The 144179-nt window shown below is 30.3% G+C and overlaps 12 protein-coding genes and 4 pseudogenes across 12 annotated transcripts; 10 read left to right on the top strand and 6 right to left on the bottom strand.

Moving 5' to 3' along the window:
• Positions 1-41237: 41237 nt before the first annotated feature.
• LOC107170107 (uncharacterized) lies at positions 41238-44457 on the bottom strand. Its single transcript, XM_089225351.1, has 6 exons — positions 44322-44457; positions 44067-44245; positions 43719-43999; positions 43607-43639; positions 43411-43542; positions 41238-43356 (listed from the first exon to the last, which is right to left on the bottom strand). Exons 1-6 carry the CDS (start codon positions 44455-44457, stop codon positions 41238-41240), a joined length of 2880 nt encoding a protein of 959 aa, XP_089081477.1.
• Positions 44458-45781: 1324 nt separating this feature from the next.
• LOC149059663 (uncharacterized) lies at positions 45782-49025 on the top strand. The gene is made up of 2 exons (XM_089216427.1): positions 45782-46207; positions 47068-49025. The coding sequence occupies exons 1-2, from the start codon at positions 45880-45882 to the stop codon at positions 48942-48944; spliced, it is 2205 nt and encodes a 734-aa protein (XP_089072553.1). The 5' UTR covers positions 45782-45879; the 3' UTR covers positions 48945-49025.
• A 2623-nt stretch (positions 49026-51648) lies between these two features.
• On the bottom strand, positions 51649-54080 carry LOC149059662 (uncharacterized; annotated as a pseudogene).
• Positions 54081-59366: 5286 nt separating this feature from the next.
• LOC149059661 (uncharacterized) lies at positions 59367-59943 on the top strand. The gene is made up of 2 exons (XM_089217640.1): positions 59367-59608; positions 59683-59943. Exons 1-2 carry the CDS (start codon positions 59367-59369, stop codon positions 59867-59869), a joined length of 429 nt encoding a protein of 142 aa, XP_089073766.1. The 3' UTR covers positions 59870-59943.
• Positions 59944-60882: 939 nt separating this feature from the next.
• On the top strand, positions 60883-67214 carry LOC149059660 (uncharacterized). The gene is made up of 7 exons (XM_089218136.1): positions 60883-61332; positions 64392-64830; positions 64909-65058; positions 65317-65439; positions 65897-66147; positions 66267-66429; positions 67201-67214. The coding sequence occupies exons 2-7, from the start codon at positions 64395-64397 to the stop codon at positions 67212-67214; spliced, it is 1137 nt and encodes a 378-aa protein (XP_089074262.1). The 5' UTR covers positions 60883-61332; positions 64392-64394.
• Positions 67215-67455: 241 nt separating this feature from the next.
• Positions 67456-68533, bottom strand: LOC149059659 (uncharacterized). Its single transcript, XM_089217641.1, has 2 exons — positions 67798-68533; positions 67456-67731 (listed from the first exon to the last, which is right to left on the bottom strand). Exons 1-2 carry the CDS (start codon positions 68078-68080, stop codon positions 67685-67687), a joined length of 330 nt encoding a protein of 109 aa, XP_089073767.1. The 5' UTR covers positions 68081-68533; the 3' UTR covers positions 67456-67684.
• A 6438-nt stretch (positions 68534-74971) lies between these two features.
• LOC149059658 (uncharacterized) lies at positions 74972-76094 on the bottom strand (annotated as a pseudogene).
• Positions 76095-81358: 5264 nt separating this feature from the next.
• LOC149059657 (uncharacterized) lies at positions 81359-85010 on the top strand (annotated as a pseudogene).
• A 2851-nt stretch (positions 85011-87861) lies between these two features.
• LOC149059656 (uncharacterized) lies at positions 87862-94147 on the top strand (annotated as a pseudogene).
• A 12020-nt stretch (positions 94148-106167) lies between these two features.
• LOC149059655 (uncharacterized) lies at positions 106168-106842 on the top strand. Its single transcript, XM_089225318.1, has 2 exons — positions 106168-106427; positions 106500-106842. The coding sequence occupies exons 1-2, from the start codon at positions 106168-106170 to the stop codon at positions 106840-106842; spliced, it is 603 nt and encodes a 200-aa protein (XP_089081444.1).
• Positions 106843-109923: 3081 nt separating this feature from the next.
• Positions 109924-110931, top strand: LOC149059654 (uncharacterized). Its single transcript, XM_089218141.1, has 3 exons — positions 109924-110240; positions 110332-110491; positions 110571-110931. The coding sequence occupies exons 1-3, from the start codon at positions 109992-109994 to the stop codon at positions 110675-110677; spliced, it is 516 nt and encodes a 171-aa protein (XP_089074267.1). The 5' UTR covers positions 109924-109991; the 3' UTR covers positions 110678-110931.
• Positions 110932-112137: 1206 nt separating this feature from the next.
• Positions 112138-113856, bottom strand: LOC149059653 (uncharacterized). Its single transcript, XM_089217763.1, has 2 exons — positions 113672-113856; positions 112138-112857 (listed from the first exon to the last, which is right to left on the bottom strand). Exons 1-2 carry the CDS (start codon positions 113783-113785, stop codon positions 112306-112308), a joined length of 666 nt encoding a protein of 221 aa, XP_089073889.1. The 5' UTR covers positions 113786-113856; the 3' UTR covers positions 112138-112305.
• A 14960-nt stretch (positions 113857-128816) lies between these two features.
• On the top strand, positions 128817-129443 carry LOC149059652 (uncharacterized). The gene is made up of 3 exons (XM_089225314.1): positions 128817-128892; positions 128971-129120; positions 129214-129443. Exons 1-3 carry the CDS (start codon positions 128817-128819, stop codon positions 129441-129443), a joined length of 456 nt encoding a protein of 151 aa, XP_089081440.1.
• A 55-nt stretch (positions 129444-129498) lies between these two features.
• LOC149059651 (uncharacterized) lies at positions 129499-130506 on the top strand. The gene is made up of 3 exons (XM_089218142.1): positions 129499-129815; positions 129907-130066; positions 130146-130506. Exons 1-3 carry the CDS (start codon positions 129567-129569, stop codon positions 130250-130252), a joined length of 516 nt encoding a protein of 171 aa, XP_089074268.1. The 5' UTR covers positions 129499-129566; the 3' UTR covers positions 130253-130506.
• A 1206-nt stretch (positions 130507-131712) lies between these two features.
• On the bottom strand, positions 131713-134065 carry LOC149059650 (uncharacterized). The gene is made up of 3 exons (XM_089217043.1): positions 133755-134065; positions 133240-133562; positions 131713-132432 (listed from the first exon to the last, which is right to left on the bottom strand). The coding sequence occupies exons 1-3, from the start codon at positions 133846-133848 to the stop codon at positions 131881-131883; spliced, it is 969 nt and encodes a 322-aa protein (XP_089073169.1). The 5' UTR covers positions 133849-134065; the 3' UTR covers positions 131713-131880.
• Positions 134066-136598: 2533 nt separating this feature from the next.
• LOC149059649 (uncharacterized) lies at positions 136599-137363 on the top strand (the record flags this gene model as incomplete). The annotated part of the gene is made up of 1 exon (XM_089225311.1): positions 136599-137363. A coding segment is annotated over one exon (528 nt), but the record flags the coding sequence as incomplete, so codon positions are not given.
• Positions 137364-144179: the final 6816 nt, after the last annotated feature.

The raw sequence follows: 144179 nt of genomic DNA, 5'->3' as shown, positions 1-144179 counted from the left end.
CCCCCGAACCAACCTACTGGCCTACTTCCTTAAGGAAAAAGCCAGATATTTTAGATATATTTGTCGCTAAAATTCCTAGTAATTTATATTGTACGGTAAATAATAGTCTGGATTTAAACTCTGACCATTCGTCCGTTACCCTAATTATCAATGCTTCACCTCAGTCACTCAACGATAGACCTTCTCTTTTTTCACCGATGACTGATCGTCATAAATTTCACAATATAGTAAATGAAAACATTAATCTAAAAATTAAGCTAAAATCAGAACAAGACATCGATGAAGCAGTTAATAACCTAACCACCCTCATCCACTCGGCGGCTAGCTTATCGAACACCATAAGTAACTCAAAGACCTATTCTCACAATTACCCATTTCTCTCTGAACAAGTCCGTTCACTAATTGTAGAAAAGCGAAGGGCGAGAGCACTCTATCAATCCACACGGCTTCCTTCTCATAAAAGTTTATATAATAGGCTAGCTAACTATTTAAAAAAGGGTATCACGTCAATTGTTCGCCGAAAATAGTTCGCGCGACAATTGCTCGCGCGTCTAATGTTCGCCTGAAAATAGTTCGAATACGAAAATTGTTCGTGCAAAAATTGTTCGTATGTTCACATAACATTAAATAAAAATAAGTAAATAATTGTAATAATAATAATAATAATAATAATAATAATATATTAATAATACATAAAAAATAATTATAATGTTGAGTATTTTTCCACGTTTGTAGATGTCAATAATATTAAGTACATGGTTTTTATATTTGTAGTTGGAAATTGTATGCAACACCACGAAGGTAATCCATTGTTGCACGGTTATTATAATCTGCACATATTTTTTTTAAATTTTCACTTTTATTTTTATAAATTTTTTTGGATGGTGGTTCTTGACCCGCGACATACTGCTGAATTTTTAAAGTATTAATACTTTCTTCTTTTTGGAGTGCATATATAAACCTCCAAATTGATGAATGTTTGGATGAATTAAGTGTAGACGAAAAACAATTGTGCCATCCTTCAACTGAATTATTAGTTCGTGGAAGGTCTGCCGCTACTAAATCATAACAATTCCATACACTAATGGGGATGATCGGATCTCATCTTTGGCCTCTACGATGCAAACGGCCAATCCAGGTGCCCTCAAAGTAGTCTATAATTGGCATTAAAAGTTCTTCATTTTCAGAAAAGTATTCAGAGTCTAAAAGTTTTTCATAGTCTTTTATAACTTTGTTTTGTGGCACAAAAGCAAGAGCAGGTAACATACGAATATGTAAGGCAAATTCAGAATCTTGTATGTAATTTTTTTGTAACCCTGCTTCTTGTAAGTGGCGCCAAATACATTGTGATAGGTGAAAAAAACATCCATTAATTGAGGCATTTGGAAATTCAGATTTAACAGCATTCATCGCTGCTTTTTCGAAATCCATCATAATAGACTTGGGATTTAAATTTTGGTTTAATGATTTAAGAGCCTTAAACATTTGTATATATGTATCTTCTTTTTTGTCGGGTAGAAGAGCGTAAGCAGAAGGGATAACATTTGAATAATGTACAGCGTGAATGGTATATAACTGTTTAAACGGAATAGGCGAACAACTAAAAGTGCCATCGCAAAACCAATTAAGGCAATTATTCATTAACTCCAAACTATTTTTCGTTGAAAACAATAATATTCTTTTTGTATCCGATTTGTTATCAAAAAGAAGAAAATCGTCGCCATTTGTCGTCTTTGTAAATTCGTCAGGAATATCAAAACTAAAGTTTAAAGGGTTTACAGGAGCATTTAGTTTAGTTCGACGAGCACGTTGTATTGTTCTTTTCAAACTAGCTACGCTGGGTAATTGACCTGCAACCGATAAGGGAACCTAAGAAAAATATAAACGTATATATAGTTCTAACATGACATGTATATTATTCCTATAAACATTCAGCCTAAAATTCAAATTCTTTACGCAAGTTTCGAGCACTTTTTTATAATTTTAATTTAAAATTCAAAATATTTAGATACAGTAGGGTCTCGATAATCCGAACGAGATTGGGGAAAGGGGTCGTTCGGATTACCGATTTGTTCGGATTACCTATGACTTAATAAAAACAACAATTTTATTGTAATTTAAGTTATGAAATTTATTTTTATCTGTATTAATCATTGAATAATGTATACATAATTATAAATGTGTATATGCAAATTATATATGTATGTGTATATGAACCTTATTTAAAATATTGATTTATTTATTTTTGTACACTGGCTCCTATTTGGTGATTAAATGCCTTGTCCCGCAAACGTCTCAGCAACATTACTTCTTCGCAGCTTTCAACGTTTTGTTCAGCCCACTCGATGGCCGTAGTCAACGCTTTTGTGGCTTCTGAAGCAGATACTTTTGAAGGAGGCAAAAATTCTTCATCTTCTTCCTTCTCAATATCTTCTTTGGTCACTGCCTGAATGATTTCATCATCAGTTAAAATTTCTTGGTGCTGTATCTCTTCATCGCAGCCCCCTGATGCCCACTGTTGAATTTCATCCTCAGAGATGACTGTGTTTGGAGTCAACTTGACTAAAAGTGGGGTGAAGATAATGCTGCCTTCCTGAACTTCAGTAGTTTCGTTCACAGCAACCAGGTGTGGACTAAGGTTTTTCCATGACATTTTTATCAGATGTGACGAGACAGATAACCAACAGTTAGCCAAGTTAAAAACAACATCTTTAAGATTGATTTTTTTCAAAGCTACCACCAAGTCATTTCCGTTTTCTTCGTCCGCCAAAATGTTCGTAAGTAAAGTTTTTCGGTAATTCAATTTTATATTTTGGATAACATTCTGATCCATTGGTTGAATACGAGCAGTTGTATTTGGTGGAAGAAACATCGCAAAAATTTTGCCATCTTCACTACGAAGTTCTTCTACAGATGGGTGACCTGGGCAGTTATCCAATAGCAATACAGCTTCCATAGGAAAATTAATTGAAGAAAGATGACGACGAACGCTAGGAACAAATTCAGTGTTGAACCAATCTAAAAATAAATCTCTTGTAACCCACGCATTCTTCTGCCCTCGGTAGTACACAGGAAGTGTAACCGATTTAAATGCACGAGGCTTGTGAGCTTTTCCTACAACAAGTAAACGAAGTTTATGGTTGCCCGTCGCATTTGCGCAAGGCATAAAAGTGACTCTTTCTTTCATAATTTTTCTACCGGGAGCGGCCTTTTCTGTAGATGACACTAAAGTGTGGTCAGGCAACATTCGCCAAAATAATCCAGATTCGTCAGCATTGTAAATTTGTTCTGCTTTAAATTTTTTTTGTATGACAAGTTGTTCAAATTCTTCTTGGAACGGTTTGATGGAGTCCTCTTTACTCGAAAGTTTTTCACCGGAAATTTTGAGACGCCTTATCCCATGACGCTTTTTAAAGTTGTCTAACCAACCTTTGCACGCATTAAAAGCATGGTTATTTTTTGAGAATTGGCGGTGAAAAGATCGTGCTTTTTCACAAAGCATTTCACCACTCACTGGAACGTGTAAACGTCTTTGTTGAATAAACCACATGAAAACTGCACTCTCAACATTTGGATTCTCTGGTTGTTTTAACGTTTTACGCTTACCTGGACCGTTTTCCGTTTCACTGACAAACTTCTCTAATTTTTCCTTGTTCTTTTTAATATCACTGATGGTAGATACACCTATACCAAATTGTCTTGAGATGGCACTGTAGCTGGTCCCCTTATTAATTAACTTTATTACTTCTAACTTATCCTGTAATTTTAATGTAACATGCTTACGTGGAGCCATTTCAAGAAAAACACGCAAATAAATGTTCCAAATACGTACGATCTTTATGTACACACAATCGACACACAACTGACAAACGTAATCAACGTTCATATCTAACATCTCATATCTAAACGACGTACACGTGCGATGTTCTAACGTAATCGACAAATTTTATTATTGGGAAATACCGGCGATGCGATAATTTTCAAGCTCGTTCGGATTACCGCGTCTTTCGGATTAGCCTGTGTTCGGATTATCGAGACCCTACTGTAATTCAATTTACCTGACTTGCTAAATTTCCTATGACTCCATGACTTGTAGCAGCGGAGGTTTGTGCATCGTGTTTCATGTTATAGATTAATTCCTTTGTCTCCACTTGAGCATTATCTGGTACATGATTATGTTCATAACTTTTGACAACTTCGTCATTTTCCACATGAACACGTCCACCACACTTATATTTTTTATACAATGAACATTTCCAAAAAGTTTTTTTTTCCGTTTGTTTTTCGCGGTAGAACATGTAACTTTTATGTACGAGTATATCTGTGCCACGATCACTTTTTACATATTTTAAAACCATAGTAATTAAATACTTATTGCGGTAAAATAAATGATGGTCAAAATTACTGGTTGACGGTTGTACTGTTGTTTGATTTTTGTGACAGGTATGTGTTAGTATTAGTATTGTTATTAGTAGATAACTACTATTCCAGAACACATTGGGATTTTTGTGCCCATTATATTATAATGTTCGATAACGAGATACGTTATCGATATGGTTTTAAAACTTCACACAGTTCACACTAAATCAAATAGTATGTTATTTATACTGCCGTATAGATTACAAAATATATTACGTGATAATCAAGTCTTTTTATTTTTTTTTTTTACGAACAATTCATGCACGAACAATTTTCGTATTCGAACTATTTCCATGCGAACATTAGACGCGCGAGCAATTGTCGCGCGAACTATTTTCGGCGAACAATTGACGCATATCCTTAAAAAAGACTCTAGCTAAGCTAAAAGGTAATATATTCGAACAAAAACTAACAAGTCTCTCTTCTTTAGATGGTAGCTTATGGAAAGAAACAAAAAAAATACTTCAATATAAAACTCCCTCAATCCCATTAATTAAACCTGATAATTCATATGCCTTTTCAGACTTAGATAAAGCTGAACTATTTAAAACACATCTACATGAAACGTTTCAACCACACCATGATATATTCTTACCCCAACAGATTAATGAGGTTACTAATTTTTTAAACATTCCTCCTCCTATTAGTCCTCCAGAAAAATTCTTTACCCCTAATGAAATTAAACAAACAATACAAAAATATTCACTAAGAAAATCTCCTGGGTTTGATCTCGTTACAGCCGAAGTGGCGAGATGCCTTCCCAAAAAAGCTATAGTTCTATTAACTTATATATTTAATGCTATTCTTAGATTATCTTATTTTCCAATCTTATGGAAATTCTCCAAAATAATTCTTTTTCCTAAGCCTGACAAACCTCTCGACACTCCTACTTCATTCAGACCTATTAGCCTCTTGCCCTTCTTCTCAAAAATTCTGGAAAGACTTATCTTAAAACGTTTATTACCGCATATTACCTCCAACAACATACTCCCAAATTCTCAATTTGGGTTCCGCAACTCTCACAGCACGATACATCAAGCTCACCGAGTTGTTGATGCTATTTCTACAACTCTGGAAAAAAAACTTTATTGCTCTTGCGTTTTCTTAGACGTATCACAAGCCTTCGATCGTGTCTGGCACGAAGGCTTACAATTTAAACTAAAAAAATTTCTCCCCTCTGCCTTATTCCTATTGATTAAATCATACTTAACTGATAGACACTTTCAAGTTCAATTTAATTCTTCAACATCAGGCATTGCACCAATTAAAGCGTGTGTACCACAAGGCGGCATACTCTCCCCCTTCCTATTTAACATTTATGTAGCTGATCAACCTTCCATGCAACAAACCATCATGGCCGATTACGCCGACGACAAAGTTATTTTATCCATAAACAAAGATCCCTTAGCTGCCTCATTAAATTTGCAATTGCATCTTAATCTCTTGTCTGAGTGGTATGCCAAATGGCGAGTTAAAATTAACCAAAATAAATCTCAGCACACAACATTCACACTCAAACAAGGAACGTGCCCAAACATTACCCTTAACAACGTACCAATTCCCACTTCTGACACAGCCAAATACTTAGGATTAATCCTTGATAAAAGATTGACATGGAAGAAACACCTTCAAACCAAAAGAATAACCTTAAATACTCGTTCACGTATGCTTAGACCTCTTTTAACTAAAAATAAGTACTCCACTCTAAATACCAAACTTACAATCTACAAAGCGCTTCTTAAACCAATCTAAACGTATGGACTACAACTATGGGGTTCAGCAAAAATATCTAACACTAATAGAATTCAAACGTTCCAATTTGGAACTTCCAAAATATATCACTTCGACGATTATCCAATGCTCCACCCTATATTTCTAACTATACTCTGCATAACGATCTCCATGCGAGAACAATAGTTGAGGAAGCACGCATTTTTTACACTCGTTTCCACAAACGACTCCATTCACACCCCAACCCTCTCATAAACGATCTTTCTATCCTTACATTACCTGGAAATCCAAACCGCAGACTAAAAAGAAAGTGGTGCCGCGACCTATTACAAAACTTTAATGTCTAACGTGTGTCAAAAAAAAAAATATATAAATTATGTAATTATAGTAAAAATTAATTAAAATAATTAATCAATTAGTTAAGAGTCACTAATGGGTGGCTGCTTAAATCACGCCTGTCACGTATCATGTACTATTATCATATAAGCTTATTGTGCAAACTGTACAGATTGTTTATTTCAAATAAAAAAATAAAAAAAAAAAATTTACTCGTCTCATATTGATTAATTATTTATAGTTTTTCACAAATTATCATAAGTTTATGCTTCAATAATTTTCAAATGCTAAACTGAATATTATGCTCAGTAAAACAATCTGTGAATCGATGTTTGTAGAAACGTCACGAGTCATATATTTTTTTTTTGAAATTGAGATGTTAGTAAAAACGTATATACTATAATTATAGTCATATTATCATGTGTTTGTATGCGTTGAGTGAAAATACCGTCTTTATACCGGCCTAGTTGTAGTGTTATTAGTAGGTATATGATATATTTTAATAAGTACTTTTTCTTAAATTTATTTATTTTTCAAAAATATTTATATTGTACAGTTTTTATCAATTATCCAAAAGTTTTAAATGATTGACTCATGACGTTTTTGCAATCATCGATTCGTGTATAATATATTATATTAGTATCATCTATGTCAAGAATTTCCTAATGTATGAGAATAATTTTTTTCGTTTATTAAGTTGTGTAGACGTGTAGTGTGTATGTACATTGTACATTTTATGAATACAGCAATTAATTAAAATTAATCGCTCCGTTTTAAAAAAAGTTTGACAAAAGTCCGGATTCAGTTTTTATAGTCGGACAAAAAGTCTAAGCACATTATTTAGTTTCTGACAAAGAGTCCGAAAATACAAAATATTCTTTATACCTAACTAATATTTATTTTTAAAATTTAAAAATTTCTGTACATATAGGTACGTATTATATAATTATATATTTTTTTCTATTTTCTTATTCTTATTATTTCTTATAACTAACAAAAATATAACGGAAATCCACTATAGTTAATTATCTATATATATTATTATTATTATATATCTCTTAGATCGTATATGAACTAAGATATATCTATCGCCATGATATGTGGTTGTGTGTTTACATGTTATCGACCATAAGATTATATTATCTACTATCTAGTATCTACAAGCGATAATCAATGTTACCACGGTTATTATATAGATCTAGATTCTAGATAATTACATGTATCTAGGTACCTATTAAAATAATTAAAATGAATAATAAATTATATAATTATAAATGAAAATTTAATAAAATAATTTGTATTTTCGGACTTTTTGTTTGTCCGACACTAAGAATGTGTTCGGACTTTTTTTCCATAGACTTTGACCGATTACTAATTAAAAAGTGCTAGTATAATACGATTTTCATGTTGAAAAATAATAAATACCTATAATAGTTTAATATAAAATATAAAGCTCTTTACTTTTAGATTCTGAACGGAGTGATGTATTTTTTTGTTTCCATAAAATATTTAGCATTTGGTTATTTAATATTATTGTAATAATTATTTATATTAAACATTTAGATCAGTCAATTTTGCTGGGTAATTGAATGGACAATATTATTGTTATATGTATGTGTTTAAAATAAATTTGTATATCAATAGGTTAGCGTAAACTTGGTTAAGTCACAAATCTGAAATAGAGGGATTGATAATTGTCTAACAACTTATATTATTTCATAATATATATTTATATCCATGTGTCTTCTATAAAAATAATTAAATTAAAAATATTTATATATCGTTTCATGAAGTGATAAAATAGATTTGACAGTAATAAACTTATATTAATTAAGTGAATTTATTACAATTACTCATAATACTAAAATATGATACTAGATTTTATTAAAAACATAAGAATGTGTGTAGAATAAAAACAGTTCAGTTTTTTTGTCTTACTAAGTAAGTCATGTTTCAAAAAAATATTAACACATTTTTTATCATAATCAAATAACAATAAATTACAAAATTACATTATTGAATTTATTATTCATTAACTAAAATAACTAAATCAATATTCTAATTACTTTTCCTGGTAGTAAAATAATATTAATTTTAAAGTTTATTTTCCTATGTTCTTTTTACATATTTTACTTATTAGATACTGTGAGTAGGAGATATTATTTAATATTTTAATTGTACCTAATTTTTAAAATATTATAGATATATTTATTAAAAATAATAACTACTTTATTTAATAAAGTAAAATGATTAAATTAAGAATTTATCATGTATTTGTATATTTGGAAATGTCAAATATTTTTTAATTAGCGGTGCTACTAACATTTGAGTGTTTTTATTATATATTTCTTTTTGGTAATATTCATAATTTTGTTTTAGATCATTCTTTAATTTCTTGGTCCATTTGGATTTCTGTGATTGTGACTTGTGTTAAGGTAATTTTCAAATTAATTCTTTTATAATATTATATACTCTAATTATCAGCTAATTTTGTATTTTTTTTTTGTTGACAGAGGTAGCAGTTGTTGTTGTTGTTGTTATTGTTATTTTATTTAACTATTTTTTTTTAACTTTTAGTATTAAGGTTTTTGTTAGCTGTAAGTTTATTTTAATTTTTAATTTTTCGTCATATATATATATATATATTTATTTTTTTTTTTCATAAAATGGGACGTCCGTGTAAACGTACACAAAATAAAAAAGAAGCAATAAAAATATCACGCGAAAACATTGTTCTTCATTTTCCAGAACTTGAAAAGGATAAATTGAGAAAACAATTAAGCCGTGCGTCTGATGATATTGTTGCTACAAATCAAAGAAAATTGTTAAATTTAAAAAGTACAATAAAACGATTAAAAGATCCAGTTTTAAAGAAAGCTAATCAGATCGTCAGTCGTAAGAGCATGTTGAAACGATTGCAAGATCCTAATGTAAAAAAAGCAAACCAGATCGTCAGTCGTAAGAGCATGTTGAAACGACTGCAAGATCCTAATGTAAAAAAAGCAAACCAGATCGCCAGTCGTAAGAACAGGTCGAAGCGACTGCTAGATCCAGATTTTAAAAAAGCTAACCAGATCGCCAGTCGTAAGAGTATGTTGATACGACTGCAATATCCGTATATAAAAAAAGCAAACCAGATCGCCAGTCGTAAGAGCATGTTGAAACGACTGCAAGATCCTAATGTAAAAAGAGCAAACCAGATCGTCAGTCGTAAGAGCATGTTGAAACGACTGCTAGATCCGGATGTAAAAAAAGCAAACCAGATCGCCAGTCGTAAGAGCATGTTGAAACGACTGCAAGATCCGTATGTAAAAAAAGCAAACCAGATCGCCAGTCGTAAGAGCATGTTGAAACGACTGCAAGATCCGGATGTAAAAAAAGCAAACCAGATCGCCAGTTGTAAGAGCATGTTGAAACGACTGCAAGATCCGGATGTAAAAAAAGCAAACCAGATCGCCAGTCGTAAGAGCATGTTGAAACGATTGCGAGATCCAGATTTTAAAAAAGCTAACAAGGTTTCCAGTGTGAAGAACAGATTGAAACGAATGGAAAATCCAGTTTTCAAAAAAACATATCAAATTCAAAATGTTCGAAACATGAGAAAGCGAAGATTACCATCAGATAGCAGCCTATGTCAAAATGTATCTACTAAAAAGAAAACACCATATTCAATATCTTATAAAAAACGAGAACGACAAAAATTAAATGAAACCAGGCAGAAGGAAGATGTTTTGATATCTGAATATATTTTGAAAAGGTCTCAAGGTTTATCAGAAAAATGTTATTCGTGTCATAGATTACGTTTCCCATCCAATGTCAATAAATGCAACTCTGATATCTTCAATCGATTGGGGATGTCAATTCCAAGTGATTCCAAGAGTACTGTGACGATATGTACAAGTTGTCATCCGCATATAAAAAAATTCAAAGTTCCTCCGTTGTACATAGGTAATGGTTATGAGTTAAACAGTGTTCCGTCTTCAGTTACGCAATTAAATCAAATAGAAAAGCAAATGGTTTCCCTTAGATTACCGTTTATGAAAATATTCAAATGTCTTCGCAGTGATGGACAGCTAAAAATCAAAGGTAACGTTATCAATGTTCCAATAGATCTGACTAAGACTAAATCTATTTTGCCAAGGCGTGCCGAAAATTCAGCTGCAGTTAAGATGATGAAGGTAAAATTAAAAAGAAAATCGTGCTTTAAACAACATTATCTTTATCAAAATGTCAGACCATCATTAGTAGTATCAGCATTAAATGATTTGATTAAAAAACCTCTATATAAAGATGCTGAAATAGACAAAGATTGGCTGGCACATGTGTCAGAGACAACAAAAAGTTTGGAAAACGGCTCAGATCACGAAAGTGAAGGAACAGATGATGAAGACACAAATATTGAACCAATCAATCCGGGATCAATGGACACAATGATTGAAAACTGTGATTTTGTTTCTTTTGCACCAGGCGAAGGCATGAAACCGCTATCTATTCTTATTGATGACCATGCAGAGGAAAAAGCTTTTCCTGATTTATTTGGTGGGCATCCACGTACAAATAAATCACCTTTAAAAAATTACTCAAAAGTAGTAAGGTCTGAGCTGCTGAATGTAGATCGAAGATTTGCATCGGACTCATCTAACTTGTTTTTTAAATGCAAAGTATTAGTTCAAAAACTAATTGCAAGCAATGTGCAAATTGTTTTACGAAAAAATAAAAAAGGAAACACAACTGCGAATGACGTAGCAAATCCAGCTGTTCTAAACAAAATGATAGATAACGATCAAGGATACCGAATGTTACACAACGTACAAAATTCACCTTCATATCTTGCAGCGATGAGAAAAAACGTTTTTGCCATGGTGCGTCAAGAAGGTCAACCGACATTATTCTTAACATTTAGCCCTAGTGAATCAACTTGGACTGATTTGTTAAAGATTTTATATAAACTGCGGTACTCCAAAACGTTGTCTGATGATACTGTCCTAACTTATGCACAAAAATCAGATTTAATTCTACAAGACCCAGTTGTTTGTGCTACTTATTTTCATCATAGGTTTAGAGCACTTTTTAAATTGATCAAGTCCAAAAATGTTATTTTCAAAGAACACAGTGTGAAACATTTCTTTTATCGTGTCGAATATCAACATAGGGCAGTCCACATGTAAACATGTTATTGTGGTTAGACAATGCACCTGTTTTCGACCCAGCCAAACCAGAAACTTTTGGTGCATGTGTAACACTTATCAACAAATACATTACGTGTATGGTAGACGATGGCAGTCCGGCCCATGAGTATTTGCATAAAAATACTCAAAGCCATACACACACATGTTACAGAACTGACAAAGACAAACAAATGAAAAAGTGTCACTTCAACATACCATATCCGCCAATGAATGAAACCTGTATATTGACTCCACTAACAGAAGACATAAGTAATCCGATCACAAGAAAAATTCGTACACTACAATATGAAAAACTTCTGCAATACCTCAGGGACTTCAAGGACAGTGATTCATCTTCAGATCCATCATTAGAAGACATTTTACAAAAATTGTCAATTGAAGATGTTAATGAATATAAATCCATTATTCGAACTGTTATCAGACGGCCAACAGTTTTTCTAAAACGTACAATAAAACAACGAATGATTTCTGGATTCGATGAAGAATTATTTCCGTTATGGCAATCTAACATGGATTGTATATCCATCATAATTCATATTGGACGTTTATTCTTGTGTTAGATATGTAATCGAGTATATTGGAAAAAGCCAACGTGGAATATCAAAACTAATGAGAGACATTGTCGAAAATCTTAAGTCTTCTACTGATTTATCGGTTAAAGAGCAACTGAAAAAGATAGCGTCAACTTTTTCAGGGAGTCAGGAAATTTCTGCACAGGAAGCAGTGTACACTTGCTTAGGTATGAAGCAATGCAATACTTCAACTGGATATATATTTATAAACACTAGCCATCCTGATAAAAGAACTCGAATGTTGAAACCAATGACTGTTAGAGGAGAAATGGATCCAAAATCTGATGACATTTTTTTTGACGGTCTCAATGAGTACTATTCATGTAGATCTCACAGTCTTGAAGATGTAACTTTAGCAGAATTTGGCTCCAATTATGAAGTTCGTGCTAAAAAAAAAACCGGCTAATAACAGTTCTGATACTAACACTGATAATGAACCTGATGCCACTTATCCGATTGACTCCACTCTAATCGGAAAACCAAACAAGTATATACATAAACGTAAAATCAGAAAAATCATATGGTATGTTAGGTTTAATGTGGATAAAAACGAACAAGACTTTTACAGAGAAAATATTGTGTTATTTTTACCATGGCGCGATGAAAAAACCGATTTGTTAGATATTAACTGTAAACAAGTGTATGAAACAAACATTGATCAAATAAAAAAGTTGTACCAACAGTTTAATAAAGTAGAAGAAACCCAATTAGACAATAATGAAATCCAAATAGAAGGGGAACAAGGCGGTAATAACAATCAGCTTGTAGACGATGAAGATTGGGTACCAGACGATGTACTAATAAACGATGTTGGAGATTATGTTGAAAATACAAATACATCAGATGTAGATTCACCTAAAGATGGTGGTAAGATAATAGTGCACCTCATAGACAATGAACAATTTAAAAACTTAATTAGATGTCTAAACGACGGTCAACGCCAACTCTTATATCATACAACTAATGTCATAAGAAGTCAATTATGGGGAAAAGGTCATCCTGCGATGAAGGTATTTGTCACTAGACCAGCGGGAGCTGGAAAGTCAATGCTTATACGAGCATTAGCACAATCTGTAATTCGGATAGCGAATCTTAGACCAGATATAGATGATCTGTCACTTCCTCCCGTATTGCTGACAGCACCAACAGGTAAAGCTGCATATGGAATAAAAGGATTAACACTTCACTCCGCGTTCAAACTACCATTGAATCAATTTGCCGGATTGTTACCAAAGTTAAGTTCAGATATTTCAAATACACTACGTTGTCAGTTTGCCAATGTAAAACTTTTGATAATTGATGAAATTTCCATGGTTGGCATAAAAACACTGGGATACATTGATCAACGATTGAGGTATATATTAAGAATAAATAAACCATTTGGTGATATAAATGTAATAGTGTTTGGCGATTTCTTTCAATTAGCACCAGTATTAGCAACACCATTGTACGATAGTTTTGAAGAAATATTGTCTAAATTTCCAAGTGCTGTAGAAATGTTATCAATTAAATCTATTTGGGAAACATTCAAGTTTTATGAGTTGACTGAAATAATGCGCCAAAAAGATGACAAACAATTTGCAATAATGTTAACAAAGTTGGCCAGAGGACAGTTGGAGGAAGCTGATGTAAAATATTTCCAAAATCTTATAACCCACCTAGACATTACTTTTCAACCACAAGTAATGCATCTTTGGGCTACTAATAACGAAGTCGATGAAATGAACAGGAGAGTGCTTAACTCTATGAATCAAGTTAGTTTCATATCCGAAGCCATTGATACATCTGCGAAACGATCGGATATTGAATCTGCCAAGAAACTGCCACGACAAAAGACTATGGGTTTAGCTTTAAGATTAGTTTTAAAAGAAACAGCTAAATACATGGTGATAGCAAACATATCAACCGAAGACGGCATAGTGAACGGTGCAATCGGAGAACTCATGCAAATAAACAAAGGAAAGACTGCAGGAGGTAAAGAAGTTGCAAAAAGAGTGTGGATCAAGTTTGACGAGCCAGATGTGGGGTCACTAACCAGGCAGAACATAAAAAACAAACTAAAACCCGAAGGCGAACACACAGATGATATGTGCAAGTGGACTCCAATTGAAATCATAAAATTAGAATTTCAACTCGGTAATGCAGAGCTCCATAAAGTAACTAGAATGCAATTGCCCTTAGTGGAAGCTTTGGCATTGACGGTGCACAAAAGTCAAGGTGCCACATATCAATCTGTAGCATTTCATATACCCCAAAAATTCTTGAAGTGCAATATGTTATATGTAGGATGTAGTCGAGCAACTACGGCTCAAGGTTTGCGCATAAACTACTTTCCTGCAAAGCCACCAAAGCCTTCTGCAAAAGTTGAACATGAAATGTGCAGACTCAGGACACCAAGTTGTGCTCTTATTCCACGTTTTTCTAGAATTATGACACAAAACATGCCACTCTCCTGCAAGTCACACAATATAAGGTCTTTAAAAAAATATGAAGCTCACATTAATGCGGATATCGTTCTTTTACAATCTAAAATAATGTTCTTCCAAGAAACTGGTTCAAAATCAACTGACACATATAGTATTAAGTACCATACTGAATGCTGTAGAATAGACAGTATACATGCAAATGGTAAAAGTGGTTCAATTTGTTTTGTTGGAGAATCCATTAATCATAAAGGAATAACCTGCAGTACAACATTGCTTCAAGATAAAAAGAAAACTACACACTTAGAAGCAATTGAAGTTATCATTGAAAATATTACCTATATTGGGATATATTCATCGCCAAATTTTCCTGTACAGATGCTTTGTGATTTCATTGAAACGGTAGCTTCTGCCAAACACAACGTTATCTTTATTGGTGATTTCAATATAAACTTCAACAAACCGCCAAAACAACTAGTTCAAATATTAAAACATTTCAATTACAAAATATTGGTCAACGGTATTACTACAGATCACGGAACAACCATTGACAATGTCATTACAAATGTTGACATTGCAGCTTTGGTGTACGAGTCCCTCATAAGTGATCACAGACCTATTCTGGTTATGGACATAGATACTTTCAAGGAAATAGAAAAATATTCTGAGACTATTGATGACCAAATTGTACAAGAAGAAGTCAAAAACAATTTTATTAAACCAAACGTTCCTGCAATCGATGGATTTCCTGTGGAAAAATCTAAAAAATCGATTAAATCAACTAAGGTCCTGAATAATAATAACTTGGATGATATTGAGTTCATTCAGGTTGATAGTGACACTATTTTGGTTCCGGAAACTAAAACTAAATCAACCAAAATAGTTGATTATAATATAATTAATGAGATTCAATTTATTCGGGCCAATAGTAATACTCTCAAAGTTCCAGAAAATTTCAACATATCGTCAGATTCATTATTAGAAACAATAAGTGACAATGCAACTGTGTCAAAAAATCCAAAAAACATAAAAATATCCAGTATTAAGAATAAAGTTGACATAACATCAAGTGGTATATTTTGTGGCTTTACTAACACTGATGGTGTATCATGTTATACTAATTCTGTCATACAGGTTCTTTTTAATTGTCAATCTGTTGTAAATGAAATTCGCAATAATCGACTAGGACCAACACTTCAACAAAGCCTACACGAATATACAAGTAACAGTGGGTCATGTGATACTCGAACAATCAGAGAATATTTGGACAACGAGACAATATTATATACTCTGCAACAGCAACATGATTGTATAGAATTTTTAGAAGCACTTATGGACCGTAGTAGACCTACATTTGAATCTTTATTTGGATTTAAAGAATTGTGTACCATTCGTTGCAATACTTGTAATCATACAACGGCCAACAATACACCTACAAGTTTGATTCTACATTTTGAGATTCCACAGCACAGATCACAAACTTTGCAAACATTATTTTCAACAAATCAAAATGTTTGGAATACATTAGATGACTACAAATGCAATAATTGTAATAACATCGGAGGTTCTGAAGTTAAACATCAGATAATAGTGGCAAATGAGTATATAGTAATTCAACTAAAACTGTTTATTCCAACATTTGTAAATGGCCAATTTGTTCCCAACAAGATAACAGATCTAAAACTTAGTGGTGTACCCACCTCTATTTTGGAAATTGCTGGAGCACAATACAAAACTCAAGCTGCTACAGGGGCGTATACAAGGGGGGGATGTGGGGGTCTGATCCCCTCCCATACAACTTTTTAAAAATTGTATAAAATAGTATCATTTTCAATTAGGACATTCCGAGGTCACAAGGAAACAAAAAAAAAATGGCTATGATTTTTTTAAATTTTTATTTCATAAATATAATTATTACAAGGATAGAATTTGTTCACTGTTCAGCCGTGCCACTGCCGCCGCCGATAACAACGCTGCGACGAAGACGCCCGCATGTTCGTGCGGCTAATAATACATTTTCCTACTTTTGAAAGAAATGATTATAATAATATAATGCACGGATGGGTTTTACCCATTGATACTACAATATTATCAATAATCAATTTTGTATTAAAATTGGCATTCCATTAGTCGTACAGTCGTACACTCGTACCTCGCATGTTGTTTCGTACCTAGTTAACTAAATATTATCTTTAAAATTAATTGAAAGTAATAAATAATAATGAATAAACAGCAAACATTAAATCATTTTTTCCAACTATCTTCGACTACTCCTCCAGCCATAACTAGTACAATTACGTCTAAAACAAAACGAAATTCTGATGATGATTCTATTATTTCTACACCTCCAAAAATAATGCATTTGGATGAATTAGAAATTGCTGAACCTAATAATGCAACACAACCTTTACAACGTATAAATGATGTTGGTTTGTTTATAAATTGTAATTTAAAAGATGCTGAAAAAAATCTTGTAAGTAAATTGTTATATTTATTTATGTTTTATTACTTTTATTATTGAAGAAGTAGGTAGTATTATTACTTTTAATTATTTATTGATAGTTTTTTGTTAATTAACTTATGCAGATTTTAACTAATTTATGGGTTCCGGAAGTAACATATAAATTCCCATTAGTTGAAAAGAATAAAACCAGAAATCTTAGATTTCAACATCGTTGGTTACAATTATACGAGTGGTTAGCATACTCGGAAATTAAACAGGGTGGTTTTTGTAAAGTATGTGTGGTTTTTTCAAAAATTGGTGGTATTGGAGGTCAAAAGCTTTGTGTACTTGTATTGAAACCAATGAACAGCTTTAAAAAAGCTTTAGAAGTATGTATTAAGTTGTATTTTCTATATATTTTAAAATGCAATGTATTAATTTATTAATTTATTTTATAATTATAAGACTTTAAAAAATCATGCTAATCATGAATATCACAAATTAGCATTGCTAAAAGCTGATAGATTTTTAAACATTTGTATGCAAAAGGAACCGGAAATAATAAACACTTTAAATGAAGAAAGGTGAGTTTGAAATTTTATGCATTTTTTAAATATTTAATATAAAATGTTTGTTACTTATACAGGAATAAACAAGTAATTGAAAATCGAAAACCCTTAAGTTGTATTATAGAATGTATTATGCTATGTGGCCGCCAAGAACTTGCTCTCAGAGGCCATCGAGATTTTGGTTCAATTTCATTTGATGGTAAATTGTATTGTAAAAATTATAGTTTTATTATTGATGCTTACCAGCTTAATATTGTAATAAATGAAGATTATTTGAAAATATAAATTATTTAATTACAGAACAATCTAAAGTAAATGAAGGAAACTTCCGTGAAATATTAAAATATAAAACTAAAGATATTGATTACATGAAAAATTTTCTTTCATCGGACTATCGAAACAAATATATTAGTCCTTTTATTCAAAATGAAATTATAAATAGTTGTGGTGATATAATTTTAAAAAAACTTGTGAAAGAAATTAATGATTCAGGCTATTTTAGTGTATTAGCTGATGAAACTACTTGTTCTTAACATAATAAATTGTATTAATATTGTTTAGGTCTCAACTCGTGTGGAATTAATTGTGATAATATTTGTGGGCAGGGATATGATGGAGCGTCAAATATGTCAGGTCACATTAAAGGAGTTCAAACCATAATTAGAGCTAAATATCCTAAAGCCTTATTCGTGCACTGTGTATCACATACCTTAAATTTAGCTGTATCTTCTGCTTGCAATATCCAGCCAATTAGAAATTGCTTAGGGATAGTTCAAAAAATGTATTGTTTTTTTAATTTTCCTAAACGCCAAAATGTAATTATAACAGCAATTGATGAAAGTGATATAGAACCAAAAGTCAAGACTCTAAAACGTTTATGTGCAACACGGTGGGTCCAACGATACGATGCGATAAATGATTTTGTAGAACTATTTCCATATAGTCCGAGTGGACTGATGCATCTTCTGTGGATGCTAACTTATTATTGAAGTCAATGGATTCTAAATTTTTAATATCTTTACAAATTATAAAAGTAAATATATCAGATAAATTATTATGACATTATGTTTATAGTTGTAAAATGCATTTATAAATTTTGATAATGATATTAAAATATTAAATACATTAATTATTTTGTTTTTAATTTCAATATATTAATATAAAAGTATTTATTTTTATTTTAGGTTTTATTCTCATATGGACTACCTTTATGTAAACAACTTCAACAAGTAGAAATTGATTTAAGAGAAGCTGTTGGAGCTGCTGATGATAATGTAAATGCTCTTAAAATTCTAAGACAAAATATAGATGTTGAATTTCATAAGATGTTTGAAAAAGCAAAAGTATCTAATTATTATAAAATATAATTAATTGTATTTGCACCTAATATTAATACATTAAATTTATATTAGAAAATGGCTGAATTTTTGGATGTAACTATTTCAATTAAACGTTTAAATAAGAGACAGCAAAATCGAGCTAATCCATCAACAAATGATAAAGAACTGGAACCAGAAGCCTATTTTCGAATAACTATATGCATTCCATTCATCGATGCCTTCATACAGCAATTGGAAGACAGGTTTTTAGAACATAGAAATGTTTTTAATGGTTAGAACATAATGATTAAATAAATTCAGTGTTAACTTATTATTATACTAAATGTTTCTCATGTTTCAGGTTTTCAGTGTTTATTCTCATATGAGTCAGATAATCCACCAGCTGAATTTGATGACCTAGTAAAATTTTATTTACCTGAAATCGATATTGATACTGTCAGAGCTGAGTTACAAATGTGGAATGTTAAACTCAAAAGATTAAATATACAACCAAAGACAGGACTGAAAGCATTAGAAGAATGCAGTGAACTTATTTATCCTAATTTGTAAAAATTATTTAAAATATTTTGTACATTACCCGTGTCTACTGCTACACCTGAGAGAATGTTTTCATGTTTAAAAAGGTTAAAGACTTATTTAACCCTTTATAGGGTAGAGGGAAATAATTTCCCGTTAATGAAAAATAATTGTAATTTGTTATATGTAGAACTGTAAAATACAATATGCATATGGAAAAATCGGTAATTTTTTTCTGTATTTAGTCATAACTTTATATTGCATACAACGCCATCTGTTTTTTAAATATAGGTTTACAAGTAAACTAGTGGGAAATTATTTCCCAGTGCCCATTCGGTACACATCATATTTACTACACTTCAGTTTATTTTTAATTTATCATAGTTTATCGAATGTTCTAGACGAAAACTTAAACAACTGATTATTTTGAATGATAATTTGGAATACGCGCGTTTTTATAATGTTATCATTAAAATATTTGTTTATTATTAATTATATTTTGCCAGTTGATTAAAAGATATCAATTTTGCCGTGATTATTTAAGCATCGTTTTAAAGTCAATATTAGTAAACTAAACGTTGACTTAAAAAGTTTAAAGTAAGTATAATATAATTCGTTATTATCTACAGATTAAGAATATGTATAACTTCTAATAAAACAATACATCACTATCTAAATATTTCAATAAAATAAACAAAAAAAATAATAAAAAAGTTTTTTCAGATGAATAAGAAATTGTCGGATGAAGATATTATTGAACTTTTCAATGAAATATCTGATGATATGGCTTTTGATTCAGACTTAGGAGGTGATTCTGATGCTGAGGATAATTTACCATATGTTCAAACAGTTACAAGTAAGTTTATTTTTGTTAGATTATTATTAGGTATTTACAAATTTACAATGTATGTATTATACATTTACACATATTATGCAATTATAATTTATAACTAACTATGTTTTATAATATTTGTAATTCAAATTATTGAATAGTTGTATGTTATAATTTATAGTATAGTATATTATACACTTATAAAAATAAATACTTGATAAATATTTAAAGAAATAAAATTTCTTTTCAGACAAAAAATTAAGATCAGATACATATAATCAAACAGAAATATTGAATGAATCTATGCCTTCGTTATCAAAAGACCCTAGCCCTGGAACATTAGGTACATTTTTTTTTTTTGTGTCACTTCAATGAAAAATATAATATAATATTAGACCATTTATATTATTATAGTAAAACTAAACACATGATACCATTTGTTTATACAGGAAACAAAACGAACCAATATATATATTTTTTTTCTTTTAGGTGAAAATACATCATTTGATTTTCTTGAAGGTTTTAGGCCAATAGCATCAACATCAATAGAGCCTACTCAAGTAATTGAAATTTCTAATTCACCAGGTAAACTTACAATGCAATTTTTTTTTTATTTGTATTGGTTATTGAATAAATCCTTTTTTTAGATTACGGTATTCAAAGTCCTTCTTTTTCTATATCTTCAAGAACAAGATCTTCCAGAATTACAAATACTTTAGTACCTGAAGTACCAGACTGTATGTTCTTCATTAGGTAAACAAAATCGAATTAATTTTTTTTTATTGTATATGATCACTGATCAGTAGTTATAAATATATTTTTGTTTTTAAGACTATGAAAATGAAATTGCTGGTGAAGAGTTTGATGAAGATTTTTTCTTAGAAGATACTAATAATACACAATATGGAGACAATGATTATGAGCCGTTATCTATTTTCAATGCCCATCAGGAGTCTGGAGATAGTGACGAAGATGAACTAAGTACTAAGGAAATTGAAACAAACACTAATACTCATCCATTACAGTTTTCTAAAATTGGTAATCAACCTGATAAATATTTAAATTCTCGTTATAGAGCGAAAAAAGGTCCTGTAGATCCATATTTATATAAAAAAAGTCCTTTGGAAGTTTGGGAACTAATATTTCTTCCATTTATTGATAAAATAGTTACAGAGTCAAATTTATATGCTTCTCAAAAAAATGTGCCTTTGGACACAACTCCAGAAGAAGTTAGAGCATATCTTGGTATTGTTATATTTATGGGTTACCATTCGCTATCCAGCATTCGGTTATATTGGTCTAATGATCCAAACTTCTTCTGTGAAAGAGTAGCAAAAGTTATGACAGTCAAACGGTTTTTGAAACTAACTAGGTTTTTACACCTAAATGATAATTTGCAAATGCCACCTCGAAATACTGAACATTTTGATAAACTATATAAGGTAAGACCTTTAATTAGCCATTTAAAACAAGTTTATTTGGATTTATATACTCCATCCAAACAATTAGCAATAGATGAAAGTATGGTAGCCTTTACAGGAAGATCAACCATGAAGCAATTCATGCCATTGAAACCTATAAAAAGAGGGTTTAAAGTTTGGGCAATGGCAGATTCTTCTAATGGTTACCTAATTAATTTTGATGTTTATACTGGGAAAAAAAGTTCAAATCAAACAGAATTCGGCCTTGGAGAAAATGTAGTATTAGATCTGACCCAAAATTTAAAACACAAATCATGTTGTTTGTACTTTGACAACTTTTTCACTAGTATTCCATTGATAGATAAGCTTCATAAAAATGATTTATTTGCATGTGGTACATTTCGAGTAAATAAAAAAATGTATCCAAAAGATATTATGAAGAAGGATAAAGACTTCAAAATGGGTGATACAGATTTTGCTCAAAGTGGTGATGTGAGTATTTCAAGATGGAAAGATAGAGGTAAGAAACCAGTCACTGTTGTTAGTAATATGCATAATGCTTCTGCAACAGAAATTGTTCTAAGAACCAATTCTAGAGGACAAAGGACACCTATTTTATGTCCATCAAGTATAGCCGATTATAATCGTTATATGGGCGCAGTTGACCGCTTTGACCAGTATATGTCTGCTTATAGTGTTAGCCAAAAATCAAGACGATGGTGGGTAAAATTGTTTTATTATATGTTGGATACTACAATAGTCAACTCTTTTTTGCTTTATAAAGAAAGTTGTAATGCTATGAAAAAAAAATACATGAGTCATTTAGCTTTTAGATCAAAACTAACTGATCAGTTAATATCAGATTTTTCATCTCGACAAAGACGACCTACCATTTCCCCGTTGAGTAATAAACGTAAAGATTCTACTGGTTCTATTCAAATTTCTGGAAAACATTTGGCCATAAAAATTAGTACATATCGCCGCTGTGTGTCATGCAGTAAGTCCAAAGAAAAGCGATCCAATATGGCTTGTGACACTTGTGATAAAGTTTTGTGTAAAGACTGTTTTGCTAAATATCATGAATAATTCTTATTTTTATTTTATTATATATTTTAATCCTATTTTTACAACCAAAAGTGAAATTGTGTGATATAGTTTGTAAGAAATAAACACAATATTTTATAAATTTGATTGTGTATTTATTTATATTTATGTTTCTAATATGACTTGTTAATTTTTTATTATTTAAAAATATTTTTATTAGAAGGAAAAATTTATTTTAAACTAAATTTATTGCTATAAAAAATGCTAATTATGTTTTTTGTTAATTATTTTTTAATGATTACCTGTGTAAGTATAATTTTTTATATATTTTATAATATTGTCTATTTGTTATCATTACAATTTGATGTAGACAAGCTTAGTTTATAAACAAAGAATGTATTAATTTACTAAGTGTGTTCAATTTTTTTTTATTATTCATCAAGTACTTACCTATAAATATACCTATTTTTTATTTATATTGTAGGCAAATTTATTAAAAACTTTTTAATGCAATGTTAATGTCATTCATATTTATATTTATGTTTGCTAAAAAAAAAATAATTAATTTCTTATAGTAATTCATACATAAAATTAGTTTCTTGAATATCAGAATCGGTGGGAAATAATTTCCCTGTACCCGCATAGAAGTATTGTATGAGCAGAACGGTCATTGGGAAATAATTTCCCATAACTTCCCACCCCCAATTCGACCCCTGCAAATAACCAAATGTTTTTTTATTTATTTATTTTAGTATCCTCTATCTATAGTTATGTTATCCTGAAAATTCCATCCATTTCTGTTCACATTTTAACTAATGCCCTATAAAGGGTTAAGGAACACTATGAAAGAGGTAATATTTCAATGTTAATAATATGAATAAATTTACTTTTTTGCTATTAGTTAACATAATACAATTGATTGTTTTAGGAGTGACTAAACGGCCTTACTTTAATGGCAGTGCATAGGAATATTCCTATCAGTACCGAAGAAGTTATTGACGAATTAGCCAAAAAAAAAAGAAAAACTAAATCTTTTACTATAATTTTTAATTGTTTGTAGTTTTGAAATAAAATGTATTAAATATAAATGCACAAATATTAGGTAACAGTAACTAGGTTTAAATTTTTTTTTTCTTATCCCCCCCCCCCCCCATACAAAAATTATGTATACGCCACTGAGCTGCTATATTACATATGGGAGAAAACACGAGTTCTGGCCATTACATTGCATACCTGAGACAAGGAACTTCCAATTGGGTTTGTGCCAATGACACAATACTTGCAGAAAAAAGATGGCCAAACAACAGCAAAGATGTATATGTTATCATTCTAAAAAGAATGTAAAAATATTTTCCAATTGGAAAAAACAAAACATAACACAGCTAAAATTAAATTATAAACTTAACCTGTATACAATCTGACTGTTATTGGATTCAAAAAGGAACGTGTAAACCGCCAACTATTCACTTACATAATATTATGTATGAGTTTCCAGTCCCAAGCCTGGATAAAAAGTGTGAGGGTGCTAACCTTATAATAATTGTTATTTTTTAACATAAGCAGAAACCTAGATTTTATTTTTATTTAAATAACATTGAACTATATATCCTCTCTTCTGACCTTAATACCTTATATTATGTATGTATGTTGAATACAAATTCAATCCTCCAAATACAAACAACAATATTAATTGTGCGGTCTTTTAGATTTTCAACATTTATTATTTATCGCCTAGGATCATAACATATTTTAATAACTTATATAATATCAGTTCTACAGCAAAGTCTATCTTCCAGAGTTAAGTATATAGATGACTTTAGCCTGTATAATAAAATGTTATTTTCCATACATAATTTAAATTGTTTGGGACATGTTATTCTGTAATTTTGTGCCAAGTATAAAATTATAATATACAGTTACTAAAAATAAATAATCAGATTTTATTTAAATTTATTTATTTATAATACTTCATATTTTACATTGTACATTTATCTATGATACAACTCGAATACTAAATATTTATTGAATATATTGTAATACATATAATACATTAAAGGTAAAAAGTAAATATTTAAAAAGCCACTTATTGTATGTGTCTATTCTAATTTATTACATTAAATTTATTATTTTTTACAGATTCAAAATATTTTATCAATTTAAGGGTTGAAAATATATGAATCTTTCAATGGCCTTCATTCGGTTTAACAGTGCAAACATTTTTAATAATAGATATCGTTGATGTACTATGAACTAGGAATTTTATAAACAATTTGTCATTACTCAATGTGCTGTGTAATAGAAAATTCTTACACAATGCTGTATCTATTGAACTTAGAATTAAACAAATGTATTAATCCACTGTTAATTTTATGAAATATGATAAAATATAAAAAAAAAATCCTTTATTTAATGATTTAATTTGAATTATTAATAATAGTCCATTGTAATCTGGTCAAATTTATTTGGAATACCTCTATACTAAAGTCTACCAGTTGAGAGGCAAATAACAATTTGTACTACAGAGTATAACATCAGCAGAGCTTGGTTACACTATAATATGCACATTTGATGATACAATTCAGCCATTAGTAATATCTAAACAATAAACAAAATACATAATTATTAGTAAATATTAAGTAATTTAATGTGATAGGTACTTATTAAACTTACATAATGAAATCTTTAGGAAATGGCTCGTCTTGATGTTAATATGTAATTATTACACAAGGAATCAACACGACGTAGAATTATATTAATTTAAAACGATTACAATTAATGGTTAATACATTAGTCATGGTTAATTCATAATAGAAATAAAATTTTGAAACCGTAATCAACCAAGTACCAACGTCAACATACGGAATGTAAACAAAACATAAAATATATATCAAGATATCTACTATTACGATTTAAGATATACCTAATTCTTAAATCGTGTCTACAATCATGCTTTGGTATACCAGCTGGTATATGTATATCTATGATAATATAAGGTATTATGAATTATGATAACTACATGCAATGTTTTTGGAAAAATTGATTAACCCATGACAAAATATAAAGGTATGTCAGCAACAATACGTGTTTGAATCTTGCGTGCGTATTTCCACTTTTCCTATGTGTTAGGTTCTCCGATATTAATGCTTTGGTATATGCAGCCAATGAGAGGCGGAGAACGTAACACACTGTAAAAACTAAAAAGTGAGAAATATGCGCATAAGAATGTTGCTGACATACCTATTTATTTTGACATGGAATTAATCATTCCTTATGCAAAATGCGTCCTAATTGAAAAATAAAATATTTGTTTAAAATAGAATATATGACAATATTTAAATATAATATATCCTAGACTGACAAATCATCTTCATTCAGAATCGTTTTTCGTATACAATGATATACCTATCATTGCATTCAAATTTAATCCCATCCATTACAGTAACCTACTGTACAGCAGAGCGACATCCACGACTTACCCGCTTTTTTAGAATCAATAATTAATTTTTTTTTTAAATAAATGATTTTTAACTTAAAATTCTTGGAAATGTAATACAAGGTTCCACATAAATTGGTCTTATAGCAATTTAAACATTTACAAAATACAAAGGCACATGTATATACATATTTTTAAAGTTAAAATATATTGAAATGTGAAAATTGCAAGTATTTTTGTAGACAAAAATTCATACAGTTTTCAATATCCATAGTTAAGGTTTGAAATAATTGCAATACAAAAACCTTGGTTCTATGTAAGTTGTGTGTGAATTATTGATAAAGAAACTTCAAACAATATTATTTTTATATTATTTATTATTATTTAAAGATTAAATTTGTATAAGACTCATCAAAATGATCAATATAAATGTAATAATATAAAATATCTTAACCTGACAGTCTCCAGAAATATTTTGAATATTTTTCAAAAGTTTTAAATGCTTATTTTGTTAATTTTAAATAAAACTAAGTCTAGTAAGTAAATCTAATATTCCTATTTATATATTTTTTTTCGTTAGGTTATTAATTATTTTTGTCAAATTAACCATTTTTTAAATTAAATAATGAAAATAATTTTCATACATTAATTATTAATACAAAAATTAAATTATTTAAATTATATAAATTATAAAATTATTATACAAAATAAATAGATTTCATCTAAAAGTATAAATTTTGTTTGATTGTTAAAGGTTGTAAATATAAATGTAAATGTAAATTTTATAATTTTTTATTATATTATATTTCTTAAAAGCCATTTTTAAAATATAATAACATAAGATAATTATGAATTCTAAAACATATAAAATGCAGGCTGTTTTATTAACTATAAAAATATTTTTTGATTAAACATTATTACGTAGTATTATTTGTTTACTTTGAGGTATTAAATATTTTAAATACTTTAAATTTTTAAGCTGCTGATGGGCCCAGAATTTTTTTTTTCAAATATTCAATCATTGTTTTATTTGGTATGGATATATATTTTTTATTTAATTCTAGGAGCTTGAATAAGAAACAATCAGGTAAATAAAATAGCAAGGAAAGTAGGGTGCTTAATTATTATTTGTTTTAAGTATGATAATTTTCTTAGTCTTGAAGAACTAGTAGGTACTTGAACTTCTATTCATTTTTTACCACATACACCATAACACCATTGAGGCCAGCTCAACAAATTTTCATTTTCCACCAGGGAAATATAATTTTGGTCCGATAACACAAAAAGTTAACTAACATACAGCCATCCATAGAAATGTATATAAAATATTAAGATATGAATATTATGACAACCTGTAGAGTATCTTAAATACTTATAATTAAGAAGACAAATGACGATAATTTTTAAGCTGTGTTCGAAATTATCTAACCAAAATTGGATAAAATATTGATAAATAGGTATAAAAATTGTACCAACATGTTCATGAAATATGTAAATTAATGGTTTGTTACAACAAACCGTGAGAAATGTCTGTCCAGCAGAAATTTCTATTCAATATAAAAATAATATGACAAAATATGGAGTATTTTAAACTATGAAATATAACTTTGTTATAACTACCTACCCACAGAAGTATCTGTTCAGAAAACATTCCTTAGAATAAAAAGCATCATGATATCCAGCAGAGTTTTTAAACGAATTCAAGTGTATCGGACCACTAACCATATTTAAAGTTCAAAATTACGCATTTGTTAGTCTGATACAACATAATAAATGCGCAATGTATGAAAATAAATATAATTTGTCAAAAATATGTTGAGCAAGCAATTAATTTATGGTGCATTCTTACGTGCGAGTTGGTGTTTTTACACAATTGAATTTCTTCCAAATCTGTAATTCTGTGATTGAAATAATATGGAGAGCTAAAACAACAAACTGCAATAGCCTATTGTGCAAAGAATTAACTAATAATCAGAAACTGTGATCTGTGAGAATGTGACCAAAATCATCATTTCACCTCTCACCAAAATGCTAAAATCAAAGCACTTTTGTAGATTATTGTTATCACTTATCAATCAGCTTGCGGCGACGCACAAAATATGAATGCGCACGTGCGCTATCTGGTAGTTAGTCTAAACAAGATATAACTCGACCGCATAATAAATTGTAAAGGGCGGTACTTAGATTATCAAATCTATTTTAAATGATATGTAAATAGTATTCGTAGAATAGAAGGTTATTCGTCTCAGGCTAACTAAAACTGCTTGCAAGTAATTTATTAATACCTATATTTTTAATATGTATCTACCTATTTACTGAACCCTCAAAATAAAGCGTTTTTTAAATACCGTCTGTGTTACTGTACGTGGTTGGTGGTCACTATACCATACTACTATATATCAGCTATATATCTACTATATATATTATTATTAAACAAAAGCTTTATAAATTTATCAAAATTAATCATAACTGCATGTAATAAATTTGATTTTTTAACTTCCGGAAAATCTTGTCTGTGTTTTTCAACGACTTGAAGAAGATATTTTTTTTGATCTTGATTAGTAAAAGTACAATTGAAAGATGCCATCCCATCATATAACCCATTTAGCTATACTCTACACCATTAACAACTTTGAGTTGTTAATTTTTTCACTGCTACCAATATAATATTCATTATTACTTATCCGAGTATTTTGATGTATAGTTTTATTTTTTATTTTTTATTTCAATGTCAAGAGCCGTAAATAGTTTTTTGTTACAAAGTCGCACAATTCACTGGCTAGAATACGATGTACTACTGGGAGCTTTATTCTTTGTTTGGGATAATCAGCTCCAATTTTATCTAAAGCTGTAACCATTTTGGCTTTAATATTATTTGATACCTACTCAAGAGTCAAAATAAATGGTAATCCAATCAATGTATCATTCTTAAGATTCCATAAATGACAAGAAAATACTTTTAACGCTAGTTTTTAGATACCCTTATTTGAATATTTATATTTTTATGGATTTTTTAAGAAATTTAAATCATTTAATGATGAACCTGAATCATCGTTAGAAGCATACCATACTTTTAAATATAATCTCATTAAGAACAGAGTTAAATGTTCTAAGTTTTATGGTTCTGTTTCGTTTAGTTCAGATTTCGAACAAACTAAAAAAAATTTTCTACAATAAATTATTTTAGCCATCCATTTAGCTCGATGACAAGCACCTGGTTTTTGTAAATTGTTATTTTCTGGAAGTTCTTTTCTTAGAAAAAATAAACTGAATTGTAACAACTTTTTATAATCGTCACAAATTAAAACTGAGTCAGTTGATCAATAATAAATTAAACTAAATCAGTTCTTATAATTTTTAGTCCACAAGTTATAAAACTTGTATTCATTAACACATTAAACCATTTTCAAATGCGTCTTGAATTATGTTAGACCAGGAATTTAAAATTTTTTCAGATAATGCAATATCGGTGCATTTGATGGACCTATTAAATGCTCAAATACTTTACACATAAAAATTTAAAAAATATGCTGATACGTCATTTTTATTGAATGCCGTCCCAATATTTCTTCTAGTAACACAAGCACTACTTATAAGTCCAGACAGTCCAGTATTGCTAGCAGTCGCATTAACACATAGATTGAATACGATTTGATAAGTTCCAGTTATTAATATGATTATAAACAGCCTCAGCTAATATTTTGCTTGTACCTTTTAATAACTGAGGAACACCTAAAATCTTGAAAACACTACTTCCAGAAACTAAAACTGCATGACAATTTTGTGAAAATGTTCCATTTTTGTTAATACTGGTAACATTTCCCATCCCAATGAATAACTAGATAAATGAACCGGTCAAATTTTTTATATGTGATGAAATGTTTTCTCTATGCTAATGCAGAGTTCTTCGAATCGATTCTCTATGTAGAGCAATATAATTTAAATATTGTCCCATCGATTGAATAAGAGCTGGTAATACAAAAATTGAATTGCTGTTACTTACATTACCTTGGTCTAACCTAATCTTTTTTTTTTTTTTTTAACATGTAAATCGACGCATGGGGTGGTACCAACCTTTCGGTTATTTCACCCCCATGTGCCATCTTTTATTTATCAAATAATTACATCGGCAAAAACATTGGCCACGTACAAGGACAGTCCCCTTGCTTGTGGTCTTACAGTAATGTTACAACTGGTGAGAGGCTCTATCCTCTCTAATTCCGCCTTCGGCGCACAATATAAGTCTTAGTTAGTAGCTTAATTTCCTTACTGGCCTTGCCTTCTTCTTTCTTCTGTTTCCTTTTTCTTCATAATTTCCCACCGAAGAAGCTACTGAAGTTGAAAATCGAAGTATTATCTTAACAACTTATCATGTACACAGTCACAAAAAAAAAAAATAACACACTCATCGTTCCACTCAAAATCTAAAAATGTCTACTGGAATCTACTCTGTTTGTCTTTGAGTGATTTTATTATTATGTTATAATTTAAAACCGATACTTTAAATTTACATCATAGATGTATTTTATCATTTTCTATAAGTACTTAATACAATTTTCAAAATTTATACAATATTCAAAATATTCAAAATATTTTCAAAATATTTTGTTCATATTTTCAATTTTTTTTTTTTTTTATATGAATGAAATGTTATTCGTCGATTCAATTAGCTTGGAAATACAATGCAAGGTTCCTGTAGATATATTGTTCCAAAAACAGGTAAATAATTCTTAAAATGCCTTCGCGTTAATTTTTTAATGAAAATTTAAGTTTAATTTTCCGAAATTTATATAATAGTAAAATAAATTACTTTAATCACAATAATATCACTAAATATCCCTACTTAGTAATATTATTGGCTGTCAGGGCATTTTTACTTAATATTTTTTTTCGTATTCAATGGTATAATAATATGATTTGATAGTAGGACTATTATTTATATCAACACATTTTTAACTTAGGTGATCCAATACCTGCCCATATTCCAAAGTCATCATGTTTAAGAGTTGCCTAGAGTTAAGCTATTGCTTCAACTAGATTACATAAGGATCCAATATTATCATTAAGCTTAATGAAAAGTAATCAAATTTATTGTTCTACAATAAGGGATATAGAATTAGATAAAATCTTCGTTCATTTTTGGAGAAATATGCAATTAAAAATATATAAAGATAATTATGAAAAAACTACGGTACCCACAATATCTTTTGATGCCACCAGGGGATGTGTCAAAAAGATTAAGAGAAATTATAATACATACAGTAGTTCTATTTTTCTTTACGAAGGCGTTATGAATATAAACAACCAAACTTTTACTGTTTGTTCAGTGTTATCAGAACAACACGATAGCACATCTATCTATTTGTGGTTAAAGAGATGGCTTCGATGTGACATTAAACCACCAAAGTTGGTTATAAGCGACCAATCGATTGCTCTCATGTCTGCCTTAGTTCATGCCTTTACTCAATATCAGTCGTTGGAAGAATATTAAGATGTGTGTTTCTCTATTGTTGTTAAGAACCAAAATATTCCAATTCCTTGATGTATGATTAAAAATGATATTAATCATTTTATACATTTGGTTGCACAAAAAAAACTTTAAAAAACACAAAATTTACTCGAACCAAACAACTCATAGCACGTACTATGGGACTTCTTGTTTATTCTAGTTAATTATTGAAACAGAACAAATTTTAGAATCTCTATTTAATGCAATTTTAAGTAAATACGATGGTAAATTGTTAAGCGCTACAAACAACAATGATGATACCCCTTGGGCAAAAAGCAAAAGATATTTACAAGCTCTTATATCATCTAGTGAAATTGAACTTGTTGATAGAAATATTTTTAGTGATATAGAAAACGAAATTGAAAAAGAAAATATTAGAAGTCGAAAATGATGTTGGTGATATTACTAGTTCTTTTAAGGAATGGGCCCAGGCAATTGCTGACAAGGTTAGAGTTACTGTGAATGTAATTGAAGGTGAATATGATAATGCGCAATATCTTCCAGAACTGGAGCCTTTTATTATAAGATCTTTAAAACTCTATCCTTGTTGGCCAGGGATTATGGGTGAAAATTTTGGTTACGGAAAAGAAACATCTTCAAGTTCTCAAATAGAAAGAAATTTTAACGATTTGAAAAATAGAGTGTTTAAAATGAACGAATGCCACTTAGAATTGATACTTTTATTAAAAAATTAACTTCATATTACAGAGACCATTTGTTAGTTCAAGGGCATGTATTAAATGAAAACCACACAAGTGAATCACCACAAAGAAGTAAAATAATAACATTTATCAATAATGATATAAATGACAATGGGCAATCTAAAATGTTTGATCTATATAGTATTGAAGAAAATGAAAATAATAAACAAAAAACATTATTAGAAAAAACGAAAAACTAATATCCATTCCTCGTGTAAGCCATGTAATGATGGAAATTTACCTACAGGTCTTCATAAATGTTTCAACTGTAAAATACCCGTTCATTTATTCGGGTGCTCAATTTCAATTCCAAATACAGAAGAAGGTTGTGTAGAACAAAGATTATGTCTTAGCTGTGATAAACAAAGTTCAATTCAAGCAGAATCTAGTGCAACTGAAAATTGGAACAGGAAAGAAAAACCACAAGATAATAAATTAAGATATGCTAAGTCATCGCGTTCTTATCTCGTTAATCAACCCGGTTTTGAAACAGTTGATTTAAATATAAAAAGATCAATAACTCCAATAATGTTACTGAAAAATGGAAACGATTTAATGCATAAACCTATTATAATACCAAATGTTGGAAAAATAGTATTAAATAATACGTGTTCCGTAGATTCAATATTGTCGGTATTAGCAACATCCGTGGCTGATAGTTGTGTTTTCCGAGATTACATTAATAGCATTGAAAATTCAAATTTAACTGCTGGTATAATACTCAAATTGATCTCAGAAAAGCAAGGAATTAAAATATATCACAGTCGGGCAAAATTGATGCTTCATTATTTAGAAAATAAAGTAAAATTATTAGTTGGTGGTTTAAAATCTATAGATGCCATTGATACAGTTGCATCAATGGCAGAAAAGCTTTTTAAAGATATGCCGTCCTTCATAAGATCTAGTTATTGCCAAAATAGTTACTGTTCCCTTCAAGTCTTAGAAACAACATCTACAACGTTATCTATTAATGTACAAGACGGAAACATTTCAATAGAGAACGAAGTACGAGATTATCTCCAAAATGTAACAGAAATTTGTGTTTATAGTGGACACAAGAGGGAGTGATAATCAAACCAACAACTCATATTTTAATTGAACTAAATTTGGTTCCAATAGGTAAATTAATTAATCTTAAAATATTTGTTATGAGTTATGTAGCACTGATGTACTTATATGCACTTATAATTTTTAGATTTAGAAGCTTCAACAAGTTATGAAGATATACAAGGAATTCAATTACAATTGATACAACAGAACTATTTGAAATCCAATTATTGTAAATTAAAAAATATTGTAAAAACTTTAACCGTCGACACCAAAATATACAAGTTAAGGGGAGCAATTGTTTTTCATAGTGGATAACGAGGTGGACTTCGTACAGCCAACGGGCATTATACGGCCTGCACCCTTAGATCCAATGAAAAGTGGGAACATTATGACGATACTAAAAACAAAGTACAACATATTAACGACTCATATGAAAATTATATTGAATTTATAAATTTTACTGGGCGAAGTAAATAAAAGTGTAAGTAGGTATAACTCAAAATATATAAAAATCATAAAAAATTTGAATAACTGTAAAATTTTAAATGTTAGGGAGAGTGGGGCAGATTTGAATGCGGGGTACATTTGAATTTGTCTAATATAATTTGTTACAGATTATTTATAATTATACAAATAATAAGGTATGTTGGTTACACTGTTCTGTAGACCATATGTGATTATCAGGCATTTTCGGACAATTTTGTGATAAGGAAAAATGATAATGTGATTATCCGACTTTTTTTTAAAAAAATAGCGTGTTCCGTAAGAACTTTTTTGGAACAAAGATCAAAAATCGTAAGTAATGAATTATGTATACCTATTCAAAATGTTGTTGCCTAGTAATATATCTAATGTGCATACGTTATTTATAGTTATTAAAATTTATATTACTATTATTCGTTAATATTTTGGCATGGGGCAGATTTGAATTTTCATTTATGGGGCAGATTTGAATATTTTTTAAATATAATATTTCTCAAAGTATATTTTTTATTTTTCATTTGTATGTTTAGAATATGGTGCGAAATTATCAAAAAAAGAAGGTAGTTGATGTTGACTAAGAGGTTAAGATAAAAACAGCAGTTGAAGAAATAAAAAATGGTAAATGTGTCAAAAGAGCAGCTGAAGACAACAATATTAAACACACAACTCTATTTTATAGAGTGAAAAAAATGAAGACTGCTGATGGTAATTGGATCAACAATGAAGTGCTCAAATTCCAATCCAAGTATAGTGTCAAACAAGTATTTACTCAAGCACAGGAATTGTTACTAGTCGAATACATAGTCAAGTGTTCAAAGATAAATTATGGGCTAACAACAAAACAAATTAGAAAACTTGCATATGATTATGCCATAGGGTGTAATATAGAAGTTCCTTCTTCCTGGAACTGCAAGAATATTGACAGAGACCCCTGAAAAAGACAAAATTGAAAAAGAAACAATTGAACGCCAGAAAAAAAAAGTTAAGAAAAATATTATCAAGAAATTGTCTAAACCAACTAAACCTAACTGTAAAAAAAAATTATTTGATAAAGTATCAGAAAAACCTAGTGATGACAGTGATGACAATTCAAAGACTGATTTGGATGGAATAACGTATGGCGACTTTGTATTGGTTAAATATTATACAGGGAAAAGTACAACCTTTTTTGTTGGATGTATAGAAGATTTTGATCATCAAAACTATGTGGTATCATTTTTGAAAAAAAAAAACAGGTGGCACATTTGTTTACCCTGATGAAAACGATATAGACCAGATACCACACTCAGATATTGAGTTACTATTACCAAAGCCGAAAGTTTCAGGTAACACAAAACGGAGTGAAGGAGTCTCGGTTTTCCCTAAAGTTTCGTTTGAAAATTATAATATGGGTTGAGGTAAAACCTTATCCATTTGTTTTTATAAGTTTTTATGATTTTGTTTAAATATGGGTAGAGGTATACCTATTTTATACCTACATTGTTAAGTTTTAAAAAATGTTGTTAAGCGTTTTAAGTGTTACTAAAACTTATAGGTATATTAATAATTACCAGTAATTTCAACAATGTTCCTACATTATCTAGTTTTATGTACAACTAATGTTCAATTTATAAAGCATATAATATTACTATAATGTTCCTATTGTTATTAACTGTATTATGTTGTGTTATTTCTATGATGAAATAAAGTAAATATTTTATTTAAATTAGTACCTATTTATTTATGTTCAAAATTCAAATGTGCCCCTTTAATTGTATAAGACACATTCTAATCAACCCCATGCACGTTCAAATCTACCCCATAGATGGGGCACATTTGAATAAAAATATTGTTGACTTCATAATTAGAAATTAAATTAGTTATTTAATATATAAGGTTGTTTTGAGTCAAATAGTATTCATAAACATCTAGACTACAGATTGCAATTATCAAATTCAAAATTAGTTAAAAAAATAAAAATTAAAAAATGAAAATGTGAATTTCATTCAAATCTGCCCCACTCTCCCTACAGATTTTTCTTCAAACCATAAAATACCAAAAATAAGTCATAGAATAAATAATCAATAGATTTCATAAAATTATTTAATGCTAAATAATTTTTTATTAGTTATTTATTTCATACTAACTTTTTTTATTTGTACTTATTATTATCACTAGGGCACAAGAAATTTAGTGCATTTTTTTTTAATTTACATTTTAAGAATATCACTAGGTACAAAGCATTGTAAAATTTTTTGATACCACATAATTTTATTCAGTTTATTTATTTTAATATTGAACTTTTTAATTTGCTTTTAAATAAATATAATTAATATCAGTAAGCAACTTGTATATTTGTAACAAGAGTTATTATATAATTTTTCAATATTACCATTTTTTTTTTTTATTACTATTATAATTTAATATTGAGCTTTTTATTTGTGCTCTCATTATTATTAATATTTTTGAAGTTATATGAATTGGTACAAATTATGGTACAATTAATGGTGCAGAAAAAATGGCAAAAAGTTAATTTGGTGTGATGACGGGTGCCGGGGAAACGTTTTCCTGGCACCCGTAGAGGAAAATTGGTTTTTCCCAGTGAAATTTTATGGTACAAATTCTGAAATGATTGGTACAAATTGGTACAAATAATGGTGCAGAAAAAACAATGATTTTTTGATTTTGCCAGGGAAACCTACCTTGCATCTAGAGGGTTACGACCTAGTGAGTTAGCTCAGCATGAGCTTTATTGGAAAGGTCCTACTTTCCTTCACCAGTTCGGTGAAAGATGGTCATCCAAAGTTAACCTGATGCCATCAGATCAGTTGCCTGAGATCACAGGTCCGATATCTTGTGTTGTAGTAAAGACGGGGGAGGAGTCTGAATGGTTTTCCCACGTCTCTTCTTTCACGAATGTTGAGAATTATTATCCGTTTACAACGATTTATCAAGTCGTGCCGCTAGATTTCCAGTCGATATAAGTTTTTTCTCGTTCCAGGACTACAGTGATGCACTGGTGGTTGTAGTTAAGTGTTCACAAGTTCTATTTTTGAAGCCATTGTATCATGAACTGTTAGCCGGTAAGGATATCTCCTCTCGTCCACTTGTTCCACTTGCACGTTTATCACCGTTCATCGATGATCGTGGTATCATTCGTGTCGGAGGTCGTCTTCGCCATTCTTTGTTGTCAAATCGACGCAAATATCCGATTCTGTTAGCAAAATCTTCATATTTGTCCTTAATGATTGCCCCACATTGGCATCGGTTCGCATGTCATGCAGGCCCCAGTCTAATTTCAGCTCTGATATTTAGATAGTTTTGGATCATGGGGGACCGTTTTGTTATATGGCGTGCCATTAGTGAGTTCACAATTTGTGTTAAGCTATCAGCTCGAAATCCACAACCGATAATGGCAGATCTGCCTGATGTCAGAGTTCAACAATGCCATCCCTTTTCATGTGTAGGCATAGATTATGCAGGTCCTCTTCTCATGAAGGAGACAAGTTTACGAAAGGCTCGTTAATATAAGGTCTATATTGCAGTCTTTGTATGCATGAGTGTCATGGCAGTACATTTGGAACTAGTATCAGACCTTTATACCAATGCTTTTCTGGCAGCATTCAATTGGTTCTAGCTCGGCGAGGAATGCCTTCGGCAGTGTATTCCGATTGTGGTACTAATTTTGTAGGTGCCTCAAAAAAATTGTTTGATCTTGTCAATAACCCAAAAAACCGCAAGTAGTTGTGCTCTGCCTTTGTTTGTTCTTGGCATTTTAACCCCTCCCCCCAGTGCTCCTCATTTTGGAGGGCTCAGGGAGTCAGCAGTACGTTCTACAAAACTTTTATTAGTGCGGGTGATTGGCAATCAAGTGTTGTATCGAGTAGAATCAGCATTTAATTCTAGACCACTCACTCCCGCCTCTAATGATCCAAATGACTTAGACTGTCTCTCGCCTGTTCATTTTTTGACCGGTCGTCCCTTATGTGCAGTGCCTGAAGAGGAGGTTCCTGTCAGTTCAACAAACCTTAAAAACCATTGGAAGTTCCTTCATCAGGTCTTTCAGGCATTTTGGCGCCACTGGTCAAACGAATATTTACACACTCTCCAGAACAAAGGACGGTGGCTGGTTAACCAGGAAAATGTTAAAATGGGAGAGTTAGTGATTATTAAGGATAACAAATCATCCCCATTGGAATGGAAGTTGGGTGGGGTTCATGAGCTTATTCCAGGTCAGGATGGAGTTGTAAGGGTGGTAAAATTGTTAACTCAGCAAGGCCTTATTACTAAGTTAGTTCCACTTCCTACACAATAAACCTAATTGATACCTTTCCAAACTTTAAATTGATGTTGTCTATTAAATATTGAAAATTAATTTTAATCAGATATTGAAATAATATAAATAATGTCTGACCAACTACTAGTTCAGTATTTGGTACCTATGAAAGTTCCTTTTGTCTCTGTTTCCTGTTCTTCTTATATTTAATATATTTGTATGACAATAATGTAATATTGTATTTACAATGTTACCGCGCCAAGAGTGTCTTCCGTTGAGGGTTTGGCTCCTGTGGCTCTCATTGCATTCAAGTTTGTTATGGTTAAGGACTACTTAATAAAAAAAAAAAAAAAAAATAGCCTATGAAAAGACGACAGCGGTGATAACGGCGGCTGATCGGTCAGTGTGGCCATTGATTAAATATATGAAACAGCGATTAAATATAAAAAAAAAAAAATAATAATAATAATAATAATAATTTAATATGTTTGGTAACCAACGGCAACTCTATTAAAAAAAAAATTGTCGTAGGTTAAAAAAAATCCCTGTATGAGCCACCCTTTAAAATAAAAATAGGGGTGTGAAAAATAGTTTACATCACTCTCTGAGACCTACTTAATATACACAACAAATTTCATGAAAATCGGTTCAGCCGTTTCGAAGGAGTTTGGTAACAAACATTGTGACACGAGATTTTTATATATTAGATATATGTAAAATAATATACCTTAAATTACCCATTAACTCTTTGTTACATTTCTTTCCGAGTTTTCTTTACATTATAAAAATCCCACATGCTCCGATTCCCGAATCTCACCTGTGGGTTGGCTACCTTAATACCTAGTTTCGTCAATGGACGCTCCACGCCGAATCTGGGTAAGCCAACGTGTGAAACATTACAAGTCATTAGAGTGATGACTACACACTTCTATAATATATATATTTAATATGGCTGGTTTATCGCGCGATCATAAAAGTATAATATCTATTATCTGGCTTTTAACAAATTATGAGGTGAATTATATCTGTGACATGAACGATAATCGTATAATACTCGTTATTATGTTCAAATATGAAAATATAACATTCGTACATAATACTATTCGAACACAAGTCCATTCGAACAGATTTGTTCGAACACATACATTCGTACATAATACTATTCGAACACATTTCCATTCGAACAGATGTGTTTGAACACTTTCATTCGAAAACAATTCGTTCGAACACACAGCTAGTTCCCTTCATAATTATTATAATCATTATTTCATTATACATTTGTGAATTGATAATATTAATACCCAAAATTCAAATGATATAAAATATAAATGTATAGAAAAATGTATGTCCTTATGTTTTTTTTTAAATATTTATAAATTAAATTATTATCTATAATCAAAGTTCTTAATATCATATATTAAAAAATTATTTTATTTTGCCTGTATCACCAACAATTATTTTTTTTATTTTCATTTTCTAAAAAATATGCATGAATTTAATCAAAGTTCATTGGAAATCGTGCCAAATACTGAAACTGTTACTCAGATAACTGATACTAATCAGAGTTCCATAAAAAATCTTCAGATTGTTACATACACTGTAATCTGATCTGTTATCATGTTAACAATAATCTTATCAAACCATATACCTTATATTCATAGACGGAGCATCACTGGTTGGCGGGGTGGGGTGGTGCGGTCATAGCTATCATCTTAGCAGAGTTGTCATTTCTGATAACATAAAATATGTTTATTTATTTATATTATTAAGATATTAATGTTGTAACATAATTTATGAGCGCTTGGTATTATGCATTTGCAAAACATTTGTCCGGAAAGCAAATAGAATAAATCTGATTCATTATAAATTTGTTTTGTGGTGTCTGGATTTGAAATTTAAAAGTTTTTTGCACATATTTTAGCATACCTACCAACCTATTTCCAACTTTTTCCTATATATAAATATTTTTTTAAATTTATACTGTATATTTTATCTTTTTTTTTTAAATAGGAATTTTTTAATTATTTATATAATAAATTAAATTTGTATAATATGCATACAAATTATTAATACAATTATAAACTTCAATTTTCTGTATAAATATTTGTTTTTAAGGACAGCATTTAAACTAATGAAACTTAAAGACAAAAACCATTATAAATAATATATTATACCTAACAACCTAACCAAAGTAAAATAAGTTAACGGTGATGGATTTTTTTATATTTGAAGCATACTCATGCTTACATTAACACAGATTATATATTGTTGGATCTATATATGATATATATATTTTTAATAAGTTTTGAGCTGTTTACTGACATTTTAATTTTTAAACTTTTTAAATTTATTTTCTAGAAATATCGATAAATATTTATTTGTTGGGTAGAAAAGCTTGAAATTTTAATACAAGGCTTTTTACACATTGTAACAATAACAGTTAAAAAATATTAAAAATTCATCGGCACGATTTTTTTTATAAGCATTTAAAGTTCAAATTTTGACTAAACACGTAAAAATTACGGCAATGTTCAAATTATCTTAGATAGAAATTCATAAAAGTTTTTCTTTTTAGATCTAAGATTTGAAAATTTAATACAAGGCTCCTAACACATGTCGACTGACACCCCTCAGAGAATTGGTGGGTGACTGGGTGAGTGTGACTAGTTCTGGGTGAATTTAGATGTTATTTTGATAAATATTTGTTTAATTTAATATTGATTGTATAAAGAGTATAAACTCAAATTTTACTTATGGGGTGGGTACCGCGAGATATATATTTTCGACATCCTTGTGAAAAATCTACTGTGCGCCACTGGAGATCGCACGTGAACTCTAATGCTCTTAAAAATAAATTTATAATAACTGAAAAGTGAAGAATAAAATTTTTAAGTGATACACTTGAAATAATTTCATCGAATCATATTTTATATTACATTATATTATAATGTGAACGTTCCTGTCGATTTTGTCAATAATTTCTATGGCGCTGTGGAGCCGCGACCGCACCGTTATCGTCCGTTTCAGATCCACTAAAACTGTTGTGTGAAATCGGTCGATCGTCATAGTCATCCAGGCCAGATGCGTTCCCGCCCTCCAAACAGGATGTGTCGTATGGATCTGGGCCACTAGCGTCACCGAATTCTTGAACTTGGTCGCTTCTCGAATCGCTCATCGACAACGACCAAGGCCCGATGACCAAAGAGCCCGGCATGCTCACATTCTCGACAAGATCGTAAGCGGGCGGCCAGATGTCGTCGACCGCTTGGTCGCGGTCCGGCAGGCTAACGTCGTCACTGATGTTAGCCGACACGCTGTCGTCGAACGGGTATCGATCGTTATTGCTTATCGACAGGTTGTCCGTTCGACGCGCGTAATTCACATTGCGGCCTAAAGGCTGACTACGTGCCGCGAGCCGCATTTCGATTGAACTGTCCGACGAAGTTAACGTAGACAGCGATTCCGCGCTGTTATAATTGTTGTCGTTGCGGAATCGGTTAGTGGTGCATGATTGACATCGATTGATCCTCTGTTCAGCGGACCAATCGCTTGCCGCGCCGAAGCTGTCGTCCGACAAATCGTTTTCGTTGTTGGCGGCGGCTGCGGCTGCTGCAGCGTGAAAATCGTTGGCTGGTAGCAGCTGTGACAACGGCGAAGATGACCGCGAGTGCAAAACTGCCACGGGGTGGTCATCGATCGTTCTCTCGGACGTCAGAAATCGTGACCGGTCCTCTGCCATGTGCCTATCCGAAAACGCTGTATAGCTACCCACGTCGGGATCCCAGGCGGTGGCGACGACTGTGGCTGTATTGGATCTGTTATCTCTGTTGGTCCTCGCAGACTGGTGCTGTTGTTGCTGTTGTTGCAACTGGCTGGTTCTCTTATCTGAACTCGACATTCCCAAAGTGTCTGGCCGCTTTGGCGTCAACGGCTGATGTTCCATAAATGCTGCTGGACACGAGTGGTTTTGGTCTTTGGTAGCGCAGGACTGTTCTACAAACCGTCCGTCATCGGATGTCAAACTTCGTGCACTTGCACCATACCTATCGTTTGGCTCGGTGGCGCTCATTCTCTTCCCCGAAGACGTTTGACGCTGATCACTGCTGAAGACTGTGTCCGCACATCCGCCGTTCCCTGTCCATTCCGAGTTCTTATCGTCGCGATTGCCAAGAGACCGCCTATGTTCTTGCGGGGGTTCTGGTCCACTTTCTGTGGTTCTCGTGCTCTGGAACGTGGGCATGGCCACCATCTGCTGCACATCACTGATTTGTCGTGCACCTTGATATTCCTGTTCGACACTCGCAACTTGATCCAACGAGATTAACTTGCAGTTGGCGTTACAGTTTGTCACCTTTGCGACCGGTGGTGTGCTGTTGCAGGCCTGATTGGGTTCTCTCAGTGATATCTCTACAGTGGACATGGTCCAATCGCAATTCGAACTGTCGTTGAAAGATGATCTGCCTGCGTTTAATACCGTTGAAAAATTTTTCCGTTCTTTAGATTCGTTATTATCGTTAATGTTCAAGTCGGCTTCCTTAGGAAATTTGCAGCTTTCAACTGACTTAGTTTTCTTTACACTTCTTTTCAGACATTTTGAGTTCGACTTACATTCCTGATATGTCATGTTCAGATTACTAAATTTGGAATCGTTTTCAGTGTTAAATGTATTTGTGTTTTTATCCGATGTTAAAATATTAGTTATAGAGGTTTTAGTCTGACTAATTATTGATTTCGTATTTTGTAATACTATTGTTGAACTTGGCAACTGTGATTTACTGCATTTAATAGTCATCATTGGTTTTTTACACGGTGTTACACATTCTTTAACTTTACAGCTGTTTTTTGAGACCCGCTTTCTTTGTTTTAATTTGCAAGTAAATGGTAGCGTATCGTCTTTTTTAAAATTAAGATTGGAATAATCAACTAATGTTACACCCGTCATTTTATAAATAAATTTTGGCTCCAGAATTAGTGCAGCAGAATACATTTTTGGGTTTAATATCTTATTACCAGGGAATACCTTACAATACACTATTGCAAATGCAGCATCGTCAATTTGTTGTTGGTTACATTGCTGGCTTGCTATGTCTCTGAAAAAAAGTATGTTACTTTCAAAATAAAATATTTTTATTTGAATTACTTACAAATCAATTTCAATAGAACCTGCTGTTCGTTTGGGTCTATTATCTTCATTAGCCAGTATACTATAAGGATGCCAATTAAAAGCGGTCGTTACTTCTTTTGATATTTGGTCAATTGGAATAATATCATTACACCTAAAAAAAAAAAAAAAAAAAAATTTAAGTACTTAATATATTACTTTTATATGATTATAATTACTTGTTTCTATGTTTATTGTTGGAATTTTTATCCCTGAAAAATTTGAATGTTTGGTTATTTAACCAGTTTATTTAATGTAAAAAATGTATATATATATACATATATAACATACTCGGTGACAATGTTAAAACGGTTTAGGAATATCTCCCATTGGTTATGATCAAAGCTACTTGGCAATTGAATAGACGTTGGATTATACCATGTATAAATTGGCCAATCTGACCTTACATAGAACGATTGTACGAAGTATGGTGAGGTTTTAATTGTTGAATAAGAACGCATATTTGTAGCTACAGCTGCAGAACGTTTGTGTTTAATCTCTTGTTTTTTCTCCTCGTTAGTTAATGATTCATCAGCTATATTATTGCCTTGTAAGTATTTAATCATATCCATCTATATAGATGCATAGCGAACATTAAATTGATTAATTAAATTAATAAAAAAAAGCCGAAGACTTTACCGTGTAATCAGACCTCAACTCTAAATCTTTAAGATCATCAGGTGGAGGTTTTAAAAACATTTGAAAAGATCTATCACTTCTCAATGACACAAATAAGATTTTTATAAGATGCATCTTTAAATCAGTTAGGTTTAATTCATTATCTAATCGAGTTAACCAAGAAGAATAATTCATTTTATCTAGAATAAATCATATTATACATTTAAAAAATGTTCAAGATACACTCCTTATTATTCTAATTTCTCTTTAAGATACCTGTTTCATTATCTAGCCTTATAATAGATAGATGGTTAATTTGTCGGTAAAATCCATATTTTAATGCTTCATCTGTTTTTTCTTTGTTATTTATCCTTTTTATGATTCTCGGCGAACATTCAGTTCGACTATTCATTTTAATATTTGTTTTTAAAATTTAAAATTTAATAATTTACTAAATAAAATGGATAAAGTAGATTTGCTTTATTTTTGTTAGTAATTTATTTATTGTTTTTTAGTTGCCATGAGTTATTTTGAAAAAAAACAGGTTTATATTAATATGATGTTTTATAGTTATATCTATTATTATTATATCTATATTATTATACCTTTTAATTTATAGATATAAATAGTATTGTTCGGTTTCTAGTTTTATACAAAAGTCCATAGACGTGATTTTTCAATAAAACACGTTGACATATATGACAAACTTGTCTTTTAAATATTATTTCCGATCCCATCTCCATCTTCTTTTTCTATTTTTTTTTATGTTTATAAATTCTTTACAACTTAAAACAAATTTATAACTTATTAAGAAACGTATTGTTATATAAAATAAAAATATGTAAGTTTCATAAGTCTTGATTCCTAGGTAGTTAAACAATATTTACACAATAATGCGTAGTTTTCGTTGAAAATTAATGAAAAATTATATAGTTCGCATTAAGGAATTGGTAAAAATGTTTAAAATAACTAATTGCAACATAATAACTAGACACCTAAGTTAAGGTACATTTATAAAATCAATTTATTTAATTACTAAGTTATTTTCCAATATTATTGTTGTATGTTGTGTACGTCTACACGACAAATTAAATAAAGTACGCTTGGCGAAATAACTGACTATATCTTTTATTAAACAACGTAAAACAATTTAATAAACATGAGTTCGGGAAGTTCGTACAAATATTCTGCTGGAATACGACTAACTCCCCTTGAGGACGAACGCGGACGACCAGCCCGCTGTGGCTACCAAAACTGTCCACGCAGCGGAATAGGGTAAAGCATGGAGTTATTGGCACTGATGTAGTTATTGGCACACTATAATTGTTTAATTAATAAATAGTGCGGTATTTGATCTAGAAATGATTTTTTTTTTTTAATATTTGGTTATACTGATTAATTTTCGCTCCAAAAATTATCAACATATTATTTCAACTAATTGATAAGTAAAGTGCATCAACAAAACAGCACTCCGTCACTTCAGCCATACAGGTAAGAAATCATATTTTTTTGTTAACAAATACTTCCTGTAAAATAAGCTATTATTCGAGTTTTAATGGCCTTAGGCTATAATGGAATATTTTATTTGATTCACAAGAACAATTTCAATTAAATAGTAACAATATTAAAATTATTACATTTTTGATATTATTATTAATTGAGGTGCTAATAACTAGATTTTATTTTAAACCTATTTCAGTTATTGGCATAGGGTGCCAATAACTGAACTTCATTGTAAATAATTATGTTTTAGTTATTAACACTACCCAAAAATACCTACTTAGTGTTTAAAATAATATCTTTTTAACAATTAAATGTTTTTTTACAACTAGATATGCCAAAAAAATCAACTAATTTTTGTGAGGATAATATTGCTGCAGCAATACTAGCTGTTGATAATGGCATGTCAAAAAAAGCAGCTTCTAAACAATTTAACATCAATAGATCAACCTTGCAATTTAGACTTAAAAATAGAGACAGACCAACATTTAATTGTGGCCCTTCAAGTATCCTAACCAAATTAGAAGAAGAAATTCTAGTACGGTGGCTTTTGGAATGCTCTAAAAAGGGATTTCCTAGACGCAAGGAGGACTTGCAGTTGAGTGTCAAGCAGTTCTTAGATGAACAAGGAAGGTCTAGCCCGTTTAAAAATAATTATCCTGGTAATTATATTGTTTTTTATGTACCTATTAGGTCTTTATTTAAGTTTGAAACAATTCAAAATAAAATACATTAATATTAGTATTAACTGTTTAATAAAATATTAACTAAAATAAAATAATAATCATTATTATTTAAACACAACTAACAAAGCTGTTTAGTCTAATGTATAATCAAATAAATTGACAAACAATTCATGAACAATTTAATAATAATGCTTTGTACCATAGGACTTTTTATTGAAAATTTAACAAATACCTACCTATTAATGTAATTTATTAATGTTACTTTATTAAGAAAAAAATGTAAATTAAAAGAAAATATTATTTGTTTGTTTATAAATTAGTTTAAATAGGTAGGTACTTAAAAACTTATTGAGTAAATTATTATTATAGTTATTAAATAGGTTATTTTATTAAGAGTAACATAAAAGTTATTGTTTTAAATAAATTATAATACATTACTTCATTAAAAACATATGTAGTTAGTAAGAATTAGATTGAGGCACACTATTTTTTTCATTGAGCCATATTAAATAGGTATAGGTAGGTACTCAATATTTAAAATTTTAAAATTATTTGTTATTAAATAACAATTTGATGAACATTGTCTATAGAAATATGATATTAAAGTTTATTACAAGATTATTTTGTACTCAGAGGTAAATAAATACTGTTATATATACAGTGGGTATGAACATTTCTTATGGTTCTGGGTATCCACTAAGTTAGTTACCTACTGTTTCGCTTGATTCTACATTACTGCTTTAAAAGTATTTTAACTTTGAAGGTATGCTAGGAAATTTACTTAGGAAAATCTAAAATATACATTTATTAATTATAGGTACTATTTTTATTTTTAGGAATTGCTTGGTATAAAGCCTTTTTAAGAAGAAACCCTGTGATCTCAGTTAGAACAAGTGAACACGTGACATCTGCAAGTGCAAATGTAAGTGAGCAAAATATTAGGAAGTGGTTTGACGATATTCATCAATATTTATCAGATGAAAATTTGTCAATTATTTTAAACGATCCTTCTCGAGTTTTCAATGGAGATGAAACAGGTTTTTCTCTTTGTCCTAAAACAAAGTCTGTCCTAGGGCCAAAAGGGGCAAAAGATGTCTATGAAGTGGCCAAAGGAAACGAGAAGGAAAATTTAACTGTTATGTTTACCTTCAATGCGGCAGGAATTATGTGTCACCCAATGGTGATCTATGGCTATAAACGTATTCCCCAACATATAATTGATTCTGTACCTCCTAATTGGGGCGTTGGAAGGTCTGATACAGGTTGGATGAAGGCTGAAGTGTTTTATGAATACATTGCTAATGTTTTTCATCCTTTCTTGATTGAAAATAGTATTCAATTTCCTGTTATTCTCTTTGTCGATGGGCATAAAAGTCACCTTACATACCAACTAAGCAATTTGTGTTCGCAATTAAATATAATTCTTATTGCTTTGTATCCTAATGCTACAAGAATATTACAACCAGCTGATGTGGCCGCATTTAAACCTCTTAAGTCTGGTTGGAAAAAGGGATTATTTGAGTGGCGTAATCAAAATCCAAATTGTGCAGTTACAAAGAAAGATTTTGCCCCAATATTAGATCAAGTCATAAAAAATACTGTGAAAAGTGAAGTTTTGATTAACGGTTTTAGGGCATGTGGGTTATACCCATGGAATGTAAATCAAATAGACTTTAAGAAATGTTTAGGAAAAAATAAAGGTCCTGAATTAAATGATACAGATAATAGTGACATTACCAAAAGTACTAATACTGCTCATGCTACTCGACTAAGTTTTAATGATTTTTCTGATATTGTTGGTGCTGAAACATTGGAGAAGTTTAACAACATACATGATGAGGTAGAAATCCAAAAGTATTCAGAAGAATTTTTTACTTTGTACAGATTATTTGAAAAATTAAAGAAGGATAATAGTGATGAGAGCACTATTCGATTATCACCAATAAATTCTACTGCCCAACCTTATGATATTAATAGTACTAATCAAATATCACCATGCAACTTTAAAGCACAATCTCCTGATTGTATTGTTATTGATAATCAAAATGAACTATTAAAACAACAGACATATATCACAACATCAAGTAACATTTTAGAAAAACCTGTAAACACACCTACAAACCTTGTTAATGTTAAAAAGTTAAATATAACACCAATAGAGTCATGTCTTGTGTGGCCTGTAACCCCTGAGCGAAAAAACAATAGAATGACTGAACGAGTTCCTTATGTTATAACATCCAAAAATTGGAAATATTTGTATGAACAGAAAGAACATGCTAAACGAACAATTGAAGAAGACAAAGAAACAAGAAAAAGACTTAGGGAGGAAAATAAAATTTTAAAAGCAAATCAACCCACTAAATTAACAAAGCAAAAAGTTGTAAAAAATCTTTTTCCAGTACTTAATAAAAATAAAAAACCGACAACTGTCACTAGCCAAACTATTAGTTATAAACATTTTGAAGGTACTAATAATGCGGACATAGATCTTGAAGAACCTTTCAATATAAATGTATTTAATAGTGTAATTGAAAGTGGTTGTTGTATTTCATGTGACACTGAAATAAAAGTTACTGATTTGGGTGTTGAGTGTAATTTTTGCAACAATAAATACCATCAACGATGTGCTATGAAAGATACCAATGATGATCTCAATTGTGAAGATATTCTCTTTATTTGTCAAAACTGCGAAAAGGCTGTATACATTAATTAAAAATGTATTATAATTTTGTTTTGTTTTATTTGTCTTAACTATCTATATTATTATAATTACTTGTGTTATTTTTAAAAAATATTTTTATAATTAATTTTTAATTCAGTTCAGTTCAATTGAAGAACTGATCTTTCTTGTAATATGTACTTAAGTACTTATGTATAAAAATAATTAATTTATCAAGACTGATGCAAGACTGCAACTGAGAAAAGGCTGTATAACGTTAATTAAATAATGTATTATAATTTTGTTTTGTTTTAAAAGTTTTAACTATCTACGTTATTTTAATTACTTGTGTTATTTTTTAAAAATATTTTTATAATTAATTTTGACTGATGCAAGACTGCAATAGGTATATCAAATATTTTTTTTCTCTTTTTTATAGTATTTTTAATGTTGTTTAGTAAGGTATATTAAATAAAGATTTACTTGAAGATGTTCTATATTGTATTGTTTATTATTAGTGCATAATTGTTTGTAATTCTGGTGTGCTTAATTTTGGTACTAAAGGTGCATTCCTACAATGGGCGTACTCTCAGTGGGAAGGGGGGGGGGGTCATTTGGTTTAACCCCCCGTAAATTGGACGTTTCTTTTTGCAAAAGATTTGTATTAAATTTATAAGGGATATGAAAATTCATTGTCTCATTGTATAATTTATGTATAAAATATTATTATTTGTCATAACTAGAGGGGTGTGTGTCGATAGCCACCTACATATTTTTTTAAAAACTACCCACAACCACCTACCCCATATTTTGAAATTTCTGACAATGCCACTGATTCATCCCTACCTTAAGTGTAAAGGCCTACCTAATGCCAAACAATTGTAAGTGATTCTATTTGTATTTGTGCCATATTTGCTTTATATTTAATGTATCTATTTTGTCCATTATAGATATTTTATTAAACTATATTTTACATAAGATAATATTTCTTAGACTAGGTAATAGGTAGATTATAGAAACTTTCTATGAAAATTTGAGGCATGCCAATAACTAGAAATGAGAGTGGCAATAACTTGATTAAGGATGCCAATAACTACAATTTTTGATATTTTTAAAGAATTAAATTAATATAAAAGAAAATATTATTCTCAAGCTATTTCTGATAACAAAAATGGATAGATAAGAATATTTTATAACAAATTAAAGATAATTTGATAAGTTAAATCAAGTTAAACACAAAATAAAATAATATGAAATCCGAATTTTACTAAAGGTGCCAATAACTACATGCTTTACCCTATCATATGCTGTCACCGCACAGTGGTCCACAAATTAAAATTATACGCGGTCTTTATTGCCCAATTTTAAAATGATAAAAATTGGATTTTTTTTTATACAATATGTCTACATCCTGACGAGTCCAAATGTGTGTTTAGAAATTCATAAATATTTTCATAACTCGAGTTATAGCTATTTTAATGAGACATTTTTCGATGTATCTGTTATTTTATTTTAATTTTGGTCATTAATTGATTATTTATTTATGTCACATTGTAACCAAAAAAAAAAATTAAAAATATACTTTTTAAATTATATTATCTCTGTTCTATAAATATATATACTTTTACGAAATATATATATTTTTTTAAAACATTTATGATGAAGTTAACTCAAAACTTTTCGTTTTTTTCTTTTTTCAAAGTCTGCAGATAAAATTTACTCAACTTTACACTATATCCAATACATTGATCTTATAGATAAACTTCTCAGCTATACATTGATGTACATTTTGTTTGCGGCTGTTTGCAACTATGACGTACACAAATTATTATCACTTCAAAATTACAGATGAATATTACTTCTCTTAAACGTTTATATACAACTATAAATAATTACCAATTGGAAAAATAATATTACTTCACATGTTTTTCTACAAAGAAGATGTAAGTACACAATACACAAATATTTTCTGAAAACAAAAAATATGAAACTTTATTAAAATATTATTATGATAAAAATGACGTAAAAAAAATGTTTATCCTTTAAAATAATAACATAAAAAGTTACTTTTTCTCACATGAGACTTGATATTGATTGTACTTAAATACTATTAAACAATGGTTAATTTAATCCCGATTTAACAAACGTGACTTCTACCATCGCTATGACTATCTAAAGCTATTCCTTATCTTTTAGTACCGCGCCATTTAAGGGCATCCTTTTTTTATGATCATGTGAATAACAACGATTAACTACAAATTATATTATTATTCAATAAAATAATTATATTTAAGACATTTCATTGAATTAGATAAAATCGTAATAATGACTACCTTTTCTATAAATAATTAAAATAATTAATTAATAAACAAAGATCAGCTAGGTAGTGCATTCATTTTTATAAAATAATATTAAAACTAGGTTCCTAATATCTATACAACTACTTACAAGTACACAATATTTTGCATAGAAGTTAACTTACCTAACGACTACCATAAACAATTGGTTTGGAAAATTTGGATGCGATGTTTTAATCCTCAAATATAAATTAAGATAAGAATATTATTATAAATCGACGTCGGTTGTACTACAATCTTATCATATGTTTAGAAATATTAGCTGTACAAATGTTCGGGTATAAGCACCACGCAATTTCCATAAACGTCGCTTGTCCCCTAAAAAATTATGCTAATGTCGTTTATTCCCTATTATTGGCGTTTAGACCCTATATTTTAGAAGACAAAATATAAAGTGTCGTTTAGACCCCAAACTTAAAATTCAAATTGTCGTGATTATAAATGTCACAACTGTTTTTGCGCACGCGCAATGGACGTAAAATATATTTTTCTATCCAATGGTATTTCTCGACACCGGTAATGTTTGGACAAACATCACCGTCCTCGTCTTGTAAAATTGTCCACTGTTCGTTGAGGGTGTCGTATTCTATAAAATGTTTGGGTGTAACGCGTGTAGATGTTTTTCTCATAAAATCTTTTGAACTTTCTCCGGACCCGTAAGTGTTGAATTCGGTCAACAAACTGCAAATGTTCAATGTCGTAAAATTTCTGAAATCACAGTTCTCTGTAAAGATGGGGTTCTTGCTGTTTTTAGTGAAATCTACGGATCTTGGTTCGTTTAACAATTCGCGAATCCACACGCAGCTTTCGAACTGCCCCAATGACGCTAGACGTGTAAAAGTGTTTTTCATGTTCAATATAAAAGGTAGAGTGGTATGGTACGCGGCGTTTTCATTGTTTGTCGGTTGGATTTTATGTGTTAAAATTTTAGTTTTTATGTTTCTATTACACACCATCAGTTTTAGACGTTCTCGAACAGTTGTACGTTCTGCCTGTGTGGGTAACGTCAACGAATCTATAGCGGTACTTATAATATCATCAGATCCAATGGATATATCGTAGTATATGAAGTTTCCGTTGATCATTTTTTCTTTTATATTGTCAATAGTCAACGGTTTCAAGTCGGTGACGTCAAAATTCAACACTGTAGACACCATGAATTGTATACGATTCGGTATAACTACGCTGTTTATGTTTCTCGAAGAAGTTACGCGAGATATAGCTACGTAAAGACACTGATACGAAGAATCGTCCAGTATGAACGATATTCTCTGTGGAATTGTACGACCCTGACTCATGTATATTGACATTTAAAACGCGGGATACAGTGGAAAGTTAAACGGATACCCACAGGTGCGAAACCCGCTGTCGTCGCCGTTGTTCAATAAATAAATCGCGTGTTTCTCGAACATCAGGCGCGTGCATATGCATTTGTCTAGTTTTTTTAACTCGTTTGTTGTACACATGCGAACCGTGACGTAGCGTACCTCGTCTCCGTCCTCGGAAAATTCTAATCTTACCAATGTGCATAATGTACGTTCGCTGAACTCGTCGACAAAATACAAATTGCCGATCACCAGCGGCAGATACGTCAAATATTTACCAGGACACCATTTTTTCGCTGAACTCGATACGTTTCTCGGCGTGCCCACGTAGGGTTCGGTAAATATTGTCCGGAATCTCCCATAAGTAAACCGTGGACCTTGTCGTGATCGGTTCGGTTGAGCAGCTCTATGTACCATTCCGAAGTCGGGACTTTATTTTCCAACACTAATACGTCTAAAACATCTGTCAGATATCTATGGTATCTGGCCAAAATTGTGTCTTGCAGTTCTATACGTTTGATGGTGTTTTCGTAAAACATTGTAGCAACCAACGCGTAACCCCAGTCGTCGAGCTGGCTGTCGTTGGACAGCGATCCGATGAAATTGACTTTTTCGTTGTATACTGCATCTGTACACCGTTCGTTACGTGACAGTGTAAACGTTTTCGTGGAAAACGTAGACACTATATCGTAGGCTGAACACTGTCCCGCGTGAGTGGAATAATTGTGAATATTTTGTAATTGGTTTTTGTCACCGCAAATAACCGCCCCTATACGATATCTGCGCAAGGTCATCATAATTATCAGTAAAAAAGGTTTGGGTATTACCGTGTATTCATCCAATATCAGTATGGGGTGTCTGAAATCGTCAGAGTCATTGAAAATCTTCACTTTTCGTAACATGTTCACGATCACGTTCAAAAAATGTTCAACGCTCATGGGTCGGCTGAGTTGTCTTTCGAGGTTCTGGTATTCTGAAAAGCTCAAACTGAACAAGCGCATTATGTACTGAGCCACGGTAAAACCGTTTGCACAAAATCTGTACACGTGCACCAAGTCACGTTTGTATATAACAACATTAGGCGCTACAGACGTAGCTAATTTATAATCGGCAATCGTCAACATGGTAAAAGTTTTACCAGTTCCCGGTCCAGCTTGCACCGCTACTATTTCCGACGAATGATCTTTCACGTAATCGAAAACCGCGGCTTGTTCCGGGTTCAAATTTTCGCGTCTATACAGTCGACGCTGCGCTACTATGTCATTTATATCGTTTTCCGGGGTAGTTTTCAGCAAAACATATCTAGCTCGAGTTTCTTTGTTGTACGGTATTTTATGGTGTATACCAGAGTGGTGATCTAATACGTTATATGTCTGTACGTACACGTTAGGTGTAGTAGGCATCGTGGGTAACTCATCATCTTCCAATAGATCCAGAATTTTATTGGCTGTTGAGCGGTCATTCTCAAAATTGCGATCGAATTTCACATGTGGTGTGAATTTAATCATGACTGACGATATGGCTTGCGCGATACGACAACTATTTTAATATGATATATATAAAAAAAACACAGACATGCACGCTCACGCTCCGTTCAAACGGCGACTGTTTGTCGGAACAATATGTCCCGTACTTTTATAAGGGTCTCGTTGAGCAACGCGTAACGGTTCAGAGTCATGACTGCTACGAGTATTAGACAGCACGCAAACACTATAATGTATATTTCTAGAAATAAATTTATAAGTATGGTCGCTAACAAACACGTTATAATCGATGTGTGCGTCTTGTTGACTGATAGTCTTTGTAAAAATTTCTCGTTATACTTCTCGTAGTCAGAACCGTTGAACGTCGAACGCTTGACCATAGCTTTTTGAAAAGCTGCTGCAGAACCGTGATTGAGTTGCGCGGAATTGTCGTCGTCGGACAAATATAATATATCAGTGCGATCTATCATTTGACCGTCACTGTTTGTTTCTAAACAATCGAGGTATATGGCGCGTTCCATCATACCTGTCATCTGTATTTCTATCAACTCGTCACTGCTAATCGTCGCGTAAACGAGTTGTATAAAATCGTATTCGACTTCTGCGAGTTTGAATCGTTTTCTCATACCCACTTCTCCCATGCGCATATAATCTTCGGGAAATTCTGCCGGTAACATAGAATTATACCCGTATGGGTCCCACAGTGAGAATATCATATCCAATAACGCGGTTGCGGTTAAAATCCAACCCACAACGTAGGTCAATCTTATCGTCGCTTGTGCCACGAACAACGATAGTTTACCGGCCACGCGCAACGCGGACGTCGCTATGAGTGATTTTGCCATATTTTGTGCGGCGCAACGCAAAATCGGTGTGGAAAAAGACTGTTTCATAATATCTATCATGCCCGTAGTCATGACCGATTGTAAGGTGGTTACCATTTTCAAACAAAATTAACGTATATAATGTACGGATTTATCGAAAACCGCTATAAAAGCCACATCTTCCCAGAATTCTTTTGTCTGAAACATTTTAATTACACCTTCCATGAAGTGTTGTATATACTCGGTTGCTTTTTCAATTACCGTTTTGTCGTCCTTATTTTCATCGATTTCGCGTTTTCTGCGTATTTTTTCACACCTTCGCCAGTCGGGGAACTACGAAATCTTTATTCACGTCGGAACGCCAACCATTTAAATCGTAAATTTTATCTAATTTGTCGGGTAACTGTACTAAATTTTTAGGTTCTTCAAACGGTGATTTACTAATATTTAACGTCGAAAGTATCGCCGATCTGACAGTGTTCACGAATGACATACCCACAACGGCGTTTAAACCTCTTTCTACAAATGACTACGAACAGGGTCCGGTTATTTGCCCCGATTCCAAGATCATGTTTCTATCGTAATAATTACAATACGTTTCGTTGTTGCGGTAAGTAAAACCACATCCGTACGGGTCCTTGGTGTTGACCACTGTGGGCATGTCGTTGACGCGTGTTTCGTACCGCATGTCACTGCGATAAAACGGTTTCTCTAAAAACGTTGCTACTTCTTGTGGAACTACTCGGCACGCGCCGTTAGCGTAATTCAACCAAGGGGCGTCCGTTTATCGCGTTCCGTCTTTTTCGTACGTCACTTTATCGCTAATGTTATAACATGCCGGCTGACACTGCACGTCCCAACCATCGTCACCCACCCGATAATATGACGCTTTGTCGCTGGGCAGGCATATGTCGCGTTCACGTGTTCGATTACACTGTAGTGATCCCTCACTAACGCCTATTATTTGAGTTCAGCGACGTTGGATTGACAATCAGGTTTTTCAAAGGAGACGGTGATAGAGTTACAAGTTACACAACGTTGAAAATATTAAGTATTTTATTAAAGTAAAATATAAAATTATATAAATTTGAGGACAGAACGTAAAGTATCTGCTCGAGAAATTAGTAATAAAAATTGGAATGAACTTATGTATAGCGGCGATGTTGAGGACAAGCCCAACGACTATACTAAGTTCTACATTGAGTGAGACACAAACTAATTCTAATTCTGCAATGGACCTAGTCCTGTATTTATGCAGAATTTTTACACGGTAGAGATTGTAGGGAGTGGATCAAAGGAACCGCAAAGTGGTTGTTATTGCGAGTGTTTGGATTCCCAGTAATTCGGCGAGCCAACGCCCGTACATTCGGCAATATTCTAATCTAATTTATTGCTCTGTTTTCGTACTTATTTGTAATCGATACGCGGTTGAATCTGGTATCGATAAAACTGTCATTCTCGAGATCCAGGAAGACAGTAGTATAATTTTAGTGTGAATTGTAATTATAATATGTTAATGTAATTTAAAAAATAGTAGAGCGACTCCGTCGGTTTACTACATTCCTCCCCTCGAAGATGGAAGTCCCTGACTTCCTCAATTAAACCCATATGGTTTTAATTTTGTATAGTGGACCTCCGGGCTATTCCGTGGTGTAAGTGGAAATTCAATTATATCTTCACTTTGATGACCCGTTCCTGGTTGGTTAAGTTCTTCATTTTCTTCACGAATGTGTTTTTGACGTCTGTTTTTGAATTTTTCTGTTATTTTCTGTTTAATGCTGTGTATCATCATTAATATCATAATTATGACAATAAAGCCTATAGTTATGTATAATACATAGATACACAACTGTTGTATGTCTTGAATTTCTTCGATTTTTCCGTTGATTTTGGTTTGACTGTCCAAATTTTTCTTTGAGTTCGAGACTACGTGCAAGTCGTCCATGTTATTTGTTTTTACGTGATAGTCTTCCATTAAGTTGTTAGTCTCTATTCGTGGTGAAACTTGGTTCAGGTCTAATATTGCCCTTGGATTAAAATCTGCGTATTCAGATTTATAGTCGACCTTTTCTGGTAATAATATGTCTCTAGTCGCGTAGCCTTTGCAAGTTTCGTTTAAGTGAATGATTCCTACTCCTTTGAGTGTGTGGCTGGTTGATTCTTTGTCTTCATCACAGGTAATGAATAGTACACCATGGTTGGTTACGTATATCCATTCATTTTTGAACCTTTTTTTATGAAAAATAGTCGTACCGATTTGAACATGCATTATTTCACAACTGGGTGGAACTTCAGAAGGATCTTGCAATAGTAGTACTTCACATGTGGGTCGTGTGTTGCGAGGATGTAAAGGATTGCCTTCAGGACATAATAGGAAATCTCTAGCGTGTTTACAATGAGTATAGTAAGATTCATCATAAGTTGCATAATGTTCTTTAGATTTACTTATAGCTAGATACTTATTAATAGGTTTTATATAAACACAATCATTGTCAAAACATACTGGTACAGGTATTAAATTATATAAAACAAAATCATTTTGGTATATTGAAGGTAAAGAAATTATAAAAACTAGGTTGTCGTTAGCATAATAAATAGCAATATCTGAGAGTTTCAGTAGTTCATAAATGTTAGTTATTTCTAAGTCAGTGGGTAAATCTGTTCCCCCTGGTAGTGATACTTTAATATCTTTAACATGTTCTAATAACTCCTGTTGTGTTATTAAACTTGGGTGTATAATTCCTATTTTTGCTTGGTGTATAATTTCTAATAAAGTATTGGTTTCTAATATATGTTTTGTAATTAATAAATTAACCTGTATAAAATGTTTGGTTAAATAATTTTTGATTTGTTGTTCTTTTGTAATATTTGTTAGATCATTTGTGTCTAATGACACATTAAAATATCTGTGTGTTCCTATACCATGGTTCAGTTGTAATACTTTAATTTGTTCTTTAATTAATTTAGATTGTGAAGAGTTCTGAGCCAGTCCTATGTTAAAGTTAAATTTTCTTATGCATTCTAAGTTGCATATTCCGTAGATTAACCTAGCTGTTTTTGTTGCGAATTTAAGAAGAGCATTACGTTTAATAATTACGTGCCCTATAGAGTTCAATACTTGTTGTTTTTTCTATTGTAAATTTTGAATTATATCGTTAGCTACAATAAGTAAATTAGTACAGTCAAAATTATTGTTTACTGGGTGTATATGTTCAATACACAATGCTTTTGTTTTTTCTATCATAGTATCTATGTAATCAAATTGTTCGTTATATTTGGCTAGACTAATGTATGCAGTAAGGTCCCATTGAGACGTTATAAGTTTCAACGGTCCTCGATTTTCGTAGTACCCAAGTAACACCGAATATTCATCTAATAGTAGATCCAGGGGCGCCCGCAGAGAGGGGCCAGTGGGTGCCATTGCACCCACTGACATTTTTTAATAAACAAAACAATTATTATATTATATTATAATATATTCAATTTTTTTTTCTGATTTTTTTTCTATAATCCAATAATTATCTAAGGTAAACTTTCACAGAATAATATTATGACCTTATGTCTCATGACGATATTTAGTATATTCTTATACACTGTGTCACTGTGTATGGTATAATAATTATTATTATATCTACTATCTAGACTATCTATTTATATTTAGATGTCTGAACAAAATATACGGGAAATGGGAATTACCACGCTCGATAATCGAGAATATTCGATAACAACTAACAAGTAACACTCTCCTCAGTCCTACTTCTCCCAGTGCATTACGATTAACGATACGTCGATACGTATTTATAGCTACTAGCTAGCGTCCAGTTCATTACTCATTGTTCATTACTAGTTATTGCGATTCACCTTGAATGTTAACTTATGACAATTTGACAATAAAGTAGGTTTTCAAGTTTAAATTACCGAGTTAAAGAGGTATTATAGTTGTTATAGTTATTAGTTCGTTATTCGGCTACAAAAATTATTATCATTATGAGTAATAAAAGAAAAGACTCAATATTGAGTTTTTTTCAAAAAAAAATTAAACCATTACCTGAGTCAGATATTCCTTTGCTACAAAGAGATACAGACGAGATAGTAGAGTCACAAAACCTAATTTTGGTAAGTACTTACTCGAATACATATTTTATCATACCTATTATTATTAATTTTTAATTAAAAATATGCAAAAAATATATTATAATATGTAATTTTTTCTATAAATAAAAAACATATTTACAATAAATTAATATAAATAATATTTCATTAGGAAACTGCAATTAAAATTGGTCTAGAGTTAAAAATACCACGAAGAGCTATCAGACAAACACAACGAGATAATTATCCAAGTAATAATATTAATGACTTTTTTAGACAATCTTTATTTATTCCCTACTTAGATTCCATAATAATGTCAATTAGTGATAGATTCTCTGATGAAAATTTAAAATCATTTTCATTATTTAATTTACACCCAAAAAAAATGATAAAAATGAGTATTGAAGAGTTCAGTGAAGTAGTTAAATCTATCAATAACTTATATGGACCTCTTCTTGATAATTTTGAAGAAGAAGCAATAACTTGGTATGAAATATGGCTAAAAAAACCATGTGATCCAAATACACAAATAATTGATTTACTAGAAGAATCTAAATACTATCCTGCTGTAAATACAGCTTTACAAATAGCTATTACATTACCAGCAACTTCCTGTTCAGTTGAAAGAACCTTTAGGTACCTAACATATTATTATAAACCATATTTTGTATTGATTATTTAATATTGATTATAATTATTATCTATTTTAGTGCTTTGCGTCGTATCAAGACATGGGTAAGATCTACAATGTCCAATATGAGATTAAGCAGTTTGGCACTAATTCACATTCACAAAAATAGATTTGACGATACATTATTTTTTGAAAATCACAAAACCGATGTTATGAATCATTTTGGACTAAATGTCAGACGTTTATCATTATTATTTGATTCATAATTCATATAATATTATTAATAATTTTATAATTTTTTTCTATGTATTGTATTAGTTATGATTTATATTATTATACATTTGGAGTTATGTTTAGATAATAATATAAATATATGTAAAATATAGAACATGCATTTAAATTTGCACCCACTGAGCTGATTTCCTGCGGGCGCCCCTGAGTAGATCATCCTTATTTTTCGTATATTATTGTAATATTACATTTTAACTGGATATAATTATTCATTGAATAATCTATATAAGCATCTTTCTATTCATAATAATTTATTCATAATAAATGAATATTTTATAAAGAATATTGATTCTATAATATTATATACATAATTATGTTTTCATAATTTAATTTAGAACATTCAATGAATAACCTCGAATGAACATTTATAAGAAATGTCCTGTCATGAATGTTCTAAGCATAAAGAGATACGGTGGATATTATGAATATTCATTCTATAATATTATATACATAATTATATTTTCATAATTTTATTTAGAACATTTAATGAATAACCTAAAATGAACATTTCTAAGGAATGTCCTGTCATGAATGTTCTAAGCATAAGGAGATACAGTGGATATTATGAATATTCTTTCTATAATATTATATACATAATTATGTTTTTATAATTTTATTTAGAACACTCTATGAACAATCTAGAAAGAACATTCATAAGGAATGATATGTCCTGTTATATGAATGTTATGCAGAAAATATATTATATATAATATATATAAATACAAAAGATATAAAGTTTATATTATGAATATTCATTTTATAAGACGATAATATTATATACGTTTAAGTTATAATGATTTTTTCAAAATTTGATTATGAACATCCTATGAATAATCTGAAATGAAGATAGAAACAACTTACTGATAAAATAAACGTCCTGGAATTCCCCATGCGTTAATATCTATAATAATATGTATAATTATATGTGCACTATTGCGTAATGCGTATACATGGTGGTGTGTGTGTGTATCAATGTCATAACCACTCATCACTTTTAACTTTTTAAGTTTTATTAGCACTATTTATTATTATATATGCATGGTGCGCGACGTTTAGCGATTTTGTTATTTTCAAGTTGTATACAACATTTTGTATTAAATATTAAGTAGTCATGTGTTAATTTCAATTGGCATTCGAAAGTTGTTTAATTTGTTGTTTATTTGAATCTATTGGTATCATAACCACTCATCACTTAACTTTTTAAATTTTATTTGCACAATTTATAATTATTATATGATGGTGCGCGACGTTTAGCGATTTTGTTATTTCCATATTTTCAAGTTGTATACAATATTTTGTATTTTAATATATAGTAAGTCATGCTCGAAGTCATGTGTTAATTTCAATTGGCATTCAAAAGTCGTTTAATTAATTGTTTATTTGAATCTATTGATATTCGTCAACGTGAAATACCTAGGTATAGGTATTCCTAATACTGGTAAGTTTTTATTTTTAATATTTTAGATCTATGCGACTATACCTATTTATTATACTGCAGTAATCATAAAAATATAAAATAGTATTTTGCTTTGGTTTACAGCTATATTTATTAATTGACTTACTAAAAAAAAAATATCATGTTATGTTTTGTATAATCTCTACTAGGTATGTTATTGTTTTAGTCAAAATTACATAGTGAACATTAATAACAATATATTAACTTTATATTTTAATATGTTGTCTGTAAAAATTAATTATAAGTATATAATAGGTATAGTCCCATTATAAGTTACATTTAATAGTAGATACGGTTTGCACCTTATACACTTAACATATTTTATTTGACTCATAATCCATGGTTTTAATAAGTTTTTATTAAAATACTAAATAGTTATATACTCGTATCAATAAGTGACTTCAAATTATATTTATATTTAAATTTTGGTTAGTAACTACTTTATAAGATCAGAAACATGCACATGTGATATAAAATTAGATGTCTAACACAAATTGTGTAATTTTATAATTTATCATAGATTTGTATTTCTAACTTCTTTTTATCTTATTATATAGATATACAGTATAAAGTCTTTCTATCTTATCTACATAGACTTTATCCTCGTAGACTGGCCCTAAGAATTCAAATTCAGTAACATAGGTAGGTATTTTATTAGCATTTGTTTGGTAGCATTAAAATGGATTACAATAAAAAGATACGTTTGACATCAAAATCTCAATTTAATAAAAATGTGAGGCATGAACTTCAAAATTTGGATAATTTGAGAAAGAATAATGCAACATCAACAGTTACTTTCAAGAATCCTAGTTCAGTTGTCCAGTGTGAGCCTAATTCTGCTACTGAAATATCAAATGCGTTATGCAATAATAATGTCACAAGTATACCTTGTCCACAATTATATGAAACAGAAAATGATTCTTTAATATTACCAACAATTTCATCTGTTCAAACCTCCAGTTTACCCTCAAGTTTACCTGACAATGTTGTAAATAAGGACAGCAGTGAGTTAGAGAACTCAACAATTATTTCTATTCCTGATCAATTACGAGCATGGGCAATTAAGAATAAAATTACTCATGTTGCTTTGGGTGAACTTCTATTAATTCAAAGACAAATACCTAGCTTACAAAATTTACCCAAATGCCCAAGGTCATTTTTAAATACACAAAGAAAAACTGTTTTGAGAGACATAAATCCAGGAAAATACTACCATTTTGGTTTAGAAAATGGTATTATCAGTATGCTTGAAAAAATTGATTTGTGCAATATGAGTGTTATTAACGTTGGAATTAATATTGATGGTTTACCCCTAAGTGACTCATCATTAAGTCAAGTTTATCCAATTTTATGTTTGATAACTAATACCAATAACTTATTATTTTCTTCAAATATTTTTTGTGTAGGCATCTACCATGGCTACGATAAACCATCTGATTTTAATAACTTTTTAGAAGAGTTTGTTAATGAAGCTGTTAATTTAACATTAAATGGTATACATATAGGCACTAGACATTTTAATTTTAAAATTGTCATGTTATTGTTTGATGCTGTTGCTAAAGCAAGTGTTTTAAAAATCAAAGGACATAGTGGGTACTCGTCATGTTCCAAATGTACTCAAGAAGGAGAATACCTGGATCATGTTATTTTCCCTGATATTGATTTTATTAAAAGAACTGATGAAGATTTTTTAAATCAATCAGATCCAGAACACCATACTGGTCCTACTATCCTTCAGCGAATTCCTAATTTAGGTTTAGTTACTGAAGTCCCACTAGATTATATGCACTTAATATGTCTAGGAGTGGTTAAGAAATTGCTAGTTAACACTTGGTGTTTTGGGCGCCCCCCTCATAAATTACTATCAAGGATTGTGGGGATCATATCTGATTCGTTGTTACAATTAGTTAAATATATTCCTCTCGAATTCGCAAGAAAACCAAGACCAATTAAAGAGGCTAAACGGTATAAAGCCACAGAATTTAGACAATTCCTGTTGTATACTGGTATAATTGTTTTAAAAAACAATTTAAATGAACAGAAATATGATCATTTCTTAACATTACATGCTGCAATCCGTATATTGTTGTCTGATACCTTATTGCCAACTATGACTGACTATGCTGAAGAGTTACTAAGGCATTTTGTTGTTTCTTCTAAATTAATTTATGGTCCTCAAATTTTATCTCACAATTTTCATAATTTACTACATTTGACTGACGATGCCAGAAAGTACGGAAATTTAAACTTATTTAGTAATTTTTCTTCTGAAAATTACCTACAGAAAATAAAAAAACTTTTAAGAGCACACAACAATGTTTTATCACAAATAGTACGACGGTTTTCAGAAGAAAGATCTTTACTACAGATATCACCTACAGTTAAAATTCAGCCTAATAGTTTTAAATTAGAAAAAATATATAATAATGGCATTTTAATTAATGATACTACTGACCCTCAGTACAAACAAGTAACTTTTTCTAACTTTAAACTTTGTTTAAAATTGCAAGATTCGTGTTGCAAACTAAAATGTGGCACTATTATTGAAATTAAAAACTTTGCCTATTGCCGGACATCGAATGAAGTGGTTATTATTGGTTTGAAATATAATAATATATCTGACTTTTACACAAAACCTTGTTCTTCATCAATATTTGGAATTCATGTTGTTAATGAGTTAAGCAAAAGTTATTCACATTGGCCATTATCAGATGTCTATCAAAAATTAATACGTTTGCCCTATGACAGAAGTTTTGTAGTTATACCATTACTACATATTGAAAATTGATATTATTTAAAATCTTATTTAATTTTTTCTTTCACATTTTTAGTTTTTACTTAACAATTTTATTTGTAAATATACCTATTGAACTGTTCAATATCTGTTCGATAATTATCATACTATATTTTATTTATTTTCATTACTATATTATTATGCAAGCTGTCTACAAATATGTGTTTAGTTATTTAATACATTATAAAAGCATTCACTTTATATATATATATATATATATATAATATAAATTTTATATTGATTATAGATCATGTCTGCAGTTTGTGGGTGGTATGTCGTTAAATTTATTCATGAAAAAAATACTATCGAAGTTATTCCAAATAATTGGATGATAAATTTTGATACATGTCTATGGCCTTCACATATTGGCTTAATAAAGATGCAAGCAGCAATTAAAAATAGATTAACTCCAAATAATGATTGGTCTTCATATGCCATTAAAGTGATTTGTACAAGAATGTTTTCAAATTATAATGAAGCCTCTAAATTTGCTAACAAAACTCTTGCGGAAACTTCTTCAGAATCTGACACACCAAAATTCTCAACTATTTTCAAAAATCGTAAACGTACAAATGCAAACAATAACAATGTATTGAATAAAAAACATACACTGCAGGGTAATGATGAAAGTAGTGATGAAGAACAGCCTACATCTTATGATGTACCACCATATCCAAAATGTCCAAGTATGTTTTATATTGATATCTGAATGTAATGTTCTCCTAAACAATGTTTTTATTCTATTATCTGTTTATTTCATTTAGATTTAGAAACAATCGTAGAAGAAAAAAACAACACAGATGAAATTAATTATTGTGATGAAGATGAAATTACTAATAATATATTACTAATTGATGATGACTATAATGTTTTTGAAGAAGGATTAAATAAGTCTGATTTACAACAATCCTTAGGTAAGTTTTGTGCTTTATATAATAATTTATACATTAAAATTAATTTTAAAATACACCTATTAATTATTATACATATTATATAGGTACCTATAATGGTTTGAAAGTAAATTAATTATTACATATTTTGGTTAAATCATATCAAAGGACACTGAATATTTTAAACTTTAAATTAACTACCTATGTATAAATTATTATACTTTTATTTAATTCATAACTAATTAAATAATTAAATGATATTCATTTATTTATGGTTTACAGAAAACAACTCTGCAGATTTGGAAAAATCTTCTAACTTACTTCTCGAATTACCGGCTGAAGTAAACAAAGAAGCTGCTCTAATCAATTCATCATTATCAACTACAAATAACTGTAGTGATTCAGGTACAAACAAAACATATAATTTATTTAAAAAAATTTAATACAAAGTTTTTGGACTTACGTATGAGAAATGTATATTTAGTTTAATTTCAATATAGGTAAAATACCTTTATTATCATATTATCAAGCTGATTAATAGTTTACTATTAATAAATAATGCTCATTTTATACAATTCTAGTTTTTAACAATCACTTGGATTTTTAATATTTTTCATTGTTCTATAGAATATTTATACATGTCTTACTTTTTCATTTCAAAATATGTTTATATTTCATAGTTTATTTTCCTAAGAAAATAACCACTATAATTGTCCTAATAATAAATTGTTCGGGAGACATTTGTTGATATTAATATATATTTATTATATAATTTATTAAATAGGTATAATAATACCTAACTTATATTTAACTATATATTATTGATATTAAAAAATTTTTTAATAATATTAAATCCTAACAGAATTCCAAAGGCAAGTCATGAGACAGCTTGTTACTCTGAATGCCAGATCTGAGGAACATACAAAGTATCTCAATGTCATAATGGTTATGGTTAACGACCTCAAAGATAAGTTGAAACCTCTAGATGAAACATCAATAAATGGCCGCCCTGAAGTAGAAAATGTTTTTTCTAAATTTCCTGTATCTGATGAGAATTCACTAAATGAAATAACTAACGACTTGAATAATAATTCTTCACTCTATGATCAAATTGTAAGTTATGTTAATACATGACATATATATATATTTGTTATACTTGTAAATCTTAATATTACAATATATTAAGTATCATATCAAATATGTCTTTAAAATATGATTCATTAAATGTTTAGGTTAAAACTTTAGCATTGATTGGAGGATCATCTTTCAAAGAGTTGGTCAGGCGCATCTTAAGAAAATTGATAACTGATAATTATGCTAAATCATTTAGTTATACTGGGCATAAGAACAATAAACTACCATTTAACAAAACTATTTTGGCATCATTACTCACAAGTAAATATGATCTTTTTAAATATAAATAACAAATTTATTATTTATTTACTTATTTTCAAAATACATAATTCAATTTAATCTGTCATTTTATTGATTGCTACTCAGCCCTTAAAATATCCAAATGTTCATTCCACACAAATAGTCTTAAATCAAATTAATCTAAATAAGAAATCAATGCTATAAAAACTAGCACCAATTATATTTCTTCAGCCAATAACACATAATATAAATTAAATAATAATATGTATAAATATATTATTTCATTACTGTGAACAAAATTAAATTATTATTAATTAATTTATATATTAATTTACTCAAATTAATAGTACAACATTAATAACTACAATTTCAATAATATGTTTATAAGAATTAGTTGAAGTTACTATAAAAAACCATATATAGCATGAATTATTAATTAAAATATAAATTTACAGTCAATTTCTTTAATGTTAATACCATACATCAATAAATGATTTTTAGATTGAATCCAAATTGCATTTTTTTTTAAATTAAAAAAAAATAGAACCTATTTAACAAACTTGAAGGTTCAATAAAATAAAATTGTGATATAGTAATTTAAACACACTTTCAAATTTCATACTTTGACACAATTTTAGGGATTGCGATTACTATTATTGGCATTAAAAATTCATGGTGATATTTTTTTCTTAATTTATTAAATAGTTATCATTAACATGTTTTAACATTATCAATTATTGGCAACGATGAATTTATAAAATGTATTTGTATCCTTAAAAATTTGATTCACAGTTGCTAGTTTTTGATTAATAGACCAATAATAATTTTGCAATTAGTTGCATATATTTTATCCTAAAATTTTACTGTATAGTTTATTTTTTTTTTTTGCATAATTCAAGAGTGCAGATTTTTACTTTTATATTACTGGGATATTTTTTACTTTACTTGAGGATATATTAGTGTTATATTAATATCAAATGATTTTTTGTTCACTGCAGCAGTGACAACAAGCTAATACCTTATAATTAGGGCTCGGAAGTTGTTGCATTGAAAATCATGAAAATATGCATGCAAAAATGCATTAAAATATTACCAAAAATGCACGAAAATATGCACAAAAAAATTTAATGCACTCAAATATGCACTGAAATATGTAATTAAATTATTATTTTTATTTTAAATGTAATTTAATAAATAGTAATTAATAATATAAATAATACAAATGTGAATAAAAATTAGTATTCATACGTTTATACACTAAACATAGTCAAAAGTTTCAGTTTGAGTTTTCTTCGGAAACATTTTTTCTTGAGTTTTCTGGCTCTGAAAAATTAAAACAATGTTCTTTAAGTACCTATTTTTACTGTTTAGTGTTGTATATTATTTTACCTTGGAAATTGCATTGAACAATTAAAGATTTTTTGATATTTTCGAATTTGAACGATTGTCGATTGGAAGTGAGTAAATTTTTGTACGCGGAAAACGAACGTTCAACGTCAACTGATGTTATTGGACAGTTTTTCATACATGTGAGATCATTTAAACTCCAATCTTCGGGTAATCTATCTGTGTCTTCTTTTCCATTTAAAATCTCTGATATTTTTAAAACTGCTTGATAGCCTTTATTTTTTGATAAAACAGACTCAATCTTAATTTTAATTGTTTTCCCCATTTCTCCATTAATTTTAATTAATTTTTCTTTTGCTTCTTCGACAATAGAAATGGAATCTACCAGTGGAATTTCTTGTTTTTCAAGTCATGTAATTAAATCGGGTAAAAATTCAAAATTTGATTTAATAAATATAAGTTGGGCTTCAATATTTTGATCAGAAAGACACTTTTTTGAATTTTTTATTGATACTGCATCGTTGTCATCAAAAGAATTTACGATTAATTTTATTTGCTCAAAATGTTCACAGTAGTAATTGGCGGCCTTTATCCAAGTACCCCATCTTGTCAAAATTGGTTCAGGTGGTAGGGATAGAGATGGAGCTATTGATTTAAAATATTGAATGCGAGAAGGTGCTTTACTGAAAACCTTTTTCACGTTTGCGATAAGTTTGTCAACTTTCGGATATCCTGCTCGTACAGTTTCCGCGATCCTATGAAATGCATGGGCCAAACAAGTAATGTGTATAGTTTTTAATAATTAATAATTGATTTCGATAGTGCACAGAAAACTCTTATTAACTATTATAAGAAATATTCAAGTCGTACTTAAAATATAGCATGTTATATGCAAAAAAATATATTTATTGTGAAAAAATGCATGTTTTCATTAAAACCACAAAATATGCAAAAATATGCAATTTTTATTTGATGTATTTAAATTCGTTACAACTTGAAACAAATTTCTGTCTTACTTGGCAACTTATTGGACTATTCAATAAAAATATGCAAATTCAATAAGTTCCGAGCCCTACTTATAATTAATCAATAAATAATATGATAGTGTCCGCTATTTATATAATAAGTGGGTCCGATCCTCTTCTATTCTACGCCCCTTTTGTACATTTTCCAAGCCCCTCCTATAAATGAAAATAAATTGATCATCTTTTTTATTGATCATCTATACTATGCATATACACTATACAGTTTGGTATTCATTTAATATATATGTTCTAATTATATAGTATGTAATTGTTTTAGAAGCTGTTCATTCATCTCACAATAATTCAGAAAAAACAATTAAAGAAATTGAATCTGTAGCAAGTATTTGGCTAACCAAAGCAGGGGAAAGAGCAAATAAGACTATCGTTTTAAATGTTAATATTAATTAATTTAAACATAAAAATGTGTTCTTACTACTATTTAATATTAACTATTTTTTTTTTCTTTTTACACAGAATATGAAATATATGAGTGTTTCAAAGTTGATTTTGGTTTATTTTTTTTTAGTAAGATAGTCTTAAATATTGCATTTAAATGCAAGATTTATAAATAATAAGTTAGTCCATATATATATATTGTATGCAAATATCATAAAAAAAATATAAAAATATATGTATATATATTATATATCTCTATATATAATCTAAAATCAATTAATATATTCACAACCAATGGATATGAGTTTTATTATTAATAGAATATGATATTCATCATCAAGTAGTATTTTGGTAATCATGTATAGGAATAATTATGAGTTATTCATATATTATTTAATTTTAAATACCCAAAGAATATTCTATAAATAATTCAAATTACTATATGAATATTCCTATAAGACTATTTATAGTTGATTCAATGAGACCGAATATTCATGGACTATCTATAGTAGACTCATTTTGCAATTTTTTCCTAATATATGCATATTCATAGAAGATCTTTATGTGAATGAAGAATATTCTTTACATATTGCATATATTCTTAGTGAATATTCTATTAATATTTTATTAACATCCACGTGTTACTTGGGTAGATACCGGAATGTTGGTTTAAATGTTCGTCGGTGAATCGTAAAGTTCCTGACGTAAATGGTATTGTTAGTAGTATAAGTCTGGAAATGTTTTCAGTTCATTAGTCATACTTAAAATAAAATTATCATTATACCCAAACCTTATATATAAAAAAAAAATGATAAAATTAAATGATTCCCTTCTTCCCAATATTATGTGTTTTAACACTTAAATCTAATAATACGCATATGTACTTATATATTCTTTATTTTTATTTAATTACTTATTTATTTATTTATTTATTAATTATATTATTTATATATATATATTTATATTATTCTTATCTATTCATCTTGTCGCGCCCTATCTATAATGTTTGGGGCTTTGTTATATAGTTGTGTAAAAAGACAACGTGTCCAAAGGACATCAGTTAGTGGGTTGTGTGGTTCGCGCGAGTCATGTCTACATTGGCAAACGAGTTGGTGCGCTTCCTGCAATTTGAGGGCTCGCCCTTGTTTGTTGAAAGACCCTAGCAGCATGGATGTGATGATTTGTTTAGTGTTACACTTAATTAATTGCAAATAAAGTTTCCCGTTCATATCTACGTCCCAACCCCTTAGCGTGAAGGTTGGTTTAATTATTCCGAGTTGTTGTAGGATTTTAATATCCGTACTCCCCTCCCATAATATTATAGTTTCGTAATATTTTAGTAAGTTCTGAATTTGTATAGTCGTTAGATTTGGTCGGGTGGTATGGTCGGAGTCGTAGATTTGCGCTAACACGGGTAATAAAGTATTTGGTTTATCTTTAAATATATTGACTAGGTGCTGAACCATTTTTTCCATTCGTCATTCGACACAGGTCGATCCTGGTTTAGAACCAACGCGCGACCTTCCAACTTGGTAAGGCAGTTGACTGGGTGTTGGCCCATAAAGGCTCCCGAAATAAGTATGATGTTATTTCGTCCCAGGTTAGTGAATTCAAAATCCACTATAACGTATTTGTGTCGATTGCTAAAATTGTAGATATATGATTAGTAATAATAAAAAAAAAATACAAAATTAAGAAGGATAAAATTGTGTTATAAATGTGTTTTATAAGAAGGTTAATCTCATATAGTCTAGTATGTCCGCTGGTTCTTCGGTAGTGTCAATAAATTCTTTTAAATAGAGACACAAGGGTTTGCGTAATGGCCTCTGTACGTTTGTCATGTCATGCGAAAAGTGGTTGATAGCACGCGTAATAGTTGCGATTTCCCCTGTGGAATATGGTTGGAGTAAATTTTTATTGGCTGTGTCAATGTGAATTAGTAAGCAATTTGGTATTGCGTCGGAATATAAGTCAATAATGTTATGTTGTTGTTGTCTCCCTATTATTGTGCTAAGTTCTCTCATGAAAGTTTGCTGTTTCATACTAGAAATAAAGGAAAAGAGAAAAAAAAATGAATATATATATATTTACTTAAGATATAACGTAATAGTGGTAATTCTTTTATTGGCGGTCGTTATCATTTTCATGATAGCGCTTAACGTTATTTATATGAAGTCTATATTCGCAACGACCTTTTTGTATTGTTATATTTTCGTTGTCGTGTACCAAAATTATTTCATACGGTCCTTGCCAATTTAAATCGAGTGGGTTCTTCTTGTTATGCTCTTTAATGAGGACTTTGTCACCTACATGGAGATCGATAACATTTATAGTAGTATCGTAATAATTTTTATTTTGTTCCTTCTTTTTTATCAAATTGTCCCTAGCGATTTTATGTGCTTCCTGTATAACTCGTCGGAGATCGAAAACATAATCGTCATAGTTATATTGTGGTTCTGGTTCTTTATTAAGTGCAGAAGGAATATTAGGTTTGGTCCCGAAAACTAACTCATATGGTGTGAAATTTGTAGAAGTATGGGTAGTTGTGTTATAACAAAACATAGCGTAGCATAACAGTTTGTCCCAATTATTGTCCTTGTCTACGAAACTTCTAAGATATGTTTTTAATGTTTTGTGGCTACGTTCCAAAAACCCGTTTGTTTGTGGATGCCATGCGGTTGTTTGTACTTTTTTAATATCAAGTAGTTTGCACATGTTTTTGAACATGTTGGAAAGGAAGTTTGTACCGCAATCTGTCAAAATTGATTTAGGAATGCCAAATGTGCAGACATAGCATTCTACGAATGCTTGTGCTACCGTGGATGCGTCAGTGGATGAAAAAGCAATGGCCATGGCGTAACGAGATAACTCGTCTTGCAATGTTAAAATGTAAGAGTTTCCCATTAGTGTTTGTGGTAGTGGCCCTACGATGTCAAGGCAAATTCGTTCGAAAGGTTTAGTGACCGTACTGGTTATCAGCATTGGTTGTTTTGTCTTTTTATGCGATTTATTCTTTTGGCATAGTTCGCAATTTTTAATGTACAATTTTACGTCTTTTTTCATATTACGCCAATTGTGGTTAACCTTGAGTCGTTTATTGGTACGTGATACACCCGAATGTCCTCCTAACGGTGAGTTGTGGTTTTCGTATATAACTTGTTGTTTCTCCTCCTCAGTAAGCTGTCCCCCAGTATAAATTTTAACTACGATGTTTGTGGATTTGAATATATATCGGAACATCGTTCGAATTCTAGAATAACTGGTCAATGACGTAGCTCCGTCTAATTTTAGTGTAGAAAAGGATTCGATTTTATTATCAATGCAATAATCTTTTATGTTTTTAATTGCCTGGTAGATCTCTTCGGCAACAAGTGGTGCCGAATGGTGTGGTATAATGTTATAAAAAATTATAAAGTGTGACCCGTTTGTGTGTTTATAAAACCGGTTCTCGTTAGTGAACTCTATTTCATTAATGTTTATGTGGTTAATAATTTCGCGTATGGTCGGGTGTGTTATTACTTTATCTCGCGGTAGTGTAACAACTATGTTCTCTTGGTTAACGACCTTGTGGAGGTCGTCTTCGATTTCTAAAATTTTCGAATTAAAGATCGGTTTATTTTCCGCGTTTTGAAACTCGTTATAATCCGTGTTCGATTCTGTTGAACTGGTCTGCACTACTCGTATGCGCGATAAACAGTCTGCATTCGAATGGTCCGGACCAGCTCTATAAGTTATAGTATAATCGTAATCGGCTAGTTGCAAACGCCAACGCATTAATTGCGAGGACGCGTCCTTAATACCGAACAAGTAGGTTAGTGGTCGATGATCGGTTACTATATTAAAATGTCGACCATATAAATATGGTCTGAAATATTTCACGGCCCACACGATGGCTAATAATTCCTTTTGAACAACACTATAGTTAGTTTCCGCTTTATTAAGTGTCCTACTCGCGTATGCTATGGGTTGGTCCTTAGGCACATCACCTTGAGATAATACGGCCCCAATTGCATATTGCGAAGCGTCGGTGCACAAATTGAACTTCCCTGCTTCCCAATCTGGATAGACTAGTAATGGTGGGCTCATTAAAGCTTTTTTTAGTTCCATAAAACTATGTTCGCAATTATCAGTCCATACAAATGGTACGTCTTTTTTAAGTAAGTGAGTTAGTGGTTTTGCTATTTTTGCAAAATTATCGACAAAACGTCTATAGTAATTTAGTAAGCCTAAAAATGATTTAATTTCTTTAGCATTTTTAAGTCTAGGATAATCTCGAATACATTTAAGTTTGTTTGGATCTGGTGATACCCCGTTTTCATTAATTACGTGTCCCAAATAGATAACTTCCTTTCGTAAGAAAGAACACTTTTGAGGCTGTAACTTAAGTTTATGTACACGCAGTCGATTAAAAACGTGTTCGAGTTTTTTCTGATGGTCAACTAAGCTAGACCCGTGTACTACGATATCATCGAGATAGGCGGTACACATTTCTTCGAGACCCATGAGAACAGATTTCATCGCGCGTGTAAATGTAGCTGGTGCTGAACTTAAGCCAAATGGCATACGCAAATATTCGTAATGCCCTGATTTTGTAGAGAAGGCCGTTTTATGCACGTCGGCTGGATTTATTTTAATTTGGTGGTATCCCGAGGCTAGATCGAGAGTGCTAAAATATTTAGATGTTCCTAACGATTCGAGTATTTCGAGCAAGTTAGGAAGGCCATATGCTTCGTTTTCCGTTACTTCGTTAAGTTTCCGAAAGTCTACGCAAATCCGTAATTTAGGTTTCCCTGTCGAGTCTAAGTTTTTTTCTTTACTACTACTACTAATGGAAAATTAAAAGGTGATTTAGAATCGCGTATTATATTGTTATGTTTCATTTCTTTGATTTGTTTTTCGATTTCCTCCTGATAAGCCCAAGGTAAACGGTACGGTCGTATATTAATTGGTTTTGTGCATCGCGGCGTGTTTATCGTATGCGTTACGACATCGGTAGCGCTTAAATAGTCACCCGGTAAGTAAAATAAATCCGCGTAATCACAACAGAGTTGTAAAATATTTTCACGTTCCTCTTTATTTAAATCGTCCGTTTTAATTTCACTTTTTAATTTTGTTATACGATCAGTTTGTTTATCATTTACGAAAGATGCTTTAAGTACTGTCTCGTGGTATGGCTCCCAATCAATATGTTGTGTGGTTAGTTCGTCGATAACGAAAGGTTCTTCAGAAATATTAATAATGTTACTTATTATAGTATTATCATTTACTGGGCTAATGCTATTAGCAATAATAACGTTTTCGTTTACGTCTTGTTTTTTTTATAGTTATCGCGTCGTGTTTAATTTTATCGTCGTTTTGTATTAATAGTACACAGTTACTACCCGGCGGTATTATAATCTCTTTAAGACTGGTTTGTTCGGGTATCGTTAAAATATTCTGACTGTAGTCCATAATGACCTTATTTTGTTTCAAGAAGTTACGTCCGATTATACCGGATTCGGTTATAGGAAAATCGCCGAATACGACGTCGAATTTTACAAGGACGTCTACATCATTAATCTGCATAGTCGTAACTATGGTTCCTATCGTAAATATAGGTATCTCGTTAATACCTTTGATAGTGCATTTTTCCTGCTCGTTAACAATAACCTGTCCGTTTAATGCTGTGATTTTTATGAGGTTCATTTCCGCGCCTGAGTCAATTAATAATTTTATATTATGCGGATTAAAATTATGCGAGCTACATACTATGTGCTCCTCCTCAAAGTTAGTGACAATTCTAACGTTGTTTTGGTTTATTTCGTTAACGGTACGGTTTGAGTAACTGGTAGTGGGACTTTCACTTTCGTTCCCCTGACCATTAGTTTTATTTTTTTCATTGTACATACGTTTCCTACAGTCTTTAATATTGTGATTAGTCTTTTTACAGTACGCGCAGAATCTAACCTGTCCTTGATATTCTTTCTTTATAACAACGGGTTTTTCGTCGCGATAATTTATGGGATTTCTAAAACCTGTACTGACCGATGTGCTTACGTTATTACGGCACTCGTTTGCATAATGTCCCATTTTATTACATTTATTGCATTTAATATTTTTTTTATTCGTGTTATTTTTCCCGTGATTTTTATTATTATTAAATCTTCGGTTTAATTGTTGTAAATCCTGCTCTTCTTCGATAGCGATTGTAATTGCTTTTTCAAGAGTGTTAACATCTCGAGCTCGTAGTAGTGCCCTAATTTCGGGTTGTGCCCCGTTAATAAATGCAGCTAGTGCCCCCGTTTTATGCGAGTTAGCCACTGCCGTTGCAGCGTTATGATCTAGTCCTATAGTTAACGCGCTTACCAATTCGTGGTAACATTTTTCCGTACATCCGGCGAAAGTTCGGACGTCATCACCGAAACGTTGTTTTATATTGCTTAATTGTGATTGCAAAAAATTAACTGAGTGTGTTGCCCCAAATACTGTGTGGAGGTGGTTTTTAAGCGCTGTCCATTCCGTGAACTCGCGATAGCGTACCGCTTGGTATGCGTCCCCTCCTAATTGTGCTAGTATGTTTTCAAATATCATAGGTCTAATGGTTTCGCTAACGTTATTCATTATATAGTTACATTTTGTTATATATGAAGATAAGTCTGCTTCGGAACCCCCGTTAAAAGTCGGAACCATGCGTAAAGCAGATTCAAGTCCTATGTTTACACTCATTATGGTTGTACGTAAAGTTTGTGGGTTGTATTTAGTTATTTCCCAACACCTATTCGGACTCTCAGACATATACTAAATAATTGTTCTAACTGACAACTTACAAAATGCTCATGATGCTGTCTGGTCCTAAAAATTGTCCTGCGTGCTGATGACTGCTCTGCTGGCTTGCCGTTGATGCTCCGCTAGGCTCGTCGTTGATGTACTTGCTTTGTCCGTTCCTATTCCTGATGCGTGGATCGATGACGTGGTTGAACTCGAGGTCCGCTGATGTACTTGATTCTGGGTTGGATACCAAAATACTTCTTTCAGGTGACCCCACACCTGACACCAAAAACGTGTAGTGATCCCTCACTAACGCCTATTATTTGAGTTCAGCGACGTTGGATTGACAATCAGGTTTTTCAAAGGAGACGGTGATAGAGTTACAAGTTACACAACGTTGAAAATATTAAGTATTTTATTAAAGTAAAATATAAAATTATATAAATTTGAGGACAGAACGTAAAGTATCTGCTCGAGAAATTAGTAATAAAAATTGGAATGAACTTATGTATAGCGGCGATGTTGAGGACAAGCCTAACGACTATACTAAGTTCTACATTGAGTGAGACACAAACTAATTCTAATTCTGCAATGGACCTAGTCCTGTATTTATTCAGAATTTTTACACGGTAGAGATTGTAGGGAGTGGATCAAAGGAACCGCAAAGTGGTTGTTATTGCGAGTGTTTGGATTCCCAGTAATTCGGCGAGCCAACGCCCGTACATTCGGCAATATTCTAATCTAATTTATTACTCTGTTTTCGTACTTATTTGTAATCGATACGCGGTTGAATCTGGTATCGATAAAACTGTCATTCTCGAGGTCCAGGAAGACAGTAGTATAATTGTAGTGTGAATTGTAATTATAATATGTTAATGTAATTAAAAAAAAATAGTAGAGCGACTCCGTCGGTTTACTACAACACGAAAGTTTGCGACATAGGTGTTTGGAAATCTTGACTTCGATCATAAGACATTTGTCTTTCAGTTTGTCGGGTATATAAAAGTCGGACGACTTGGCGGAACGAACAGTATATTCTAAGTAACTGGCCAAGTGCGGTGTTTTTTCCAACATCAATCGTATTAATCGTACTTTGAAATTGTGATCGGCAAATTTTTCCGCGTTAGTCGCGTCAACATCTGTAAATGATATTTTCGACGGACGCATAACGATGACAACGACGGTGCCCTCCGATATGTTTGCGGCGGCTCTAACCCGTAGCGACGATGAAGCTATAGATAACGTGTACGGACAATTGAACGTTGTATTTTCACGTCTACTATCTAACGCGAAAACTAATGTGTTATGTTTGGACGGAACGTCTTGCTGTAAAAAGACCTCTATTCTCGCTTCATTGGGACTTTTACCTGTACTAAAAGTGCAAAAATATAGAAACATAGTGAACAGCACCACATACGCACCGTCGATGATGGGTTATATCTGCAGCGGTATGTATGATATTCTTCTACGGAGTCAACAGCTACGTGTCATGGACCGGTCACCGTTAAACGTTGTCGAGTGGAACGTACTGTGGAAAATGATAGATAAATACGTCAAACTGTTCGGTAACGTAGTACCCGATATGCGTGGCGATCAGTTTGTGATATTTTTTAACGAGTTTGATGTCATTTTTAACTCTTTAAAGCGATCTTATTTCTACGATTTTTTCAGAAGTAAATTAGACATCCTAACCGTGATCGATAGCAATACCGCACGTTGTGACGAATTACATCTAAAACGGTCCACAGGTACGGACATTGAATGCGCCAATTGGAAGTTCTATACATTTATGCAAAACCGCATGTACTCGATTTTGTACGATTTCATAGATCTGGCTTGGTTTGACGGGGTCGTCGATGACCCGAAGACGTGGTGATCATAGTGTCGTCGGTTTTGAAACAATATGTGGAAAAATTCCCCATACAAATTCCTACAGAATCTTGGGCCGTTATGAAGTTACATAAATCGATAAATTCGGCATCGGATTTAACTCTGCGCAATTTTCATACTTATGTTTATCGCACAATGATTCGTAACATGACTAACACCATTACCGCGAACCGCGATTCAAGACCGTCTGCGGTTACGGAAACGTTATATCTACCTACATTTGCAAACATCACGGATCCCATTACCGGCACGACTGTTTACGGTGACACTTACAACATCAACGATTTGGGGAAACGCAGTGATGGTGACGCTATAGATGCAATTGACGAGGAAAATTACGACAAAATTGGATGTGACGCCGATCGTGGTTGTTACTCGAACAACGACGACGGCCACTACCCAGATGAAGACGACGACAACGGCAGTGGTGGCGAAGGCGAAGCGTATAAATTATAATGTATTTGTTAAATTCTACGTAATTTTAGTTTTTTTGTTTTCTCTGTACAGTAAAAATAAATATGTGTAATAAAAACGACTTGATATGTTAAACAACAATGATGACTTATAGTAATATACATTAAAAGTAATAACGACTACCGTTCGATAATATTGTTGATTTGTATCTTATAAAAAAAATCCTATAAATACAATTCTATCACTACATTGGTTCGGGTATGAACGACTTACATTCAAACGTTCAGAGTAACGACAATGAGTTTTTGCAATTTAACAAACTATACATGTCTAAAGACGAATACAATAACCCAAGTATAAGTATAAATCCTATACCCGACATAAACGCTACATATAAGTTTTTAAATACAGATTTACTGCAAGAAGATTTACAAAAATCCGGAAAAGACGTAGAAAACCACATAGAAAGATTTAAAGAAAACATTTTCCAATTACAAAATAATTTCAATTTGACTTTTGAGATTACCAGGGTTCCGTTGCCCGTACGTAACCGATTAGACTCGGCGGTAACGCTAACGAAACAAATCCTAGCGGCACTGGATTTGTGGTTAATTACGTACAACGAGAGTGTTGTCGGTGTGTTTTCGTCTATCGACCGGTACAACAGGATAAAAAATGATTTGATATCGTTGAAGTATAAATTGGAAAACCGCCGAGACGATATCCAAAATATGGAACCGTTAAAATTTTACAAAGCTAAAGAATCGTACATCCGAGTACTGAAACGAGAAAATTTAAAATTAACTACAGCCGAAAACGAAATACGTAAACACTTATTCGATATGATAACACACATCAACGCGTTTAATCGTGGAGTCATACCGCTCAGTAGAAATTCTTCGGAATTCATAAATATAAATATGATAAACAACGCCACAAAAATGATTTACGGCGAAATGATACCTTGGGAACAATTACAAATCGCTATTCGCCGAGTGAAAGATGCAGGTCACGTCGACATGCTCTATGATTCGGGATCAGTACCGAACACAGATGAGGTATTGAGAGAAGTTATGCGTAAATATAATATATCGATACCGCTAGGCAGTAAACGGTAAGCTACTGATAACGATACATCAAGAGGAGTAAAAATACCTAAAAAAAACCATAATGACGTTCCCGTTCGATCAAATTTGTTCGATACCGCGCCCGGTATAAATTTAATGGATAATATTAGAAATGGATTAACAATGTTGGTTGGCCAGTTGGAAACGGTTAGCAACGTAGTGACAGATACACACAACACGCTGTCCGACCATAGAGGCGATAAAGTATCAGAGCTGATGAATAAACTTCAGAATTTAATGAAAAGTATTGAAAAAGTGACGAAAGAACAAATACCGGTGAATTTAAATTATTTGACTCGGGAGCGAGAGAACCTATTAAATACCTCTGGTGGTGATGATGATATGACAGGTGACGACGAATCACGAAGACAACGGGAAAAAAAGTTGATTGAGATGAAGATGATTGTACTGAAAGAAATGGAAAAGATTGAAAAGGCTCCGTCAAATCCGTTAAACATGTGTATATTAGCAGAATTTGAAAAAATTAAGAACCAATTGGATAACTTGGACGCAAACGCACCATACAATGCTGCTGCTGCTAACCAATTCCACACAACTACAACGACAACGTCAACATTTCAAAATGGATACTCTGAAACTACCGAGGACGCAGTATTCAAATCTATTGATTTTATCGTATTTGATTCTGACGATGATATCGAACAACAACATGAAGAAAACAGACAACAACGATCGGTGCAAACTGATACATCACCAGTTCGGATAGCGACAAAATTCACACAAACAACATCCGATGAAAATAAAATTTTAAACGATAGCAATAATCGAATCTCAGAGCTCAAACACATCCTTTCGAATACCGAAGAGGTTGTGTTAAAACAAAGAAAAAATATCGAATCACTAGAAAACCATTTAGCATCTACGAAATACCATTACGACTACGACAAAAAAGCAGCTGAAACTACAATCAAAAGACAAAAAAATATATTGGATAAATTCGATCAAGATTTGAATTTTCATAAACAAATTATAGATAAAAAGGACAACGAGATTAAGAAATACATAGAAGTTGTAGACACATTAACGGTATACGTAGAAGAGTGTAAAACGAAAATTGAAAAAGTTTCACAAGATATAGAAAATCTAAAACAAATTAATCAGGAAAAAATGTTAGAAATAGAAGAATTAAATAACCGTATAAACGATATAACATATATTTCTGAGAACAAAGTGAAAAGTACAAAATTGACGGAACAGTTAACGGAACGGTTAAAAAAACTGGAAGAACTATTGGAGCAGTCTCAGATCACCATAAACGAAAAACAAAAAATAATCGAAATGATGAGAGATCGCGAACAGGAACATCATACGAAAAAACACGACCACATTGAGCGATTATCACGAGAGATTGAAGAGTTAAAAGCAGATAACTTGAGAAAAACCGACCTATGAAATTCTCGGGACATTTAAACGGCGCAGACGCGTTTATGCCAGACACCACGAATCCGTCTTTCAAATCGGTTACAGTACCGTGTCGGTGTTCGTCAAGACGTCAATCACCGCAGTGATGGGTTTACCGCGATTATCGATTGGATATTTTTCATAACGCACATCAACATCGTTTTCGTCAGAAGTGTTCGGGTACCGTAAAATGGGGTTACTTTGATATTGTGGGGCTACTTTGATAATCGAGGTTTTGTTATGAAAATATTGATTATAATTGTTGATAATATATACAAATTGTCGTTTTTAATATGTAGTCGTTTGGTACAACTGGTATAGAACCCAAATATGTTGTTGATAACACGTTCTTATCGATGATTGTTTGGTGATTATGTTAATCACCAATGCGCGAATCTGACTCGTACAGGAGGAAAACAAAAGCGTTTCGGTCGCTATACCGGCAGGAGTAACAGTCAATAATGCAACACACTGATTTGTCGGTCGAGTGACGCAAGTGCGTCACGGAAGAATTTATTGTTACAAGTCGACAAAGAAATAACAGAGTTTTACATACGAGAAGTATTAACAGTAGTAAAAACAATGACGCGAGCGTACAGCGGTGGTCATGCGCGCATCAGGCTCGGAGAGTCAAGTCGGTGAGACGGGAAAAAACTAGTGATGGGAACAATCGAGAGAAAATAATCGAGTACTCGATTATTAGAAAATAATCGATTACTCGATTATTTGAAAAATAATCGATTTATTCAATTACTCGATTATTAGAAATAGAAAAATAATCGAATTGCTCGGTCAAAAGTAATCGAATGAAAAATTAGTAGTTATTAGTAATTACTATTTGTATAATAACTAGTTTATAGTTTGATTGCTAACAAATGATCGTCGAAATAGGCTGTCACCAAAAAATTTAAACTATATTATTTTTTTAAATAGTAATTTAAATCTTTTATAAATAGTAATATCTACTTACGTTGAATTTTGATTATCATTATTTGAATTTTATATGCTTGACGGTAAAGACTAAGCATTGTCAGATTTTTATTCACTTTATTTAATATTAAATGGTATTTACTATTTTTTATTGTTTTACCTTGAAGCATTTTTTTTATAATTTATAAATTATTATTATTCATCATATAAATACAGTTTTTTTAAATATAGTATTACAATTAATAATTATGTTACATATAATTATATTTGGTTAAACGTTAAATATTTAAAAATTGTTTAATATTATTAGTATTTTTAAACATAATATGTACAAACAAAATAAATTGTCAGTTGTTTTTCTTATAATATTATTTTATTTTGTTTCATTATAAAGATTTTATTATATTTAAAAATTCAAAAATAGTACGTATTTTAATTTTTAATGTTTATTTTCATATTTTTATTGGCTTTATTGATTAATGATTATTGTAATATTGTCTATTGACAATCGAGCACGGCTATCTAGTATCTAATACTTATAGGTAGTAAAGCTCTAGATTCATGTCTTATGAAGTAGACAGTAGTACTATAAAGTATAAAGTATTTTATTTTTATAGATCTTGAGTTAAGCTGCAGTATTATCGACCGTAAATTTGTAATATTATTTGAGTGATTCTTATCTATTGATTACGTCATGTTCTCGATTATTATATCTCGGCGACTAGCGACTAATAGTGACCATTCTCTCGATTAAAATAATCGAGTGAATTACTCGATTATTATAATATCTCGATTACTAATCTCTCGATTATCGAAATCATTCGATTATTCCCATCACTAGAAAAAACGTAGTGTCGGAATGTCGGGCGCGACGGTGCAACGGTCGCTCCGTTGCGCAGCGCGCGCGACGGTCGGTCGTACGTCCGGCGGCGAGTCGAGCCGGCGGAACGTAGAGGGGGCGAGACGCGAGTTCGGTCGGTCGGTGCAAGGAGCATAAATATTACTCGTGAGCGCAAGTGTGTTAAAATTTATACCATGCAAAAAGGACGGGCGGTAACGTTGGTACAATGTTGCATGTGATGATACGTCGGAGTATCACCACAATTGTTTAGTTTTCGTTGTTGATTCGTTTAGTTATTAACTTACACGTTTTTTTTTTTTGTTATATAAGATCTGCGCAAAGTAAGTACACTTTTATATACCATTTTTTAAATCATGTAAATAGCATGTTAATATAATAAAGACTGAAACACATTTATCAAAATTTAATTCCATTTTGAATTTAATGAAATGCATATAAGATTTTGACCTGGGGCTACTTTGATATATCATAGAGGGCAACTTTGATAACTTTTATACATACATTTCACTAGGTATAATATTTCATTATATATTTTAGTGGCTCGCAAATATAGAAAAAAAATTGGTGCTCGGTTTTATAAAAATTACTCAGATGAGATTTTAGATGAAGCACTCGATAAAATTGCCAATGGCGAGATTTCAATATTAGCTGCTAGTAAGGCCTATAAAATTTCCTATGGAACATTACATAATAGGTTCAATGGCAAGCATGGAAATAAGTGTGGGCATCCAACAATATTTAGTGAACAAGAAGAAATGTCTTTTCTTACAGCTGCCATGAAGTGTGGAAAATGGGGCTTCCCACTTACGCTAATGGATCTTAGGTTAGTGTTTACATTTTAAGATTTGTGTTGCTTAGTCAACTAACTAGTAGTATATTTTTACAGAGTCATTGCAAAATCTTATTTAGATAGAAAAGGCATTGTGGTTGAATCATTTTCAAAAAATCTTCCTGGTATAGATTGGGCACGTAGTTTGTTAAAGAGATATAATAATATAGTTTGTCAACGTGTAGCAACCAATATTGCCAGATGTCGTGCAGAAGTCTCTCCCCAATGTATTTCAGAATATTTTGATAATTTGCAACAAGTAATTGAACATGTACCACCTCAAAATATTTATAATTATGACGAAACAAATTTACAAGATAATCCAGGAAAAAAAAAAACTTATTTTTCAACGTGGAATAAAATATCCTGAACGTGTACAAAATCATTCTAAATCAGCTACATCTATTATGTTTTGTGGTTCTGCAACCGGGATTCTTTTGCCACCATATTTCATATATAAGGCAAATGAAATGTGGCAGCCATGGGCCGAAGGAGGACCAAAAGGCGCACCATGTTGTCCTGAACCTTGTTGCTCTAGAGGATCTCGTTACAATCGTTCATCTCATGGATGGATTGATAGCGTTACATTTAAAGACTGGTTCCTAACTGCTTTTTTACCACATGCTAAACGACAGCCTGGGAGAAAAGTTCTAATAGGGGATAACCTATCATCCCACATTCAACAAGAAGTAATTGTTGAATGCGAACAAAATGATATTGACTTTGTTTGCCTTCCTAAGAACTCTACTCATCTAACCCAACCTCTAGATGTTGGTTTTTTTAGACCTTTGAAACAAGCTTGGCGAAATTCATTAAATGAATGGAAAAACCAAAATACAAGATTGAAGGCAATTCCAAAAGCATCATTTCCTACTCTTGTACGAAAAGCAATTGATTGTATGGATAGTTATAATGGTGGTGGATCAATTGCCAATGATTTGCAAGCATCTTTTAAAGCAACAGGCATTTATCCATTGAATAAACAAAAAGTGATGGACAAATTACCAAATACTAATGATTCAGATATCTTAATTAATGACACTGTTACTGATTATTTGAAAAGTCAACGATATCCAAATGCTGATGAAAATGCAAGGAAAAAAAGAAAAAAGATTACTGTAGCAGCAGGAGTAAGTATAACAGTGGCTACATTTGGTGACAATAATAATGAAATTTCTGATGAAGAGGTAGAAGTAAGCAATTTTCCAATCCTAACCAATGACTCTGAGTCAGAACATGAAGTGATAGATGACTCTATACCAGAATATCAGCCACCAAGTAAAGATAACATAAAAATTGGAACCTTTATTTTAGTTAATGTTAAATTTGGTAAGCGTGGGATGTCAATTTATGTTTATCTTGCTGTAATAAAAAATATCAAGGACAATGTTATCATAGTTACTGGACTTAAGTCATTGGACACAACGAAACAAACATTTAAATTAGTAAGAGATGATGTGTTTGAAGTAAATTTAGAACAAATTCAAGCAGTTTTGAAGTATCCTAAAGTTGAAGGCGTGGGGAAATGTATTAAATACAAATTTTCTTATTCATTGGATGTAAGAGAAGCTTAAAGTTATAACTTGATAAAATTTAGTTTAAAAAAGGCTAAATAAAATGTAAGTAACATTTTAGTTAATATTGTTATAATTAACATTAATAAGTCTGCCAGAAAGGATAAGACTGAATTAAATTAAAACAAAATAAGGTATTTGTTATTGTTATTTTCATTATGTTTTTTTATTATCTTTATAATTATTATATGTTTAAGATATTGTAAAAAAATATCATTTTTTATTTAATATTGTATTAAAAGACTAAATAAAATATAGGTAACATTTTAATTAGTATTGTTATAATTAACATTAATAAGTCTGCCAGAAAACATAAGACTGAGTTAAATGAAAAGAAGATTAGGTATTTGTTATTGTTATTTTCATTATGTTTTTTTATTATCTTTATAATTATTATATGTTTAAGATATTTTAAAAAAATATCATTTTTATTTAATATTGTATTAAAAGACTAAATAAAATGTAGGTAACATTTTAATTAGTATTGTTATAATTAACATTAATAAGTCTGCCAGAAAACATAAGACTGAGTTAAATGAAAAGAAGATTAGGTATTTGTTATTGTTATTTTCATTATGTTTTTTTATTATCTTTATAATTATTATATGTTTAAGATATTTTAAAAAAATATCATTTTTATTTAATATTGTATTAAAAGACTAAATAAAATGTAGGTAACATTTTAATTAGTATTGTTATAATTAACATTAATAAGTCTGCCAGAAAACATAAGACTGAGTTAAATGAAAAGAAGATTAGGTATTTGTTATTGTTATTTTCATTATGTTTTTTTATTATCTTTATAATTATTATAAGTTTAAGATAATGTAAAAAAAATATCAATTTTATTTAATACTGAATTAAAAGACTAAATAAAATATAGATAACATTGTTTTTATTACTTACCACCTAATTACATGTCAATGGAATTGAAAGAAATGTAATTATTTGAATTAATAGTTATATTTGTTTAGAAAAAAAATCATGTATCAATGTAACCCCACTTCACTTAAATTAAAATATTTCATAAAATAATTATCAAAAAAAAAAAATTTCGGACAACATTGATAGTTTGGCTAGCTTACTATTTGATTTAATGAATAAAAATAGGGGGTATCAAAGTAACCCCATATGTGGTAAAACTTTGATAGCCACACATGACTTTAAAAATATATGTGGTTAAGATTATAAAAAAAATTTTTTTTGATTAATTCTTGTAGAGAAATATATATTTGAAGTAAAGCAATTTAATTAATACAATTTTCTTTACCATAGCATTAGTTAAATGAAAATACAACCAAAAAAACTAACGAAAATTATCAAAGTAACCCCATTTTACGGTACACGTTTTTGTAAGCGTTTCGTTTTTCTATCCAACCCAACGTGAACGCGGAAATCATCGGATTTTCTTTACGGAGTTTAGAGTATATAAGGTACAAGTCGTCAGTCGTTCTCGGCACTTGCACAAAATACACCGCGACTAGTATGACAAAACAAACGCATAACAACACATTTAACGTCCAATCCATCATATCCAACGGTGTTCTATATTACACGTATTTTTTTTTCTTACTGCTTTCTCTAGACACAAGTTTAAAATGTCTACAACTGCTTCCGACGATGCTTTTTATAATGATAATGATAACGTTAACATTAACAGTGATAATTGTGGCAACTGTAGTAGTGATGACGATTTACCATATCACCGCGAACAGACGTCGGTAGCTGAAAATCGTTTATCACTTTTCGAAGCGGCTTTTGTGAGATTTGACATGACACATAGCTACAACGAACTGGTACAGTTTATCGAAGATTCACTTCAACCGGTAAAATCTGATACAATATCACATGATGGTCTGAAACTATACGATTTCAAATACGCAAAACCATATTTTAAAAAAAAAATCAAACAATCATAATACACTTCAACCGAACGTGACGCTCAACAGTGAACTGTACCGAAATCTATCACCGACAATGGCCGAAATCATACCTATAGGTAACGAATTTGAATTTTTTTACGAAATGTGTATTCAAAAATTTACACATTGAAGACGTAGATGTCTTTAACGTCGACTATACTCGAGAATATTATAGGTACAATTGTGTAACCGCGACAGCTAGCGGTTTAGCGACGAGTAATGAAGGGTCCGGTGCAAGAACCGGGTATCTCCTCTTTTTGAAATTGTTCGGGAGAAACAAATAATCAAATTATTTGATTTCTAATGGGAGGATAAATATTGTTAACACATATTTTAACTCTCCAAATGAAGAACTATCTATACATGTATACATATTTACATTTTAGATTATTTTAAGGACATAATTTAATTAGAAAAAATAAATAAACATGGAGATACCTGGTTATTGCACCAAAACGGAATTGTTTTTCCATATTTTGACTTAACATCAAGTTAAGGTGAAAATATAATCAGAAATAGGTAGTTCAAAACTGTGCAACATTAACAGCCATATTCATAGATCGTACTTAATTCAAACTTTAGTATATACTTCCTTAAGTGAAACATTAGAATTATCAATGGTATCGTATTCATAGAAAATTCTTACAATTTTCTTAACAAAGTAAATTTTGAGTAAATACTTAGAATATAATACTAAGTAAATACTAAGAATTTACTCACTATTTTATTTTCATGATATCATGGAGGATGTACCGCTTATCACTATGATATGCTATGTTATCACTTTGATAATATGATATTGTTTTTTTTTCTGGTACTATAAATAATAATAGGTAGTCCGTTTTATTTTCAAATTTAATTAAATAAAAATTGTTTTAATTCTAGTGTTATACCTAAGGTGGATCTTGTTCTCAAGGTAAATCCACCTTGATACTATCGAATATTTTAGTATTCTTATAGTAAATAGTATGACAGAAAAACTTATTAAACGAAACCCGGTATTCCAAGCAGATGAAATTAATCTGCTGGACAGTTTAGTTTTTAAATATAAACATGTATTGGAAAATAAACAAAAAGAAGCGGTACAAGTAGCCCAAAAATCGAAGTATTGGAATATTGTGGCAGATGAATTTAATGCAGCTGCATTAAACGTTCCAGTAAGTTATCCAATTGTTATGCATTATGCAATATTTTGTATGATAAATGTATCAATTTGTACTAGCGTTCTGCTCTTAATCTCAAAAAATGTTGGGAGAACAGAAAAAATAACAAAAAAGCCGAACTATGTGCTGAAAAAGGAGATAAAAAAAAGACTGGTGGAGGGCCAGAAGAAACTATACCAATAAATGAAGCCATTGATCAGTTTTTAACTACTATACTACTGATATAGAAGTGCATGGCGTTCTAGATTCGGATTCCTTAAGAAATATGTCATCATCAACTCCAAATAATTTTGTGACTATTTTACAAGGTAATTATACAATTTAATATTATAAACAGGCAAAGCACCCCTAAGTCTGCCTAGCTGTGCCTATGTGTTTATTATTCTTTCAAAACATATCTTCAATTATTTTGTTTTTGTTTTGAAGAGCGTGCAGCAGATATTAATTAGTTTCCAAAAAAAAAAAAAATATGCAATATATTATAATAAATAAAAATAATAAGATGTTTGTTAGCATTAAATTATTATATTAGAAAATTACAATAGCATATTATTTCTACAAAGTTAGTTGGTCATTATGATAACTCTCCGGTTCTGGATACCGGTGAGTGATAGTTTCTAAGTTGAAACACTTAGATTGAACAACTGTATAAAAATATTGGAATAAAGCGTTATTTTTATTCTGTGAGCTACAGTTGTCCGTAAATATATATAAGTGTTTTACACCTGGGGTGAGTAAATTTTTAAGAAAATGGTCAATGAAACTTATAACATCATTTTGGCCTTTTTTGCCTGTCGATTCGTCATACATATAATGGTAAGATTTGCCAGTCTTCCCGGAATATATACAAAAATTATAAACCCAAATTTGACGTTTATAAAATACGTCTCCACACGGAATGTGTGGCAGTGGCATATTTTGTTGAAAATCAAAACTCAATAACTCAACTTTTTCATCTAATTTGGATTTTTGAACAAACGATTTCAAGTCAGTTTAAAATACTTCTGCTTTTCTTATATGCATCTTTTTTTCTACCTCAAACTGACGTTTTATTTCGAGATTTGTTTCGTGGTCAATTAAATTTTTTAAGCGGTCACAAGTTTGACACGTATCTGTTTTTGGTGTTCCGAAAGTTAAATTGAAATTATTTTTAAAGTATTCACTAAAATAATCATATTTAACAATTGGTGTTATATTCGTTTCACCTCTTTGGATCATTTCAAATACTTCCGGTTCATTTTTTTCTAAATAAAGTTTATACATTTTAGAAATGTTAAGTTCGGGGGATAAATAATGAACATTTAAATTGTCAGATCGGCTGTAATGGGACTTGACTTTTGGGAAACTGTTAATATGGGCATCTATTTTAAATATAATGTCATTTGATATTTTATTTGGGCCTTTCAAGTGTTTGCCACGTAAATCTTGTGGACTTGGTTTATTATTTTTGATATTGTGTATAAGTCTGTCTACTAATGATTTTCCTATACCAAACAATGAACAAAAAGCAATTTTACAAACGATTAATTCGTTTGTAGTTAATCGTATTTTATAAGTACATGAAACCGATTTTTTTATATCCGGTGTTCCTTTCACTAGAGGCATACGTCTTTGAACATTATTTACACAAATTAGGCCACATGGAAAAGTGTCTTGTTTTTCTTTATTACCTATTGCATTGAAGGCATTGATTATCGAAGATTTATCTGTATCGGTGATTTTAGAAAAACATTTGTATATGCATTTACTGTATATATATATAAATGATTGCAAAATGCAAAAACATGTGTTTCGAAAAAAAGTGGAGATACCCGGTTCTTGCACTGGACCCTTCAGTTCTGGATCTAAGCATGACGATAAAAAATATCTCCAATTGAATCAGCTACAAGAACACGATTTTGTAATTGATTATGATGAAAAAACGTGCAGATTACCGAGTAACACCCTAGTGGTGCGAGTGGACAGACCGTGTTCTGATAGAGATGCGGATAAAGTTACGGTATCTGGTAAGTTACGACTCTTTCATAAAAAATATAAATATAACGACCTGACCGACATAACCGAGTCTGTGGCCTACGAGACAGAATTCCCGGAATGTATATCGAAACAATTTTTATACAGAACAACAAATTTACCGGATATAGTTCGTTACGCCGACAAAATTTACAAAACTCGTTGCTATTACGTTTATTTGACTTACAGAAATGTCGTGTACAGGTTCCGCATAGGTTTTCGTCAAATATATCGATTTGCGTACGATGGTAGCGGTGATAACGCAAGCCGAATACCTACATTGGGTGACGTAACCAAAGCGTACCCAGATTACGAAATAGACGTAGAGTGTGGAGATTACATAGACTCATCGACATTCTCTAAGTTAGCACTTACCTGTCATGATTACGTAGCCTATCAATATCACGAGTTTCGAGGAAATATTCGAGACTTGAAGTTTTTTGGACCTATTTGGCAAAAATATGTGATTGGAATTTGAAAGGATCCCGAGTAGCAATTCAAGTGCAGAGATGGTTAAAATATCATTAAAACGTACGTGTTGAACTCTGTGCATTTATGGTTCAGGGCATGGTGTTTTTTCCACTTATTTGCTTTATAATAATATATATATTTTATTTTTTTACAGAAAATCTTTATCTGTGTTAATTTAAATTAATTTTAAACTGGTTTATTTGTGTCTTTTTTAATGGCATGTCAAATATAGTTGTCAGTAACCTTGTGGAATGTTTGCTCTTCAAGTGGAGATGTTCGGAAACCAGATAAGGCTTCTGAAACATAACATAATTAGTGGTAAAAGTTATTTTCAGTTTTTAATTTCTAATGATATTTCAGAATATGAAAATTAAAATTGTCACTTTGTGACAGTATCTATATGAAAATGAACGAGTAAAGTATAAATAAGAATGATTAAATAAACATTGCACAACTCACCATAAATAACTGAATATAATTTTAGCTCTATAAATGAACGTTTAGTTTTCCCTTTATAACTGAATAAAGCTAAAATGTGGTATTCAAAACAACAATCAACTGTCTGCCTTATCGCAGCACTAAATGAAGATGTATTTGATGCTTTTATGTAAAGATATGATTTCTGTAATCATACAAATCAAAACATAATACAATTAATGTTTGTAAATATTCAGTTTCATGTAAAATTAAACCTTTACATTATATAATGTTATACATAAATAAGTAAAGTATGGCAGTTATATATATATTTTACAATATGTTCAAATATAAGATGTTTCACAATGGATTTTTGCTATCATACTATGTATTTACTGAAAAAAAAATTATTAAAAACCAATAGATTTAAGAAAAAAAAATAACCTTTTTAAAACTATGCTTTTAATTTGTTCAGAAAAATTAAAAAAAAAATTTAATATGAATAATTGAAATATTTGTAGTACTTGTCAATGAATCTTTAAAAAAATATATAATTGTGATAACTCCATCATCTCATGAGTTATCGCAAAAGTAAATCCTGATTCAGCATTCTGTACATTCTAACCTATGGTTTAATATAGCTAAGAAATAAATGTACTGATTTCAGGTATTCAAATAAATAATAATATAACAGTGTATCAATATATATTCAAAACATAATCCAAATCTTAAATTGGTGAAGTTACCATCCTATAATTATAGTGTATTTGTTATACTACATATTTGATTGAACTCCCGTTAACTAATATTTACTGATAATAATTTAAATAGGCAATAGGTATACCCACTTTATGCGGTACCTAGTTAAAGTGGGGGGGGGGAAGCATAGATTATTATAAAACTGTTTCTTTCAATATCATAGTTATTATACAATTAATACAAAAAAAATGAAACATATTTATGATTTAAATATAATTATATAAATGACAAATGTAATAGCTAGGTACCTATAACATAAATTATAGTCTGAGATGCTCAGTTTTTTAAAATATATCTGATATAGTCATCCCCCAACAATGTTTATGCTTTAACCACTGACTTGATGATAAATGACAATACTATTGAACATTTCTAAGTTCTAATTGAAATATAATATCCACTAATCTATTAAAATGATCATAAACAAATAAATACATGGGTAGTAGGTATATAATAGGGTATATATTAATCAAAACAAAAACTTGATTATCTATGGGCTTTACTATTGAATTATACTAAATTATAATTATTATACTGAATTACAAAATAATATATATTATTATGTACTGTTATGTTTTTTGTTGCATGGAATTTATATTATAGGCAAGGTACACTTAAAAATAGTACCTGCTAATGTAATAGTATATACTATATAGGTATACCTATTTACAAAGGCGGGCAAGTTAATGAAAATAATTAACTCAAGTTTTCATGTGTGTATTCAATGAATAAAAATAAATTCGTGTAAATCATTTATATATATATATATACAGTAAATGCATATACAAATGTTTTTCTAAAATCACCGATACAGATAAATCTTCGATAATCAATGCCTTCAATGCAATAGGTAATAAAGAAAAACAAGACACTTTTCCATGTGGCCTAATTTGTGTAAATAATGTTCAAAGACGTATGCCTCTAGTGAAAGGAACACCGGATATAAAAAAATCGGTTTCATGTACTTATAAAATACGATTAACTACAAACGAATTAATCGTTTGTAAAATTGCTTTTTGTTCATTGTTTGGTATAGGAAAATCATTAGTAGACAGACTTATACACAATATCAAAAATAATAAACCAAGTCCACAAGATTTACGTGGCAAACACTTGAAAGGCCCAAATAAAATATCAAATGACATTATATTTAAAATAGATGCCCATATTAACAGTTTCCCAAAAGTCAAGTCCCATTACAGCCGATCTGACAATTTAAATGTTCATTATTTATCCCCCGAACTTAACATTTCTAAAATGTATAAACTTTATTTAGAAAAAAATGAACCGGAAGTATTTGAAATGATCCAAAGAGGTGAAACGAATATAAAACCAATTGTTAAATATGATTATTTTAGTGAATACTTTAAAAATAATTTCAATTTAACTTTCGGAACACCAAAAACAGATACGTGTCAAACTTGTGACCGCTTAAAAAATTTAATTGACCACGAAACAAATCTCGAAATAAAACGTCAGTTTGAGGTAGAAAAAGAGGTGCATATAAGAAAAGCAGAAGTATTTTAAACTGACTTGAAATCGTTTGTTCAAAAATCCAAATTAGATGAAAAAGTTGAGTTATTGAGTTTTGATTTTCAACAAAATATGCCACTGCCACACATTCCGTGTGGAGACGTATTTTATAAACGTCAAATTTGGGTTTATAATTTTTGTATATATTCCGGGAAGACTGGCAAATCTTACCATTATATGTATGACGAATCGACAGGCAAAAAAGGCCAAAATGATGTTATAAGTTTCATTGACCATTTTCTTAAAAATTTACTCACCCCAGGTGTAAAACACTTATATATATTTACGGACAACTGTAGCTCACAGAATAAAAATAACGCTTTATTCCAATATTTTTATACAGTTGTTCAATCTAAGTGTTTCAACTTAGAAACTATCACTCACCGGTATCCAGAGCCGGGTCATAGCTTTTTACCGTGTGATCGATGTTTCGGATTAATTAGAAAAGGTAAAGAGGAATCAAGAACGAATATACTTGCCAGAATCCTACAAAGAGATTGTTAAAAAATTCAATGTCATAGATGTATCCCGAGATATGATTTTTAATTTTTCGGATTACACAAAACCATTGTATAAAAAAATTGTAAAAAGTGTGGAAGACCAAAAGTTTTCTATTATGGCCTATAGGTGTATGGAATATAAAAAAGAGGGTTTATTTTGTAGTATATACGGAAATTCAGTAGGATTTTGTAAAGTTTCATTTACAAAAAAAATCTGCAATATTGCAGTTCCCCGAAGAAAAGTTGCCTCTATTACACCCAGAAGTTTTAAAAATAAAAGAGGCTAAATTTCGGGATGTCCAAGATCTTGCAGCGAAATATGTCCCGCCTGAAAATTTGTGGTTCTACAATAATCTAGTTATTGTGTCTGAATAATGAGCATTATTCAAAAAACTAAAAAAGTTTATAATATAATATAAAAGTAAATAATCTTTCTAATATTAACATCACATTATAAACAAAATGTTTATTTTATTGTTAATGTTATTTTTTATCATTTTTTTATTTGTGTTTTAAGTTTTTATAAAGTAAATGTTATTTTTTTTCGTATTTTAAATATTTTGATTAGCTATCATTACCTAGTTAATTTTTTCTAATTTTTGTACAGTAAAAATTGTTTTATTTCATATTATTTAAATTTTGCTAAACTAGCATACTTGGTTACTTTTTTTTATAAATTTTATAAAGTAAAAATTGTTTTATTTTGTATTATTTAAATTTTGTTAAACTAACATTGCATTATATTACAATGTTAAATTTTTGTAAAGTAAATTTTTTTTATTTCGTATTTATATATTTTGTTTAACAATCATACCTTGTTACTTTTTATAATTTTTATTAAATAAAAATTGTTTTATTTCATATTATTTAATTTTTTTAAACTAGCATTGCCTATTTACAATGTTACATTTTTATAAAGTAATTTTTTTTTATTTCGTATTTATATATTATTTTGTTTAACTAGCATTATACCTATATAGATACTTTTTATAATTATTATTAAATAAAAGTTGTGTTTTGTATTTCAAATAATATTTTGTTAATCTTGTATTACCTAGTTAGTCTTTTTTCATTTTATAAGGTACAAACTACGAGTAGTTAGTAAGTATTGTCATATTTATGTTTTGAATATTTTATTTAACTATACTACCTACTATGCTACCTAACGTCCTAACCTATGATAACTAATTTTGTTTAATTTTATAAAATTAAAGTAAGTTGTTTATTTTGTAATGTAAATTAATTTTTTTATACTGGGTAGTAATAACTAGTAACCTAGTAACAACTGTATCTGATTCTGGATGGAGTGATTGATTTTACAATGTGTGTTTTTTAACACTTTTTTATCAATAACAATGCTTCAATTTTGGTTTCAGTACTTTTTCTGATAGAAAAGTGAATCTAGTTAGTACTTTGAAAAGGTCCAATTCCCAATACTTTTGAAAAAATTCACGAAAATTGGGAAAATCGGTGCAGTAGCCGGGTATCTCCGTCTAGTTTTTAGTTAATTAATTATTATGAATCAATAAGTTGTCGTATTTTTCTATACTATCTTTTATAACATAGCTTATGATACATAGTTATATAGCCATATTCATAGATCGTACTAAGCCAATACTTAGTGGGAACTTAGTTTAAATCACCATTTTCATATTCATAAAATAATCTTAATAAGTACTAAGTATATTCTTAGTAAAATCTAATAGTTAGTAAATTCGTATTCATAAATAGGATTTACACATAAAGTTAGAAAATGTTTAGGTTATAATTAGTGAAATCTCAGTAAGCTCTAGTGCTCACTTAAACAAAAGTTATTTTATAAATTATAAATTTCATAATTTAATTAAAATTGATGATTATATGGATGACAATTATGATTTTTTTAAATGAACTAATTCAAGGCAGAGCACAAAAAAACATATAAAAGAAATATTATAAATATTGTTCCTATTAATTTTTACTCGGACAGTGAGTTTTTTAGAAGGTTCCGATTAACCAAAAAAATATTTTTAAAAATGTTAATGCCTATGGTATTTACTGAACAAGAACGTCAAATCCATACAGACCTGAGGGGATTACCTGTGAACAAAATGTGGAAAGTTCTGATAGCATTAAGGTTTTATGCGACTGGATGCTACCAAATAATTTTACTTTTGGAAGTTACTTTAATATTAATGTTTTATTTACTAGATTTTTTTTCCAATTTAGTTGATTAATGGAGATATGTTTGAATTAAGTCAGTCAACTATTAGCCGAATTGTAAAAGATGTGTCTTTGAGAATTGCCAACAATTTAAGGGCGTTGGTCAATTTTCCTTTACCTAATCAAGTAGAAATTGTCCAAAAAAAATTTTACCAAATATCCAAATTTCCTGGAGTTACAATGGCTATGGATTGCACACATATACCCATTAGTAGTCCAGGGGGTGAACAAGCAGAATATTTTCGGAACAGAAAAGGGTGGATGTCATTGAACGTTCAGCTAATAGTAGGATCTTATATGGAAATTTTTGATGTTGTGACCAGATGGCCTGGATCTGTTCATGATTCAAGAATTTTCCAAAATAGTAGAGCATTAGAATTAATGGAAAACGGGTGAATTGATAATATACAACGTTATGATAAAAATAAAATACCTATTTAGAATAAAACAGTTATATAACTACAATTTCAATTTTTGATATAACTTTTGTAGGCTGGTAAAAGGTATATGTATTGCTGATGGTGGTTATGCACAAACACAGTTTGTATACACCCCGCATCCAAATCCAATTACGAATGCACAAAAAAAATATAACTATTCTCATATCAGAACGAGGAATGTGGTTGAGCGAGTAAATGGTGTATTGAAGAGTCGATTCCGTTGTCTGAGTCGCAAGTTGGGAACTGCAATTAAAACATCGAGTAACATATAATAGCTTGTGTTATACTACATAATATCTGTGTCAAATATAAAATAGACATGCATTTAGATGAAGAAGAACTACAGTTTCAATATGAGACTGTTGATGCTGAAGTAATGAATGATGGTGGAAATAATGGTTTTAATATAAGAAACTCATTTATAGCTAGACATTTTATGTAAATTAATAAAGAAATACAAAATAAAGAATATAATACTTTTTTGATCATGACACAACAAAACTAAAAACAATTTTAAAAATCTTCAGTACATAATATTATTAATAAGTAATGAGTAATAGGCACTAATGTCTAATATTTAATAACAAGCTAAACATTTATAAATAAAACAGCAGTCTTTTATAATATTGCCAATTGTATATAAAAAAAAAAACAAAATATAACTTTATAAACAATTCATAACCAGAGTCCTAAATGCAGATGAAGACCAGCCTATCGGAATAGCATTCCGTGTCTGTAGCACAGTTATGGTTCCAAGATTCGGAACAGACGCTGTTAGATCAAACATCAATCAACTCTACGGAGTTAACATTGCTGAAAACTGTAATGATCCAGAAACGGACTTTACTTACTCAGCTTGCCGCGCATCAGACCCAGCTAACCTACCACAAGGATACACCCACCTATGGTCGTCTTACAGATATGTAACAAATTCAAACACGAAGAACAGAAAAGTCAGATTCTACTACACACTCAGACAGTTCTACGGTGAAAACGTTACCTTATCCAGGACAAGAAACCCAGTCCTCCTTTTACCATCTTAAATAATAACCTTATTTTCAGGTAATTTCAAAAATTATTTTTTTTATTGTATAACTTACATAAATTTTGTTTTAACATTTAATAAATAAATGAAAAAAAAAAAAAAAAGAAATATAAAGTTGTCAAGTTTTATGTTTCGCGGACGACATCAAGCTCTTTATGCAAATAAACTGCATTGAAGACAGTCTTAAACTACAAAGTGATTTAGATAGATTTGTTGCTCTTTTTATTAAATTAGGTTTGTCACTGAATCTACCATCATAGGCGTGCGCACGGGGGGTGCAGGGTATGCAACTGCACCCCCAGCGAGTTCAGCTTAGAAATGGATGGATAGATAAAAATAATATTTTTTAAGTTTATGTTTTTTTTCAAACCCATAAATAAATTTATCAATGTTACTTGGTGCAAGTTAAAAAAACAAGTATAGCTAAAAATTATTTCATTTTCATTTTAGATGTAAATGAAAAAAATCTGCTTATTAATGACACTAATGACTCTGAAAATTATTCATTGACTTCAGGTAAGAATTATCAAATAATATTTTATTAGATTTGCTTACAGCTTAGATAAATATTAATTTAATATTTATTTTTATAGAATTGTTCATGCATTATTAAATATTTATTTTGATTATATATACAAAATATGAACGTTTAGGAAATTAATAATACTAAATTTGATCCTATTTTATTTTATTTGAACTTACATCAGGGTTAAAATTGATTTTTGTAGAGCAAGAATTGACATCACAAATCAATCCAGACGATATAATTGATGAATTCAAGTCTATGTACCCAGGTACACGTCGTCTTGAACTATAGAATTATAGTTATTATGTAATTACGAATACTGTATTGAATTATAATTAAATTATATAATGTATACAATTATTATTAATTTTTTTTTTTTATTAATCCTGACCCGAATTGTTATGTGGCTAGGTGACATACTGAAATGTTCAATCTATTTTTACTATGCACCCTCAGCAAAAATGTCCTGCGCACGCCTATGCCTACCATATTCATGATTCAATAATTTCTCGCTGTGATGAATTTACGATGGATCTTGGGTTCAAACTCTCAAGTAACCTTGACCCGGGCCTTCACATTGAAATGGCTTGTTGCAAAGCTCTAAGAATGTTGGGTGTAATAATGAGATTGTCAAAGGACCTTAGCCTAACTTCGTCATTGAAAGTTTTATACTGTTCGTTAGTCCTCTATGCATTTAAAGCTAGATTGAACGGTTAAATTTATGGAATGTGCAAAGCAAGATAACCATCTCCAGTTGCATTTTCTAATTGCTGCTTTAATATTAGCAGCATTATCGGTTATTACAGCAGTCAGTTTATTTGATAAATTCCATTCATCAACAATGTTTCTTAAAAAACGAGCCAAATTATCACTTGTATGTTTTTCATCAAAATCAATACAGCCTAATAATACTGATGAAACAAGTGTCTCGTTTTTTGGGTCAATATAGTGTGCTGTTACTGATATAAAGCTTTGGTTACTTCTAGATGTCCACCCATCTGTAGTCAAACACACAGCTTCCACATTTCTTAATGTATCCTTCACACATTCAACAGTCATATCAAACATTTGAGGCATCAAACTTTGGGTTACTGTTTTTCTTGATGGAATAACATAAGTTGGACATAACATTTTAATAAGATTACGAAATTCTATATCCTCGGCCACACTAAAAGGATGATATTCCTTCACAATCATTTTTACTAATTGTTGATCAATCATTTTTGATTTACTCATAGGTATTGGCTTTTGGATATAGCTTGAAATAGAGACTTGTTGCTTGTTATGTAGTCTAATAATTGTTGTTGATGTTGTTGCTACTGAAGATGGTTGTTGTCCAGATGAATTTTGAGTCGTCGATGTTGAGGATTTTGGATCATTAATAATATCAGAGTTTGATTCATTTACCTATAATTTAGAAATATTATTACCTATTTTAATTTTTAAACATTGAAAGGTTGGTTGATTTAATTTGTATGTGTACTACATTTTATAATAGTTAACATCATTATAAGATTGTAAAAAAAGTTTTTTAAAAGTATTTAAAATATTACTCAAATAATTTTAAAATATTTAAAATAGTTTTGAAATTCTTGAATTTTTATTGTTATTCTTTATATTAATTGTATTATATAATAATTTTTTATTCAAATTTATCGTTAATATTATTATAATTTATGTGCCTAAATAGTTTGTATATCATGTCAATAACACAATATGATTGTTGATATCACACTACAATAACATCATGTTTTTAAACATTGATCTATATAATGAAATTAAGTATAAACTATAATAATACAACTACATAGTCTGATTTTATAATATAGAAATAAACGGCAACATTTTATATTTTGATTCCTATTAAAATAATAAGGCAAGTTTAAAATATAAAGGTACTTAAGTTACTTATAATTTAAAAGAATTTAAATAGTGCTCACAGCAACAAGTAAGAAAAACAAATTGAATACTAATATTAAAATAGGTACTTTTTACTTAAATCTTTTACACATGTGATCTAGTACTTATAGGCTTTTAATAGTCAAACTGGTTTTATATTAATATAATGCATATTTTACTTGGACGTTTCTCTGCATCGGAATTGTTGGATGCTTGGTTTTCAAATGTCTCAACAAATTTCCAGTAGATCCTCCACTAAAACTTAATTTGTCTGAACAAACATTACATTTTGCAATGTTATTTTGTAAGACAGAGTAATAGTAGGTACCATACATTACTACGTTTTCTATTCAATACTGTATTATCAGTGTTTGGCGAAGACATAGTTATTAATTATACTAAACACCTAATAGTTAATGTTCGATCCGTTTGATAAGAAGCTGCCGCCGTCGGTGGTCGTGCTCAGTGGCGCCGACTTGTATTTCATTTGATGGGGCAAAGTTTAAAAATTTGTTACCACCACCACCACCCACTAAGTTAGAGCAAAATAATGAGCAGCTAAATGATTATATTGTAAATTCAACTATCATAAAGCCACTAGCTTCACTCGCTATTTAACTTATTACGTTCTGATTAGTTATTGATACTTACACTGAACAATCAGTTACTAATGTACATAATACATATTATTATATACCTAGACATCGGTAAATTAATTTTGTATCCGTACCCAAGTAACTGTACTTATAATTTTATCATATCTCGACCCTTGTCACTTGTACTGTGGTACATATTATAAAATCTCAAGCAACCATTTAAATATCTACACTACAGCCTACAAATATTTTTAACACTTAATTTTTGTTTTTTTTTTTCTTTATTTTTGTCAGTAACTGTTTTTCATCCAAAGTTCAGTGTATTCAGAAAAGCAACCAGTTATTATTAGTATCTAAAAAAAAAAAAAACAACTAATAAAGAATAAGACAAACAATCATAATCACATAATATTATATATATTATTTTCAATGCTTTATTGCTTAATATTTTACTAGATATATACTATCAAACTAAATGTAATTTAATATTATATAAATATATACATTATTATAATTAAATATGAAGTGCATTCTGTAGTTTGGAACTAAAGGAAGAAAATGTATCAATGACTTCATCATAATCAATATCTATATCAAATTCACAAGACATTCTCATGAGTCCTTCCAGTCGATTATTTCCCATAGTTGAACGTAGTCGAGTCTTAATTAATTTCATTTTAGAAAAAGAGCGTTCAGTTGTTGTACTACTAACAGGCAATGTCACAGCAATTTTAAGAGCCATAAACAGGTTAGGGAAAACTGATTTTAGGTTTGCATTACAAAACAGTGTAAATAATGATACCATACTAGCAGCATTATGTGGTTGTTCTAGCTTTTCATGTACTACATCACTGTCACTATCTGAATATTCTGAATCGTTAAAATTATTATTAGCTGATTGATTACTTTTATGGATACGTTTGGGCAAATAATTAGATTTCAACAGCTCTTCATAATAATTCACGAAATGACAATATTCACTGACCAATGTATCTTTATCGATAAACTTTTTATAAATATTTCCAAACGAATCAAATGCATCTTTTGGTTAGGTTAACCTATACTGAAACTTAAACATGGAACTGAATGAGATATTGGAACTACATTAGTTATTTCACTGTCAACAGATTGTTCAATGATTACATCTTGAGTTTTATCTTTTTCTGTTAATAATTAAAATATAGAGCTTGATTAATATGGGTAGGTAACTATATAGTATTATGCATTATTGTACTAAAACAATTCAAAAATAAATAACAGCATTATTTATTAATTTACTAGATAGATCATTGAAATTAAATACAGATATTTAGGTAGGTAGGTATACTTGAAATTTATATTATTAATTTACTTATTTAACATTTTGTAAATTGCCAGCTAAAGACAAACGGGATAGGTAACGATATGGTAATAATATGGAGTCTGTGAAACCTAGTTTTTTAAAATTTAATTTTAAGGGACGTTATACTCAAATTTTTATGAAAATATAACAATAAACCTTAAAAAGTTAAAAACAAAATAAAAATATTAACTAAGAACTAACTAACTACCTCTCCACCTATTACAGTTTAAAATGTTTATTAATAATAATATTACCTATATAAACAATTAAAATATTATAATTTATAAAGAGAATAGATACAATAAAATATAAATATATAATAATAGGTACATACCTTTTGTACATGTTGATGTAAAAAAATGTTTTATGTTACAACTACTGTTAACTTTAATTTTTTTGTTTTTACACGCTTGTACGTGTCGATTCCAATTTGTTTGGTTTAATGTTCCTCTCTCTTTTGAACAAAAACAACAAACGTGGGAGTCCATTATACAACGTATAAATGAAAATTACGATGATAAAATATTATACGAAAATTTAACGATCGAATAGTACAGACAAGACGATTAGACGAACGACGAACAACGCACTAATGCACTATTGCACTAAACAATAATAATATAATAATAATATAGCCACACACACGACACACATTATGTCATTATGTATTATTGTGGTCTGAGTCTCCGAATAACAGTCTTCTTATCTGATAGTTATTCTGTTATTCGATTTTGTGTAAAATACGTCCGAGACGTCCGTGTATGGTATATTAATAGCATTTATTATTTTATTTACTGAAGACCCCGACGCGCGAAGACCATCAGCCAGAGGCCGTACGGCGTACTACGACCCGCCCTGTCAAGTATCTATTGAATGCTATTTTAGAATAAGATTATATTTATTGTTTAAACATTGAAATATCACAGATTAATAGTTATATGTTCGAAATGTCTTTATAATATGTCTCATAAATGATAAATGATAAATCAATAAATCATACATACCGAAAATTATAATTAAGCATTAATTATTACATCTTGCTTACCTACTTAATAGCGGTATATAAATATGTATTATGTAAATATATGATATATCTCTAATAATTAATATTAAAACATAAATAAAAAAGATGTTTCTAAAAGGCTGCGTGGGCTCATTGATAATTTAATTATTTTAATATTTGTATAAGATGTGATTTGCATATTATATATAATAAAATCACTTTTAAACACTGAAAAATATTTAGCTTCAGATTCAGATGTTTTTAATACCTACCAAATAGATTGATAGATAGTATAAATTATGTGCATTTATGAGGACAGAAAATGTCAACGTATCTCTCTATCCCTCTATCGCATATTCGCATCATAAAATCCTATTGTCTACTGATTGGATATGGTTGTCCCGTAATTAGTATATCTTTAAGATTTACAAACTAGAGTATCAATACTGTAAAATGTAAATGTATACACACCCCGACACCCGTTCACACAAGACCCAATCACCCGACACCCACCACCCACCTATTAAAATACTGGGGCGAATCGCCCCATAAATATACGTGTTCGGCGCCACTGCTATGTAAGTATGATCTACTTCAATTTCAGCATTAAGATTTTTGTTTCTGTACTTCCATGGACACTTTACTTCAACGGTATAATTAGAGCCTACTAGTCCATCTGGCGATGCTCCTAAAAGTCCACTATTTGAAAGCCATAATCCAGTTGGAATCACCTCTACATTTTCTTCTTGTTTAAGTACATCTATAGCGGAACTTTCATTAGAGATTCCCCATTGTATGGAATGTATACCACTAAGGTTAGTATCATTGCTTAATGATTTAAATAAAGATTTTGAAAATTTATCTTTTTTAGAGGCTGCTAGGACTTTTCCAAAGTGGCTAGCAGTAAGTCTATTTTTCCTATACTTAAACCAAAGGTCATTATTAATTTGTCCAACAGTATCTTTAGCTATCTGAATAATTGATACATCTGTCACATAGATCTTAGTTTGAACATAATTTTTAAGAGCAACAAAATCCTTTGATTTTACTAAATATTGACATCTTTTGTCGAGAATAAGACTTTCAATAGAGTCAACTAAAAGATTTTCGGAAGTAATTGATTCGTTTTCGGACTGTAATAACCAAGAAAATCCAACAGGGACTGATAAACTCATTAAAGTCTCTCTAAAGTTATCAAAATCTACATTTGAAACACTTATATCCGAACATGGTATACAATTATATATTTGATTAATTGATTTAATTTCACCTAATGTATTGTTTTTCCTAGCACTCCAGGAACAAGCTGTATCCGTGGAGCTCAAATTATAGTGGGTATATATTGCTAATGCTGCAATATGATGGCAAATAAGTGTACCTCTAGGGCAAGAACACTGTGCATCAGCAATACATCCATCTTTTAAAAAAAGTTTTACATTATAAGGGTTGTTGCGCATACTAGGTTTTATCTCACCAACAATTATTCCTAAACTTGGATCTGCTTGAAATTTTAAAATATGGCTATCCTTATAAGCTATTTCACCACGTTTGAGTTGTTTTATGTTTTCTTTAAAGTATTCCGATATTGAAGTTATTGACAATAAATGATTACTAGCCATTAGAATCGATTAAATATGAGTATTAAGTAGGTAAAACAGCAATAAGAAACGTAAAATCGTTTAAAATGAAAGTATAAAACAAATAAAAGTTAAAGTTTAAACTTTTAAGCATTTAAACCACAACTTTATTCAAATTCTTTTCAAGTGTATGCTTCTCAGATAGTATGAAATGTTTGTTTGGATCCAATGGATAGTTTGATAAGGATTGATAACAATTTGTGACGTAACACTAATCGTCCGTATTATCTCAAATCGAACTATGTAAAAAACAGTGTGAAAAATATGAACAAGAAATCAAGAAACTTAAGAATATGCTTTATTTCCGAAATGTGACAAAAAAGATAATAGAACAACGTGAATGTGAACGTGAACGTGAAAATCAACAACGACAACGTAAAAACACTAAACGTCGACGTGAACATAATTAATTGATTTACGTAGTTATGTTGTTATGCTTAAATGTATGTTTTAATGTTTCGATGTTTAAAAATTTTTATTTTTTATTATAATAAATAATAGAAATGGAAAATTTTAAAGCATCTTTAAATAAATGCGGCAACACTGAATATGATTTTGTAAAATTAGATACATTAGAACAAGGAAAAAAATATGAGGTGACTTTTTTCGAATATTTTGATACAGAGCATGGTAAAACAATAACTGTTGTATTAGATAATAAAATTAGAGTATTTTTACCAAATAGATATTTAGATAATGATGAAATGATAGATGAAAATATATCGTTATATAAAAATATGAAAACAAAATTTAATCTTATTTATAAAGGAATGAAAAAATTAAACAGGAAAATCAATGCATTTGATTGATTTTGAATAAATTAGAAAAAAAATATATAAACTTTTATAAATGGTATTTGACTCATGATAAAAAGATAATAGTACAAAATTACGTATTTATATCATAGACATATTAATATTATTATGTCATATTAATATGATATTAATTATAACCACGACTTAAGATAGTATCTTAAATCATGATTATAACCATTAGTCATCGACATCAATCTTTTTTTTTCTACGAGTGTAATGATTGTATTAACGTCTATAGTAACGTCATTAAAATGTCGTCGTTCGTGCCTTTAGATAATATGAGTAATTCAACTAATTCCAGTGACGAAGGACCTAACTGCGCAAAGAAGGCAAAATCAAAATGCATTAATGCAATTCCAAAAGTTTTTGGACTTAAAGCCTCATAAAATTCTCCACCCTTCACAAACCAGATGGTTGTCATTAGAAGCTGTAATTAAAAGAATTATTGAACAATGGGCTGCTTTACGGTTGTATTTCACTGACACCTATTTGGAACAAAAACTTCATACCACTGAATTTATATTTAATTCACTTAATGACCCTTTCATGAAGCTATATTTTTACTTCTTGTCTTGGATACTTCCAAAATTTACAGAACTTAATAAATATTTTCAAACCGAGAGAGTGGTCATTACAGATATACACTATACACGAAAAAATAAGATTGTTATACACTACAATTCTATTAAGTTTTATGAAAAGAGACTATGTCTTAAGAACCGATCTGTCAAGTATTCAACCTAATAACGGCCAACATCACATTTTTGACTCCCAAATGTACCTTGGAGTAATGGTTCAGGAACATATTAATAAAAATAACCTAATTAAAAATAAAGAAAAGCTTAAGTATTTTTACAACCATTGCAGACAATTTCTACAGACATCTGCTATGGAAATTAAAAAACGCTATGATATGAATGATCAAGTACTAAGTAAAATATCTATTCTTAGTGCTAAAAATTCACTTTCAAATGCATTTCGAGATGAGAATCCGAGTATTTTACCATTAGTTACCTACATGAAAAGAGCTGTACCTATTAAGGAAAATGAAGATTATAATGAAATTATTCAAAAACTCGATGATCAATGGAGAGCACTGCCAATGTCATTACATCTTCCACCAGAATCTATTACTAATTTACAATATTCTAATGATGATCCCGACGTACTATGGTAAACATATTAATTTTAGACTCAAAATATATCATTTAAATTAAGTAACTTAAATTATTTTTTAATGTTTAGGTCATATCTTAAAAAATACGGAAAAGACTTGAATGAATTCCAAGAACTTTCTGACTTTGCTTTAGCAGTATTATGTCTTCCTGTTTCAAATGCTGACTGTGAAAGGGTCTTTTCCAACGTCAACAACATCAAAACCAAATCTAGGAATAAGCTTCTTACAGACACAATTAACGGTAACTTATTAACAAAACAATGTGTTAAAGGGGGACATTTTGAAACAAAAAATAGCATTAAGTTTACTCCAACAAAACCCATGTTTAATAAAATGACTAGTTCTATATTATACTCTAACAATACTCAAGAGCCATATTTAGAACTAGATATATTTTTTGGGGATGTTTAATCAAATAAATTGTCTGCTGTTAGATCTTTATAATTACCTAGTGATAATTAATTAGGTAATTGTTTTATTGTTTAGAAATATAGTGTTATAAATTGATATTTTGTTATGTTATATCAAAGCAAAGAGATGATTATTTAATTTGTATATAGTTTATACTTTTATAATTTGTGTTAATTAATGAAAAGAAAGACTAAATTGTTTTATTGTTAAAGTATAGTGTTATAAATTGATATTTTATTATGTTATATCAAAGCAAAGAGGTGATTATTTAGTTTGTATATTGTTTATACTTTTATAATTTGTGATAATTAATGAAAAGAAAGACTAAATTGTTTTATTGTTAAAGTATAGTGTTATAAATTTCAAGGTTTTTAAACGTCAAGTTGACGTCTGATATAAGTTTAGTTAAAATAATTTTAATTTCGGAAACAAGCATTCTTCCAACTGTTTTTCTGTTTCAGTCGTTTGAATAAAAGTCGCTATATACTTGTAGCAACAGCAGCTAAAACTTCATTACTTGAGTTCATTCTAACGTTTATTCAACAAATACTAGGTATAACCATAATATAATATACTTAAACGTAAAATAGAAATAGAAAATTTTAAATTTAAATACAATTTTGAAAATAATCGTTATCGCATAAAATTAACTGGTAACCATTTTTACATTGATAACTGATACAAATAAATGAAGGTGTTCTGAAATAAAGTGATTTTTACTGATTTCATGTATCATACAGTATTTCCATCAAGAATTGCAGCGTTGCATTACCGAAGGCGCAATTAAGTTCCTCAATTTGATATTATCAATAGTATCCCATTTGATTGATTATATGAATTGTGTTTGCATTGGAATCATGAAAAAGCTGTTAATGTTTTGGAATGGGGGGGTTAAAAGACACAAGTTGACCCTTCCTAATAATTTGATATCAGCTTTGGATGAAAAGTTGAATGACATTGGTCAATATATACCTGTGGAGTTCCAGAGAGCACCAAATGTTAATAGCCGACAACATCCTATCAGAGATGCCAGTCGTTGGAAGGCTACAGAATTAAGGCAAATTCTTTTATATACTGGTATGGTTGTTTTTCGGGATATTGTTAGCAAAGAAGTATATGAAAATTTCTTAGTATTATGTGTTGCTATTAGACTACTCTCAACAAATAATATTTCGTCCGACATTAACAATTATGCAAAATCACTTTTAAATCATTTTATAATATCGTTTGCTAATATTTATGGTAAATCATATATGTCGCATAACGTTCACATTATTCAACATTTAGCAGATGATGTTAAAAAGTATGGATCATTAAATAACTTTTCAGCATTTGAATTTGAAAGTTATATGCAACCAATGAAAAAAAAAAATTAGAATTGGTGTTAAACCATTGCAACAATTGATAAGGCGATATTCTGAAGATAGAATTTTCTTCTCAAAGAAAGAAGAACTAAACAAACATATTGGACCTCTCAGTGTACAATGCAAATTTAAAATCAGACCGACTACCACAGATGGATGTGAACCATATTATGCAGGATGGAGAACTTACAAATTTGTATTAAAAATAAATAAAGCAGACAATTGTGTTAGAATGATAAATGGTGATATTGTTATTATTGAAAATATTGTAACATCAAAATTCAATGAAAACATATTGATAGTTGGGAGAAAATTTGAGAAACTTGAAAATTTTTTTAATATACCTTGTCTTTCGAAATTATTAAACATAAAAGCAGCGTCAGAATTAAGTCACCTTCAGTCCTGGATGTTAAATAATATCAAGGACAAAATGATGCATTTACCAGTTGATAATAAAGCATCAATAATTATACTTTTATTGCATTTGCAGTAAAGTGTATTCATCTTATGTATATATGTATAAACTATGAAGTATATAGATTTAAATATTATTTAATGAAAATAATAATAATGGTAATAATAAGAAGTTTTTTTAAACAATATTATATATTTATGCTAATTAAATTGTTGGTTTTAACTAACTATTTAGGTCATCTTCGTCTGTTGTGATGTTTACTTCTACCAACGAAGTTCAGCATGTTCCGGATAATTGGTTGGTTGTTACTGATAAGTGCTGGTTTCCTTATTTAAAAGTGGATTGTGAAGAGAAATTTCTTTCTGCGGCTCAAATAAGCAAAATGATTAAAAAATGCAGTGCAGTACAAAATAATGAAGATGGCACTATACACCAAATTACCAAAATTGCTGGATCATTTTGTAAGTAAAATAAATTAGTAAATTAGTAAAATATAAATTATGACATTTTTAAATGTTTTTTTAATCAGATAAAGAAAAACTGGCTAGGAGTACAAGTAAAGTTTGGTCAGAACAGTCTTCTGAAAGTGAAGAAGACATACCATCAAAAAAAAAAAATGTATGTCAAGTGTTAATAATGATATTACTTCAGAACTTCCAAATATACCAATGTTTCCATTGTTAAATTCCAACACAAGTTAGTATTATAACAATAATATTTGTTAATCACACTTATAAGGTTAAAAAAATATATATTATTTTTTATTTATTCAAGCCGATTCAAATATCATAACTAATGAAACATATGAAATATCCGCCATAACAAGTGCGAACGATGACTGCAGTACTGTTACAAAAAACCATTCAACTTATATTATAAATGATTCACTTGAAATGACAACTGCAACCAGCTCAAATACTACAGGTTTGTTATCATCATTCAATGTAGTTTTTATGTAATTATTTTGATAAGTATACTTTGCTTAACAAATTGTAACTTTTAACTTTATCATAATAGGTAAAAATATGATTTTAAGTAATAATTTGGATGTAAGTGAAATAACAATGGACACTAATGATGATGATGTAGAAAAACTCACTGAGTTTATTAATGCAGCCACTAATACAGATTTTTTAGTTGAAGATATTGATTTTACTACTTCTCTGCCTACTACAACTGCTGGTGTCCTTAGTGATTCTTTAGAAACAAAAAAAGGTTTACATTTATATTTATATTTTTACATTTAGATAATTTCTTTATTTGACAATTTTGAAATATTTATTTTTATTTTAGACTGCAGTTGTGATAATTCAAAATTAATAACTATTATTGAAAAAAATAATAAATATTACAAATCTGCTCTTAAGGAAATGTCACTTCAAATGATTTTATTGACTAATTCAAATGCTCGACTCTGTAAAGGGTTTGAAAATATGGACAATAAATTACAAGCAATGATGAAATCAGATTCTAGAGTAAGGGCACTGGCTCTTCCAAATCCAATAATTCCAACAGTGTTTCTTAGCATTTTGCCAGTCAAATCATTAGATGAATTAGATATAGTTGAAGCGCTTTTGTCAGTTGAAAACACTGAGTATTTGTTACATAAAGAAAGTTTAGTAAGTCAGATGATCATGATTTGATCACTTGATTATTTTAAATCCTTACTTTAAATAACTTTATTAATCAAAAAATCGATGTTTGTTACAGAAAAGTTATATTCTTATGAAAGTAGGATCACTCAATTTAAGTTCTGCTATTAGAGAAGCTGTAAACTTATGTTTTAATTATACGATATTGGGTCACTTTAGTTATAAGGGAAAAACAAAACGGAAATTTATTGACTTAGAGCTATTTTCTGTTATATATGGTAAATTGTATAGTTATATATAATTATTATAATATATAAATAAACCAATAAGTAATTTAATTTATTTTGACTAATTTAGAATCATTGTCCGGCTATCTCGATACACCTTTGAACCAAAAAAAATTTTCAACGGTGCTGGACAACTATTTGAGGCATGCACCTAAAGTGATTGCTCATGATGAGTGATTCTATTTTTAAAATAATAATCTATACTGAATATGTAAAGGTATTACTTTTCAGTTTTATAGTTATTGTTTTTATTTTATGCTTATATCCTATTTGTATATTAAATGAACCAGAATTTTAGTTTTTTGTTATTACTAAAAATTTGATTTTATATTATTCAATTTATTGTATTATTTGATTTAGACATAATCTATATAGAATACACTATTTAAGATCATTGGTACCAGGCACGTCTAAAGGATTTTATTTTTATTTTTGTGGGTGAGGAGTTAAAGAAGCAAGGAATCTGGAGTTTGAACAAGTGTTTACATACTTAAAAAAATGTTGATGATGATTAACAATTTTAATAAAAAAATAAATAAATTTTTAAACTTAAATTAATTACAAGAAGTGTCTTTTTGGGGAGATGTAGGGATAGCATGATTTCAAGTGTGTATAGGTACATTGTATATATAATATATAAAGTTAATAAATTAAACTTATTTAGTAAGAATTATTGTTTAGTTAATTCTAAGTCATTTGTATGAAAAATTAAGAGTTATATAATTACACCTATATAGGGTTGGTTGTTGATTACACCAAAACACGGAAAATGCACCGTTATATAATGATACAAAAAACAGTAATTTAAACGACAAATGCTATGCACTATCATTACACAATTAATTAGGGATAGTTTTGGTGCAGTAATACTGTTATTGAACCCAACGTTGAACTCTAAGTGCACTATTAATGTGGATACTTATTTGTGCAATAACACGATTATTGAACCGACGGTTGCACTCAAAAACCACAGTGCAACCCATGTAAAAATTCGGTATTCAAAATGACCAAAAACACCATGCACATTATAATAGGTATAGTTACTGCATTATGAACATTAATCAATAATTTTAACGGTATGTGAACCAGATATTCACCGTGCCTTGAACCATAGAATTACTGATTGGTGAGCACATTTGCTGCACCGAAAATGATTATCGGGACGTACCTACCATTGACGACTTAACACAAAACACAACTCATTAACATGTATACTAATTATACAAGTTATCCTAAATTCCTAATACATACATACATAAATACATACTTACATACCGTTAAAATTATTGATTAATGTTCATAATGCAGTAACTATACCTATTATAATGTATTTTTACCCTGTACAGATTAATACAAATAAGTTTAATTAACAACAATTTCTGTTGAAATATAAATTATATTGATTATACATATTTAACATAAAACATATCATCAATATCTTTAAAAATGAAAATAAATTATATAATTATAGGAATGAATAATATTGTAATATGGATAATGTGTATATATAAATATATATATTATACATTATATATACATAAATATAATGTAATGTAATGTAATATAAATATGTGATAATAATAATAATACATTTATTAGTGAATAATATAATTATTGATGAATAATACCGTAAGACGTATAAATATAATTATTAATACTGTAAAAAACATATTAATGAATAATACAGTAGGACATATGAATATAATATTATGAATACCGTAAAAACATATAAATAATAGATACTACACCGAATGCATATAATGTAAAATTCAAAAAAAATCCCAAGACGAGGTGAAAAAAACACGTTACAATACCAAACGGCACGCTCTTTCAATATTATTAAATACGGCCACAGTGAGCGACGGTATGTCATAAGTTATTTTTATTACCTCGTCGGGATTTTCAGATTTTTTAACGATTTTGAAGGTGAATAAGGAGGAGGAGACTGAGTTGCGGTTTTGGACATTATCAAATATGATGAAACACACCGCCGATTGTTTGCAAAACGAACAATCGGTGGTGTTTTTCAATTTCATCAAACAAATGAGACACATTGCGTGTCCACAACTCGTACTGAAACACATGTCCAGCACGTCTCGCTGCTCCATACATATTAAGCAGTTGGTTTTCTTTGTCAAAAAATCGCTAAGATGATCTTCTGCATGCTTTAGGGGTACTGATGTTTCCTCCATGGACACGGCCACTGCGCTGATGAAATTGTCTTCCCAATCTTCGTCATCGTCGTCAATATACCCGGCAGGGTACCGGTTGTTGGGTTCCGCCATCGGTCTTGTCGGCATCGGCGCCGGTGAAATGGTCGGCTGTGAGTCTTGCATCATACGTAACTCGCCCAATAACTGAAATTTAATTTGATATGATTTATTATTGATGTGAAACATCTATAGCCTCACGTAAAACAAGTTTCTAATATTGCATTTAATATGCAGTAGATTATTAGTTTTGTATTAATATTTGTGGTGTTTATTTTTCTTTTTAACTATTTAATATAATACGGATATCGGTACAGCATTTTAGTATAAACTGTTATATTGAAAATCATATTATTTGCATTTTCATGTGTGAGTAACTCAAACAATTACTATTATTATATATATCAAGTGCAAGTATACGTAGTTTTTGAAATCATAATATATTGGGTGCGTATTTTATTGTGTGTTGGATTTCTGAGTAACTCTGATCGCGGACAAGAGTCACCTCGCGCGCCGCGACCACCCCCCCCCCCCCCCCCCCGACTAAGCGTAGACCGAAAGATAACTCATGAATTATTACTTTTAGGTAAAAAAGTGTAAGGATAATTTTTAGACAATTATTACTTGAAATAAATGTCTATTAAATAAACAGTCGTTATTTTCTGGAAAAAATCATAATATTTTGTTTTATCATTATTCTATATTTAATTTATATCGAGTTTATATCTAAGAAATTCGAATACACAGACAAAAACCGTGCTAAACGACAAAAATTAAAAATAAATAAATAAATTTTATCTAAACATTTCAACTATTGTTTGAAATAAAAAAATGTCACTGTGAAAAAATCGATTCAAGTAAAATATCTCTCGAAATAATTTTATATATAAGATCTAATTAAAAATTAAAAATAAATACCGTATTTTAAACATCTCTATGTATAATAATTTCATGTACTCACGTTTACAACATAATCATTATCGGTGCTTGCCGTGGCAGTGGTGGTGCCGTTGATAGTCGTGTCTGGTGCTGATGTGTGGGCCGTGATGTCATTTTTATACCGTAACTCAGGCATGAGTTTGGTATAAATCCATTTAGACAGTGCCAAACCCTTGGCTTTATCCACGCACCGTCCAATCAACTGGTATATTTTAGGTTCCGCGTAAAACGTAGAACCGTGTAAAACCTTAACAAATGGGTCGTCATGGAAACGTGTCTGGATGAAGGGGATATTGCATATTTCATGTATACTCTGAGCGTTGACGAGATATTCCCGTTCAATACCTAATTCATGTAAACAAGTATTTTAAATTATATTTGTACACAGAATAGATATACGACACGAACGGTGATTAAAAAATATAATAGTTAACATATTTTTTAAAAAAACTATTCGATTTGTCAATCATCTATACAAATTTATTATAATGATACACATCATAACATTCATAACACATTCGATAAATGAAAACATACCTTTTCTATAAATATAAACGCCGACGTTGAACACCGCAGCACCGTATTTGAAATCATAAACTAAGCCAACAGAATTTCCTCGTGCAGCGTTCATTTTGAGAATTACGATTACTCGGACTGGTCGGACGGTATTAATCGGTATGTAAGCAGTTGTAACCGCCGTACACGATTTTATAAAACATCTCTTTTACTGGTGGGGGTGATCGGGATCCCTCACTGCGTGCATTCCCACTGGCTTGCTGTTGAGCCACGCAGTTTTACCACTACTATGGTGAAATATACCTAAATGTATATTATATATTTCGTATTTCAAAAACGCGTCTCACGGCAAAAAACCGAGACTTGGAGAACGCGCACAGTAACAGCAAAAATACGAAAAAACGCGTTTTTGGTGTTCCTACGCGCGCACGCCGTTCTCGACGCGCGTACCGATTTTTCGATAACGCGTAGCAAACGGCGCGAGACTATATTACCTGTAGGCGGTGGTCGAAAAAAACCAAAAAAAACTCATCTCATATTTCCATCTGTTAATAATTAATGTCATAGTTATTTTCTGAACACACACACACACACACACACACACACACACACTGATACTGATCAGTACTGTTACTGATAAGTGCAGGTTTCCTTATTTAAAAGTGGATTGTGAAGAGAAATTTCTTAAGAGTATTAATCAGGCATTTCAGTGCCGGATTAACGTATAGGCAGGGTAGGCACGTGCCTAGGGCTAGATAAAAGTGGCCGTCAGAGGGGGCTATTTTTTTTCATAGTGGCACTGTGTCAGTTTATCCGGGCGTTTGTGGCGAATGTCTTAAATCTTATTAATAATTAATCTTAAATATGGTTTTTGATTACGTCTGCAGCAGTGCAGCAGTTACGATAACGATACAGATAATTGATAATAATTATACCAATAAACCACGGTTATATTAAACCGTGCTAAAAACCTTGATTTGTAGGTACCAGTGGTTCCACGGTCTTTATTGTTATCATGAATTTACCTAACCTAACCTTTTTTATAGTAGTTCATGATTGTAATTGATGAGTGTTTATCACTGATAATTTAATATGATAATCGATAATGTGTATTATAATATTATCAATAATGTTTTGTGATAAATTATTAATTTTGATTTTCTTATTTAACGTTCGTGAAATTTGTTTGTTGGTGACTGATGTCTGATTTTAATTTTTAATACTACCTACAACTACCAATTCGATACAAGTAAGTTATAACTTATATCATGTAAATTGTGCTATTGTACATAATACATTTCAATTAAATTTTGCTTATGCTTATACTTATACGCTTATTCAACCATTATAATCAATGTTTTTCAAACTAGATATTTTCTTTAGATACATTTATCTAAGTGTCACTCAACACTGATTATAATTTTTAATAATTTTTATGGTGTATTGAACTTATTGCTTGCTTGTAGATCATAGTTTTTAACAATATGAGTGCACCAAAAAAGTTCCCAAGTGGGAATCAAATAAGACAAAAAAAAAAAAGAAAAAGATGAAGAAATAAAACATATAATTAATACAAATCAAAAATTGACTTCTTTTTTTATTACCAAAAGTTCTGACAGCCCATCTGTTTCTTCACAAAAAAATGAACAAAATATTGAATCTATTGATTCAATTGAAAATAATGAAGACAAACTAAAAATTACTCCTGATATTGTTTCTAAAACTTGTGAAAATCAGATTATAAATTTGAAAGATCCAGTTGAATGGAAATCTGATAATTATCATCAGGATTACATAGCGAAAAATGGTTATGTTCAAAATATAGATTGTAATTTTTCATTATCTTCTAGAATGTATGGTAATATCAATAGATTTTGTTCAAAAACATTTTTCATTAAAAAACTTGAAAATAAAGAAATTGTTCATCGTAAGTGGCTGATTTATTCTCCAAAAATTGGTTGTCTATTTTGTGCACCATGTAGATTGTTTGGGAGTGATACGCAATTCGGTTCTAATGAAGGCTTCAATGATTGGAAAAATGCATCTGAACGTCTAACTTCTCATGAACAATCAAAAGAACATAAGACTAATATTTTAAATTTTATGAGCCGACAAAAGCTTGTTGGAAGAATAGATCAGGAATTAACAGAACAAGTAGAAAGTGAAACAAACTATTGGAAGGCGGTGGTCGAAAAAACCCAAAAAAAACTCATCTCATATTTCCATCTGTTAATAATTAATGTCATAGTTATTTTCTGAATACACACAGACACACACACACACACACACACACACACACACACACACACACACACACACACACACACACACACACACACACACATACACACACACACATCCCTTTGATATGGTGAGAGATCCATATGGAAAACATGACCATAAGAGATCCAGCCGTTAAAAGCATTATATTTGAATTGGAGTAAGCGCAAATCTTTTTTTAAAATACATAAATCATTAAACTAAAATAAAATTACAAAAACACTTGATTTTATTTTAAATCGTCTTATATCCTTGCGAGCTCCAGTGTGTGTGACTATTAATTTAGTACTTAAAGAGATCCAAAAACTAAAATCATCAACATACGAGATCCGTTTGTGTTTCGAATTTTTAAACTACAGTACTTAGTAGATCCATACACTGTTGTCAAATTTAATCAATTATATAATTGTTATACGATTTTGTCAGATGGATCTCACAACATTGATTTAGATAGGTAGAAAAAACCATGTTTTATAAAATAAATAGTTCTACTGACTACTATAATGACTATATCTAAATAAATATAATATCTAAATATATACCTAAAGGTATCTAATATTATCATATAACAAGGTTTAAATAAATAGATTACCTTTGATATATTCTAATATCAACATTTTTTATTGTTATGAATAGGTAGTTATGATACCCTTATTAGAATCTATTATTATAAGCTTCTCTACCTATTTGGCGTACCTACCGCATGGGTGGGGGGCTAACGGACTGAACTACTGAAGACCGTATTATTATTATTTTTTAAAAAAATATTTATCAAGTTTCAACTTTCAACTTTCGTCAACTAGGTACTAAGTAAGAAGTAAATTCATATAGACACGTCTTACCTATACCGGAATTTATTCATTTTTGCGAAAACATTGTATTTCCACACAGTAATAAAACATTTTGCATAATTTTCCAAAAATTATCTAGGTACTAGAAAAGTTGAAGTTGTACAAACATTTTCAAATAGGTAGGTAGGTACTTCATCTAAATGTCTGAAATTAGTAGATTGGACAAAATAAAAATAAAATTCTAATTAATTTTCAATCCTTCCCCTCATTGAATAATGATCCTGCGGTCACCACTGTCTCTACCTATTACCGTAAAATAGAGTAACATAGAGTTGAATACTGAATAGGTGAAATTTATTTAGAATAAAATGTATTCAGTCATGATAATATTATCTTTAATTTTCCAATTTTTGCGATTGTCATAATTTAATTAGTCTACCTAGTACCTAAGTAGTAACTAGTAGAGTGCTTTGATAGAGATTGAGACACCTATAGAGGCACCTCTATCAAGGCACTCTATATAGTAAGTAAGTACCTAGGTAACTAATCCTTTATAATATACAATATTTCTGAATAAAATATGTAATTTTTTGTCACAAAATATCGTTTAGTTTAATACTTTAATAGTACTCGATATTGATAAGATTTATTGTGCCACCAATAATATTACTCGTTACACGATGTAGAGAAGATAATATGTGATAAATGTTATCATTTTTTTATTTTAAAATACCGTTTTAAGATTCTCATAATGATATTATAATTTATAGTAATCAATTACTAAATTATAGTATTATACAAGTATAAATTATACAACTTTACTAGTTTACTATCTAGTATAATAGTCTATAGCCTATAGGTATCTGTGCCTATAACTATGCTACAACCTACAGCATAATACATTATTTTTATAGTAATAATATTATATTATTAAATGTTAATACAGATGTGCACATTTCAAAACAAATTTAAAAGAGTTTGCCCGTACTTATTGTTATGTAAAACCGTGTAAAACTTAATAACCATTTTTATAAGAAGATATGGTGTGAATAGGAAAACCTAATTCTTTTGGTTTGACTTTACAAATTATCATTAGGTATGCCTAGAAAATATACTCAAACTGTATGTCAGAAGCTATTTCTCAAGTATACTAAACAACAAATTCATGCTGCATTAGGTGACATCGATGCCGGACTGACCTATCGTAAGTGTTCTAATAAACACAATATTCCTACTAGTGTGTTACATTTCCGATCCAGGTAAACATTTAAGGAAACAAGGTGGCTAATGCACTTTATTTTAGCCAGTGGAAAACCAATAGTCAAATAATTAATAACTTAATCTTCTTGAGGATATCCTTTTCAAATAGACTTAAGGTAAAACTGTTAAAATTAAAAAAAAATAATAATCCTTGGACCGAATTTACATTTTCATTCCTCAAGTGTAATAGATTCTCGTTAAGTCTATGTCAGAACATTATACAGCCCGAACACAAGTTTCAAAAAATGTATTAATTTGTATTTTGATAATCATAAAAATATAAAAAATTGTTCAGTGATGTCCTACCTGAAGACATCATCAACTGAATTATGAAACAAATCTTGGCAATATTACTGGTACCATGGAACTAAAATTATGCCTATACTTCAAATAAAATACAATAAATTTAAAATTAAATTAGTAATTGATAATGTAGACACAGGTTTAAGAGTAAAGTTGAATAAATGCAAATTTATGCAAAAGTCAATTGAATATTTGGGTCACAGGTTAGATGAAAATGGTTTACACACACTAACAAAACACACAGATGTTATAAACGATGCCATTGTCCCAGAAAATAAAACATTGCTAAAATCATTTTTAGGTTTAGTTACGTATTATATAAAATTTATTCCAAACGCTGCAAATATTTTAAAACCATTGTACACTGAAATTTTATGACTATTTATATGGTAGGCATTTTCTATTAGAAACCGACCATAAACCGTTAATATATATTTTCGGTGATAAGAAAGGTATCCCAATTTACGCGGCTAATAGATTACAACGATGGGCCAATGTTTTATCATCATTCGATTTCGACATAAAATATGTAAAATCCGAAGATAATACAGCCGATTTTTTATCACGAATAAAAAGTTCAAAATTAAAAATTGAAAATCATAATGAAGAATGTATTAGTCTTAATTTTATTCACGAACAATCACCTTTCACATTAGACTGGTCTAAAATAAAAATTGAAACAAGTAGAGACACAATTCTCGCCAAAGTATTAAACGCAGTCAAAACAGGAGAATGGAATAGTGATTTTTCTAAAAATTTAGAACTTAATTCATATAATTTACGAAAAACTCAAATTGCAGTGGAACAGGGATGTCTATTATGGGGTTACCGTGTTATTATACCAGCTAAATTTCGAAATAATATACTCAAGGAACTTCATTCGTGTCATATGGGTTCTTCCAGTATGAAAAGTTTAGCGAGATCATACTTTTGGTGGCCAGGAATGGACAAAGAAATCGAAAATATCACACAAAGTTGCGACAATTGTATTAATGTCAGGCAAAATCCGCCAAAATCTGTAACATCACCTTGGAAATGGCCAGAAAAACCGTGGACTAGAGTGCATTGCGATTTTCTTGGTCCATTTCAAAATAAATATTTTTTTGTCATTGTTGACGCAACCACAAAATGGTTATAAGTATTTCAAATAAATTCTATGACAGCAGAAATTGTTATTCAAAAATTTTCAGAAACGATAGCACGATTTGGAATTCCAAAAACAATTACATCAGATGGTGCAAAATGTTTCACTGGTTTTGAATTTCAAGCATATTGCAAAAATCTAGGTATAAGGCATATGACAGGCGCTCCATTTCACCCAGAATCAAACGGCTGTGCGGAATCAGCAGTCAAAACAATAAAAACATTTTTTAAAAAATGCTCGACTGCACAATCCCAAGTAAATAAATTTCTTTTGATGTATCGTAATACACCTCATTCAACAACATGAGAAACGCCAGCTAAACTAATGTTAGGTCGATCAACACGTTTACAATTTGACGCGTTAATGCCGAATACAAGTGAAGTGGTTATTGAACGACAAATATCACAAATAAACAATGGTGGTAATAGGATAGTATCATTCAATACAGGTGATAATGTTTTAGCTAGAGATTATAGGAATAATAACAATAAATGGCAAAAGGGTAAAATTATCAAATCCATTAGTTGTAATACACACGATGTAGAGCTCGATGACGGAACTATTTGGAAGAGACACAATGATCAATTACTCATTGATAAATCGCTGACACCAGCGAATAATTCAATTTCACTTACACCCACTAGACAAATAAATGAAAATACTGAAAATATCGAAACCGTAGGTGCAAAACAAAATCCTGATACTATAATAATAAATAAAACACCCAGACCAATTAGATCTAGAAAACCACCTCAGCGATATTCTCCAAGTGATTATAATTAATGTAATTAAACTTACTAACACACTAACATAGCGATTAAGCAATACACAAAATACTACTTATATATATATATTTTTTTTTAAGGAAAAATATGTTGCATATTCAGCATTTATATTATATGATATTACACCTATACTGTTTATACTAACAATAATCATAAGTATCATATTACGATCGGTGGGGACTGTCCATCGGTTATTAGCGAGTAGAAAAATATTGTACGTCATTACGATTTATACTGTCAACAATAAATGTCTATATAATACGTTTATGTTATTATTTATATTTATAATACATAACAGGTAGGTACTATAAATATAATAATTAAATTTATAGAAATGATTAATGAACAAATTAAAATATATACCTGGAATGCATTGTCAGAGAGCCTATAATATTCTTTGTGGACATTTATGGAATGTCCCATAAATGTTGACAGTTGTTCAATGTCCCCTTCTGATAAGTTTAGTATTTGTGTCACAGTAGCGACATGCTTCCGTAATGTAGTTGAAGTTATATTTTTAGGGTGTTCAGCTCCAGAATCAATTCCAAATTTACGGATAACATCAGATGCTCTTACACAATTATTCGATGATTGAGTTAATGGAAAGAGATATGGATTGTCTTTTTTTATAAAGCTAACAATTTGTCTTAATTGCAACAAGTATTGTAATCGCTTTTGTATGTGAGGTGTAAACAAAACTGGTACACCTCTTCCACGTTTGCCTCGTATTACAATGCGTTTAAAACTTTTTGTTAGTTCTGTTTCCATAGGTGATAAAGCCTGCACAACTTCTTCTTGTGAAATTTCTGATGAGGAATTAGTATATGTATTAAGAAGTATTCGTTGAATTTCACCTGATCTGCGACGGTTAAGCAGAATTAACTGGGCTAGTATACTATCTTGCAGATCACGATAGGCTTGTACATTTTCAGGATTTGTTTTTAATTTGCTGTAAGATTCAATTTCAATTTTCAATAAATGATCTCTAAATAACTTTATGTCAGAAGTTAGGGGTAAAATTGCTGGCTTATTCCATTTTTTCTGGGTTATATCCTTTGAAGCATTGGTAGATATTTCATGAGACCATTGTGTTTCCATCAAATACTTCATATTCTGTACCTGCTTGATTTTTTCGGATTTACCATCTTGGTCTTTTAGTATAATGAATTCTGCAATATCGCAACATTGTTTAATTAAATGTCCAAGTTTAAGAATTATAGAAGGAGATGCAAAGCTATCTGTTAGTTTATTATAGTTGGCTATTTGCATTGAACATTTTACAGTGGAATCAAAATATTTAGGTGTCAGACAGTCTTCTAGACAACAAATTGCTTTATTTTCACTTTTCATAGCAATTAAATAACGAGCCAAAGTTCTCATTTTTTGAGAGATTACAGTGACTAAATGTTTTTCTTTGTGACTCTTTAAGTACCTAGATCCAAAAGCTTTTATTAACTTGTCAGACTTGGCTACAAAAGATATTTCTCATTTCAATATGAAATAGTTCAACAAATTGTTAAATTTTTGGCGTGTAAGCAAATTGCTATAATTATATATTTATAAGTAGGAAGGTATTATCATGTCATATACTCTTAAATGACACCTTTATTTTATATCTTTAACAACATTTTATTATTTGTATACAAGAATAATGTGAAATTTAACTTCTATTGAAAATTTATACAGGTATATATATTTTTTTTTTATCATTTGTAATTACTAATTAAATATGTTGTCATATATTTACTTTTACCTGATTGTTAAAAAATAAAAAAAATAAAATAATATAAAAAAAAAAAATAATAATAGAATTCTGAACACAACAATTATAGAATATTTCGAAATATTATAAGTATATGTAATTCCTATTTATCTTCCCACTCTCCAACAAGTCCAACACCAAATATATGTAAATATAACTAATAAGGCAAATAGTAGTATTCACCTATAAGCCGATATTGTGACCACTCCTCCATACCAACAGACAATTAATTTCTAAAATGTTAAAAATTAACCAAAACCTTTATAGAAACATCTCATATACATATATATTTGAACTTGTTAAACCATATTATATTGTGTTACATGTATACTGTATACTGTGTTAGGATAACTAATGACAAACTGTAAAATTTTTCGTTTCCTCTAATTTTTTGTAAAATTTTTTTAACACATTACATTGTACAAAAAAAAAAAATTAAAATATGAGGACATATTTTTTTAATAACATAAGGGAGTGTTGTATGTACCAATATTACTTTATGCTAAATAGTTAAATTGTTCATATTCTGTATTCATAATAATAGGCCAACGAAGCAAATGAGCTGAGGCAGCAATTTGTAAAATTATATTTAAGGACGTAATAACCACGAAACGGGGTCAGTGTGTGGACTACCAAGCGAGACCTGTATGTTTGTGAGCGATTCATCGAGATTCATATTTTGTGTGTTTGTTTTTGTAATAAAGATATTTAATACTACGAATATTTATTACGATTATTTGTGTACCATCGAGAGTATACGAGGTATACGACACTAGGTAGTGTATGGTATTGTATACTTTCAATTATAACAATTGAAGCACCAAAATGTATTTAGCTAAATTCAATAATTATAAGCTCAGTTAGTAAAACAATAAATTATTTAAATGTATATAAATAGAAACATTTATAGGTATTGATTAAAAAAAAAATTTGGGCAAAGAAAATTGTTACACACCTTGGATTTTTAATGATGTGTAATTTTTTTATTAGGTAGGTATGTATGCATTATTACTTCAGCACTTTTTATGGTAGAATTTTACATTTGAGTGTGCCCAGCATTTTTTCTAGTTATTTTTTTATAATATAGAAGGGAGGCTATAATCAACTTCACCCACTTTATGCATTTTGTTTAGCATATAATTTTGTTACATAAGACGGTAGATATATAAAATACTCAAAAGTATTACAAAATATTTAAAGTAAGTATTCAACTATTTATACTTTACTAACCTATCCCCTATAACCTATTATTGCATACTATTTGTCTATATTATAAATTATGGCTATTGGATATACCTATACAATATACCTACATCAATGTACTACCTAAGTAATATCTATGTACCTACCTAAGTACCTACCTATTGATAAATAATAATTTATTGTTTAGTTTGTACCTAAATATATTAAATATTAAAATATTATTTTGTATTTAGTAATAAGTACACTAAAACAACACTAGTGACTAGTTATAATTTTACTTTCATTATAATAGAATACATTATTTATCGTAATAATTGTATTAACTTATAAGTTATAACAATCATCTTTCAAATGGCACAATATTATTTAATTCTTTTATAAGTTAATTTAAATACGAAAGTATTATATTTTGTTAATCATCGTTATTAGCGCTGTTTGTTTTTAGAAAATGTAATATTTTTAGCTAAAAATATTTTTTTTGTTTTTTAGTTGTTTGTGTCGACGATAATATAACATTGAATATAATTATAAAATTACGAAAAACATGTACGATAAAAATCTAAAATTCAAACTTTGTTAATAATGTAAAATAACGATTGGTAAAAAATACATATAGGTGATTATTATTTTAGGAACTTTTTGAACACTTGCAGTTTTACTTACAAAAAACTAAAATATTAAATTAATGTGAATTAGTTTAATTAATGTTTTTAATTGGATTTTTTTTACATTAGGGTGTTATTTTGGGTCCGCCTACGATGGACACAACGGGGATATAAGGTGTTAAAAAGTAAAAACATAATATGTGAAGCCGGGATCTCACAAAGCGTGGGGTGTGTTATGCGCGTTGAATGTTTAGCGCCGTACAGCTGCGGGACTAGCTGCGACGCGCCGAAGGACATCACGATACATACACGTTCCCGCAAGAAGCGAAGCCGTGGGATTTCGGCTATAGAAATCTAAAATTGCAGAATTTTACACAAAACCAGTTTTTGGAAAAATCGATTTAAATTGTTGGAGTAACTCTAAAAAGAACTACTGTAGCTACATGAGATGTTCACAGAATACTTAACATAACACTTTTTACACCATACAATTTTAAAAATAATTTCATTTTGAGATTTTATTTATAAATAAATTATAAGCATAAGAAAATTTAAATTAGAAGGTACCTATAAGTTTTTTTTTAAATTATTGTCAGTAAAAACTTTTTTGCTTAGTTAAATAACTTCGACAATTAATACAAGAATCCTAATAAGTTGTAAGTGGAAATTAAAAAAAAACAATCGCTTAAATCCAAGATAAATTTTTATAAGTGTCAGAGCAGTAGAACACATCAGTCATAGGCGAGTCGCGAGAGCAGACCTAAGCTAACAAACGCCGTTTGTCAAACGGGTATCCAACCTAAGTCCTAACAAGTGATCTAATCTATGTTTTGAAAAGTTCATAGTACTGCATATTAATTGTTTAATTAAATTTTTATGGATAAATACCTGTGTATACTGTATAGGCAATAAAATAAAAATATATCTGACTTACCTGCGTAGTCACAATTTTTCTTTTCCATTTTTCCTCTTCTTGTACCCATTACGCATTAGGTAGGTATATAATAAGTTTCGATGAAATTAAAATGATCAATATAAAAAAAAAAACACTTGATGTTGGTACTTAATGAAAAATATAATTAGTGAAAGTAAATGGTGACTAATTATACATAATACAATTATAACGCGCATCTCACGCGGTGTGGACGACGACTGGTAAAGATTTAGAATTAGAAAACTAGATGTCTAGATTATGACGAAGATAATAATAATTTTTATTATAAATCGAACACAATATCCCATATAGTAATAATAATATAATATGGACATTTGGTGGGAGGGTTCAGGGTATGAATAATATCACAAACAAAAACTTTGCCGAATAATGATTGGTTGATAACCAACTGTGTGTCGACGACAACCGTCGTCCGTCGAGCATCACTTTGGGAATCCCAAATTCCCACACACATATTAATATCTGTACGTTTCGTAGCATGAGAGATCCGTATGATTTTTAGAGACACACTCTCCGACGCGAAATTATATTATTATTAATCACAAAACGCATCTTATGAGATCCATGTTTTTTTTAGAATTTGATATAGAGTTAATTTGTAAAACACGTTATAATAGATATGGAAATGTGCAATATTACATTAACACGTATTTTACGTATACCTACTTATATTTTTAATAAAATTTATAAAATAAAAATATATTGATATTATTTTTGTGAAATCCTAAAATGTTTTTCTTGGTTCTAACCTTTATGGAACTCGTAGCGTATAGAGCGTAGTATAAAAACGTATATTAGCATGTTAAATTTTTGTCCTAAAAATTATTGGGATCTCGCTTATACCACTACATTTAAATATGTGTGTGTGTCATTTAATTTTTTCGTTTCCATTTTGAAATAATACTAGGTAGGTATACTAAAATACTATAATTACAATGTATTGAATTTTGAATTTCGTAAGGTATGTACCTATTAAGAGAAACATTTTTATAGTGCATTAGTAGTTAGTACCTATACTTATATAGGTAACCAGAGCCATGACAATCAATTCAGAGCCCCAGGGCAAAATTTCTTATGCGGCGACAGGTATCATATTAAATGCAAATAAAGGCGGCCCTTTCTTTTACAAAACTATAAGGCGCCTGGTGGCGATTTCCCCCTTTGCCCGCCCCTTAACACGGATCATTGATATTAAAACACATTTCCAAATTGTCCTACTGTATTCCATATAACTACACTTATCCACAATGTCAGTATTTCACTCTCCTTGAAGTTTTTAAATATCTGATCGACAACGGAGGTACATACCTGATATATTATAATCTTATTATACTCTGTAACAACAAACACTACGAAGTGAAAATTGTACATTATATTTTAATCAGTTTTATGCAATATTTTGTGTATTATACTCAAAACTAAATCACTCGTTAATCGTTATAAATTATATTGTATTCATAATACCACAAAACATAAAGACATAAATTATTTTTACATACAAAAAACTCGGAAATAATCTAAATCAAATCTATAACAAATAAAAAAATTGCCATACGAGATCCATGTTTTTCAATTAATTCAATTTATAAAATACTAAAATACGGTATTCAATGAGTCTTGTAAGATCCGTCTATAATATTGGCGTCCGAAACGCCACCGCGGCCGTATAACTAATCACGGGTCATCACGTAAACTAAGTCCCTAACCAAACGAGATCCATATTTTTCTATTTATTAAATCCGAGTAAGTCAATATAAATAATGTGGATCTCACAGACAACTTTAGCTATCTTTCGTGTGTGAGATTGTTTATATGATATTTTTAAATGGATCTCGTAACGAATATCGAAAAATAAACCAATTTATATAATGTGGATCTCGCACAGCACTTTGGCTACCTCATGTGTGTAAGATTGTGAATATGATGTTATATTTAAACGGATCTCGTACTGGATGTCGAAATAAAAATCAATTTATATACCTAGTGTGGATCTCGCAGAGTATTTTAGCTACCTACTATGTGTAACTGTGTAAGCTTGTTATTAAGATATAATTAAAAGGATCTCGTAACGAATATCGAAAAATAAACCAATTTATATAATGTGGATCTCGCAGAGTACTTTAGGTAGGTACCTAGTGTGTATGGGATTGTTATTAAGATATTTTTAAACGGATCTCGTAACGAAAGTCAACAAATAAATAAATTTATATAATGTGGATCTCGTAGAGTACCTTAGCTACCTAATGTGTGTAAGCTTGTTATTCAAATATAATTAAAAGGATCTCGTAACGAATATCGAAAAATAAACCAATTTATATAATGTGGATCTCGCACAGCACTTTGGCTACCTCGTGTGTGGAAGATTGTGAATATGATGTTATATTTAAACGGATCTCGTAATGATTATCGAAAAATAAATCAATTTATATACCGAATGTGGATCTCGCAGAGTATTTTAGCTACCTACTATGTGTAACTGTGTAAGCTTGTTATTCAGAGATATTTAAAAGGATCTCGTAACGAATATCGAAAAATAAACCAATTTATATAATGTGGATCTCGCACAGCACTTTGGCTACCTCGTGTGTGGAAGATTGTGAATATGATGTTATATTTAAACGTATCTCGTAGGTAATGAATATCGAAAAATAAATCAATTTATATACCGAATGTGGATCTCGCAGAGTATTTTAGCTACTTAATGTGTAAACTGTAAGCTTGTTAATATGATGAGTTAAAATAAAAGTGATAAAAATTAAAAAGTGAGTATACGACAATAGCTGTTAGTTGGTACTTAGTACTTACTATTGTATTGTGGAGGGGCCCAAAGGGCCGCCCTGGTCCGTGTAGCACATATTATAATAGTATAACACGATACTACTGAGTACTTGTGTTATACTATAATATAATGTAGGTATGATTAAATAATGATTTGAAAACCTGCAACTACGAGACTGGTCAAAATCAGTGGCGGAACTAGGGGGGTGAAGCCGGGGATTGATCCACAGGCGTAACATTTTAGTGCACTAAAATGGGCGTAATTTTTCTTTGGGTCTTTATTTAATGCTTGGTGGTAGAAGTTAAGAAAACATTGTTATTTCGCATAATTTGTTTATGATGTAGCGGTGATGGGACCACGTTCGAAAGAATGAAAAATACAAAATAAAGTTAATGGAAGATTATGAATATATTCGAATTAGTGTACTAAGTAGGTGCACTGGTATACTGGCATTAGCATACCTACTGCAGGTATATCGTATAATATACAACTATGAACTAATATAGGTACATACTATAATTATTAAGATTCTGAGTGAAAGTGTGTAACTAGTAACATTTATTGGCATTTATAGGCATTTATTGATGCTGTGTTTTCGTTAAAATGTCTGATACCTACACAATAACTTTAATTAATAAATTAGTAAATTAGTAAAATATAAATTATGACATTTTTAAATGTTTTTTTAATCAGATAAAGAAAAACTGGCTAGGAGTACAAGTAAAGTTTGGTCAGAACAGTCTTCTGAAAGTGAAGAAGACATACCATCAAAAAAAAAAAATGTATGTCAAGTGTTAATAATGATATTACTTCAGAACTTCCAAATATACCAATGTTTCCATTGTTAAATTCCAACACAAGTTAGTATTATAACAATAATATTTGTTAATCACACTTATAAGGTTAAAAAAATATATATTATTTTTTATTTATTCAAGCCGATTCAAATATCATAACTAATGAAACATATGAAATATCCGCCATAACAAGTGCGAACGATGACTGCAGTACTGTTACAAAAAACCATTCAACTTATATTATAAATGATTCACTTGAAATGACAACTGCAACCAGCTCAAATACTACAGGTTTGTTATCATCATTCAATGTAGTTTTTATGTAATTATTTTGATAAGTATACTTTGCTTAACAAATTGTAACTTTTAACTTTATCATAATAGGTAAAAATATGATTTTAAGTAATAATTTGGATGTAAGTGAAATAACAATGGACACTAATGATGATGATGTAGAAAAACTCACTGAGTTTATTAATGCAGCCACTAATACAGATTTTTTAGTTGAAGATATTGATTTTACTACTTCTCTGCCTACTACAACTGCTGGTGTCCTTAGTGATTCTTTAGAAACAAAAAAAGGTTTACATTTATATTTATATTTTTACATTTAGATAATTTCTTTATTTGACAATTTTGAAATATTTATTTTTATTTTAGACTGCAGTTGTGATAATTCAAAATTAATAACTATTATTGAAAAAAATAATAAATATTACAAATCTGCTCTTAAGGAAATGTCACTTCAAATGATTTTATTGACTAATTCAAATGCTCGACTCTGTAAAGGGTTTGAAAATATGGACAATAAATTACAAGCAATGATGAAATCAGATTCTAGAGTAAGGGCACTGGCTCTTCCAAATCCAATAATTCCAACAGTGTTTCTTAGCATTTTGCCAGTCAAATCATTAGATGAATTAGATATAGTTGAAGCGCTTTTGTCAGTTGAAAACACTGAGTATTTGTTACATAAAGAAAGTTTAGTAAGTCAGATGATCATGATTTGATCACTTGATTATTTTAAATCCTTACTTTAAATAACTTTATTAATCAAAAAATCGATGTTTGTTACAGAAAAGTTATATTCTTATGAAAGTAGGATCACTCAATTTAAGTTCTGCTATTAGAGAAGCTGTAAACTTATGTTTTAATTATACGATATTGGGTCACTTTAGTTATAAGGGAAAAACAAAACGGAAATTTATTGACTTAGAGCTATTTTCTGTTATATATGGTAAATTGTATAGTTATATATAATTATTATAATATATAAATAAACCAATAAGTAATTTAATTTATTTTGACTAATTTAGAATCATTGTCCGGCTATCTCGATACACCTTTGAACCAAAAAAAATTTTCAACGGTGCTGGACAACTATTTGAGGCATGCACCTAAAGTGATTGCTCATGATGAGTGATTCTATTTTTAAAATAATAATCTATACTGAATATGTAAAGGTATTACTTTTCAGTTTTATAGTTATTGTTTTTATTTTATGCTTATATCCTATTTGTATATTAAATGAACCAGAATTTTAGTTTTTTGTTATTACTAAAAATTTGATTTTATATTATTCAATTTATTGTATTATTTGATTTAGACATAATCTATATAGAATACACTATTTAAGATCATTGGTACCAGGCACGTCTAAAGGATTTTATTTTTATTTTTGTGGGTGAGGAGTTAAAGAAGCAAGGAATCTGGAGTTTGAACAAGTGTTTACATACTTAAAAAAATGTTGATGATGATTAACAATTTTAATAAAAAAATAAATAAATTTTTAAACTTAAATTAATTACAAGAAGTGTCTTTTTGGGGAGATGTAGGGATAGCATGATTTCAAGTGTGTATAGGTACATTGTATATATAATATATAAAGTTAATAAATTAAACTTATTTAGTAAGAATTATTGTTTAGTTAATTCTAAGTCATTTGTATGAAAAATTAAGAGTTATATAATTACACCTATATAGGGTTGGTTGTTGATTACACCAAAACACGGAAAATGCACCGTTATATAATGATACAAAAAACAGTAATTTAAACGACAAATGCTATGCACTATCATTACACAATTAATTAGGGATAGTTTTGGTGCAGTAATACTGTTATTGAACCCAACGTTGAACTCTAAGTGCACTATTAATGTGGATACTTATTTGTGCAATAACACGATTATTGAACCGACGGTTGCACTCAAAAACCACAGTGCAACCCATGTAAAAATTCGGTATTCAAAATGACCAAAAACACCATGCACATTATAATAGGTATAGTTACTGCATTATGAACATTAATCAATAATTTTAACGGTATGTGAACCAGATATTCACCGTGCCTTGAACCATAGAATTACTGATTGGTGAGCACATTTGCTGCACCGAAAATGATTATCGGGACGTACCTACCATTGACGACTTAACACAAAACACAACTCATTAACATGTATACTAATTATACAAGTTATCCTAAATTCCTAATACATACATACATAAATACATACTTACATACCGTTAAAATTATTGATTAATGTTCATAATGCAGTAACTATACCTATTATAATGTATTTTTACCCTGTACAGATTAATACAAATAAGTTTAATTAACAACAATTTCTGTTGAAATATAAATTATATTGATTATACATATTTAACATAAAACATATCATCAATATCTTTAAAAATGAAAATAAATTATATAATTATAGGAATGAATAATATTGTAATATGGATAATGTGTATATATAAATATATATATTATACATTATATATACATAAATATAATGTAATGTAATGTAATATAAATATGTGATAATAATAATAATACATTTATTAGTGAATAATATAATTATTGATGAATAATACCGTAAGACGTATAAATATAATTATTAATACTGTAAAAAACATATTAATGAATAATACAGTAGGACATATGAATATAATATTATGAATACCGTAAAAACATATAAATAATAGATACTACACCGAATGCATATAATGTAAAATTCAAAAAAAATCCCAAGACGAGGTGAAAAAAACACGTTACAATACCAAACGGCACGCTCTTTCAATATTATTAAATACGGCCACAGTGAGCGACGGTATGTCATAAGTTATTTTTATTACCTCGTCGGGATTTTCAGATTTTTTAACGATTTTGAAGGTGAATAAGGAGGAGGAGACTGAGTTGCGGTTTTGGACATTATCAAATATGATGAAACACACCGCCGATTGTTTGCAAAACGAACAATCGGTGGTGTTTTTCAATTTCATCAAACAAATGAGACACATTGCGTGTCCACAACTCGTACTGAAACACATGTCCAGCACGTCTCGCTGCTCCATACATATTAAGCAGTTGGTTTTCTTTGTCAAAAAATCGCTAAGATGATCTTCTGCATGCTTTAGGGGTACTGATGTTTCCTCCATGGACACGGCCACTGCGCTGATGAAATTGTCTTCCCAATCTTCGTCATCGTCGTCAATATACCCGGCAGGGTACCGGTTGTTGGGTTCCGCCATCGGTCTTGTCGGCATCGGCGCCGGTGAAATGGTCGGCTGTGAGTCTTGCATCATACGTAACTCGCCCAATAACTGAAATTTAATTTGATATGATTTATTATTGATGTGAAACATCTATAGCCTCACGTAAAACAAGTTTCTAATATTGCATTTAATATGCAGTAGATTATTAGTTTTGTATTAATATTTGTGGTGTTTATTTTTCTTTTTAACTATTTAATATAATACGGATATCGGTACAGCATTTTAGTATAAACTGTTATATTGAAAATCATATTATTTGCATTTTCATGTGTGAGTAACTCAAACAATTACTATTATTATATATATCAAGTGCAAGTATACGTAGTTTTTGAAATCATAATATATTGGGTGCGTATTTTATTGTGTGTTGGATTTCTGAGTAACTCTGATCGCGGACAAGAGTCACCTCGCGCGCCGCGACCACCCCCCCCCCCCGACTAAGCGTAGACCGAAAGATAACTCATGAATTATTACTTTTAGGTAAAAAAGTGTAAGGATAATTTTTAGACAATTATTACTTGAAATAAATGTCTATTAAATAAACAGTCGTTATTTTCTGGAAAAAATCATAATATTTTGTTTTATCATTATTCTATATTTAATTTATATCGAGTTTATATCTAAGAAATTCGAAAACACAGACAAAAACCGTGCTAAACGACAAAAATTAAAAATAAATAAATAAATTTTATCTAAACATTTCAACTATTGTTTGAAATAAAAAAATGTCACTGTGAAAAAATCGATTCAAGTAAAATATCTCTCGAAATAATTTTATATATAAGATCTAATTAAAAATTAAAAATAAATACCGTATTTTAAACATCTCTATGTATAATAATTTCATGTACTCACGTTTACAACATAATCATTATCGGTGCTTGCCGTGGCAGTGGTGGTGCCGTTGATAGTCGTGTCTGGTGCTGATGTGTGGGCCGTGATGTCATTTTTATACCGTAACTCAGGCATGAGTTTGGTATAAATCCATTTAGACAGTGCCAAACCCTTGGCTTTATCCACGCACCGTCCAATCAACTGGTATATTTTAGGTTCCGCGTAAAACGTAGAACCGTGTAAAACCTTAACAAATGGGTCGTTATGGAAACGTGTCTGGATGAAGGGGATATTGCATATTTCATGTATACTCTGAGCGTTGACGAGATATTCCCGTTCAATACCTAATTCATGTAAACAAGTATTTTAAATTATATTTGTACACAGAATAGATATACGACACGAACGGTGATTAAAAAATATAATAGTTAACATATTTTTTAAAAAAACTATTCGATTTGTCAATCATCTATACAAATTTATTATAATGATACACATCATAACATTCATAACACATTCGATAAATGAAAACATACCTTTTCTATAAATATAAACGCCGACGTTGAACACCGCAGCACCGTATTTGAAATCATAAACTAAGCCAACAGAATTTCCTCGTGCAGCGTTCATTTTGAGAATTACGATTACTCGGACTGGTCGGACGGTATTAATCGGTATGTAAGCAGTTGTAACCGCCGTACACGATTTTATAAAACATCTCTTTTACTGGTGGGGGTGATCGGGATCCTTCACTGCGTGCGTTCCCACTGGCTTGCTGTTGAGCCACGCAGTTTTACCACAGACTATATGAAAACAGATAGATCACTCCGAATGTAAACAAAAACTATGAATATTATCACCGCGACGAAATCAGTGTGACCACAATACAGGCATAAAATTTCGTAAAAAATGTCCCGATTCATACCTGGCGCCAACATTGAAATTTGTATTATAACTACCCTCTCTATCCTTGCATTCTTTATGTTCAGGTACCCTGACCTTTTACAGTTTTACATCCCTTAGGTTAACTTGGCATCTAGTTGCTGTGTGTGATTTCCATGTGACTTACTAGTTGATCATTGACCAAGTGTGTTTGTCTTATAATTTTTCTTTTGACATACTTTTTGATATTGTTAAAAAATTTAAAAATGGACAGTAAAAAAACTGGAATGCGTTGCTCAGTACAATTTTGCAAAAGTAAAGCAAGTGATATGAATGTAAGTTTTTTCCAATACCCAAAAGACGATCGTCTACCATTATGGATCAGAAATTGTGGTACAGAAAATCTATCTGAAAATCTATTTAAAAAAAATAGTTATAAAGTATGTGGCAATCACTTTGAAAATTCAATGTTTTTGAATTCTACAACCAAAAATCGACTAGTTTTTAATGCTATTCCAACAATGTTTAATGGTAAGTAAATAATAATTATTGAAACATGTTCAAAAATATTTTAATAATTTCAAAAACTAATTTTAATCTATATAAACTAATAATTGATTTAATTAAATTTTTAGATGAAATAATGTTTGAAAGATCAAAATCGGATAAATTACAATCGACAACACAAGTAGATCCACAATATTTTGATAATAGTTCAAAAGATCAAAGTAGTTGCAGTAGTTCAATTCAAGGCACTGAGACTGAAGGATTATCAAATCATTTAGTTGGGTCTATGAATACTTCTGATGTTTCAAATGCATCCTGCAGCTCAACCACAACTACTGATTCTTCATGTCAAACTCCTGGATACTTATCGGCAAACACACCAAGGAAACAAAAACTGGCTATGGAGATTATATCTGGAAAAAAAGAAATAAAAAATTTAAAGAAGAATATAGTAAGTCTAAGTCAACAATTATCCATGTACGATACAGTTGAACATTTTTTAAGATTAAGTGAAAAATATCTATCCCCTGGTTTATTTACTATTGTCAAGTCCCAAATTAGTTAAAAAATAAACAAAAAGAAGACTATCGATATAATAATGATATTAAACAATTAGCATTAAATATTTATTTTTTAGGACCTAGAGTCTATAAACTTTTATTAAATACTCTTTCACTACCATCAATTTCTACTTTAAAACGTATAACTCATAAATTTGAAATAATACCAGGCTTGAATGATCTTCTTTTTAATATTATTAAGTATAAAATTAAATATTTTACTGAAGAAGCTAAAGAATGTGTTCTCTGTGCAGATGAAATGGCCTTAAAATCTAATCTCTATTATATGTTAAACAAAGATGAAATTATTGGGTTCCATCAAACAAATAAGACAAAGACTTATAATCCTGCTAAATATGCATTTGTTCTAATGGCTAGAGGAATAAATATAAACTGGAAACAACCGATTGCATACTTTTTAGTATCAGGTAGTTGTACCGGTTATGACTTGCAGGATATCATTTTTGAAACTATTCACAAACTTTTTGATATAGGATTAAATGTAAAAGTATTTATTACAGATATGGGTTCTAACTTTGTTAATTTTAGTAAAACTGTTAATGTTACACCAGCTCGACCCTTTTTTAAAGTTTCTGAAAATAAAATAATATATATATTTGACCCTCCCCATTTATTAAAATCAACTAGAAACATGTTTTTTCAACACAATTTTAAATTCAATGAGAACTTAATTGAAAAAAAACACTTGGTATCATTTTTTGAACAAGACACTAAATGTAATTTAAAATTAGCCCCAAAATTAACACATTCACATATTTTTCCTGGACCATTTGAGAAAATGAAAGTATTTTTGGCAGCACAAGTATTTAGTCAAAGTGTAGCAGCCGGCATGGAGACTTACCTTCTTAGTAATAAATTGGACTCTTCTGCAAAGGCAACAATAGATTTTATCGAAAATATGGACAAACTATTTGATATCTTCAATTCTTCAAGAAGGCAGACTTCAAAAAATTTTAATAGACCCTTTAAACAAACAAAAGATCAAGAAGATCATTTAAAATATATGCATGATTTTTTTACAAATTTAATTATAATTACCAAAAAACAACAAACTAATGTTACTAACCGGATGAAATTTATTAATGGTTGGTTAGTCTCCATAACTGGCTTGTTGTTACTTTGGAAAGACTTAAAGGCAATTAGAACATTAAACCAACAAGAAAATTATGTTTTATATACCGCCAGATTAAATCAGGATTGTCTTGAAAACCTTTTTTGTACTCTTAGACAACAAAATGGGAACAACACTAATCCAACTCCATATCAATTTTTGTTTGCATTTAAAAAACTTTTTTTACTTAATTATTTTCAACATTCAGAAAAAGCAAATTGCATAAATGATTTGGATGCAATTTTAACTCAAATACCCACTGATTCAGGCATAGACATTAACACCCTATTCGCTGATAAACACCTTTTAAATTTAATAAAACGTTTCCTCTCTCTATTGGGCAAGTTGATTATAGAAATTTAGAAATTCCTGAACAAAATGCATTCATTTATGTTTGTGGATATATAATGAGTAAGTGTCTAATCAAACATTCATGTGAAATATGTTTAGAGTATGCAAAAACACAAAAAAATTTAGATCCTTCATTTTTGTTATGTTTTTTTAAAGCGTATGAAAATGCTGAAAAATCAACATTTGGGAATTTAAATATGCCCCATGAAAATTTTTACAATTACATTTATAATTTAGAAACTGAATTTATAAATAGTTTTCCTGTTGTATCAGTTGATGTAGGAGTAGGTGGTAAACTTAAAATGAAAATGCTTAATATTGATTTTGAACACCCATGTCCCAATTTTGATAAGGATTACCTACTTAATTTTTTTTTGCGTTTTAGAATTTATGCTTCAATTAAATTTTTAAATAGAAATTTAGTATCTGAAAAAAAAATTAAAAATAGAAAGTTAGCAATTTTACAGCATTTGTGAAACAATATTTTGTGATTTTACTAATTTTATGATAATTGTTATGTATTGTAATTTAATAAATACCTTATTTTATTAGAATTGAATATGCACTATTTGAATTGTATGGTAGGTACTTCATTTGTTTTATTTATGTTTGAATACCTGTAATAAATTATAAATTAAACATTAATTAATTATGTTTATATAATTTGTATAATATTTGTCTGTATATTGTAAATAAAACTTATTTAAGTTATGAAGAAAATAATGTTTTTTGTAATCATATAGATTACATATACATTGTATATTATATGTAATTTTTATGTTTTAATATGTACTTACCGGATACCTTTGTTCTTACAGAGCATAGAAAACATCCAAATATTGAAATCAATATTCTTCTCATGACATATGAAGTATGATACCATCATTGTGTTACAGTTTACACTTTTACAGTACTAGCTAATGTATTGTAACATGTAGGTAACTTTAAATAGTAATTATGTTTATAACGTAATGAAATCTGGGTGAATACTTAGACCAAAAAATCGTTAGATGTAAAATTAAAAGCACAGACTACGAACTTGTGTTAAACTTAATTAATGATAACTATCGCCTTTTACAGTTTCTCGTGTCAATATGTCATTAACTTACTAATCACTAGCCACTTGGAAATAATAGGTCCTAATGAGTAATTACTAAGTAGATCTATTTTTTCGTACTAAATTACTAATTAGGATAAGATATTAATAATTAAGATGATTAGTAAATGGAAGTACCTTAGTATTAAAGTACCTAACCTTAATCTTTATCTAAGGGAAGTACTAACAAATGTCAAATATACAATAATATTGTAAAACATCTGAACAATATTTTAGATAAATGCATGTAGCTACACTGATTAGGTCGCCGCCAATCAGAAAATCTTATTTTTTTTCCCATTGTTTTCGGCCGAGTGAGCTATCTGTTTTCATATAGTCTGTGGTTTTACCACTACTATGGTGAAATATACCTAAATGTATATTATATATTTCGTATTTCAGAAACGCGTCTCGCGGCAAAAAACCGAGACTTGGAGAACGCGCACAGTAACAGCAAAAATACGAAAAAACGCGTTTTTGGTGTTCCTACGCGCGCACGCCGTTCTCGACGCGCGTACCGATTTTTCGATAACGCGTAGCAAACGGCGCGAGACTATATTACCTGTAGGCGGTGGTCGAAAAAAACCAAAAAAAACTCATCTCATATTTCCATCTGTTAATAATTAATGTCACACACACACACACACACACACACACACACACACACACACACACACACACACACACACACACACACACACACACACACACACACACACACACACACACACACACACACACACACACACACACACACACACACACACACACACACACACACACACACACACACACACACACACACACACACACACACACACACACACACACACACACACACACACACACACACACACACACACACACACACACACACACACACACACACACACACACACACACACACACACACACACACACACACACACACACACACACACACACACACACACACACACACACACACACACACACACACACACACACACACACACACACACACACACACACACACACACACACACACACACACACACACACACACACACACACACACACACACACACACACACACACACACACACACACACACACACACACACACACACACACACACACACACACACACACACACACACACACACACACACACACACACACACACACACACACACACACACACACACACACACACACACACACACACACACACACACACACACACACACACACACACACACACACACACACACACACACACACACACACACACACACACACACACACACACACACACACACACACACACACACACACACACACACACACACACACACACACACACACACACACACACACACACACACACACACACACACACACACACACACACACACACACACACACACACACACACACACACACACACACACACACACACACACACACACACACACACACACACACACACACACACACACACACACACACACACACACACACACACACACACACACACACACACACACACACACACACACACACACACACACACACACACACACACACACACACACACACACACACACACACACACACACACACACACACACACACACACACACACACACACACACACACACACACACACACACACACACACACACACACACACACACGGACATAGCGTACTCAATGAGATCCACCTATAAATGGTGACGTTGTGAGATCCACCACAAATAATTCTTATTTTCATGCGGGAAACATGGTAACTAATTTACAAAACATGTATATAAAATATTTTCAATTATATACACCGACATACTCATTTTATATTTTTTTCCAATGTAGACTTTGTGAGTTAAGAGGTCCGTACACTGTTGCCGTTGTTAGCTAACTAAAATATTATTATTAATTTTATTTCTAATACTGTATCACTCTCTATTTCCATTTACTAGCCTATACACGACATAAAAAAAATACCAATATTTTTTCAGAATATATTTATTTATTTTTTAAGCCTTTAAAGCTTCTTTTGTAATTGATGCTGTGATAAACTGATGAAAAAATATATTTGAAAATTTTATATGTTATTATTTAATGTAGTTTTTCATGAATAGTTTTAAGTTCTAGGACCATAATTTTGGTCAAAAGTAAATTGAATCTAATAAGCTTAGAAAATATCATTTATTATGATAATATTTATTTTTTTATAACTGTAAATTGTAAATTATAACATATTACATATTTATTTTTTATAAATGTTGTAAACGAACGTCTTAATTTTTTCCAGTCTTTTCCTGAAAAAATATAATTCAAATGTATTAATGATTTGTAAAAATATTTTAAATTTAAATTAAATTGGTACATTACCTGCAAAAATGTCCTTATTTTTCTTTATGAACACATCACATTCCTTCTTTTTTGGTGGAATTTTTAAGAGAATATGCTTTTGAAAGTATTTAGTAGTTAATTTTTTTTGTTCTTCAGTCCACGGTACTCTATTAAATTTCTTCTCCTTGCATGTTCTTTTATTTTGTCTAGTTTTTCGTGGTTGAGGTGTGGTAGGCGTAGATATTTGTGGTTGCACAATTTTCGGTTGTGGAGAAATTGATTTTACTAAAATATTTTCTATTTCAGTTTTTGTTTTTGGAGTAGTTTCTTCCGCGTTGTCTTCCTCTTCTGAACCACTAAAATCGGTGTCACTATTACAACTTTCTTCAGATACAAGTCCATCTACATTTACATCTATTTCGTCGAAGTTTTTCCCTCTGTATTGGTCTGCCTCTCCCTTTTCCATCATAACTCATAAGTAAGAACTTGCTAACCTTTGCAATTTGAAATGTGTTCTCCGGCAATCTATAAAAAGATTTGTGTATATCCTTTGAATGTCCCATAAAATTAGCTAATTGCTCAACATCTCCATCGTTAAAATTTAGGAGTTGAGCAACTGTAGCGACTTGTTTGCGCAATTTTGTCGATGTTAACGCTGATGGGTTCTTTGCACCACTAGCATTAGCCATTTTTCTAACGATTTCTGAAGCTCTCAGACTACTTTCTTCGTTGTTGGGAACTGCAAATAAAAACTCATTCTTTTTATCACAAAAATTTTTACGAATACTAATTAAAACTGAAATATTTTTTTGCATTTTTGGAGTGAATAATATGGGTACACCTCTACCCCTTTTACCTCGAATTACAATTCTTTTAAATTTTTTAGTTAATTCAAGTTCAACTGCAGAAAGTGATAATTTGATTTCCTCTTGTGGTACTTCATTTGAGCAATTTAAATACGTTTTTAATAACATACGTTGTACTTCACCCGCACGTCTACGATTTAGTAATATTAATTGGGTAAGAACTGTATCTTGTAATGCCCTAAAAGACAATAAATCCATTGGATTTTTCTTCAAATTGGTTAACGCGGTTTTTTCTACCGACAATAAATGGTTTCTGAAAATCTGTATGTCAGAGGTCAATGGTAAAAATGCTGGCTTGTTCCATTTTTTTTGGTACAATTCTTTTGATGCGTTTGTTGATAATTCATAAGACCATTGCTTGGTTATCAAATTTTCTACACTTTTAATATTTGCAATATCTTGACTGGTGTTTGTGGAAGGGCACAATGAAGTAGATCTTTTTATAAGTAAATACTCGGCAATGTCACAACATTGTTTCAGGGATGTTCCAAGTTTTAGGACTAGAGACGGCGCGCCAAATTTATCAGATTTTTCGTCGAATCCAGCAACAACTTTTGTACAGTTTATGATTTTATCAAATAATTCAGGCTTCAGACAATCTTGAAGTGATTGACAATTCTTCTCCGACTCTCGCATGGCCAACAAAAACCTTCCAAGTTCTCTCATTTTATTTGATACAACAGCAATTAAATGTTTCTCTCTATGGCATTTTATGTACCTCGTACCAAAAGCTCGAATCAGAGGATCATTTTTCACTACCAAAGATATTTCGTCAGGTGCCATTCTAGGAAACACTTCTTCAACTAGCCTGGTATCTTCGCTTGAAAAAGCTAAAAGAAGTGATTGAGCATTTGCTTGAATATTTTTGCGTTTACCACCAATTTCATCTTTTTTTAAAGAACATTTTTTTATATGTCGCCTGAGATAATTTTTTTTAAACAGCCCGAAACAAAATTTACATGGTAAATAGTTTTTAGCGGTTGATGGTTCAGCAAACTCATTAGGCCTTCGTACAGGTTTAATTTTTGATGCACCGCCTATATTGTTAAAGAAATTACCTCGCTTACGGAGTTGGTCAACCAAATGTTTTCGTTCTTTTGAGCCTTTCTTTAGAGCTAAATATTTTCCAACTTCAGTCTCTTCAGAATGTTTCCTAGCAAGGTGTCGCGTAAAGTTAGTTACTTGTTCTTCACAATATAAACAGGAATCCTTTTTATCCCAAATTCTTTTATTTGAAAGGGCCGTCTTTTTGGAAATTTCTACAGGCACTGTGTAGTCGTAATTTATTTCTTTATTTTGAGCTGATTTTACTGATATTTGGGGATCAAGCGATAAACTGACAAGCGATGTTTTTGAAGAATTCTCGTGTTCATCTAAAGATGAAGTACTTAGTACAGATGGCTTGTAGGAAGACTCGGAATCTTCATAGACTGACGAAACGGAAAGTTCATTAGATGCGGGCATTGTTTTCAAAGTGTTAAAGGTCAATGAAGAGTCTAAAATAATTTAAAAAAATTAAATATGTAAAAATATTATAAAATCGATGAAGGTTATATAAGGTTTTATTTTATGTCTTAGAGTTATTGAAATGCACAACCTGTCAATAAGTGATTGTTAAATATAAACATAAAAAATTTTAATGAGTCAATTTTTTTTTTAAAAATGTATAGTCTAAAAGATTTATATTATAAAATAGAGATTACACGCAAATATGAATTCAGTATATCGATATGAGATCTAAATTTAATTTAATAGCATAGGTGAATATCGGGTATCTTAATGACTTTATGAGATCAGAAATTCAATATAATTATATAGGAAAATATCGTGTATCCTTGTGAGATCCGAGATCCAATTGAATAATATAGGCAAATGCCGTGTATCCTTGTGAGATCCAAAATCCTATTGAATAATACAGGCGAATATCATACATCCTTATGAGATCCGAAATTAAATTAAATAATAGATGCGAATATCGTGTATCCTTGTGAGATCCGAGATCCAATTGAATAATATAGGCAAATACCGTGTATCGATACGAGATCCGAAATTAAATTTATTAATATAGGCAAATACCGTGTATCGATACGAGATCTGAAACTAAATTAAATAATACAGACAAATATCATATTGTATCCTTGTGAGATCCAAAATTCAATTTAATACCATAGGCGAATTGATGTATAAAACTATAAAGTATAATTACGTACGTCAATACAATATTATATAAATATAACATATAACATCAAAATACTATTAAACAAAAAAAACTTAAAACATGTTATTATATCTCACGGAAAAAGATTTTTTTTGTTAAGTAAACAGTTTAAGTTTTTATAGTTAACACTAATTGAATTTGATCTCTTAATTATTTATCTATTAGATTATAAATGTCAGTATAAATAATAGTATTTTAAAAATTGTTGAATATTGTTTATTAGTTATTATCATAGGCAGATTATAAATGTCAGTATAAATAATAGTATTTTAAAAATTGTTGAATATTGTTTATTAGTTATTATCATAGGCGTGTGCACGGAGGGTTCCTGGTCTGCATAGGCACCCCTTGCCATGTAATAGGGGCCCTATAAATCTAAGATGTATGTTCTGTAGCATATTATATATGAGTCCGTATTTTTCTCACTTACCATTAGAGATCAGCATATCAATATACAAATTAAGGAGTTTTTGTTTTGGATTTTGTGAAGTCGAAAATAAACACAAAAAGCCAACATCTGTTAATTGTTATACTTATAAATATGAAATTATTATTAGTTAACTGTTCACTAAATTTATTATTTATGAGTTATTCTACAACGATCACTTTCAATTGAACCAAAGTAGTTGTATAAAGAATTGTTTTTTCTTTAACCTAAAATCATGTCACCTAAAAGCGGTTCTCAAGGAAAGAAAAAACTAAAAACAAATCGGAATTGAAGAAAATACTTGGTTTTTTTATCAATTTATTCTGCACAGAACAAATTGTAAATATATAAATATATAATAGTAAACAGTAATGTTAAAGTACATAGTTCTATAGATAATATTAAATACTAAATGTAAAATATATATATATATATATATATATATAAGTATATATTGTTATTTCTCTTTACCGTTATATATTTTTATTAATATTGAATAGAAAAGTGATGAATTACTACCTACTTAACAAAATAGATGAATAAATAAATGTAAATAATTTGAATAATTAATAGAATATATAACTTATA

The sequence above is a fragment of the Diuraphis noxia genome, unplaced genomic scaffold (assembly GCF_037042655.1).
Source record: "Diuraphis noxia isolate RWA-SAM2 unplaced genomic scaffold, SU_Dnox_SAM2 contig0001, whole genome shotgun sequence".
Classification (NCBI taxonomy): domain Eukaryota; kingdom Metazoa; phylum Arthropoda; class Insecta; order Hemiptera; family Aphididae; genus Diuraphis; species Diuraphis noxia.
This window is presented reverse-complemented; position numbering and strand designations above follow the sequence as displayed.

What these genes read in the sequence shown, in the direction of transcription:
- LOC107170107 (XM_089225351.1), bottom strand. Translation starts at nt 44,457, where the DNA reads ATGAATAGTCGAACTGAATGTTCGCCGAGAATCATAAAAAGGATAAAT. An exon ending in AAGGCTAGATAATGAAACAG is followed by an intron (nt 44,246 to 44,321) that starts GTATCTTAAAGA and finishes GATTTATTCTAG; the next exon opens with ATAAAATGAATTATTCTTCT. An exon ending in AACAATAAACATAGAAACAA is followed by an intron (nt 43,543 to 43,606) that starts GTAATTATAATC and finishes TTTTTTTTTTAG; the next exon opens with GTGTAATGATATTATTCCAA.
- LOC149059663 (XM_089216427.1), top strand. Translation starts at nt 45,880, where the DNA reads ATGCCAAAAAAATCAACTAATTTTTGTGAGGATAATATTGCTGCAGCA. An exon ending in GTTTAAAAATAATTATCCTG is followed by an intron (nt 46,208 to 47,067) that starts GTAATTATATTG and finishes TTTTATTTTTAG; the next exon opens with GAATTGCTTGGTATAAAGCC.
- LOC149059661 (XM_089217640.1), top strand. Translation starts at nt 59,367, where the DNA reads ATGAGTATTGAAGAGTTCAGTGAAGTAGTTAAATCTATCAATAACTTA. An exon ending in TCAGTTGAAAGAACCTTTAG is followed by an intron (nt 59,609 to 59,682) that starts GTACCTAACATA and finishes TATCTATTTTAG; the next exon opens with TGCTTTGCGTCGTATCAAGA.
- LOC149059660 (XM_089218136.1), top strand. Translation starts at nt 64,395, where the DNA reads ATGTCTGCAGTTTGTGGGTGGTATGTCGTTAAATTTATTCATGAAAAA. An exon ending in AAATAACTGTAGTGATTCAG is followed by an intron (nt 65,440 to 65,896) that starts GTACAAACAAAA and finishes AAATCCTAACAG; the next exon opens with AATTCCAAAGGCAAGTCATG. An exon ending in CTTCACTCTATGATCAAATT is followed by an intron (nt 66,148 to 66,266) that starts GTAAGTTATGTT and finishes TTAAATGTTTAG; the next exon opens with GTTAAAACTTTAGCATTGAT.
- LOC149059659 (XM_089217641.1), bottom strand. Translation starts at nt 68,080, where the DNA reads ATGGGGAAAACAATTAAAATTAAGATTGAGTCTGTTTTATCAAAAAAT. An exon ending in TGTTCAATGCAATTTCCAAG is followed by an intron (nt 67,732 to 67,797) that starts GTAAAATAATAT and finishes TTAATTTTTCAG; the next exon opens with AGCCAGAAAACTCAAGAAAA.
- LOC149059655 (XM_089225318.1), top strand. Translation starts at nt 106,168, where the DNA reads ATGAATGATCAAGTACTAAGTAAAATATCTATTCTTAGTGCTAAAAAT. An exon ending in GATGATCCCGACGTACTATG is followed by an intron (nt 106,428 to 106,499) that starts GTAAACATATTA and finishes TTTAATGTTTAG; the next exon opens with GTCATATCTTAAAAAATACG.
- LOC149059654 (XM_089218141.1), top strand. Translation starts at nt 109,992, where the DNA reads ATGTCACTTCAAATGATTTTATTGACTAATTCAAATGCTCGACTCTGT. An exon ending in TGTTACATAAAGAAAGTTTA is followed by an intron (nt 110,241 to 110,331) that starts GTAAGTCAGATG and finishes TGTTTGTTACAG; the next exon opens with AAAAGTTATATTCTTATGAA. An exon ending in GCTATTTTCTGTTATATATG is followed by an intron (nt 110,492 to 110,570) that starts GTAAATTGTATA and finishes TGACTAATTTAG; the next exon opens with AATCATTGTCCGGCTATCTC.
- LOC149059653 (XM_089217763.1), bottom strand. Translation starts at nt 113,785, where the DNA reads ATGCCTGAGTTACGGTATAAAAATGACATCACGGCCCACACATCAGCA. An exon ending in ATAATGATTATGTTGTAAAC is followed by an intron (nt 112,858 to 113,671) that starts GTGAGTACATGA and finishes ATTAAATTTCAG; the next exon opens with TTATTGGGCGAGTTACGTAT.
- LOC149059652 (XM_089225314.1), top strand. Translation starts at nt 128,817, where the DNA reads ATGTCAAGTGTTAATAATGATATTACTTCAGAACTTCCAAATATACCA. An exon ending in ATTGTTAAATTCCAACACAA is followed by an intron (nt 128,893 to 128,970) that starts GTTAGTATTATA and finishes TATTTATTCAAG; the next exon opens with CCGATTCAAATATCATAACT. An exon ending in AACCAGCTCAAATACTACAG is followed by an intron (nt 129,121 to 129,213) that starts GTTTGTTATCAT and finishes TTATCATAATAG; the next exon opens with GTAAAAATATGATTTTAAGT.
- LOC149059651 (XM_089218142.1), top strand. Translation starts at nt 129,567, where the DNA reads ATGTCACTTCAAATGATTTTATTGACTAATTCAAATGCTCGACTCTGT. An exon ending in TGTTACATAAAGAAAGTTTA is followed by an intron (nt 129,816 to 129,906) that starts GTAAGTCAGATG and finishes TGTTTGTTACAG; the next exon opens with AAAAGTTATATTCTTATGAA. An exon ending in GCTATTTTCTGTTATATATG is followed by an intron (nt 130,067 to 130,145) that starts GTAAATTGTATA and finishes TGACTAATTTAG; the next exon opens with AATCATTGTCCGGCTATCTC.
- LOC149059650 (XM_089217043.1), bottom strand. Translation starts at nt 133,848, where the DNA reads ATGAACGCTGCACGAGGAAATTCTGTTGGCTTAGTTTATGATTTCAAA. An exon ending in CGTTTATATTTATAGAAAAG is followed by an intron (nt 133,563 to 133,754) that starts GTATGTTTTCAT and finishes TACATGAATTAG; the next exon opens with GTATTGAACGGGAATATCTC. An exon ending in ATAATGATTATGTTGTAAAC is followed by an intron (nt 132,433 to 133,239) that starts GTGAGTACATGA and finishes ATTAAATTTCAG; the next exon opens with TTATTGGGCGAGTTACGTAT.